Here is a 118,672-nt window from a genome sequence, read left to right on the forward strand (position 1 = left end):
TCTAATGTAAATTTCTCCACCAATCCTTTTATGCACTCTGGTCAAAGGGGATGGCTCCGTCAGTCTGACACGCTCCCTGACCACGGGGCGTGGCTACTTACTGTGTAAAGTTTATAGGAGATAGATTATCTTATGGTTCCTAAAATCACATTCTTATCTTAACAAAAATAATTTCATAATTTTACAAATTTCATATACAATGTTAAGGATGAAAACTTGACAGATAAAGGGGATATACTTTCTAAGTTACAGTATTTCCTTTACAACCTTTTTAATGACATCACAAAATAAAAACCAATATGACATTAGTTTTCTATAGATCATCTACGAACATTCCCCACATTCTTATGATAGCAGTATTGTTCCAGTATTCACTTTTTGAACGTGTTAGAGTTTCAGTGGGAAAAGGCTGTTATCAAAGACATTCCTTTGGTTCATACTGGAGGGGAAAAGAGAATCCACTTCTCCTGTAATTTACAACAGGGCTTGAACTGTCAACCCCCCAGCAGCTCCCTCCTCCCCTCTTCTGTGAGTGAGAGGAGGTCTGATTACTGTCATCCATTGCCAAGCTGATCTGACCCATTGGATCCTCAAAGGACAGACATGACACAGGTGCACCAGTTTGTGTCAAGAACTGCAATGCTGCTGGGTTTTCACGCTCAACAGTTTCCAGTGTGTATGAAGAATGGTCCACCACCCAAAGGACATCCAGCCAACTTGACACAACTGTGGGAAGCACTGGAGTCAACATGGGCCAGCATCCCTGTGGAACGCTTTCGACACGGTGTAGAGTTCATGCCCTGATGAATTGAAGCTGTTCTGAGGGAAAAGGGGGGTGCAACTCAATATTCGGAAGGTGTTCCTAATGTTTTGTACACTCAGTGTATATTAATCATTGAGCCATACACAATATATTACATAACTTGTGCAGAGGGGAAGGAGGATAGGTTGATTGAGCAGGTTGCTTACGGCAACCAGTTACTGTTGGTGGTGAAAAACTGCATGATCCTATGCCAGATAACGAGTGGCCTACAGGGCAAACAGAGCTGTAAGAATACTAACTGCACACAGCTACTGCTGTTAGCATTCTAACATGACAGCATCTCCTTCACATAATTATGGTGGAATGGATATTGATGTTGATGTTAAGATTTGTGTAAGATAATCGTATACATTTGTTCATTTCCATTTCATTCTTGTCAAGTAGTCATCAAAAAATAAAAAAAGGTTCACTTGCCAGTGGGGAAACACATAAGCCATATGGCCATCCTTAGAATACTGTCACGACTTCTTCCGAAGTCGAAGCCTCTCCGTGTTCGGGCGGTGCTCGGCGGTCGACGTCACCGGTCTTCTAGCCATCATTGATCCATTTTTCATTTTCCATTGGTTTTGTCTTGTCTTCCTACACACCTGGTTTCAATCCCATTCATTACCTGTTGTGTATTTAGCCCTCTGTTTCCCCTCATGTCTTTGTCAGAGATTGTTTTATGTTCAGCTTTCGTGTTTTGTATTTGGTGCGCGACGGGTACCAACTTTTGTTTCATTGTATTTTTATGGTTATGTGTTTTAAGTCATTAAACTACTCCATTCCACCAAGTTTAGATTATCTTGCGTCTGACTTCCCTGCCACCTATACATACGACTGTGACAAATACAAATGCTTCCATTTGCAATGAAGTGCTTTGTTTATTTTCAATGGTTCATTAGATCCCAGCGGTTCCAGTAGGTGTAGATAAAATGGTCAGATGTGAAATGAGAGAGGGTATGACAACGTTATTGGATCATTAACCAAGTCTTCATTGGAAAGACATGATTGCAGAGGTTTTGGTGTGATATCGGTGTCAGCGTTTAGTACAGATAGTATTTGGATGGATGGACATCCCTGTGAGCCAACCTGGACTCGGTTACACTGTGGCTTCAGAAAGTATTCACACCCATTGACTTTTTCCAATTTTTTTGGTACATTTTGAATTTTAAATAGATTAAATTGAGATTGTGTGTCACTGGCCTACATACAATACCACTTAATGTCAAAGTGGAATTATGTTTTTCAATGTTTTTCACAAATTCATTACAAATGAAAAGTTGAAATATCTTGGGTCAATAAGCCTTCAACCCCTTTGTTAAGGCAAGCCTAAATAAGTTGCATAGACTCACTCTTTGTGCAATAACAGTGTTTAACATGATTTTTGTATGACTACCTCATCTCTGTACCCCACACATACAATTACCCTCAGCCGAGCAGTGAATTTCAAACACAGATTCAACCACAAAGACCAGGGAGGTTTTCAAATGCCTCACATAGAAGGTGACCTATTGTCAGATGGGTAAAAAAACAGACATTGAATACCCCTTTGAACATGGTGAAGTCATTAATTTAACTTTGGATGGTGTAATAATACACCTAGTCACAACAAAGATACAGGCGTCCTACCTCAGTTGCCAGAGAGGAAGGAAACCTCTCAGGGATTTCACCATGAGGCCAATGGTGACTTTAATACTGATATAGTTTAATGGTTGTGATAGGGGGAAACTGAGGATGGATCAACAACAAAGTAGTTACACCACAATAATAACCTAAATGACAGAGTCAAAAGAAGGAAGCATGTACATAATAAAACATTTCAAAACATGCTTCCTGTTTGCTACAACGCACTAAAGTGCGGCAGGAAGCCTAGTGGTTAGAGCGTTGGACTAATAACCGAAAGGTTGCAAGATCCCCGAGCTGACAAGGTAAAAATCTGTCTTTCTGCCCCTGAACAAGGCAGTAATTCCTAGGCACCCCTGAACAAGGCACTGTTCCTAGGCCGTCATTGAAAATAAGAATTTGTTCTTAACTGACCTGCCTAGTTAAATAAATGTTAAAAAAAGTAAAACTGCATGAAATTTGGCTTGGCGATTAACTTTTTGTCCTGAATACAAAGTGTTGTGTTTGGGGCAAATCCAACACAGCACATTACTGAGTACCACTCTCTATAATTCAAGCATAGTGGTGGCTGCATCATGTTATGTGTATGCCTGTAATCGTTAAGGACCGGTGTTTTTCAGGATGAAAAAAAGAAACGGAATGGAGCTAAGCACAGGCAAAACCATAGAGTAAAACCTAGTTGAGTCTTCTTTATACCAGACAATGAGAGATGAATTCACCTTTCAAGAGGACAATAACCTAAAACACAAGGCCAAATCTACACTAGTTGCTTACCAAGAAGATAGTGAATGTTTCTGAGTGGCCGAGTTACAGTTTTGACATATCTGCTTGGCAAGACCTGAAAATGGTTGTCTACCAATGATCGACAACAAGATGACGCCAACAGACATGGCAGCTCTGCTTCTAGCTTCTAAGAAACGTTGAAGTATTTTGTTTCTTTGTGTGTTATTTCTTACATTATTAGCCCAGAACCTTTTTTTGTGTTATTACATACAGCCGGAAATAACTTTTGGATATCAGAGCGGTGGTAACTCACCAGCATTACGACCAGGAATATGACTTTCCTGAATTGGATCCTTTGTTCGTACCCCCCAGGGCAATTTCACTTATCACAGAGGCTGCTCCAAGATGCTGCCGGGGGAGAAGAGGTATTCGGAGAGGCGTGCACACTCAGTAGGCGTGCACACCATCCACCGCTTCCAAGTATATTACTCGCTAATGTTCAGTCTCTGGACAATAAAGTAGATGAGCTCAGAGCGACGATCTCATTCCAGAGTGACATCAGGGACTGTAACATACTCTGTTTCACGGAATCATGGCTCTCTCCGGATATACTGTCCCCGTCCATACAACCAGCTGGGTTCTCAGTACGTCGCGCAGACAGGAATGAAGAACTCTCCGGGAAGAAGAAAGGTGTTGTGTATGTTTCATGATTAACCACTCATGGTGTGATTGTGATAATGTACAGAAACTCAAGTCCTTTAGTTCACCCGACCTAGAATACCTCACAATCAAATGCCGAACGTCAATACCTCCCAAGAGAATGCTCTTCGGTTATAGTCACAGCCATGTATATTCCCCCTCAAGCCGATGCCACGCCGGCCCTCAAAGACCTTCACTGGACTTTATGCAAACTGGAAACCACATATCCTGAGGCCACATTTATTGAAGCTGGAGATTTTAACAAAGCAAATTTTAAGAAAACGCATTTAACCATGTCAAGGTGTATATGGTTGAATAAAAAAAGTGAGGTTATTCCCTCCGTAAGGCAATCAAACAGGCAAAATGTCAGTACAGAGTGTCACGTTCGTTTAGAGATGGATTGGACCAAGGTGCAGCGTCGTAGGCGTACATTTTACTTTATTAAAAATTAACACCGAAAAAGAAGAAAAAATACAAACGAAACGTAAAGTTCTGGGCTGCTCACAGGCAGCAACACAAAAACAAGATCCCACAAACTAAAGATGGAAAAAAGGCTGCCTAAGTATGATCCCCAATCAGAGACAACGATAGACAGCTGCCTCTGATTGGGAACCATACGCGCCCAACAAAGAAATAGGAAAACTTGAATGCCTACTCAAATCGCACCACGACCTAACCAAATAGAGAAATAAAAAGGCTCTCTAAGGTCAGGGCGTGACACAGAGACATTGGGGCGGCGCAAATTTGTCCCAGCGTCGTCCGGGTTAGGGAGGGTTTGGCCGGCAGGGATATGCTTGTCTCATCGCGCACTAGCGACCCCTGTGTACGGCCGTGCGCAGTGCACGCTGACCAGGTCGCCAGGTGTACGATGTTTCCTCCGACACATTGGTGCGGCTGGCTACCGGGTTGGATGTGCATTGTGTCAAGAAGCAGTGCGCTTGGTTGGGTTGGGTTTCAGAGTTCGTACGGGAGTTGCAGCGATGAGACAAGACTGTAACTACTACCAATTGGATACCACGAAATTGGGGAGAAAAAAGGGGTCAAATTTAAAAATATATATATATATAATAAAAGCTTTGGTCCCTGGGTCTGAGCCCCGCCCTTTGCAACTGTTTCCTGGAATTCCTGATGGGCCGCCCCCAGGTGATGAAGATAGGAAACAACACCTCCTCACCTCTACTGCTGATCCTCAACACAGGGGCCCTACAAGCTTGCATGGTCAGCCCCCTCACGTACTCCCTGTTAACTGAGTGGCCACGCACGCCTCCAACTCAATCATCAAGTTTGCAGATGACAGAAGAGTAGAAGGCTGGATTACCAACAATGACGAGGCAGCCTACAGGGAGGAGGTGAGGGCCCTGGCGGAGTGGCGCCAGGAAAATAGCCTCTCCCTCAACGTCAACAAAACGAAGGAGCTGATCGTGGACTTCAGGACACAGCAGAGGGAGCACGCCACTATCTACATCAATGGGACTGCAGTGGAGAAGTTGAAATCTCCAAGTTCCTCGGCGTACACATCACTGACAATCTGAAATGGTCCACCCACACAGACAGTGTGGTGAAGAAGGCGCAACAGCGTCTCTTCAACCTCAGGAGGCTGAAGAAATTTGGCTTGGCCCCTAAGACCCTCACAAACTTTTACAGATGCACAATTGAGAGCATCCTGTGGGGCTGTATCAACACCTGGTACAGCAACTGAACTGCTGGTAACCACAGGCCCCCCAGAGGGTGGTGCGGTCTGCTCAACGCATCACCAGGGGCACACTGCCTGCCCTCCAGGCAGCACCCGATGTCACAGGAAAGCCAAAAAGATCATCAAGGACATCAACCACCTGAGCCACGGCCTGTTCACCCAGCTATCATCCAGAAGTTGAGGTCAGTACAGGTGCATCCAAGCTGGGACCGAGAGACTGAAAAATAGCTTCTATCTAAAGGCCATCAGACTGTTAAATAGCCATCACTAGCCGGCTACCACCTGGTTGCTCAACACTGCACCTCAGAGCCTGCTGCATTATATACATAGACATGGAATTACTGGTCACTTTAATAATGTTTACATACTGATTTACTAATTTCATATTTATATACTGTATTCTATTCTACTGTATTTTAGTAAATGCCACTCCGACATTGCTCGTCGTAATATAAACAGCACTCGTCAAACTTTGGACACACCTTCTCATTCAAGGGTTTTTCTTTATTTTTACTATTTTCTACATGATAGAATAATAGTGAAGACATCAAAACTGTGAAATAAGACATATGGAATCATGTAATAACCAAAAAGTGTTAAACAAATCAAAATATATTTTAGATTTGAGATGCTTTGCATTGATGACAGCTTTGCACACTCTTGCCATTCTGTCAACCAGCTCCATGAGATGGTCACCTGGAATGCATTTCAATTAACAGGTGTGCCTTGTTAAAAGTTCATTTCTTTCCTTCTTAATGCGTTTGAGACAATCAGTTGTGTTGTGACAAGGTAGGGGTGGTATACAGAAGATAGACCTATTTGGTAAAAGACCAAGTCCATATTATGGCAAGAACAGCTCAAATAAGCAAGGAGAAATGACAGTTCATCATTACATTAAGACATGAAGGTCAGTCAAAGTGGAAAATGTCAATAACTTTTAAAGTTTCTTCAAGGTCAGTCGCAAAAACCATCAAGTGCTATGATAAAACTGGCTCTCATGAGGACCGCCACAGGAAAGGAAGACCCAGAGTTACCTCTGCTGCAGAGGATAAATTCATTAGAGTTAACAGCACCTCAGATTGCAGACAAAAAAATGTGGGAATCTGGCCTTTGTGATTGAATTGCTGCAAAGAAACCATTGCTTAGGACACCAATAATAAGGAAAGACTTGCTTGGGCCAAGAAACACAAGCAATGGACATTAGACCGGTGGAACCTGTCCTTTGGTCTGATGAGTCCAAATGTGAGATTTTTGGTTCCAATCTTTTCTTTGTGAGAAGCAGAGTAGGGGAACGGATGATCTCCGCATGTGTGGTTTCCACCGTGAAGCATGGAGGAGGAGGTGTGATGGTGTGGGGGTGCTTTGCTGGTCACACTGTCTGTGATTTATTTAGAATTCAAGGCCCACTTAACCATCATGGCTACCACGCCATTCTGCAGCGGTCAGCCATCCCATCTGGTTGCGCTTAGTGGGACTATCATTTGTTTTTCAACAGGACAATGACCCAACACACCTCTAGGCTGTGTAAGGGCTATTTGACCAAGGAGAGTGATGGAGTGCTGCATCAAATGACCTGGCATCCATAATCACCCAACCTTAACCCAATTGGGATGGTTTGGGATGAGTTGGACCGCAGAGTGAAGGAAAAGCAGTCAACAAGTGCTCAGCATATGTGGGAACTCTTTCAAGATCGTTGGAAAAGCATTCCAGGTGAAGCTGGTTGAGAGAATGCTAAGAGTGTGCAAAGCTGTCATCAAACCTTTGACTGGTACTGTATATATTTCTTAATTCCATTCTTTTACTTTTAGATTTGTGTGTATTGTGGTGAATTGTTAGATACTACTGCATTATTGGAGCTAGGAACACATTTCGCTACACCCGCAATAACATCTGCTAAATATGGGTATGTGACCAATAACATTTGATTTGATGTTGCACAATCAAGGTGTGGAAAGCTGAGACTTGCCCAGAAAGACATAGCTGTAATCATTTCTCCTGTTTTTCATAAAGTGTGGATGTCAACATCTATTTCATTTGATATTTTACGAATTCCAATTTGTATAATAAGTTTAGAACTTGCTATTTGAATGATATGTTACGAATTACAATCTGTTGTTGCTAACGTTGGCTAGGTGGCTAACGCTAGCTAGGTTAGAGTTTAGGGTTAGGTCAAGGGGTTAAGTTTAGGGCTATGGTTAGCAGGTAAGAGGTTAATTAATGTTAGAGTTAGCTAACATGCTAAGTCGTTAAAAAGTAGTAGCAAAGTTGCTAATTATCTAAAATGCTAAAGTTGTTTGTGATGTGATTCGAACGTGCAACCATTAGGTTGCTAGAAAATAGCGTTATACGCCTACATATCCTGACCACCCTCCACCCTATCGTGTCTGTCTTAAGTAACCCTCTGTCTTTAGTAACCACACCAAACGTAACATATCATACTAACTGGAGGGCTACAAATGTACATTTACTATGTTACATCTATTCTGAGCGACCAGGCTGTGTGAGCAATCTCTTTGGGATCAGACAGAGCAAAGACACCAAAGCATTAGAGCCACTTTAAAAAGGCATTTATTGATGAAATACACACTTACGTTTTTGACAAAAAACATCCTTAATATTGTGTGTAAGAAATTCCAGCCCAGTTCTCTACCAAAAACTCCTTTAATGTGGCAATGGAAATAAATAATCATAATACAAAAATGAGAACAAGGAAAAGGACACCTGAATAAGTGCCTGTGTTTAACCCAGAAAAAAACAAGAGCAACAAGACCAAAATAAAATCCAGCCATTTCATACCCGGGTGCATTAGTGTGATCTGAGATTCCTGGTCACTTTCAAGACCAGGAAGGCATTTTTGTGACCTGAGGAATTGACTGGAAAGCCCAAAAAAATACGTTAAATTGAATTTTTACGCTGAAACCTGGAACCATCTGAGAAAAGGATATTGCACATTTTCCTTGCAAATACAATTAACCACATTGTCAGTTTTACATTTGTTTTAATTTTGCCAGACCTTGACCCAAAGAGGAACACCGCTTGTGCTGGTGGTACACAGAGGTCATTGAACAGACGCGATCACTTATAATACAAAAGAGGGAGCACAGTTATAAATTAATCATTTAGGCCATAAAATCGTATGTATGTTTCAAACAAAACAAAAATAAAAATAATGAACACAGGGAAGGATATCAAATCTCTGTATGTTTTTCAAAAACAAAAAGCTACTGCTGGAGTCATAACTTTACAGTATAAATAAATAATAATAATACAAAATTCGGACAGATTATATCGATGACCAGTGCCACTGTGAAGGTTGGTTACTGTGGACTTATTTCCCTTTGTTTTGAAGGAAAATATGACTGTAACATTTATCAGGCTAATTAACTCACTATGACATCCAGACCACATCTCTTTCCTCATTCCCAGAGTCAGGTCCAAGTTGCAGATGATAGTTTAACACCTTTAAAATAGACAATAGAAATATCATGTTGAAATGAAAGCCAATTCCAGACAGATGCCCCTCAATCGGGACCACCTGTGGGATTGTGATTCACTGCATGGCACCGTCAAGAGCCAAGCTGCCTTTCTGAGTGGGTGCAGTGGTGCAGTGCTGCCCTGGACAGACAATCCGTATTTTTGGAATGTGTTTCATCCAGACTAGCCGCCTGAGTGACCCCGGTCAGACGTAGGGGTCGCCTGGGTGATTACAGAGCTTTACAGGAGAGCTCAGGGGGCCAGAATGAAAAAGAGCCATCACACTCTCAGAGTGGAGACTGTTATTACAGGAACATAAACACTGGGCCATTTTGAGACCACCTGGAATACTTTGGTGTCTATCCAGGGTATCCATTCAAAAATGACTGCCGCTGTTTCACAAAACTATTATTAAGACTTAATTGCTCTTAAAAAAAACTCGGTTAAAAGCCTCCACAGGTACCATGGCTTATTCTGGTCTTCATAAGTAGCATTATGACATCTAAATTAGCTGGTAGTCAAGTTCAGGCATTCAGACTATCAATTACGTACAGCTCGCCCCAACCGTGGTGTGGATAATTCGGAGATAACGAGAGGATAAGAGTCTAGAAAATGAGAAAAGAGAAGTTTATGAGTTGAGGCCTTGACATGTCATGGTCTCCACACTGGCAACGGTTCAGTCTGGATACGAACCACGGTCTGCAGTGAGCAGAATAGGGAAGCATGCAAGCCTCTTAGCCTAGCGGTCAAGTGTAGCGACACTGATGTCTCAACGTAGGGCTGATAAAAGTGTGACGACCGATCCAATCCAGTGCTCTGGAGGTGGAACCTGCCCCCACGTTACTCCACACACCTCCCAGGCATACTATCATTGACTTCTGGGGTATGATTTAACTTTGGAAACATTCTAACAACAATACCTGTGCCGGCACTATGCACCTGGCGAATGTCTAACTGCTAGAAGTCGTGAAAGGGTAGTGATAAAGAAGAGCTTTCTGTTCCAATTCCACAGAGCAGAAAGGACAACTACAGCTACAACAGGGATCCCCAAGCATTTCACTGAGGTTACTGTGAGTTGCATGAAAATAACTCCAAATAAATACTCTTTCTCTCTGAAGAAGAATCATTCGGGTATATAGTTACACCAGCTTCTCCGCTTTTTGTGTGTTTTCAATAACAGCAACTTCTTCACGGTCCAAAACTTTATTTACCGTTCTCTCTGTTCCGTTTTTTCCAGAGCAAGCCCGGACCGCGGGGAAAAGCAAACAAAGAAATCAACAAGAAAAAAACAGCACCTTTTTCATCTGCACTGAGCGAAAGTGAGACAGTTACGACAAGACAACACACCCCTGGTTAGCGAGTGACTGAACTACTACAGGCCGCGGAATCCACAGCACTCATTTTAACTCTCTGAAGCTGATTTGCACCAGATTGAGTTCGAGTTAGAGAAAAGATGTTAGCACCGTACTCAGCTCCAAGAAGAGAGAAAAGAAGAGAAGACACCAGCCTTCACAGTGGCAAAGCCCACAAAACAAAGCCCCTCCCCCCATTATGTCCCAGAGATCACATCACAGGGTTACTGAACAGCACTCGCATACATACAAAACAAGTAGAGAAAAGAACATCTGAATCATATAAAAAACAAAAAAACATGTAACGTGCCTTTGTTCCAATTACACCAGTTCTTAAGAAGACATAGGTACTGCTGGGAAAGAGTTACCTCGTTGTTTTCTCTGATAGCATTCTTGCGATAAGTAATGAGTACATGGCTATGATGCTGTTCAAACAAAGCTGATGTAAATATATGGGGCCTGTAACACAAAATGAATATGCCATTCACGCAGGAGACAAGCGGTCAATATTGACAAATATGCTTGCACATCTTTCAGCTCTTGGATGGGTAAGCTAAGGTCAAAGGCAGAAGGTACTGATAAAAACAACATGAAATGAGCCGGACAGACTTTACACATATTGTGTTGCCATATGCATACAAACAAAAAAAAATCACTGTAAGACATCTCAACAAATATGGTCGAAGTATGGAAATGATTTTTAAAAAGTATTTATATCAATAGCATTTATGCATTTACTGATGGGATGACCGTTAACCAAATAAAAATGAGTTTTGGTTAAGCTGGTTTGGTAGAGACATGTATGAAAGTATTTTTTAAATATAATATGCACCTATAAGACCTTATTTGGACCGTGTGTGAACAAGATCGACAACTTTCCTTGCATAAATACAAGGAGGGGAATCAACAATTATTGACAGTAATATTGACAGCGCAGTGAGGTAATGCTATGTGAGGTCTGAAATGTTACTTTATGGTCCAGTTCAAGGAAAGGATATTTCAGTTGCACTGAAGAAAAAGGTGGCCATGACTATGAATTAAGACTGTTCTGTCCTTCCATGCCTTGGTTCCTGTAATACACAGTTGAGCCATTAATCTCTGAAGTACTTTCTCCCCAAACTCTCATTAGACACGCTCAAATAAGCACCAAAATTAGAGCCACCTCAAAAAGGTACAAAAGTAATCGATTTTGACACTATCATATCAAAAAATGCATTTATTTCATATGCTCAAAGTAGTATTCATCTTTCACATCTGAGTGTGCTTATTTCACCTAATGAAAAAACTTCAAGCTCTTGTCAATTTAATAACATCTCAAATTGAACTGTTTCATATTTGACTCTCAGTTCCAAACAGCTTTTTATCTCAGGTCCCATACTGCTGTGAAATAGATGAAATCTCATTGACTTTCATATAGCTGACCACACGGAAATACAAGAACAAGTCAAGGGGGTTTTCAAGACTTTGGCACTAAAGGTAGCGATGACATAGGGATAGAAGAAGTGGTGGGATGCTGCACTGTACCTAAAGGTAAAACAGAGGAATACATTCTACTAAGGACTGGGATGCTAATGCTATCAGCTCCTGGGTGCTCAGCCATCTCATATGCATGTGGCTGCATGTGTGGCTCATCTCTCGAAACAATATGCACGGCTAGGGAGCTGTGAAGAGTGGTCGAATAAACACGAGGACGGATTTATTGTGGTATGAATACCTAAAGAGAATAAATCAATACAAGCGCCTCCTGTCGATAGCAAGAGTAACAGTAGCTGCATAATATTATCTTGCAGGCTTTTTGAACACAGATGTTTCGAACAATACTCCCCAAGTTCTTGCTTGATTATATTGTTTGACGAAACCAGGTTGATTTAATGGTAAATCGTATTTGATGGCAATGCAACTGAGATGTAGTAATCACTGGAATAGTTTAGAAGCGGGCTGCTTTCATAGACTGTCTCAAATTCCTATCTTGTGCATGTAGCAATGCGAAGTCATTTCAGAGTATTTTCTTTTTTACACGGCAGAAGATTTGATATATTTGTTTTGTTTCTCTCTCAGACAACTAAAAGATGCCTTTTTATATACTGATAAGGAGTCTGCTCTACATTAAAAACCCAATAGTACATATACAAGTAGCCCAACAATATACAGTGCATTTGGAAAGAATTCAGACCCCTTGACTTTTCCACATTTTGTTATGTGGAAAATTTTATTCTAAAATGGATTAAATCATTTTCCCCCCCTCATCGATCTACACATAATACAACGCTGTGTACTACTCCATTCACAGAACAGAGAAAACATGCTATAACCAGAGTAGGAGGAGGAGTGGGAGGCCCCGGTGCACAACTGAGCAAGAGGACAAGTACATTAGAGTGTCTATTTTGAGAAACAGACGCCTCACAAGTCCTCAACTGGCAACTTCATTAAATAGTACCCGCAAAACACCAGTCTCAACGTCAACAGTGAAGAGGCAACTCCGGGATGCTGGCCTTTAGGCAGAGATGCAAAGAAAAAGCCATATCTGTCCAGTGTCTGTGTTCTTTAGTCCATCTTAATATTTTATTTTTATTGGCCAGTCTGAGAAATGGCATTTTCTTTGCAACTCTGCTTAGAAGGCCAGCATCCCGGAGTCACCTCTTCACTGTTGACGTAGAGACTGGTGTTTTGCGGGTACTATTTAATGAAGCTGCCAGTTGAGGACTTGTGAGTCGTCTATTTCTCAAACTAGACACTCTAATGTACTTGTCCTCTTGCTCAGTTGTGCACAGGGGCCTCCCACTCCTCCTTCTATTCTGGTTAGAGCCAGATTGCACTCTTCTGTGAAGAGAGTAGTACACAGCAATGTACAAGATCTTCAGTTTCTTGGCAATTTCTCGCATGGAATAGCCTTCATTTCTCAGAACTAGAATAGACTGACGAGTTTCAGAAGAAAGTTCTTTGTTTCTGGCCATTTTGAGCCTGTAATCGAACCCACAAATGCTGATGCTCCAGATACTCAACTATCCTAAAGAAGGACAGTTTTATTGCTTCTTTAATCAGAATGACAGTTTTCAGCTGTGCTAACATAATTGCAAAAGGGTTTTCAAATGATCAATTAGCCTTTTAAAATGATAAACTTGGATTAGCTAACACAACGTGCCATTGGAACACAGGAGTGATGGTTGCTGATAATGGGCTGATGGTTGCTGTTTCTGGCTACAATAGTCATTTACAACATTAACAATGTGTACACTGTATTTCTGATCAAGTTTATGTTATTTTAAATGGGCAAAAAAAATAGAAATGTCCTTGTTTTTGAAAGAAAAGCTAAGTAACCCCAAACCTTTGAATGTTAGTGTAAGTATTCACACCCTTTACTCAGTACTCTGTTGAAGCACCTTTGCAAGTGATTACAGCCTTGCGTTTTCTTGGTATGATGCTACAAGCTTGAAACACCTGTATTTGGGGAGTTTCTCCCATTCTTCTCTGCAGATCCTCCCAAGCTCTGCCAGGTTGGATGTGGAGTGTTGCTGCACAGCTATTTTCAGTTCTCTCCAGAGATGTTTGATCGGGTTCAAGTCCAGGCTCTGGCTGGGCCACTAAAGGACATTCAGAGATTTGTCTCGAAGCCACTCCTGCGTTGTCTTAGGGTCGTTGTCCTGTTAGAAGGTGAACCTTCGCCCCAGTCTGAGGTCCTGAGCGTTCAAGAGCAGGTTTTCATCAAGGATCTCTCTGTACTTTACTCCGTTCATCTTTCCCTCGATCCTGACTAGTCTCCCAGTCCCTGCCGCTGAAAAACATCCCCACAGCATTATGATGCCACCACCATGCTTCACTGTAGGGATGGTATCAGATTTTCTCCAGCTGCGATGCTAGGCATTCAGACCAAAGACTTCAATCTGACATGTCCCTTTTACTGAGGAGTGGCTTCCGTCTGGCCACACTACCATAAAGGTCTGATTGGTGGAGTGCTTTAGAGATGGTTGTCCTTCTTTTAGGTTCTCCCATCTCCACAGAGGAACTCTGGAGCTCTGTCAGAGTGACCATCGGGTTCTTGGTCACCTCCCTGACCAAGGCCCTCCTCCCCCGATTTCTCAGCTTGGCCGGGCGGCCAGCTCTAGGAAGAGTATTGGTGGTTCAAAACTTCTTCCATTTAAGAATGATGGAGGCCACTGTGTTCTTGGGGACCTTCAATGCTGCAGAATTTGGTACCCTTCCCCAGATCTGTGCCTGACACAATCCTGTCTCAATTTCGAGACTCATAGCAAGTCTGAATACTTATGCACATAAGGTATTTGTTTTTTATTTATAATACATTTGCAAAAATATCTAAAAACCTGTTTGGGGTATTGTGTGTAGATTTATGTGGACTTTTATTTATTTAATCCATTTTAGAATAAGGCTGTAACATAACAAAATGTGGAAAAAAGTCAAAGCGTCTGAATACTTTCCGAATGCACTGTACTGAAGCACTTCTGTGAACCTTTCCTAACAATCTTAAGTATCTTTCTTACTCCTTTCAATCTCTCTCATAATGACATTTTATGTACAATATTGGTATATAGAACATAAATTAGTACCCACATTTTTTCCCCCCTATTCACAATCAACCTTCAGCAAACCCGAAGCAAATTTAAAGTAAAATAAAAAAATAAATCAGAGGACAATACAACAACGCAATAAACAGCTTTGAAACAATGTCTTATCATATAAATGTATATACTTTCTTTGCTCCCAAGACTCGTTTGAGTGTAACCTGAAAAATAAAATGAACCGTTAAAAATCCTCGTCTTCGCCTTTTTATCAGTCAATGAGGGTCGGAGGAGTGAAGTCTGTCGAAAAAACTAAAAAGATGGGCACACGATTCCCCGACATCTTGTTCATGTGTAAACAGAGCACCAGTAGTGTCTTGGTTCCATGTCTCATCTGTACAAAAGTATAAATATATGCTTTTTCTCAAATCTTTCACATATCTAGGATGTATAGCGGACAAAAAAGGTTGTTTTTGATCTAAGCCCGCCAGTGGTGCAGTATCTGTGCTGGGGTTTGTTGTTTGCTGGCTTGTGTGGACTTCTGATCTGGTGTGTTTGCTTGGTGTTGGGATTGATCGTCTCTGCATAAATAGTACGTTGCACAGTTCTGGGTCACTGGGCCAAAACAACCGTTCTGTCCGACTACAGCAAATCCATTTTGGGTCTGTAATGCAGCAGGAGGGGGGATTTCTGGAATGCAAACAAAACAAATGACAAATAAAGACTGACTGAAAACAATACAGCTGGAAAAATGTCCTTCTAAACACAGACAGAGATGGATAGGCCACTACTTTGATTATATCCTTATCATAGCCTCTAGTATGAAACATTTAAAATGTTTAAAATGACAAGCTCTGATCGTAACGTTCCATTCCTTTAATCTCTGGGTTTTATGTCACCATAGCACATCATGAGCGAAAAGGTCTCTAAATAGTTCTGGAGAGCAAGCTGTTCTCTCCACCGAGACTTGTGTGTGCACAGCTTATCAGCATGCAACTCTGTGGATGATCTGTGCGGAAAACAGAGATTCAACACAACCTGAAAAGAAATATTTTAGTAGACTTATTCTTCCCCATTCTCTTTTATAAGTATTACCTTAAATCTCCATCTTGTCACGACAACAAATTTCAAAGTGTGGTCCTTTCCCAAGATTTCCTCATTGCATAAAATGTCCAGCTGTGAATGGGAGATATAAGAATGCTGCATTTATTAACATGTCACTGGAAGGGAAATCCGCTGCACTGCATATAGAGAATAAATAGCTTTAACCTTAGGGGTGTGTAATGCATGTGCCGTAACACCCACACGGTCAGAAACATGCACCGGTTTGCTAATATTTTATATATTGTCCTTCTGATTCAGACTTGAGGTCTCTCCGTGCCGTCAAAATATCTACATTTCTTTGAGAGGAAACAAAGACGGAAAAGTATATTTGACGGTGGGCCCTTAGCACCTTGCGCATGGGGGGGCTTTTGGAAAAGCACAAAACCGTATTTGTAGCCAATAGAATCAAAGACTTCCTCGCCAATCCACTCCTCCTCCGTGGATTAAACATTGATATTCTGTGAGGCGGCTGCCCGCATCTGCATTCGGCCAATCAATACTCTCCCCAACACAGACACTGAGGGGCTGAGGGGGAAAGGGGAGAGAGGAGGAGAGGAAGCCAGTGTGAAGCAGCACTGCCACAGCAGCACCTGCTGGTAGCTGGCTCTTGCTTCTAACTGAGAAACATTGCTTTTGCCTTGATGTTATTTTACCTTGGTAACAGAGTAAAACCGTCTTGCCACAGCAAGAGTTACAGCAATAATAGACAACATGTATTAGAGTATTTATTCAATTATTGATATTGACATTAATGACATAAAAAATGGACACAATATCCAAAGATGTAGTTCTCCCTCTCCCCATGCGTACATGTGTTTGGGGGCTGAGGGACATGGCAACAAGTTTGAAAACAAATAAAAAATGATGAAACACATGGTGTGGGTGATGCAACGCATTTAGCTCATGTGGTCTGCTGAAATATCAAGATGGATGCCCCAATTATCCTATAGATATAAATATAACCCATTGGAAAGCGACGCGCTGTGCTTTGACACAGCAGGGACTGTTGACGTACACCTGTATGTTTAGTGTTGAAAATAGATTTTGAATGAAGAAAGGCTCTTGATATTCAACAGACAACAGAGTAGCTGACAGCTGTATTGCGTCACGGACGTTGGTGATGGAAACGTACGCTTTGAAGACATCACACACACACACACACACATCTTCAAGACAGACAGATACGAGCGAGATAAAAGGCAAATTGAACACCGGCCTAAAAGTTGTCACATCTCCCGCATACAGTTGTGACAGGCGACTCACAATGACATGACAGAAAGCAAATTATATTACAAGGGCATATTTTCCCCAGAACATACGGTGGATGGCAAAAGCTTTGTGAAGAATAATGACAGTGGAGAAAGAGGCTTGGATAGTGTATGTGATGAGGCAAACAAATGCACTGCCTCTAGAGAACCAAGAATGCCTTGTTAAAATGGATCATCTTTCAGTTTAAAGTGCATGGGAAGGGCTTAAAGAGACAGCTAGTCAAAACCACATCTTGGGGCCTCCTTAAAAAGAGGTCCTTCATCACTGGACAAGCTCAAATTCGCCTAACTGCAGGAAAATCCCCCCCTTGCCTTAAAGTGGGTTAGCCATACCTCATTGAACGATGTCAGGTTAAGCTTTTTGGCGATGAACTTCTTGAGGTGAAGGACCGTGGCTTGCGCCGAGCAGCGGATCCACTTGCGCTTCAGGCCACGGAGCTTGCTGCTGTTGCACTCCAAACAGATGCTGACCTGCAGGAGGGAAGACAAATGAACACGCATTTAAAAAATGACTGAGGTGGCACTTGAATTTTCCTTCCAGGCTTCTCAGTACTGTCAAGAAGGCAGACCAGATGAACTATCCTAAACTATCATGTGCTGCAAAATACTGTACATGAAAGTGATATCAACCACTTCATTGAAAATACCATTCCACATGAGACTTGCTGTCTTCCATGGTGACTGTGTGCCATGGCATTGTCTCAAGAAGCCAGGAGATGGAGAGTGGCACACTTTGGAGCATGGCAAACGAAGACCGTACCGCAGGTGGCTTGGCAAGTCTGTGCCTGAAGGAGTCACGTTGCATTACCAGCATCAGGCCTCTCCCTCTGACTGGCACACAGACAGACAAAGTGCCCTGGTAAAGTGGCTTATACTGCCATTTTCAGGTGACTTCTGGAGACCCAGGGAGGGATTAATAGAAACAGATGGTATTAGCAACCCCTATCTTTTTCCCGAAAACATCAACAGAGCCAGTAAAAATAAGAGCCTCCAGAGTTGTGCTCAATTGTGGAAAATCATCTGCGAATAAATACTCAATGGCAATGGAACCTATCGAAAGCAAAGACTGCTGTAAAGTGTAAAGACCGCTGTAAAGTGTAAAGACTGCTGTAAAGTGTAAAGACCGCTGTAAAGTGTAAAGACTGCTGTAAAATGTAAATGGATGGTTTTCAATGGAACGAGCAATGAGAGAGACATTATGATGCAAATAAAAGCTTTCCATTGAGAGAGTGAGGCACTGAGAGTTAATGGTGGTTCGGCAGCAGTCTTCGGGGCCGGTACATTAGTGGAATCATTAGGGAACTGCCGAGCTGGTATGACTCGGAGCAAATTCACAGATATGACTAATGCAATAGCGTAAGGCATTGAGTAAATGAAGGTCTTTCCAGCACCACCCCTTTTCACTCTTTTTGAGCTTTGTAGCGAATAGCAGGTATCGATTACTTAAGAACAAAAGATGGCTTGATAGATTCAATGGCTTAGGGAGATTATTAAATATGTTACATTTATATTCCAGTGAAACAGTTACAGTTGAAGTCAGAAGTTTACATACACCTTAGCCAAATACATTTAAATTCAGTTTCACAATTCCTGGCATTTAATCCTAGTAAATATTCCCTGTTTTAGTTCAGTTAGGATCACCTCTTTATTTTAATAATGTGAAACGTCAGAATAATAGTAGAGAGAATAATTTATTTCAGCTTTTATTTCGTTCATCACATTCTCTGTGGGTCAGAAGTTTACATACACTCAATTAGTATATGGTAGCATTGCCTTTAAATTGTTAAATTTGGGTCAAACGTTTGGGGTAGCGTTCCACAAGCTTCCCATAATAAGTGGGGTGAATTCTGACTCATTCCTCCTGACAGAGCTGGTGTAACTGAGTCAGCTTTTTCTGTTCTGCCTACAAATGTTCTATGGCAGGGGTGTCAAACTCATTCCACGGAGGGCCTAGTGTCTGCAGGTTTTTGGTTTTTCCTTTCAATAAAGCCCTAGACAACCAGGTGTGGGGAGTTCCTAACTAATTAGTGATGTTAATTCATCAATCAAGTACAAGGGAGGAGCGAAAACCCGCAGACACTCGGCCCCCCGTGGAATGAGTTTGACACCTGTGTTCTATGGGATTGAGGTCATGGATTTGTGATGGCCACTCCAATACCTTGACTTTGTTGTCCTTGAGCCATTTTGCCACAACTTTTGAAGTATGCTTGGGGTCATTGTCCATTTGGAAGACCAATTGCGACCAAGCTTTAACTTCCTGATTGATGTCTTGAGAATTTGTTTCAATATATCCACATAATTTTCCTCCCTCATGATGCCATCTATTTTGTGAAGTGCAACAGGCCCTCCTGCAGAAAAGCACCCCCACAACATGATGCTGCCACACCTGTGCTTCACAGTTGGGATGGTGTTCTTTGGCTTGCAAACCTCCCCCTTTTTCCTCCAAACATAACGATGGTCATTATGGCCAAACAGTTCTATTTTTGTTTCATCAGACCAGAGGACATTGCTCCAAAAAGTACAATCTTTGTCCACATGTACAGTCTGGCTTTTTTTTAATGGCGGTTTTGGAGCAGTGGCTTCTTCCTTGATGAGCGGCCTTTCAGGTTGTCGATATAGGACTCGTTTTACTGTGGATATAGATACCTTTGTACCTGTTTCCTCCAGCATCTTCACAAGGCCCTTTGCTGTTATTCTGCGATTGATTTGCACTTTTCGCATCAAAGTACGTTCATCTCTAGGAGACATAACGTGTCTCCTTTGTACAGATGAACGTGGTACCTTCAGGTGTTTGGAAATTGCTCCCAAGGATGAACCAGACTTGTGAGGGTCGACAATTTTTTATCTGAGGTCTTGGCTGATTTCTTTTGATTTTCCCATGATGTCTGTAAACAATTGTTGGAAAAATTACTTGTGGTATGCACAAAGTAGATGTCCTAACCGACTTGCCAAAACTATAGTTTGTTAACAAGAAATTTGTGGAGGTTTAATGATTCCAACCTAAGTGTATGTAAACTTCCGACTTCAACCGTGCTTCTACACCTGCATTGCTTGCTGTTTGGGGTTTTAGGCTGGATTTCTGTACAGCACTTCGAGATATTAGCTGATGTACGAAGGGCTATATAAAATAAACTTGACCTGATTTGAAATGTATGTCCATATTTAGCATCCCAAAATCACCATACAAGAACATGGAGTTATATATTCTGATGTCATGTCTTTCTAAAAATCATTTTATCACATTATCAAGCAGTGTCCTTGTATCTTTTTTAATTGGTAGCTCATTTCACTTGAAAATAACTAACACCAAATACACTCACTCCATTGTCTGTAAATCCTGGATGTGAAAATTCAAACCTTTGTGCCTCTGCCAACATGAGCAGACGTTCATTACTCTGCTAAATTTTGCTTTCATGGTTCTTCGTCCTTTGAATTTCAGTGTTGTGTTGCTCTCATTAGCCTGCATTGGCTTCCCTCACCACCCCAAGGTCAACCTTTAGATGGTCACCCAGCAGAAATGGCGGAAGAAGTCCAAAAACCAGCCATGCATAGCCCTCTCCTGCTGTTATATACTATTACCAACTAGGGTTGAGTGGCTGTTCAAAAGTCACACTTATAAGTAGTGTTGGGGGTAACGTGTTACAGTAATATATTACTTTTATGAATAATATAACAACTTACTTGTGTTCAAATATTGTAACATTATTACAGTTGCTTTTTCAAGTAACGTTACTTTCAGAATCAAGTCTCTACTGGCATGTTATACCCTCGGTTTCTTTACCTCTACTTAAAGTTGAAGTCGGAAGTTTACATACACCTTAGCCAAATACATTTAAACTCAGTTTCACAATTCCTGACATTTAATCCTAGTAAAAATTCCCTGTATTAGGTCAATTAGGATCACCACTTTATTTTAAGAATGAGAAATATCAGAATAATAGTAAAGAGAATGATTTGTTTCAGCTTTTACTTCTTTCATCACATTCCCAGTGGGTCAGAAGTTTACATACACTCAATTGGTATTTGGTAGCAATTGCCTTTAAATTGTGTAACTTGGGTCAAACGCCTTCCACAAGCTTCCCACAAAATGTTGGGTGAATTTTGGCCCATTCCTCCTGACAGAGCTGGTGTTACTGGGTCAGATTTGTAGGCTTCCTTGCTCGCTTTTTCTGTTCTGCCCACAAAATTTATATAGGATTGAGGTCAGAACTGTGATGGCCACTCCAATACCTTGACTTTGTCATCCTTTTTGCCACAACTTTTGAAGTATGCTTGGGGTCATTGTCCATTTGGAAGACGCATTTGCGACCAAGCTTTAACTTCCTGACTGATGTCTTGAGATGATGCTTCAATATATCCACATAATTTCCCTCCCTCATGATGCCATCTATTTTGTGAAGTGCACCAGTCCCTCCTGCAGCAAAGCACCACCACAACATGATGCTGCCACCCCCGTGCTTCACGGTTAGGATGGTGTTCTTTGGCTTGCAAGCCTCACCCTTTTTCCTCCAAAGATAACGATGGTCATTATGGCCATTATTTTTGCTTCATCAGACCAGAGGACATTTCTCCAAAAAGTATGATCTTTGTCCCCATTTGCAGTTGCAAACCGTAGTCTGGCTTTCTTATGGAGGTTTTGGAGCAGTGGCTTCTTCCTTGCCGAGTGGCCTTTCAGGTTATGTCGATATAGGACTCATTTTACTGTGGATATAGATACTTTTGTACCTGTTTCCTCCAGCATCTTCACAAGGTACTTTGCTGTTGTTCTGGGATTGATTTGCATTTTTTGCACCAAAGTGCGTTCATCTCTAGGAGACAGAACGCTTCTCCTTCCTGAGCGGTATGACGGCTGCGTGGTCCCATGGTGTTCATACTTGCATACTATTGTTTGTACAGATGAACGTGGTACCTTCAGGCATTTGGAAATTGCTCCCAAGGATGAACCAGACTTGTGGAGGTCTACAATTTATTTTCTGAGGTCTAGGCTGATTTCTTTTGATTTTCCCATGATGTCAAGCAAAGAAGCACTGAATTTGAAGGTAGGCCTTGAAATACATCCACAGGTACAAATTATGTCAATTAGCCTATCGGAAGCTTCTAAAGCCATGACATAATTTTTGGGAATTTTCCAAGCTGTTTAAAGGCACAGTCAACTTATGTAAACTTCTGACCCACTGAAATTGTGAATTATAAGTGAAATAATCTGTCTGTAAACAATTGTTGGAAATATTACTTGTGTCATGCACAAAGTAGATGTCCTAACCGACTTGCCGAAACTATAGTTTGTCAACAAGAAATTTGTGGAGTGGTTGAAAAACGAGTTTTAATGACTCCAACTTAAGTGTATGTAAACTTCCGACTTTAACTGTATGTGCTCACCCTCCATTCACATTTATCACTGTCAATCGTAAATGACAGGCCTATTCTTCAAGTTTTACCAGTGAAACGTCCATGCAACATCATTCCTGCGACATCACTCAAGATCTAAATGCATATTCATGAAACTGATTGAGATCAAATGGTTGGCATGCAGTTAATAAACTGTAGCCTACTTGTGTTTTGTTTCAATCTATTTTGCCTTGTGTTGCGTACTGTTCAGTTATGGCTGCATGAGTGAATCATCGGACCATTCGCACAATCATCTTACAATCTCGTAAAAAAATGTGGTGTTTTTTTTATTTACAGTAACGTTATACTATTCGGTTAGATTATGTAGAACACTATCATTATATGATCTTGCAGACATTCAGCTTTGATCTAACTTTATTAAACGAGCACCATTCTCCAATCATGTTCTGAAACAATGGAGAAACGCTGGTAGCCTATTTTGAAATGGAATTGTTCCACAAAAATGCGTGAAAGAGGAGACATATATACACACTATAATAACCAAATATCCATAAATAACGTTTCCAAGTGTTCTATAGTAATGTTCATAAAAACAATAGAAATGGCTGATAAATGCAATTCAAAACAGCAAGAAAAATGTCTCTCATCACAACAAAACTCCATCTTCATAAATCTAACACAAAGGAATATTGTCCATAAACATTTTGGCATCTTTACGAAACGAAATATACATATTAAAGCCATTAAATACCGGCTATCAAGTCACAACAAGTAAATCAAAAAGTTTGCTTATCCGTACTGAATGGACAGCGTAAAGAAATAACTAATAACAAATAATATTTTATATATTACTATTCCAAGTAACGAATCCCAACACTGCCTATAAGACAATTTAGTTATCCGTCCTTGCCATCTTTTGTTTCTGTTCTTTTTTCGATTATCGATTCATCGCCTTCTGCATAACCCCCCTTCTCTGTGTCCTCTCTTTCTCTCCCCATTAACCTGATCTGTTTCTCATTCCTCTCTTCACCTGAAATTGTTAGGTTAGATATTACTGCATGGTCGGAACTAGAAGCACGAGCATTTCGCTCCACTCACATTAACATCTGCTAACCATGTGTATGTGACAAATAAAATGTGATTTGAATTGACCTCCTTCTATCCATCCTTTTCACTCACGCTCTTCATCTCCTCCACAATTTCATAGCAGCCATGTCATTTTAGCAGACTCTCACCCACGGTGACTTAAAGGGCTTCTCTCGACCCTCCAAATCTTTTATTTTATCTCTTTCTCACATCCTCCCCCCCACTGTCTCCTTTTCACCCGCTCCCTTTCTCCTGTGCCTCACATGACACTTGGCAGCAGTTCTCCCCTCGGTGTATTCTGTTCACAAAGCTTAGCAGCTCTATTAGCTATTCTATCCACACTCCACTGAATACCAAAAGAGCGGGACCTTTGACCTCTGGTGCAATCTCTCGGCCAAGTAGAGAGGACGTGGCGCTTGGCTGCGTGTCGACACCACAGGTTTAAAAAAAAAAAAAAAACATGTTGATCTTTTCTTTACGGAGACAATAGCTACATGTTAAACAGCAAATCACCTGAAGCTATATAGTGGTGACGCGTGTACGGCGGCTCTTTTCTGGAAATTACTGTTTGTGAATACGATGGCGAGGAGCAGAGACAATAAAACCTCTGCATTATTGATATCATCCACAGAGCTGAGAATGTACTGGAATACAAATGATCATCAAGACGAAATTCGTGTAAAAACCCTTCCGTATTTTAAATGAGCTGTATGTGCGGCATGCTGGGTTGTCTACTTGTGGATATACGACTCAAAACAACTATAGGCCTACCATGTAGTGAACTGGTCATTACAAAATAGTTAACCTAAATCAAATCAAATCCAAATCAAATTGTGTTGGTCACATACACGTGGTTAGCAGATGTTATTGCGAGTGTAGCGAAATGCTTGTGCTTCTAGTTCCGACCATGCAGTAACAATTCCACAACAACTACCTAATACACACAAATCTTAAGTAAAGGAATGGTCTAAGAATATATACATATAAATATATGGATGAGCAATGACAGAGGCAAAATGCAATAGATAGTATAAAATACATTCCCCTATAACCTAGGATAATGTTTATGAGATTCCACTTGAGCAGACAAAGCATAGGGCTAGTAATTTCATGGCACCCGGACAGAGGAAATGAAAGCTGAGCTCAGAGATGACTCCTTCCTGTCCTGCAGGAAATGAAGGCGGCGTGTGGTGGACGTCCACCTACCTGCTCGTCGCTGCGGTGATAATCGTTCTCCTCCTCCGGTTTCTCCTCCCCCGTTTCCTTATTTGCCGTGTCCTCCGTTTTCACCTCACCTGTTGTCAACCAATGAGAGAAGTGACAGATAGTGGTCATAGAAAGCCTAATAAGACTTTATTTTAGTTGCCATCTACTGTATTCACAATTTCAATGTTTTAACACATTAAAGAATATTACTTCATATAGCCATGGCTCTATATAAAATTACCAGACAATTATGAGTGAATGACAAGAGTGGATCCCTCGGAGTGTGTTCAACCTTTAATCTAGTCGACTGGACATAATTGACTTTCATATCTGCTCTCTTTATTAGCTAAACACAAGCAATGCTCATCTGATGGCAAGAAACAGGGCATGCTTTTTTTCTAATGAACCAAATTACCTGTATCCATTCAACTGTAGAATTACATTTATTAGCAATTTATGTGGCCCAAAGCGTCAAGTAGTTTACGTGATTTGTTCACCGTCTGAGCACGGTCATCCAAATCAGGGGGTCTTTTAATGAAGGCAAACTGATCTTTTGCCTTTGTGATTGCAGGGCGCTAAAATCAGACCTCTTCTCTGGTTTAATTGGCCTTGGGAACCATTTGAGAAAAGATGGAGGAATAGGGACATTGAGATGGAGAGAGGTCATTATAAAGTAAGGGCTGATGGTCACTGGCAAGAGGAAGAGAGAAATAAGGCTTCTCCACACAGGGAAATAGCTAAGCTGAGGAAAATAGGCTTGGAGCGGTGAGAGGGAGGCTAGCTCCTGTTAAATAAACCTGTTGGCTCCGGATGTTTGGTTCATTGTGATGGAAAAGACCTTGGGAGAGAGGGCCTTGAGAATCTCCCAATACACTGAGTTTTCAATTCCGTCCCGGCCATTATCTGAGCTCAGTTGATTAGGTAGTCCCTTGTTTGTGGACAAACATTTTCTCCCTCTCTATGATTGGCGATGGAACTGGGGCCCAACCATCTTCTATTGTTCTCCCATTTGCTCTCCACAGTACATCCCAAAGGGCATTGACAGTGAGGCTTGAGAGCACTCTTGTACTAACCCGAGGTAATCTCAAGAGTAAGCAGAGTGATTACTGTTCAAGTGAGGCCAAATTGGTTATGATACACCTTCAGCCAACCTGAAAATAACTCAATGACACTAAGTATAAGGTGGACTTTGTTTCCATTTAGGAACAATTCTAGGAATAAGACACTGATATTATCAAGTCTTACAAACAAGAAACTAGTGGGCTAATCTGAGCACTATATGTCACAGAACATTTTCTTTTTCATTTGCTTCTACATAGCATACAGCATTGTTTACCATCGAAAACCCACTCACAGAGGACATTGTCATAAAGAGCTGGCATGTAAAACTACTAATGTGATTCTTCACATAAGTGGGTCTTTATGGAGACTTTGGCATTAATGCACACTGAGTGTACAAAACAAAGAAGGATTTTTAAGCCTTGAGACAATTGAGACATGGATTGTATATGTGTGCCATTCAGAGCGTGAAAGCGCAAGACAAAAGATTGAAGTGCCTTTGAACGGAGTATAGTAGTAGGTGCCAGGCGCACCGGTTTGAGTGTCAAGAACTACAATGGTGCTGGGTTTTTCATGCTCAACAGTTTCTCATGTGTATCAAGAATGGCCCACCATCCAAAGGACATCCAGTCAACTTGACACAACTGTGGGAAGTATTGGAGTCAACATAGGCCAAAATCCCTGTGGAATGCTTTCAACAGGGTTGGGCGGTATCGTCATACCGTCCTTCTCTCACCACGGGATTTACAGTATTACCGGTTTAGTACACAAGAGGACACAGAAAAACGTAAAAAAGCCCATTGGGCATCTATTACCAGAATGCTAACAAAATCAGCACAAGTAATAGTGAATTTGCATGGAGGCTGCTAGCTAAATACGCTAACGAGCTCAAACGAAAATAAACAAATTGCAAAGACAGGCAATCATGTTCATAAAGTTATACATATATAGGTAGGAGCTACCGAATGTCATTTTTGGTGAGTTTGAACATTTTCACGCGAATGTGAACGAGAGACATTATGCAAATGAACAAAGTTTTGAAGCATGCAGTACTGGCTCTCCAGCAGCATGTCTACACACTGTGTCTGAGTGGACTGTGAAGTCTGGAGTCACTAGGGCAACAGGCCTGCCTGCTCTGCTCAGAGAAGAGAGGGGGGAGGAGCAGACAGGCCGAGAACGGAGGAGAAAAAACATGAGGAAATCAAGAAAGCCTTGGCAGCTATACAAATAACTCATCCAAAGGGCTTTGACTTCTCAAACAAGACAGAAAGCTTACACAATACGATGCCCTGTCACCTTAATAATCCAGCCACTTAGATAGCAAGTTAAATTTAAGCATCTAGTTAACACAAAATTCAGCATTTTTCACGAAGGAAAAAAATATAAAACACAAGAAATTTCTTGCCCCCGTTTTGTGAACACAGATCTAAATGGCTTCTTACTGTAACTTCAGCTCGGCATCAGACTCATTTCGTGCATCAGTTGCACTTCTAAACTCGAATGAGAATTCACAAACAGCATTCTATCAGCAGACATCGCTTCTTTTTCTCCCCGGTACTTTTCTTGGTGTAGCCGGCCTAATTTTCTCAGGTAAAATGCAAGATTAACTTTAAGCAAAACATAAGGAAATGTAGTTGGCAACATTCTTTCTATAGGCCTAAACATTAGAAATATGATGGCCGTGCATCATTTTTGCTCATTTACTTGTGCGGCTGCCAGCCAAATAGCGTTGCACTTCTGTTGCCATCTGATAAAAATGAAGCTATTTTATTTCGAATGTGTTGCACTAATGTCTTTTCTGTGAAGGAAAACAATAGTTGCACGTCCCTGATCACTCTTGAAGCAACAAAAAAACACTGTTGACTTTCAATAGAAAGAGTGACTCGTCAATCTCCTGTTGTGCTTTTACAAACAAACACGTGACTTGCTCAACTGTGCTGGGGAACTAAGTAAGCTTCATAATGTAAAATAATCTGACAGGTGAAATAAGAACGCAATCTGCTTTATCTCCTAACGCATTGCACTAGTTGACTGCAGGTATTTACTTAAAACATTGCTACAAATATGATTTTTTTTTTGAAAAACATTTAAAATAAATAGTCAACAGTATTGAAAGACCATCCTGTGGCTATTTCCAAACACCCCAGTATACGGTATATACGGTGTCCCGCCCACGCCTACTTTCGACACCTTGCAGAGTCCATGCCCCAACAAATTCAGGCTGTTCTGGAGGCAAAAGGGGCTGCAACTCAATATTAGGAAGGTGTCCCTAATGTTCTGTACACTCAGTGTATATGAGAGAATGAAAGAGAATGAAATAGAATGTTAGAGGTATGAGAGAGAGGGACAGAGAGAGAGAGGGACAGAGAGAGAGATAGATAGAGGGACAGAGAGAGAGGGACAGAGGGGGGGGGGGATAGAAGTGAGAGAGAGAGAACATGAGAGAAAGGAATAGACAGAAATAAAATGAGAGTGAAAGCCACTTTTTGTGCTCTTGAAGTGAAGGTGATATTGTCAAAGCTGTCCATTAGCACACTCATGTCATTCCCCACCCCGGAGTTTGGCTCTCAGGAAATCTAGGAGCAGGAGCTGTCGCCTGTTGTTAGTGCGTAGCTTGTTGGCTATCTGTTTTGCTGGGCAGTGAGTGTTGACAAGGGTTCCATTTCTGCCAGGATTCTGTTTAAACGACCTAGTAAGGACATTAGCCACAGCTCAGCCCAACGGGGGGGCGAGAGCAGTTCCACTTCCATTTGAGCGTTAATTACAAGAAATCAGAAAGGGTATTGAGCAACCAATTAGGCCTGCTCTGTGACGACTCTGGGCATGCGTTTACACCTCATTGTCGGGCTGGATCGCAACGCCGCTGTGCTTTACAAGCGCCGCCACTTTCACACTGATTCGCCTGGGCTGAATCCAGGAAAGAGGTGATACTAAGTAGGGAAAATAGAGGGGGGAAGGTGTGCATAGGCTCTGGCGGGCGAGAGTGGACCGTACCATTGCGCTGAGGATCTAGATGTTTCATGCTGCACAGCTCTCCTTTGATGTCCCCGGGCACTTCCATTCCCAGCTTCTGATAGAAGTCTCTCTGTTTTTTTATCTCCGCTGCAGGAGGGGAAAAGGGAATGAAAGAGAGAGAGAGACACAAGGGAGAATTAGGGCCTTGCTTTGGCTGAAGGTAACTGTCACTAGGGCTTCTTTACATTTGATGGCAGACTGTATGGAGTAGGATTTCTCTCATTACAGTCTGTCAGATAAATCAGTCTGTCAGATAAGTCAAATGCTTCATAGATATTTCATGGCTATGTGCTTTGGGATGTTTGTTATTCAGTCATTCAGCCCCAAACTCGCAGGAACAAAATATTAAAGGCGAACTGAGGTTGGTTTGGAAATGTATATGGGCAGATTCAAATACAATTTATTTATTTACCCTCTTGTAGTCCCGGTACCAACTTGTAGACAATGTCTTGCATTGTTCGGTCATGGCTAAAGGGGAGAAAAATATTTTTTAAATTACAAATCTGACAATGCTACATTTATTATCACTAATAGCTGATTACATGTGGTACCATGCTTATTCTGTGTCTTGATTGGAAATGTTGCCTTTAATGATAGACATACAGTGGCAAGAAAAAGTATGTGAACCCTTTGGAATTACGTGGATTTCTGCATAAATTAGTCAAAACATTTGATCTGATCTTCATCTTAGTCACAATAATAGACAAACATAGTGTGCTTAAACTAATAACACAACAATTATTGTATTTTTCTTGTATATATCGAATACATAATTTAAACATTCACAGTGTAGGTAGGAAAAAGTATGTGAACCCCTAGGCTAATGCATAAAGCTGGAAAGGGTTACAAAAGTATCTCTAAAAGCCTCGATGTTCATCAGTCCACGGTAAGACAAATTGTCTATAAATGGAGAAAGTTCAGCACTATTGCTACTCTCCCTAGGAGTGGCCGTCCTGCAAAGATGACTGCAAGAGCACAGTGCAGAATGCTCAAGAAGAATCCTAGAGTGTCAGCTAAAGACTTACAGAAATCTCTGGAACATGCTAACATCTCTGTTGACGAGTCTACGATACGTAAAACACTAAACAAGAGTGGTGTTAATGGGAGGACACCACGGAAGAAGCCACTGCTGTTAAAAAAAAACATTGCTGCACGTCTGAAGTTCGCAAAAGAGCACCTGGATGTTCCACAGCGCTTCTGGAAAAATATTCTGTGGACAGATGAAACTAAAGTTGAGTTGTTTGGAAGGAAGGAAGGCACAACACTATGTGTGGAGAAAAAAAAGCACAGCACACCAACATCAAAACCTCATCCCAACTGTAAAGTATGGTGGAGGGAGCATCATGGTTTGGGTCTGATTTGCTGCCTCAGGGCCTGGACAGCTTGCTATCATCGACAGAAAAATTATTTCCCAGGTTTATCAAGACATTTTGCAGGAGAATATAAGGCTATCTGTCCGCCAATTGAAGCTCAGAGGTTCGGTGATGCAACAGGACAACGACCCAAAACACAGAAGTAAATCAACAACAGAATGGCTTCAGAAGAAAATAAGCCTTTTGGACTGGCCCAGTCAGAGTCCTGACCTCAACCCGATTTAAAATGCTGTGGCATGACCTTGAGAGCGGTTCACACCAGACATCCTAATAATATTGCTGAACTGAAACAGTTTTGTAAAGATGAATGGTCCAAAATTCCTCCTGACCGTTGTGCAGGTCTGATCCGCAACTACAGAAAACGTTTGGTTGAATTTATTGCTGCCAAAGGAGGGTCAACCAGTTATTAAATCCAAGGGTTCATATACTTTTTCCACCCTACACTGTTAATGTTTACACGGTGTGTTCAATAAAGACATGAAAATGTATAATCGTTTGTGTGTTATTAGTTTAAGCAGACTGTGTTTGTCTATTGTTGTGACTTAGATGAAGATCAGATCCAATTTATGACCAATTTATGCAGAAATCCAGGTCATTCCAAAGGGTTCACATACAAAACATACACGCTTCCTTAATGTCAGCAGCACATGCTTCTTGACATTCAGAATTCCCATGTTTACCATATAACAGCATGAATGTCATCAAAACACAGCGCATTTGTCCACTACCCAGCTGTGACGCACACTTTGTACTGCAACACCTGGGCCTGCAGTGTGACTAGCGAAACTCAGTGGGGTGTGCTGCACGAGAATCCTGGAAAGACGTGGTGTTTCTTCCGTCTGGAGTGAAGGTCATTCTCTCTATCCTATCCTGCGCTCAAGACCATAATTAGCAGATTTTCTGCCCCCTAAAGCAGGTAAGAGCAGACCGCTTACCACTGTGGTAGCCAAACTCTGCTTTGCCCCAAACACAGCGAGTGCTGACGCCTTATTGACAGGGCCCTTGATGCACGGGAGTGTGGGGATGGATCGAAGGCTCAATTAGCTTTCGCTTAAATACACCATCAGAAAGATGACCTAACGCTCATTGATGATTTTGGCTACCCCTAGTTTACTTATTATGAATCTTTCAAGTTTTATTAGTCTTGAAACACGAAAGATAAGTGCATACAAGCTTATCATAACCCTTACATGATGTATGACTTGGAATATGGTTAGAGTGCTTGTGTTTTCTTCTTCTCAGCACCAGGCCGTAGTAGTAGCAGCACTCGTTGTTTTTTTATCTCCGCCTCTCACACCTAGTTTGAACCTGTTCATTGTTCTATGTGTCTTTCATCTGTTTAAATGTTTCCGTTTTGGCACATTTATTTCGCCTTTTATTTTCATTTGAACAAACTACTCCGAGGGAAATGAAGAGAGGAGTGCATTTCAAATGTGTTCGAAATTGGGTTTTCCATAAAAATGGGGACATTTTTCTGGGCTGCAAAATGCTTATGACTAAATAGCTGGTAGACATTTAGGCTGGCGAACATCCCCATTGGCTGTACTTTTAATCAGACACTACTGCACAAGCACTCATAGGGCAGATGGACAACAGAGTCCCTTTACTTTGTGTGTGTGTGTTTGGTTTGACTATCCAGAAGTCCTCACAAGGATAGTAAAAAAAGGAACATTCAAACAGGTGGGGACATTTCACCGGTCCCCACAAGAAAAAAGGCTATTTTAGGCTTGGGGTTAGGTTTAGGGTTAAGGTTACAATTAGTGTTTGAATTAAAGTTAAGGGTTAGGTTTGGGAGTTATGGTTAGGGTTAGTTTAAAGGTCATGGTTAAGTTTAGGGTTCAGGAAAATAGGACTTTGAATGGAAATCAATTGTTTGGTCCCCACAAGGATAGCAAAACAAATGTGTGTGTGTGTGTGTGTGTGTGTGCACATGCTCATTTAAGCAAATATGCATGTATGTATTTATTTAATTAGAATATTGTTTTGTTTTCCCCCTCCTCTCTCCTCTCCTTTGACGGTATTGTTTTTGGACAGTGCTGCCCCGTAGTGGTGGCTCTCTGTTCTGCACATTGATGAAACAACTGAGCTGGTAAGGGGAGTGGTTTGATGTCCAGGCTGCCTACTCACCCGATGTACTGCAGTGGGTGGCTCTGGTGAATGACAATCCTGCACGTGGGACAGGTGTTGTTCTCCTCCAAGTACTTCACTAGACAGCTTCTGCAGACTGGAAGACACAGAGAGAGAGAGAGAGAGACATGTCAATCTAATGATAAGCAACACGGGTATCTTGTTCTATCTTTTGATGTTGTAAAAAAAAGTGTGGCTTTTTTTGAGAGACCAGCCTCACTATGATGTGTCCGATAGCTATCCGGACATGATGTGAGTCTCTCTGTTTCATCTCTGAGGGGGGTGTGAGAGATAGTCATTTCCACCTGAGGATTGCGATTGAAGCTCTCCACTCTACATTGACATTTGGTCAACTAGGACTTTCCACGTATGGTACAATGGCGCCCTCTAGGGCATGACTGACCGATTACATTACTTGCGCTGCTGCTGACATTTACTCAGACTTCTGTCTCTAGTACAACTAGGCCTACTTTGTGGGTGGAGGGTTGCTTGATCGTTGTGATAATTGAACTTTAATGAGACAACAAAAATATCTATTGCTGTATGAAGCCACATGCACGAAGCCCTCATAAAGATACATGATCTGTGTTAATATGTGAATGATGTGTGTCGGAGTATGAGTACATGCTTGTGTCATCAGCAGGTACTCACAGGTGTGTAAGCACTCCGTGACAGTAGTGGCGTCTATCAGGTACCCCTCGCACAGGCGACAAGTGATGTGGGCGTTGATGTCCCACAGCTTGATCTTCCTGGTTAGCATCTCGGGGTTCTGGGGAGAAGGAGGACAAACAAATCGAGTCATTCTGTTTTGTGCATTTTGCACATTCTAAGGGTAACCTCTCAATTCACTTTTGACAAAAGACAGGATACAGGATAAAGACACATGTCAACTGTCCAACTCATTGGTTTCAAGGTTATGCAGAGTACCTTTTAGCTTAGAATAGAGACAGACAACTCTATTCATGGTGGATGCTTGTTTTAGCTTACCCCTAATGACGCCATGTGTTGACTGAGGATGATTTGGCAGCCACGTCTCTTCCTGCAGGCACGCAGTGGTGTTAGCTCCTCATCATGGATGCCCTCTCATGTGGCTAAAGGGAGAACACAGACAACAACATAGTCAGAATTCATTATGCTCTACAGCAGTGGTGACTCCCCAAAGTTCTTTGTGCCATGATGAACCAACAAAGACCCTACAGATCCTCCAACCTTTATCCTGGAGAGCAGTGTTACAGGTGTGGAACAAAAGCTTGCACACACCCAGTAGCTCTCCAGGACAGGAGTTGGAGGCTTTTCTAGCCTTAGCCTAATCATGAACTAACCTAAAACCAGACGAATGTTGCAGAACAGAATAAATCTGTCTGATCTCAGGCTTATATTGAACCGCAAACTCTTAGGAGTAGGCTGTGACCCACCATTTTTTGAGACATTGCTCTGCAGAACTCAAATAAAACTGGGCAGTGCTGACTGCACATGCCATTGCTACTGTAAAAAGTGCATTCATATTTGAAACAACATTTACACAATGAGACCATTGTATGGAGAGGAGACGTCACTGAATTAACGTAACAAAATAAGAACCAGAGACATATTCAAAGTAACTTCACATCCACCAAAGCCTAAAAAATAAACAAGAAAAAGTGGTGTCCCCACATGACTCAAGGAATGACGTACTGCGGTACTTAGTCAATCCATTAGACGTAGGGACTAGAGATTCATTACTCATCCGAGGCAGAACGCTTTGAGTTGTGAGCTCGAAAAACCCTCTTCGACTTGGCTCCCACCACTTTTTTTGGGGCCTCTTGATCCTAAATGTGCCTTCTTTTACTCTGTCTTGGACAATAAGAGTCTGCCTGTGTGCTTTTGTCTGCTCATCAGATCATGAAATTAGCCCATGTACTCCGTTGAGATGAGTGAAGGAGAGCTGCTGAGGATGTATTAAAACCCTAGCATGCACTGTTTGGGTTCAGACCTGGGCTGCATACAAAATCATGTATCAGAGTTGTTGTACCTGTCGCCACGCTGTCGAGTTGAACAAGTGCATTCAGTTGCAGAGCACTTGCAAGTGCGTTGACAGGACAGGTTAACCTGCCTTATGGAAACCTTTGTGGTCCTACGCACATCCTTAAAAACATAAATGCCGGGCTAATAAAGGATACTAGTACAGAACAAGAGCCGCACGCTGTTGAAGCTCGGCTCTGGACGCTCATGGCTGGCTGGCGGCTCTGGACGCTCATGGCTCGCTGGCGGCTCTGGACGCTCATGGCTCGCTGGCGGCTCTGGACGCTCATGGCTCGCTGGCGGCTCTGGACGCTCATGGCTCGCTGGCGGCTCTGGCAGATCCTGTCTGGTTGGCGGCTCTGGCAGATCCTGTCTGGTTGGCGGCTCTGGCAGATCCTGTCTGACTAACGGCTCTGACGGTTCGGGACAGACGGGCGGCTCAGATGACACTGGGCAGACGGATGGCTCAGACGGCACTGGGCAGACGGATGGCTCAGACGGCACTGGGCAGACGGATGGCTCAGACGGCACTGGGCAGACGGATGGCTCTGGCCGGATGAGACGCACTGTAGACCTGGTGCATGGTGCCGGAACTGGAGGCACCGGGCTAAGGACACGCACCTTCATGCTAGTGCGGGGAGCAGGGACAGGGCACACTGGACTCTCAAAGCGTACTATATGCCTGGTGCGTGGTACCGGCACTGGTGGCACCGGGCTGAGGGCACGCACATCAGGACGATTACGGGGAGAAGGAACAGTGTGTACAGGGCTCAGAAGACGCACAGGTGGCTTAGTGCGTGGTGCCGGAACTGGAGGCACTGGGCTGGAGACACGCACCATAGGAAGAGTGCGTGGAGGAGGAACAGGGCTCTGAAAACGCACTGGAAGCCTGGTGCGTGGTGTAGGCACTGGTGGTACTGGGCTGGGGCGGGGAGGTAGCGCCGGAAATACCGGACCGTGCAAGCGTACTGGCTCCCTTGAGCATTGAACCTGCCAAACCTTACCTGGTTGTATGCTCCCGTCGCCTGACCAGTGGGGGGAGGTGGAATAACCCGCACCGGGCTATGTAGGCGAACCGGGGACACCATGCGTAAGGCTGGTGCCATGTAAGCCGGCCCAAGGAGACGTACTGGTGGCCAGATATGTAGAGCCGGCTTCATGGCACAATGCTCATTCTAGCCCTACCAGTGCGGGGAGGTGGAATAACCCTATGCACACGTACAGGAGACACCGTGCGCTCTACTGCGTAACACGGTGTCTGCCCGTACTCCCGCTCTCGATGGTTAGCCTGGGAAGTGGGCGCAGGTCTCCTACCTGCCCTAGACCCACTACCTTAGCCCCCCCCCCCCCAAGAAATTTTTGGGTTGTACTTGCGGGCTTTTCGGGCTTCTGTGCTAGACGTGTCCGCTCATAACGCAGGTTCCTCTCTCCGGTTTCCTCCGCTCTCCGAGCTGCCTCCAGCTGTTCCCATGGGCGGCGATTTACTCCAACTTTAGCCCATGGTCCTTTTCCTTCCATGATTTCCTCCCAAGACCAGAAATCCTGTTTCGTGCGCTGTCCGTTTACCCACTGCTTGATCCGGGTTTGGTGGGTGGTTCTGTAACGGGCTTCCTCCTTCTCCTCATCCGACGAGGAGTAGCAAGGATTTGACCAAAGTGCAGCGGGTTGTGAATACATAATGATTTATTAACACAAACGACGAAACACGAAAACAAACACTTGGAAGGATTGCAAACTAACAAAATGAACTAAACTTAAGAACTCACATGTAACACGAAGAACGCACGAACAGGGAAAACAGACTACACAAAAACCGAACAAACATACCGAAACAGTCCCGTGTGAACAACATACACAGACACAGAAGACAACCACCCACAACAAACAGTGTGAAAACACCTACCTTAATATGACTCTCAATCAGAGGAAATGAAAACCACCTGCCTCTAATTGAGAGCCATATCAGGTCACCCTTTAAACCAACATAGAAACAGAAAACATAGACTGCCCACCCAAACTCACGTCCTGACCAACTAACACACACAAAAACTAACAGAAAACAGGTCAGGAACGTGACAATGACCCAGCGTTGTAACCCTGTGAAATAAATAGCAACGGATATTTACGAGCAAATAGGTGCAGTTTCGTAATGCTCGTGCTGAGTGCAATTAGTCCAACATTTTGTTAAGTTGCAGAATTGCATTTGGAATAAAATTTGCATTTGGAATCTATTTTTTTTAACCTTAGGTAGTCTGTACCTGCGGCCAGAGGGGAGGAGCTGGAATTCAGGGTGGTGCGGATGGGAAGAGACAACCGCTATTTTATTCACCGTCTGGACGGCTCTGCCCAGGTAGAGATGATAGTTCTTGCTATTTTCCCGCAAGTCCTGACTATCTTGCCCAATCTATTTTTCTGTGCAACCTTGATATTCCCAAACCAGCAGGTCAAGCAGTAGGACAGAATGCTCTCAATCAATGATTTATAAAAGAGAACCATGATGGTTAGATCAACATTAAAAAAAAGTGCAGTTTCCGTAAGAAATAGTCTTCGTTGGCCTTTCTTAAAAATAGGGTCAGTACACTGATCCCAGGACAGCTTGTTGTCAATGACTAGCCCAAGGTATTTGTACTCCTCCACTATTTCAATGGGCTCACCTTTTATCAGTGATGTTGTGTGCATTGTAGTGTTCCTTCGAAAGTCAATCACCATGTCCATTGTTTTTGATGTATTTCATTCCAGATGGGATGACTTGCAGAGACGACTGAACAAAAGTGCTTCATTAACGAATGTGCGACAATTCAAAGTTGCTAAGATGATAAACTGTCATAATCAAGATGACAACTTTTCCATTACAATATAAGACGGTAATGAAGGTTTGGTTCCAAACGCCTGCAGGTTCCTGATGAAGGAACATTCATTCAACACGACACAGGATGACTCAGCGCATCACATTGACACACCATTGGCAAAGGCCAGTCTAGAGGGAAAGCTTGTTCAAACTGGTCTGCATGAACTAAGCCTATAACTATTGACCTCCTTAATGCACATGCAATGTGATTGATGCTGGAACTGGTAGTCGCTATCCTCTGGAATTAGTGTTGAGCTATGGTGTTCAAATTGCACCTTTCAATTCAGAATATTTACGGTGTATCGGAGGTGCTAATGAATAAAGCTGTTCCTCTCGGGACGTCACATCATTGTGAAAACTAAAACATGAACTTCCTGAGTGAATGTTTTATTTTTTATTTGCAGATCATGAATCTGAGAACGTTGATCTTTTATGACAAAACATCACAACACTGGCACTATAATTCCTCTTGGATCCCTAAAAATTAAGATCTGTAGTTACAGTGCCTTCAGAAAGCATTCAACCCATTGACTTATTCCATATTTTGTTGTGTTACGGTTTGATTTATTTCCCCTCTCACACATCTACACACACTACACCATAATGAAAAAGTGTAAATATGTTCATAGAATTTTTTGCAAATTTATTGGAAATTAAATATAAAAATATCTTATTTACATAAGTATTCACAACCCTGAGTCAATACATCTGGGTAAGCATCTTAGAGCTTTGCACAATATAAAAAATATATAAATCTGTCAAGTTGGTTGTTGATCATTACTAGACAGGCATTTTCAAGTCTTGCCATAGATTTCCAAGCAGATTTAAGTCAAAACTGTAACCAAGCCACTCAGGAACATTCAATGTCGTCTTGGTAAGCAAATCCAGTGTAGATTTGGCCTTGCGTTTTAGGTTATTGTCCTGCTGAAAGATGAATTTGTCTCCCAGTGTCTGTTGGAAAGCAGACCGAACCAGGTTTTCCTCTAGGATTTTTCCAGTTCTTAGCTCTATTCTGTTTCTTTTTATCTATTTTTTTTTATTTTATTCTGTCCCCCCCCCCCAAAAAAATCCCTAGTCCTTGCCAATGACAAGCATACCCATAACTTGAAAATATGAAGGGTGGTACTCAGTGATGTGTTGGAAGGACATTTCAGCTTTCATTTTTAATTCATTTGGGTTTTTAAAAAATCTAAAAACATAATTCTACTTCGACATTATGAGGTATTGTGTGTTTGCCAGTGACACAAAATCACACCCACAATTATGTCTGTAACACAACAGAATGTGGAAAAAATCAAGGGGTGTGAATACTCTCTGAAGGGACTGTATCTATTTCATATTCATTGTTATGTTTATTGATCAGATATTATGCATTTTACCACAATTTCCACAACTACCAATTAAAAAATTCTCATTACCATAATAGTTTCAATGTCCCAAAAAGTAATAAACAAATCAATTGCTAATATGTTTTTACATTGCTCACCAAATGAAAAGGCCTGACTTAAGCATAACACTGAAAACAAATAGATTTAAAATGTAATTGAACAGATGTATTTGTAATTTCTCATTACTGTAACACATAACCTTTCTGAATTTAGTTTATTTGTCATAATTACTTGTGTATACAAGGCAGGACGAGCACACCCCATTTTCATCGACTGGGCTGTAGTGGAGCAGGTTGAGAGCTTCAAGTTCCTTGTTGTCCACACCAACAATCAACAACAAACTATTATGGTCCAACAAAACCAAGATGGTCGTGAAGAGGGCATGACAATGCCTATTCCACCTCAGGAGACTAAAAAGATTTGGCATTGGCCCTTGTCAGGATTCGGCCAGGATTGTTCAGGTTTTGGTCACTAGATGCCCCTATTGTGCTTTTTTGACCCTCTTGTTTTTTCCCTTGTTCCAGTTATTATTTGCACCCGTTCCTTATTTCCCTTGAAAGTATTTAAACCCTTAGTGTTCCTCAGTTCTTTGCTCTGTGTTTGTATGTTAGCACCCAGCCCCAGCCATGCTGTGAACATTTGTTTCTCTAGTTGGATTTTCTTGAGGTACTCTGGTTTTGTTCTTGTTTATTTTTGATTACTCTTTTGAGGTTTGTTTTTCCCCTGCTGTTCTTAGCACTTTGTGGATTTTTCCTTGTGTCTTGGAGGATATACATTTTTTCTCTTGGAATTACTTTTGACGTTGTGGATTTATATTTTTTGCCTGAAGATCTTTTCCTTTTAACTTTATTAAACCACCGTCTCTAGTACTGCTGTGTCTGCCTCATCTTCTGGGTTCTGCCGACTATTAGTGGCTCAGTTTACTAAGTGACTGTTTCTCACACCGGAGACCCGAGTTCGTAACCGGGTCCTGACAGGCCCTCAGATCCTCAAAAAGTTCTACAGCTGCACCATGGAGAGCATCCTGACTGGTTGCATCACGGACTGGTATGGAAACTGCTCGGCATCTGACGGCAAGGTGCTACAGAGGGTAGAGTGTACGGCCCAGTACATCACTGGGGCAAAGCTTCCTGCCATCCAGGACCTCTATACCAGGCCGTGTCAGAAAATGGCCCTAGAAATTGCCAAAGACTCCAGCCATGTGATTCATAGACTGTTCTCTCTGCTACCGCACAGCAAGCGGTACCAGAGCAACAAGTCTAGGTCAAAAAACTTCTTAACAGCTTCTACCCCCAAACCATAAGACTGCTGAACAACTAATAAAATGGCTACCCTGACTATTTACATTGGCCTCCCCTTTTTTTACGCTGCTGCTACTCAATGTTTATTATCTATGCATAGTCACTTTACACCTATCTACATGTACAGTACCAGTCAAAAGTTTGGACACACCTACACATTCATGGGTTTTTCTTTATTTTTACTATTTTTTGTAGAATAATAGTGAAGACATCAAAACTATGAACTAACACATATGGAATCATATAGTAACCAAAAAAGTCAAAATATATTTTAGATTCTTTAAAGTAGCCACCCTTTGCTTTGATGACAGCTTCGCACACTCTTAGCATTCTCTCAACCGGCTTCATGAGGTAGTCACCTGGAATGTGTTTCAATTAACAGTTGTGACTTGTTAAAAGTTAATTTGTGGAATTTCTTTCCTTCTTAATGCATTTGAGACAATCAGTTGTGTTGTGATAGCCCTATGTGATCAAATACCATGTCCATATTATGGCAATAACAGCTCAAATATACCAAGAGAAACAACAGTCCATAATTACTCTAAGACATGAAGGTCAGTTAATGTGGAAAATATTAAGAACTTTGAAAGTTTCTTCAAGTGCAATCGCAAAAACCATCAAGCGCCATGATGAAACTGGCTCTCATGAGGACCACCACAGGAAAGGAAGACCCAGAGTTACCTTTGCTACAGAGTATAAGTTCATTAGAGTTATCTGCACCTCAGATTGCAGCCCAAATAAATGCTAACATACATGCTAATATACATAAAGTAACATACATATCTCAACATCAACTGTTCAGAGGAGACTGCGTGAACCAGGCCTTCATGGTCGAATTGCTGCAAAGAAACCACTACTGAAGGGCGCCAATAAGAAGAAAAAAACAAGAAACACGAGCAATGGATATTAGACCGGTGGAATTCTGTCATTTGGTCTGTTGAGTCCAAAATTGAGATTTTTGGTTCCAACTGCCTTGTCTTTGTGAGACGCAGAGTAGGTGAACGGATGATCTCTGCATGTGTGGTTCTCACCGTGAAGCATGGAGGAGGAGGTGTGATGGTGTGGAGGTGCTTTGCTGGTGAGACTCTATGTGATTTATTTAGAATTCAAGGCACATTTAACCAGCATGGCTACCACAGCATTCTGCAGCGATACACCATCCCACCTGGTTTGCGCTTAGTGGGACTATCATTTGTTATTCAACAGGACAGTGACTCAATACACCTCCAGGTTGTGTAAGGACTATTTGAACAAGAAGGAGAGTGATGGAGTGCGGCATCAAATGGCCTGGCCTCCACAAATCACCCAAACTCAAACAATTGAGATGGTTTGGGATGAGTTGGACTGCAGAGTGAAGGAAAAGCAGCCAACAAGTGCTCAGCACATGAGGGAACTCCTTCAAGACTGTTGGAAAAGCATTCCAGGTGAAGCTGGTTGAGAGAATACCAAGAGTGTGCAAAGCTGTCATCAAGGCAAAGGGGGGCTACTTTGAAGAATCTAAAATCTAAAATATATTTTGATTTGTTTAACACTTTTTTGGTTACTACATGATTTCTTGTGAAGAGAACTGGTCCCAAAATTGACCTCTGTGGTACAACATTATGTACTTCATCAATCTTCATCAAAAACTCCATCAATCACGTTGGCCGAAATTCTGTCACTAAGATAATCATGAAACCATGAACAGGCCATGAGGCCTATCAAGGTCAATTTATTTAATGAAATAGCATGATCAACAGTATCAAAAGCTTTTGACAGGTCCACAAACAAAGCAGCACAATTCATTGTAGTGTCTAAAGCATTGACAAGATCATTGACAACTAAAGTGGTTGCTGTAATAGTGCTATGCCCAGGCTAAAAATGTCACCACATCCAAAATACATTTCTCAGATAAAAAAGAGCAAAGTTTTACATTTACCAAAGATTCAAGAATCTTATCTTGACAAGGAAGCCTTGAAATGGGGCAACAATTATTAAGATCACTACTATCCAGCACAAGAGCTGATTTCCATACTTTTGGAATATTTCCTGATAACAATTTTAAATAAAAAATGTGGGGTTTTGAGCAAAAAAACGATTAGGCAGATGGGTGCTTAAGCAGACCGGGATCCAATTAATCGAACCCTGTGGATTCCTTCTTATCTATTGCTAGTAAAGCATCCAGTACTTATTTTTCTGTAAATAGCCTAAAAGAAAAGCTTTGACTATCATTTCTCTGATCATTCAGCAAGTTTCCCCTATCAGTATCCAGCGCAATATCATTGTGAATAGGCTTAGAAGTTATTTCAAAGAGATAGCCTGCTGAAATAAAATGGTGATTAAATGCATCAATGATAGCATTTTTTTCCGTAATGAGGCCAGTGTCTGAATGAATTTGTTGTGGCAGAGAGGATGAAGTAGAACCCTTCAGGGATTTGACAGTTTTCCAGAATTTAACCGGGTTCCCATTACAATCCGAAAGAGTGGTTACATAATAATCAGATTTAACCTTTCTGATTTGTATTACACAATCATTCCTCAGTTGCTTAAAGCCTGTGTTGACCCAAGCATCATCTCTTTTATAAATGACTTCTGATAATTCGATCTGCCTTTAACCCTTCGTTTTTTGAAGGGGGCATGATTATCCACAAAAGTATTGAAGACATCTTCAAAAAGGCATCAGGTTCATACATCAGGTTCAGGGATAGCCGAAATACAATCAAGGTGACTAAAATAAAGAATGTAAAAAAAGCCTATTCACTGATGTTTTTAAAGTTCCTCTTTGTGATGACACGAGACTTAGATTTTTGTATTCTCACATCTCTAACACAAACAACTGGGCAATGTTCACTAACGTCTTGGATGAAGACACCATTGTTACCGGGAGTTAATCCACTTCACTTACTGTAGAAAATATATATTTTTTCAAACTCAAGGTGTCATAATCATATCTGACACCCTATTCTTTCTGCAAAACATCTTTGAATCTTAATTCGGAATAAATATTTCAGAGTTTTTGGAAAACGTGGTCACATAAAACCGAGGGAGATTTTACTGTCATTCTGTTACCAAACTTTACGTTTGCACTGTTCTTCAAGTAAATGTGTTTTTATAAAACGTTCAGTGGAAATAGTTAAAGGTAGTCTTTGTGAGTTGTATGGGTTGTTTAACTTTGCAATCAATGGATTTTGTTTGGTGTAAAGTAAAAAAAATCTAATCAGGTGTGGAAGCACCTTATACTGTGTGGAATCACTTGCTTTAAATATACGTTGTATGCCTCGTTTATTTATTTATATATTTTTTATCTCACCTTTATTTAACCAGGTAGGCCAGTTGAGAAGAAATTCTCATTTACAACTGCGACCTGGCCAATATAAAGCAAAGCAGTGCAACACAAACAACAACACAGAGTTACACATGGAATAAACAAACATACAGTCAATAATACAATAGGAAAATCTATTTACAGTGTGTGCAAATGAGGTAAGATAAGGGAGGTAAGGCGTGAGGAGATAAGGCAATAAATAGGCCATAGTGGCAAAATAATTACAGTTTAGCAATTAAACACTGGAGTGATAGATGTGCAGGTGAATGTGCATATAGAGATACTAGGGTGCAAAGGAGCAACAAAAAAAACAGTATAGGGGATGAGGTAGTTGGATGGGCTATGTACAGATGGGCTATGTACAGGTGCAGTGATCTGTGAGCTGCTCTGACAGCTGGTGCTTAAAGTTAGAGTGTTTACTCCAGGGTTCTTCTTTATTTTGGCAAAAACAAATAAAGGCTTTGCCTAATATACAGTGGAGTACGGAATGATTGGATCCCTTGAAAAAGATTAGCAAAAAAGACTCAAATAAGTCATACAAATACTGAGTTATAGTGTATGCTCCAAAACATTTACTTATTATATTAGGTTATACCAATGCACTTGCTCAGAGAAAGACATTTTGTTAATTAAGTAATATTTAAAGATCTAAAAAAGATAGGGGTCAAAGGTATTGGATCCCCTGTTTTCAATACTCCAGCACCCAAAACATGTAAACATTATTAATGTGACCAGTGTTCAATGACTAGAATACAGTATATACAGTGCCTTCAGAAAGTATTCACACCCCTTGACTTTTCCCACATTTTGATGTGTTACAGCCTGAATTTAAAATCAATTTAAATTGATATTTTGTGTCACTGGCCTACACACAATACCCCAAAATGTTAAAGTGGAATTATGTTTCTAGAAATGTTTACAAATGAATAAAAAATGAAAAGCTGAACTGTCTTGAGTCAATAAGTATTCAACCCCTTTGCCATGGCAAGACTAAAGAAATTCAGGAGTAAACATATGCTTAACAAGTTACATAATAAGTTGCATGGACTACCTCTGAGTGCAATAATAGTATTTAACATGATTTGTGAATGGCTACCTCATCTCTGTAACCCACACATACAAGTATCTGTAAGGTCCCTCAGTCAAGCAGTGAATTTCAAACACAGATTCAACCACAAAGACCAGGGAGGTTTTCCAGTGCCTCGCAAAGAAGGGCACCTATTGGTAGATGGGTAAAGAAAAATAAAGCAGACATTGAATATCCCTTTGAGCATGGTAATATTAATTACACTGTGGATGGTGTATCAACACACCCAGTCACTACAAAGATACAGGCGTTCTTCCTAACTCAATAGCCGGAGAGGAAATAAAACCACTCAGAGATTTACGCATGAGGCCAATGGTGACTTTAAATCAGTTACAGAGTTGAATGGCTACTCCACAATACCAACCTAAATGACAGAAGGAAGCCTGTACATGATGCAAATATTCCAAAACATGCATCCTGTTTGCAATAAGGCACTAAAGTAAAACTGGCAAAAATGTGGCAAAGAAATCAACTTTATATCCTGAATACAAAGCGTTATGTTTGGGGCAAATACAACACATCACTGAGAACCACTCTTCATATTTTCAAGCATGGTGGTGGCTGCATCATTTTATGTGTATGCTTCTCATCGGGAAGGACTAGGGATTTTGGGGGGGGGGGGGATAAAAAGGAACGGAATAGAGCAAATCCTAAAGGACAACCTGTTTCAGTCTGTTATGCCTTCTTTACCACGCTGTCTGTGTGAAGAGACCTTGTCAGGTTGTCAGTGGTGTGCACACAGAGGAACTTGTAGCTTTTGACCCTTTCCACTGTGGCCCTGTCGATGTGGATGGGGGACTGCTCTTTCTGCCGTCTCGATCAGCTGCTTCGTTTGAGGTTATTTTCCTGGAACCACTCTGCCAGGGCTCTCACCTCCTCCCTTTAAGTTGTCTGATCATTGTTGGTACTCAGGCCTACCACTGTTGTGTAGCCAGCCAACTTGATTATTGAGTTGGAGACATGCGTGGCTCGCAGTCATGGGTGAACAAGGAGTACAAGAGGGGCTGAGTACACACCCCTGTTGGGACCCCATGTTGAGGTTCAGCGTGGCGGCGGTGTAGTTGTCCACCTTTACCACTTGGTGCTCGCCCATTAGGAAATCCAGGACCCAGTTGCACAGGGAGGGATTCAGATCCAGGGCCCAGAGCTTAGTGATGAGCTTGGAGAGCACTCTGGTGTTGAAGGCTGAGCTGTAGTCGATGAACATAATTCTTAAATAGGTATTTATCTTGTCCAGGTGAGATAGGGCAGTGTGCAGTGCAATGGTGATTGCGTTGCCCGTGGATCTATTGGGGTGATATGTGAATTGTAGTGGGTCTAGGGTGTCAGGTAAGGTGGAGGTTATTTGGTCCTTAACTGGCCTCTCAAAGCACTTCATGATGACAGAAGTGAATGCTATGGGACGAGAATCATTTAGTTCAGTTACATTCGCTTTCTTGGGTACGGAACAATGGTGGACATCTTAAAGAAAGTTGGGACAACAGAGACTGGAATATGGAGAGATTGAATATGTCCGTAAACACTCCAGCCAGCTGATCTGCACATGCTCTGAGGACGCGGCTTGGGATGCCGTCTGGGCCGGCAGCCTTGCGAGGGTTAACAGGCTTAAATGACTTACTCACATCGGCCACAGATAATGAGAGCACACAGTCCTCGTAAGCGTTAGGGGCCCGCGTCGGCGGCTCAATGTTGTTTTTCTCGAAGCGGGATAAGGTGTTTAGCTCGTCCAGGAATGTGGCGTAGGTGTCCACGACGTGGCTGGTTTTCCCTTTATAATCTGTGATTGTCTGGAGCCCCTGCCACAAACATCTCGTGTCTGAGCCGTTGCATTGTCTTGCGGAGGTCATAGCTAATCTATTTGTACATGTTCATGTTGCCAGTCACCTTGCCATGGTTAAATGTGGTGGTTTGCGCTTTCAGTTTTGCACAATTAATGCCCTCTATTAGAGGTCGACTGATTAATCGGAATGGCCGATTAATCAGGGACGATTTCAAGTTTTCATAACAATCGGTAATCTGAATTTTTGGAGGCTGATTATGGCCGATTATATTGCAATCCACAAGGAGACTGCGTGGCAGGCTGACCACCTGTTACGCGAGTGCAGGCAGCAAAGAGCCATGGTAAGTTGCTAGCTAGCATTAAACGTATCTTATAAAAAACAATCAATCTTAACATAATCACTAGTTAACTACACATGGTTGATGATATTACTAGTTTAACTAGCTTGTCCTGCGTTGCATATAATCAATGTGGTGCCTGAAATTGTGTCACTTCTCTTGTGTTCAGTGTAAGCAGAGTCAGGGTATATGCAGCAGTTTGGGTCGCCTGGCTCGTTGCAAACTGTGTGAAGACCATTTCTTCCTAACAAAGACCAAAATTAATTTGCCTGAATTTTACATAATTATGACATAACATTGAAGGTTGTGCAATGAAACAGCAATATTTAGACTTAGGGTTGCCACCCGTTCGATAAAATACAGAACGGTTCCGGATTTTACCATATTAATGACCTAAGGCTCGTATTTCTGTGTGTTTATTATATTATAATTAAGTCAATGATTTGATATTTGATAGAGCAGTCTGACTGAGCGGTGGTAGGCAGCAGCAGGCTCGTAAGCATTCATTCAAACCGCAATTTCCTCCGTTTGCCTGCATGAAGCACAGCGCTGTTTATGACTTCAAGCCTATCAACTCCCAAGATTAGGCTGGCAATACTATAGTGCCTATAAGAACATCCAATAGTCAAAGGTATATGAAATACAAATCGTATAGAGAGAAATAGTCCTATAATTCCTATAATAACTACAACCTAAAACTTCTTAACTGGGAATATTGAAGACTCATGTTAAAAGGAACCACCAGCTTTCATATGTTCTCATGTTCTGAGCAAGGAACTTAAACGTTAGCTTTTTTACATGGCACATATTGCACTTTCACTTTCCTCTCCAACACTGTGTTTTTGCATTATTTAAACCAAATTGAACATGTTTCATTATTTATTTGAGACTAATAGATTTTATTTATGCATTACATTAAGTTAAAATAAGTGTTCATTCACTATTGTTGTAATTGTCATTATTACAAATATATGTATAAAAAAATCGGCCGATTAATCGGTATCGGCCTTTTTTGGTCCTCCAATAATCGGTATCGGTATCGCATTTGAAAAATCATAATCGGTCGACCTCTACCCTCTATCCACGGTTTTTGGTTTAGATAAGTTCTAATCATCACAGTGGGAACAACATCCTCTATGCACTTATTGATTAACCCCATCACCGAGTCACTGTATACATCGATACAATTCTCAGAGGTGACCGGGAACATACCCCAGTCCACGTGATGAAAACAATCTTGAAGCATAGATTCCGATTGGTCAGACCAACGTTGAACCGTCCTTATCACGGGAGCTTCCTGTTTAAGTTTCTGCCTATAAATGGGGAGGAGCAGAATGGAAGCGTGATATCATTTGCTGAAGGGAGGCTGGGGGAGGGCCTTGTAGCCATCCCAGAAGGGAGAGTAGCAATGATCCAGGGTCCATGTTGCGCATGTAGCACAGGAGATGTGTTGATAGAATTTCGGTAGCATTTTCCTCAGATTTCCTTTATTAAAGTCCCCCAGCTACAATAAATGCGGCCTCAGAATATGCGGTTTCCAGTTTGAACAGTGTAGTTGTAGTTCCTTGAGAGTGGACCCAGTGTCGGCTTGGGGGGAATATACACGGCAGTGACGATGACTGGAGAAAATTCTCTTCGAAGGTGATGCGGTCGGCATTTGAAGGTGAGGTATTCCAGATCGGGAGAACAAAAGGTCTTGAGTTCCTGTACCTTACTACAATCACACCATGAGTTGTTAATCATGAAACAAACCCACCCTCCTTTATTTTTCTCTAGGAGTTCTTTCTTCCCATCAGCACGATGGACAGAAAACCCTGCTGGCTGAATGGACGGGGTTCCTGGTACTGGGTAAAGTTCATGATGCTGTTGACCTTAACAAGGGCCCCAGGACCAGTGGAAGCAAACTAGCCCCATAACATCAAAAATCCACCACCATATTCTAAAGTAAGAATTAAGTATTTTATTGTGTTTCCATCAGGAGTGTGACACTAAAGACTTGTGGCGAGCAGAATCAACAACCTCTCCATCATTCAAGACTGTTGCTTTGTGAGAAGGTGTTAAAGTTCACAGTTAGCCTTGTTATGTAAATGTAGGCTGAAAAGTACCCAGGGCCTTGCCTTGGCTCCAACTTAGAGCAGGTCTGCCGGAGTCATGGCCCAGTGAAACACGGGTGCCGGCCGGCATAGATAGAAACAGAAAAGTCTGAGCCTTTGGGTAAAACACTGGGGTAAATTCTCAATTGAAATTTGGCAACAAACACACACACATGCAAACACACACACATACACACAGGCACAAAGAGCCCCTGTTGGCAGCCTGTGGGCAGTGGAGTGTTTGGGTCCAGTGTAGACTGGGTGACAGCCTGGGAGTCGGACACTGAGGCCTGTATCAGCAGAGGCAGCCAGGAGGAGAACACTCTTGTTGTGGCTGATGCATTGGATTCACTTCATACACACACACACGGGCGCACGTGCACACACACACACACACTGTTTATTCTACCCTTCTAAATGCTCTCTGATGGTCCCAACTGACTCATGAATGAGAGTTGGTGCCAGGAGGGATAGACAGACCAAACAAGTGTTCAAATGTGAAGCAAGCTGCACTAATGTGATGAGATGCCAGAAAGCCTTCTTATGTGTTGTTATGTGTCATGCAGTGGCCAAATCGGAATAATGAGTTATGAAAATGGTGTGACCATTTTGGTTTGTGAAGTGGAGTTGCCCGATTGGTGGAACACAGCTAGAAACATGCACGCGATATGACATGGACTAGCATGAGGAAATCCTCAGAACTGACCACACTTGTCAAACAGTGTAGTGCGTTTAGGCCCTAGCTGATTCCCTGGCCAGTTTAGGTACGGGGTAATGTAATGGACAGTGACTGCTGTAGATTGAGACATTGATCTTGGGTAGTGCGCAGGAACACACACATAGTCAAGGGGCTTGTGAATAAACCCTATCATCAGCAGCAGCAGCTGCATCAGACAACTGCAACAGGAGTGAGACGGGAGGAGGAGATAAGGAGTGAACAAGGAAATGTGGTTCCCTCAGGTTCTGTTGAGCCATGTTGTTGTCTTTCATTAACTAAGAAGCACAGCGACAACTTCTCAGCTAACAAAGTTTCAGCTATCACCGTTTGTTTACACTAGACCCTATCACCTATCAGGAACAGCTATTATTGTTTTATACACCGATAACCTTTCCTCCGGTTAAGGTGAACTTTGGTCAAGCGGTTGGGTTTCCCTTGACTCGCATTGCTAGATAGCTAGAGGCCCTCTTCAGAGGCACTGGGCTTAGGCCTATTTGTCTTTAAATGTGTCTAAGATGTCCAAGATGTCAGCATAGTGTAATTTACACTTAGGCCTACATGTTCAGTCTATAACAATGCTCTCATAATGTGTCTTGTGCTACTGCCTCTGTATTTCAGCGTGGATTTCAATAACATCCCCAAATCCTTTAGGCTCTATCAGGGGTCCCTCGGAGCATGCTTTTTTTCACCTTGGCTTGACACTATGCGTGAGGTGGAAGGTGGACGGTGCATCAACAGTCTCCAATTTGAAGATGCAGCCAAAACCCATTTGAAAAATACATACAACTTTCACCTCACTTCAAAAACTAGGAATTTCAATGACTTCTGGTACAAAACATTGATGTATTTCCTGTCATGGAATTCGTTAAATGGGATGAAGCAATGAGAGCAAGCAGCCATTTGAAGCCATTTGAAGGTTCTATAAGTTCTTTGAGAGTAAGAAAGAGAAAAATGTGTTGCATGTCAAACAATGCAATGAGACTGTGATGTGCATCATTGGTAAGGCATCCCTTTACACGGGATGAAACAACTAGGCCTACTGTAGACAGGAGTGTACTAGTGGGAATATTGTACAGCCCTCTTGCCATTGTTTAACGAAATCACAAAGCTATATTCAGACGTAAGACTAAAAGGCAGTTAGTTGTAAACTAACAAATCCTAAAACAGAACCTTAACTAGCAGCCGTTACACAACTAGGGTTGGCAGTGGCACTGCATAAGCAAGTCACCGCCTATTCGGTTCATGAACACAGCCTAAACATTCTTAATTTGACCATTTTAGCCCATCTGAAAGCCCATCTAACACACAGTTGAAATGTATCCTTACAGAATTTAGGATAGTACTTTACATTACGACACAGACTAAAGTGGTAATAACATGGCAATAATGGGGTAACAAGCTATAGTGACACACTGACAATGTACTCCTCGCAGACGTCCACAAGAATATAGGACGTAGGGTATAGTGGGTGATTTGGGATTGGGTTAGTTGAATTGCTTCACAAAGCCTTCACATTACCACTTTCAAATTGGCAAGTGTTCCTGGATTCAGTCCAGTGCCCACCAGTTAACTAGAATTTAGAGATTTTGCTAAATGCATGAATGATAGGCCATATACCATGGCCTGGGTAAGCATCAACAGGCTAACTAGCCCCATCTGTCAAACTCAGAAAGCAACAGCCAGTGGATCATCTGTTCCCTAAATCTTGATCAGTGTGTGTGTGTGTGTGTGTGTGTGTGTGTGTGTGTGTGTGTGTGTGTGTGTGTGTGTGTGTGTGTGTGTGTGTGTGTGTGTGTGTGTGTGTGTGTGTGTGTGTGTGTGTGTGTGTGTGTGTGTGTGTGTGTGTGTGTGTACAGTGAGTGAAAACCACTGGATTAGCACAATCGGTTGTGTGAACCAGTTTTTCAGGATGTTGGCATACAACAGCAACAGTCAGGGTAGTAAACTGATACAGTTAGGACCTACTTCCCTCTATGGGTGTAATCCACTCACGAGTGTAGAGAAACTCCTACACACAGTGCAGGATGTTGAGTAGGTCTGGTCTTGTTCTCAAAATGAATAGGATTTGTACATTCACAAGGTCTATAACCAACATCGTGTGTTCCCTTTTGCATGTGTCTGCATATGCTGACATCATTTCAAAGAAGGGATGAAGTGAGATATGGTTCAAAGAGGTGATATCTGGTTTCTTGTCGATCTGTTGTTTTGCCCTGCTGGTCACTGATCGGCGATCCTCATTAACAACAGTCAACACACCTTGACAAAGAAGGTGGTACGGAATGGAACTGAATGGAATTGAACCAAATCCCCCAAAAATGTTGGTAGATTCCCCTAATAGTTTGTATTTTGGCATTTCAGCAACACTTATTTATAGCCCTAACACTTGTATTATGACCAAAACGAACTAAACGACATTCCAATGTAATTAAACGTAACAACAAGGTTGATGTGGTAGTAGCTAATTACAGCGTTACCACAGGTATAAGAACAACTTTACATGTGGGCTATTCTATACACAGCTGGGCATACTGGCCATAGCATTATGGATAGAGAGACTGCCACAAAGCTGTAGCCTAATGGCCAGTAGTTACACCACTGTCAAGGGGCCATCAACATGTGGAATCTTTGTATGGATACCTTAGTTCTTTGTAAAGTGTGAGTTTTTTTATTTATGTTACTGTTCATAACAAAGGCTGTTATGAAGAGAAGAACAGCCTTCTTAATTGATCTACGGTAGGTTTCATGACCAACAATATTGAAAATAGCCAATGGCTCTCTGCAATTTTTCCCTGATCAATCAATTTAAGACAACTAGGAATGAAGAAGCTGTTCATGTTTAGATATATTTATTACTTAAAAAGCAAAGTAGGTAATGCTACAATAAAAGTTTAGTAATTTTGTTCCTGTCTGCCTTTCTGATCTGCCTTGTGTTATTATGCAAGTCATAAACCATTGAATCCATATAGTCTGAAGTCAGGAAAACCCACCTATGTTTAGCTTGTTGCCACTTACATTGCTATATTGTGCCATGTCCCACAGAGTAATTTACATATTGCTGTCCCTGATTACAAGACATCAATCTACCGAAAGAGAGACTTGTTGGCTCGTCCCTTCACCAAAACCCCACAATGTAACAGCTCCATACAGTCAGACGGGGCCGTAATAGCCCCTGAAAAGCAATAACTTTCTTTTGTCTAGATTAAATCATGTGGCGACAACTACACCATCGTGCATTTAACACCGAACTTTCGAAAACCGAAGGCGTTAATGTTGGACCATGGTTTTTCAAGAACATTCCAGGCAATGGGAAAGATTGGTCTCTCCAAACAACACAAATATTATGGGAGACATGTGAGCGTCTACGAGAGCTCCCTTCCTAAAGAACAAAAAGCGTGCTTCGCTGCTATCAAAACCCTCCCGTATAATGCACTCTTCCTTGAAAAGGATCCCGGTGCCTAACTGCAGGGCCCGGCGCCGCCATACACTACAACATTGGCACATACAACAACACGTATGGCATGTCCATACCACCAAGCGGAAAAGACACAGACACAAATGAATAAGAACAATACAAATCGCAGCCATAAATCAATAAAAGACGCATTAATGCATTAATACGCCTAAAATATTTCAAGTCAAACGAACTAACCTGTTTGGGAACAGTACAGTCCGCTGGATATTGGGTTGAACGCGAGTTAAATGCACTATCGGTAAAACAAAGAGGCGAAAATGTCCGGGCAATACCGAAACAGGCCGAAACACCATTTGGAGCTTTGCTGAGCATGCGCTGATTAGTCGAGGGGGAGGAGGATCGTTGAACGAGAGTAGACGAATAGGTAACATTGTAGGGAGCGCCCCATTCATTTAAAATAATTCACTATTTTGATACATTTCTATACATTTTAGAATTCCGGGAAATTCCCCCAAAAAACACACAATGAAATCGAGGGTAATTTGTGGGCAAGACCTGGGGACTATGTTGTCAGAATAATTTATTTGCTAATAGCCCACTCCTGTATTAGGAGTCATCTATGTCATCGCAGTCAATTTGATGATGATAACACTATACATTGATGTCTGAGATGTAGCACATTAGGATGTCAAAAGTAAAAGGTGGATGCTTGTGCTAAAATGTACCCTGATGTAGAATGATGTTGACAAAAAGAGCATATTTATTTCATATTACTGCAAGATAGGGTGTTTATAAATGGCCCTGTGATCCCACTTCCAATAAGTTTGAGATGTGTTTAATGTGGATTGAGTTTCTACGTAGGACCGGCTCATTTGGGGAGATTTTAAAAGTCCTCCGACAAGTTGAACATATTAATCAAACATTTTATTAATTTAGACAATAACTCAGAATAGCGTTATGCCATTCCACCAATAGAGTGCCAGTTGGGTAGTGCTATTTGGTTAAGATAAGCAATTTATTTAACCTTTATTTAACATTCTATCATAAAGAGCACATGTTCAAGTTAATAAAAAACATGTTTTCACATCTCCAGAGGTTAAATTAAGAAAAATTACTATAAAAGGTGGCAATTAAAGCAACAGGGTTGACTGTAACAGGGTTGGAGTTTTCATCTTAAATCAGCCATAACTCCCCTTGTGACGGGGTAATGGAATGTTGTTTACAACAGGGAGGAGCAATTGACTGCAAGCTTCACAAAAAATAGCAATTATTGAAACATTTCTAGCCTATCTATGAGTAACATGGTTGATATGGTATGTAATCTGTATTTAACTAGGAAAGTCAGTTAAGAATAAATTCTTACTTACAATGACATCCTACCCCAGAAGACACTGGGCCAAATGTGCACCACCCTATGGGACTCCCAATCACAGCCAGAGGTGATACAGCCTGTATTTTAACCAGGGATTGTAGTGATGTCTCTTGCACTGAGATGCAGTGCCTTAGACCGCTGCGCCACTCGGGAGCCCTGTGCTCACCCCGCTCAGTTTCCCTCCACGTAACATCAGAAAATGGCCAAAAAGAGTGGAACCAGCTCACCTGCTTTGATACTCTTTGACAATTACATGTTCAATGTTTCTTTAGAAAAAAAGCTTTTAAAAAGGAATATTTTCACCATGTTAAAATGACAGTTCAGTTCACGTAACAGAGTTGACCTTAAAATGAGGGACAAACGTAAATGAATCACTAATCGCGTTAAATAAATATGAATCTTCAAAAATGACTGTCAAAGCAACAAAGTAACTAGGCCTTTACAATGATGGTAAAACTTATGGACATTTCTGCACTAAGTGGGTTAAAATCTTCCTTGAAGTCAGAAAAACATGTGGAGGGACACGTCAAAATGCTGACTTTTGGCACTTCAGCAAGTAAATATGCAAAAAAAAATCACATTTATCAAATTGTCCATGTGGTCTATGTTAAAGGACATTTCATTTATATAACAGGAATTTAAAATGCAATATTGGTGCACAATTTCTACTACATACACTGCTCAAAAAAATAAAGGGAACACTTAAACAACACAATGTAACTCCAAATCAATCACACTTCTGTGAAATCAAACTGTCCACTTAGGAAGCAACACTGATTGACAATAAATTTCACATGCTGTTGTGCAAATGGAATAGACAAAAGGTGGAAATTATAGGCAATTAGCAAGACACCCCCCAAAACAGGAGTGATTCTGCAGGTGGTGACCACAGACCACTTCTCAGTTCCTATGCTTCCTGGCTGATGTTTTGGTCACTTTTGAATGCTGGCGGTGCTCTCACTCTAGTGGTAGCATGAGACGGAGTCTACAACCCACACAAGTGGCTCAGGTAGTGCAGTTCATCCAGGATGGCACATCAATGAGAACTGTGGCAAAAAGGTTTGCTGTGTCTTTCAGCGTAGTGTCCAGAGCATGCAGGCGCTACCAGGAGACAGGCCAGTACATCAGGAGACGTGGAGGAGGCCGTAGGAGGGCAACAACCCAGCAGCAGGACCGGTACCTCCGCCTTAGTGCAAGGAGGTGCACTGCCAGAGCCCTGCAAAATGACCTCCAGCAGGCCACAAATGTGCATGTGTCAGCATATGGTCTCACAAGGGGTCTGAGGATCTCATCTCGGTACCTAATGGCAGTCAGGTTACCTCTGGCGAGCACATGGAGGGCTGTGCGACCCCACAAAGAAATGCCACCCCACACCATGACTGACCCATCGCCAAACCGGTCATGCTGGAGGATGTTGCAGGCAGCAGAACGTTCTCCACGGCGTCTCCAGACTCTGTCACGTCTGTCACACGTGCTCATGTGCTCAGTGTGAACCTGCTTTCATCTGTGAAGAGCACAGGGCGCCAGTGGCGAATTTGCCAATCTTGGTGTTCTCTGGCAAATGCCAAACGTCCTGCACGGTGTTGGGCTGTAAGCCCAACCCCCACCTGTGGACGTTGGGCCCTCATACCACCCTCATGGAGTCTGTTTCTGACCGTTTGAGCAGACACATGCACATTTGTGGCCTGCTGGAGGTCATTTTGCAGGGCGCTGGCAGTGCACCTCCTTGCACTAAGGCGGAGGTACCGGTCCTGCTGCTGGGTTGTTGCCCTCCTATGGCCTCCTCCACGTCTCCTGATGTACTGGCCTGTCTCCTGGTAGCGCCTGCATGCTCTGGACACTACGCTGACAGACACAGCAAACCTTTTTGCCACAGTTTGCATTGATGTGCCATCCTGGATGAACTGCACTACCTGAGCCACTTGTGTGGGTTGTAGACTCCGTCTCATGCTACCACTAGAGTGAGAGCACCGCCAGCATTCAAAAGTGACCAAAACATCAGCCAGGAAGATTAGGAACTGAGAAGTGGTCTGTGGTCACCACCTGCAGAATCACTCCTGTTTTGGGGGGTGTCTTGCTAATTGCCTATAATTTCCACCTTTTGTCTATTCCATTTGCACAACAGCATGTGAAATGTATTGTCAATCAGTGTTGCTTCCTAAGTGGACAGTTTGATTTCACAGAAGTGTGATTGACTTGGAGTTACATTGTGTTGTTTAAGTGTTCCCTTTATTTTTTTGAGCAGTGTATATATCAAAGGGACGCAAAAGGCACTTTCTTCCTGGAAGGACCCAACTGCTTAGAGGGAGGTTAAAGGGCTAATGCCAGGAGACTATCAAACCTTATCAGAGAAGATTTGCTATTTCATTATGTTTCAACATAGGTACACAGTTTACAGGTAGTCCTACACACATTCTTAACATGAGTAATCAAGCACCAGAATGAAAAGCCCCTATAAATCAATTGTGTTAACCTGACTAGCCACTTCCAGTGGCCTACACATTGACATAAGAAAATCCATATGTGACAACACATGTGACAGCCTATCAGCGGAGTCTCCTCAGAGGAGGAAGGGGTGGACCACCCCCCTCAGTGAATTTCATAAAAATAAAAACGGTAAAACGTTTAAAAAGTGATCCTTTTTAGATAAAACTATACAAAATATATTCACGTCACCAAATAATTCATTAAAACACACTGTTTTGCAACAAAGATCTAAAGAAGCCTCAACCACACTCTGTATTGTAGTCCCATGGCTTAGCTTCTGTCCTCCTCTGGGTACATTGATTTCAGTACAAAACCTAGAAGGCTCATGGTTCCCACCCCCTTCCATAGACTTACACAGTAATTATGACAACTTCCAGAGGACGTCCCCCAACCTATTAGAGCTCTTGCAGCATGAATTTACATGTTTTCCACCCAATCAAAGAATCAGAGAATTAATATAAACTCAGCAAAAAAAGAAACGTCCTCTCACTGTCAACTGTGTTAATTTTCAGCAAACTTAACATGTGTAAATATTTGTATTAACTTAACAAGATTCAACAACTGAGACACAAACTGAAAAAGGTCCACAGACATGTGACTAACAGAAATGGAATAATGTGTCCCTGAACAAAGGAGGGGGGTTAAATTCAAAAGTAACAGTCAGTATCTGGTGTGGCCACCAGCTGCATTAAGTACTGCAGTGCATCTCCTCCTCATGGACTGCACCAGATTTGCCAGTTCTGGGGGGAATGGCCCTAGCCCTCACCCTCTGATCCAACAGGTCCCAGACGTGCTCGATGGGATTGAGATCCGGGCTCTTCGCTGGCCATGGCAGAACACTGACATTCCTGTCTTGCAGGAAATCACGCACAGAACGAGCAGTATGGCTGGTGGCAATGTCATGCTGGAGGGTCATGACAGGATGTGCCTGTTAGAAGGGTACCACATGAGGGAGGAGGATGTCTTCCCTGTAACGCACAGCGTTGAGATTGCCTGAAATGGCAACAACTCAGTCCGATGATGCTGTGACACACCGCCCCAGACCATGGACCCTCCACTTCCAAATCAATCCCGCTCCAGACTACAGGCCTCAGTGTAACGCTCATTCTTTCGACGATAAACGCGGATCCAATCATCACCCCTGGTGAGACAAAACCGCGTCTCGTCAGTGAAGAGCACTTTTTGCCAGTCCTGTCTGGTCCAGCGACGGTGGGTTTGTGCCCATAGGCGGTTATGTTTGGTGAAGACCTGCCTTACAACAGGCCTACAAGCCCTTAGTCCAGTCTCTCTCATCCTATTGCGGACAGTCTGAGCACTGATGGAGGGATTGTGCATTCTTGGTGTAACTCGGGGAGTTGTTGTTGCCATCCAGTACCTGTCCCGCAGGTGTGATGTTCGGATGTACAGGTGTTGTTACACGTGGTCTGCCACTGCGAGAACGATCAGCTGTCCGTCCTGTCTCCCTGTAGCGCTGTCTTAGGCGTCTCACAGTACAGACATGGCAATTTATTACCCTGGCCACATCTGCAGTCCTCAGGAATCCTGAGCATTTTTCTTTTGGTGTTTTTCAGAGTCAGTAGAAAGGCCTCTTTAGTGTCCTAAGTTTTCCATAACTGTGACCTTAATTGCCTACCGTCTGTAAGCTGTTAGTGTCTTAACAACCGTTCCACAGGTGCATGTTCATTAATTGTTTATGGTTCATTGAACAAGCATGGGAAACAGTGTTTTAACCCTTTACAATGAAGATCTGTGAAGTTATTTAGATTCTTACGAAATATCTTTGAAAGACAGTGTCCTGAAAAAGGGCCGTTTCTTTTTTTTCTGAGTTTAGTACTGAAAGCATATGCTACAGCTAACTAGCACTGCAGTGCATAAAATGTGAGTAGTTGTCTCAAAGAGAGAGAAAAACAGTAGATGAACGGTTTTGAACAAATTAATTTCTTCCAAAAGCAGGAGAGAAAGAGAGATTGTCATTTTCTTTTCACTTTCAGTTTCACTTACTTAGCTAGCAAATGTAGCTAGCTAGTTTAGCATACTCACACCCTGCTCAACCAGAGGGATGCTATGTTAGCTAGCTGGCTATGACTATCCAACACAACACTGGAACTCTTCCAAGTCAAGATAAGCTTTTGGTTTGACTAATGTATTGCCACAGGGGCCCGTCATTGAAACTGCTAAACTGCTAAACTGCTTACTGACTATACACTGTAACGTTACTGCATGATTGTAGCGGGTTTACTAACGCGTTAGTTCTATTAGCTATGTTGACCTAGATAATACTTTAGCTAACATGGTGAAAACTCTGTAGGCTGTGTGTAGCAGTTATGATATCGTTTGGCTCGGAAAGTGTTTTTTGCGTGGTCACGTACAGCTGATGTGTTGTGTATTGAAGTCCACAAACAAAGTGAAAAGGTGAGAGGGGGAGAGCGCATAGATGCGAGAAGGAATACAACGTGGCTGCTATGAAGGTGAACTCTGTTTTCGTGTGGTCAGGGGTGTATTCATTCTGACAATTCTGTTTAAAAAAAAAAGTTTAACGGAAGCAAATGGAATGCAACGGGGATAAACATACCTGTATTAGTCCAATAGAAACTCTCGTTTGCAACTGTTTGACTAAAGATTACAACCTAGATCAGCCAGATGCAGGCCAGAATGTGCAAGGCAGTATTGAATGTGTCCCTGTCTGACCCCTCAAATGTTTCTCTTGACCTGGGTGCACCTACCTAGGAAACTTTCATTCATAGGCTAGGTTGTAGCAACCTCATGATGGGTATAGGGAAAGTCATCCACTATGCTATAATAGAAATGATAAACTGGGTGGTTCGAGCTCTGAATGCTGATTGGCTGACAACCGTGGTATATCAGACCATATACCTCGGGTATGACAAAACATTTATTTTACTGCTCTAATTACATTGGTAACCAGTTTATAATAGCAATAAGGCACCTCGGGGGGTTGTGGTATATGGCCAATATACCACGGCTAAGGGCTGTATCCAGGCACTACGCGTTGCATCGTGCAAAGAGCAGCCCTTAGCTGTGGTATATTGACCATATACCACACCCCCTCGTGCCTTATTGCTTAATAAGGCCATGCTCATGAAAACAATCATGGTCATCCCTCATCTTAAACAGCACAGACCTCCACTGCAGTCTATCATATTCATCTCATATCCTTTATCTGATGGTAACTCCTCATGTTCAGTATGAACATGAATTTTGTCACTTATAATAATTGAGAAGTTGAATAATAGAATTAGGTGTGTTAGTGCTGGGCTAGAACAAAACTCTGCACACCCTCTACCTCGATCTCCAAAGCAGAATGAACATTGAACTAGACTATCACTAGGACTCAATTTCTAGGGCTAGACAAAGGGAGGGGCATCCGAATTGCAGTATTCCTGCTGGGGTGTAGTCATTACGCCAATTCTGTTGCAAAACGTTTCGTCTGTTACAAAACGTTTTCCGTTAACTTCAAACGGAAAACGCAAACGGGAGTTTCTATTGGACAAATTCAGGTAGGTCCCTCGCGGTTTCGTTACGTTTGGTCTGTTTGCTTCCATTTGGTTCTTAAACCGTAACCGGTTTCCGTAATGAATACCCGTCCTCACTAAAACACTGGGCGGTGTTGTTGATCTCAAACCGGCTAGTTGTGTTGCTTTATCGGAATGACAATGTAGGATATGTTTTAAATCAACGTTTTAAAGGCACTATACCCTTGGCTCAAATATGCTCGTTTGATATTTTAAAGTCTACTGCATCAGGCTGGATACAACACTACTCATGGAAGATGTTGATGAATTTCGGGACGACGTCATTCCGGTTAAACCCAATCCAGTACTCGAAAAATGTATTGTATTCAAAGTATACAAGAGGAGATGGTTCATTCTATTCGTGCTGTGCTTGCTAAATTGCTCAAACTCCATAGTAAGTGGCTTTAATGATCATTTGCTGTCTCATACGTGGCTGTAATCTGTCAATAAATTCATGGTGTGATTTTGTAAATTTTTGTAGCAATGTAAAACTCTCTGTGACTCAGATTGCTACAACGTTACACCAATGTAATAATCTCTATTTCTCTGATTGCTACAATGTTACACCAATGTAATAATCTCTGGGGCTCAGATTGCTACAATGTTACAACAATGTAACAATCTCTATGGCTCTGATTGCTACAATGTTACACCAATGTAATAATCTCTGGGGCTCAGATTGCTACAATGCTACAACAATGTAACAATCTCTATGGCTCTGATTGCTACATTGTTTTAAAAGGTAAATGAACTGGAGAAGCATGTGACACTGACATGTAGCCTACAGGTTACTTTTGAAAGTCTGACCTCTTTCTATTGTTTGTGATCCTGATATAATATGGTATATTATGTGATTCCTTACTGCCACATTTGATAAATGAACTAGTGTAGCCCACAGCCATATGGCATAGCTTATAGCAACAATTTATGCTATTCTGTTCTTCTGAAATAGACTACATTTACTTCATATCATGTTTCTTTAGACCTGTCTAGAATAAATAATGGATTTATTGTGATGGTGTAGGCTATATTACATGGATTTATTAGACTTTTTAAAATGTAGATGTTCTCGAGCAGCATTATGTCCAGGAATTTCCCGAATTGGATCGGTTGTTCGTACCCCCCAGGGCAATTGAACTGATTCCAGAGCTGATCCAAAACACCGCCGGCGGAGAAGAGGTATTCGGAGTGGACTCCTAATCCCAACTCAGTAGGCGCGCTCACCACCCACCGCTTCCAAGTATATTACTCTCTAATGTTCAGTCTCTGGATAATAAAGTTGACGAGCTCAATGCGAGGATCTCCTTCCAGAGAGACATCAGGGATTGTAACATACTTTGTTTCACGGAAACATGGCTCTCTCGGGATATACTGTCTGAATCCATACAGCCAGTTGGGTTCTCAGTTCATTGTGCAGTCAAGAATAAAGATCTCTCCGGGAAGAAGAAGGGTATATGTTTCATGATTAACTACTCAGTGTAGGCGCAACAGCGCCTCTTCAAGCTCAGGAGGCAGAAGAAATTAGCTTGGCACCTAAAACCCTCACAAACTTTTACAGATGCACAATGGAGAGCATCCTGTCGGGCTTTATCACCGCCTGGTACAGCAACTGCACCGCCCGCAACCTCAGGGCTCTCCAGAGGGTGGTGCGGTCTGCCCAGCGCATCACCGGGGGCAAACTACCTGCCCTCCAGGATACCTACAGCACCCGATGTCACAGGAAGTCCTTCTATTCTATTCTACTGTATCTTGGTCTATGCCGCTCCAACATTGCTCGTCCAAATATTTATATGTTCTTAATTCCATTCCTTTACTTTAGATTTGTGTGTATTGTGTGTATTGTTTTGAAATGGTTAGATATTACTTGTTAGATATTACTGCACTGTTGGAGCTAGACACACAAGCATGTCAATACACCTGCTATAACATCTGCTGAACATGTGTATGTGATCAATACAATTTCATTTGATTTGGACAGACTGCTGCAGATCCAAAATTTGTGTTTACCCTTCACTATGAAATACAGTAGCCTAGCAGCCTATAGTGACGTTTCAGGAGTCATCATGAACCCCTTCAGCATATCACTCATTGAGTCAAAATGCATTTGGTTCAGACTTCTACAAGGGTACTGTGAAGGTATCTGCCATATGGTGCACCCTAATATTTCAGAGAATGTAGCTAATGTACCCCTGGTGCTATTGCTTTAATAGGGGATGTGTGCCTTAGGGCAAATCACGCCTGACAATGTCAATGGAAGCCCCATCTTCCACAGGTGATAAACCCAAGACACGGATTCATTCCTTCAATTCTTCCACTCTTCACCTCTAACTGAGCAGAACAATTCACACATTTCTTTTAAAAATTATAATATTGGAATGCAAAATGTATCAGGCTTTACTCTAACTTAACTGTCCCAGAGGGCGGACATACTCGGACTCCCGAGTAGCGCAGCGGTCTAAGGCAGTGCATCTCAGTGCTAGAGGCGTCACTACAGACATTGGTTCAGGCTGAGTCCAGGCTGTAACACAACCGGCTGTGATTGGGAGTCCTATAGGGTTTGGCCGGGGTAGACCGTCATTGTCACGCCCTGACCGTAGAGAGCTTTTTATGTCTCTATTTTGGTTTGGTCAGGGTGTGATTTGGGTGGGCATTCTATGTTCATTTTCTATGTTTTGTATTTCTTTGTGTTTGGCCGGGTGTGGTTCTCAATCAGAGGCAGCTGTCTATCGTTGTCTCTGATTGAGAACCATACTTAGGTAGCTTTTTCCCACATGGTTTTTGTGGGTAGTTAATTTCTGTTTAGTGTTTTCACCTTACAGGAGTGTTTCGGTTATTCTCTTGTTTTTTTTTGTTATAGTATTCATTTTTAATAAAACAATATAAACAAATAAATAAAACAAATTCCTCTTCTTCAGATGACAAATACCGTGACAGTCATAGTAAATAAAATGTGTTCTTAACTGACTTGCCTAGTTAAATAAATATCTAAAAAATCATTCTGGACTTTGTATTTTAAAGTTTAATAACTAGTTTGGTGAAGTTCCCTACCAATTTGTTAGTTATTCTTCTGCCTGTTTAGCCTGGCTAACTGGCTGAGTAAGATGGTTAACGCAACCAAAACGACGAAGCCTAACAAGGTGGGTTCAGGTTCAAATAAATTAAAAGATACTCACATTTTGTTGTCTGGTATGTCTCGGCGTGGTGCATGCTCTTGCTGCCCCGGCTCGGCTCAGCTTGTGTGCGAGATGAAGGGACGGTGTCAGTAACAGTGGCTTGCCCACGGCTTGCACTGTTCCCGAGTCCATAGTGTGACCAGGTTCCCTTGGCAAATGTGTAGAATTCTTAGGACTTCCTCTCACAGGAGCCTCTGCTGGGTCTGAGTAATGGGAACCATGGATGAATTGAGGCTTTGGTCAGATCAAATGCCTTGTCTGCCTGGGCTGAGGCATGTGAAAGCTGCCCTAGCTTAACCCGGTTTTCTTCTGCTAGCTCTACACTGGCAGCAGGCGTGGCTAGCATACGGTACTGCATATGGTACTGTGACAACAGTGCCTCTGTGTTTGGCTACGGCCGACCGGGGTACTGCGTCGGCCATTACTTGAGCTCATGTGCTCATAAAAGGCACTTAAAAACATTGTTTCTACCCCAAGTTACATTGTGTTCACGGGTGTCAAGAGTGTGTTGTCCTCCACATACGAGCTCAATAAATAGAGTCCCTTTCCCACAGTCAGACACTCGGGTTGTGGAGAATGGTGAACCCCCCACATTTTGTTTTTATGCTCCTTCAGATGGCACATTGCGGGAGACTCGCTGTCTGTGTCGACCAATGGCGTGCATGCACAGTGTCACCCTGGAAAATGCAAACATGTCAGAGGCCCAGGACAGCTGGCACACACAGTATTTATTGGTTCCCAGAAAGGGAGGGACTTTGCACCCATTTTAGACCTGCGTGCTCTAAACAATAGGGTCTAAAAATTCAGAATGCTCACGAACAGCCGGTTGTTACAGGGCACCCGGGCAATTGGGTCACCTCAGTTGACCTGAAGGACGCATACTTTCATGTGGCAATAATATCCCCCTCACAGGAAGTTCCTGAGGTTCCATTTTGAGGCTGTATAGCCTACGAGTGTCTGGGACTCAGGAAATTGGACTACCTGGATATTTGGCTGGTGGTAGCGGAGTCGAGGGAGCAGGTGGTGTTACACACATCCATGCTAGTTTCTCATGTTCAGTCTCTGAGTTTCATAGTGAATCAAGAGAATAGCTGTTTGACTCCATCTCAGCACGTTCCGTTTCTTGGTCTCAAGATAGACTTAAACGTTCTTGTCCCAGCAGAGGCAGTCTGGTTTCCGGTTTTGCTTGGCCTGATTTTGGCTGGGTCACATATAGCATTTTCACCAGTGCCTGCGTCAATTGGGGATGATGGCTTCTATGATACCCGTGGTTTCCCCCGGGCTGTTGCTGATGCAACCTTTTCAGCGGTGGGTGATAGGCACATGGACGCATCGCTCCATCTAAATTGGTCACTCCGGGTGGCCCCGTTATGCCAATTGGCTTTGTTGCCGCTGGGGACCCCCATGGGATGAGTTATATCCCACAAGGTGATCACGACAGACGCATCCCCTGAGGGTAGCTACATTTGGGGGTTGCTGGCATACATCAACAGACAGGGAAGGTTGCAGTCTCTAACCATCTTATCCTTGGCTCGCTCACTACTGCTGTGGAGCAGTGGGCACTTTCCCTCACTCCGGGCGACGCATCTCCCCGGGTGCCTCAATAGAGGTGTGGATCTGCTATCCAGGGGTGCCCCGTTCTCTGGGATCTCCCAGATATGGGAAATGTTTAGCAAGGATGACGTAGATCTTTACGCATCATAAGAAAACGTGCGTTGTTGGCTGGTTTTCTCGATAAGGGCTCTGGGTGCTCCTTGACGCGTTTCCCCCTGTGGACCTGATTCAGCCCATGCTGGAAAGGGTGCATCTGGAGGGATTGTCGTTGATCCTTGTGGCTCCCCGTTGGCCCAAAGAACATTGGTTCACGGGGATCATTCTCCTTTTAGGCGGGGACTGGGAGTCTAAACCTATTGTACCCATTTGGGATTTGGCTTTGGTTTTGGGTGTGCTCTGTGAGGCCCCCTTTGAACCAATGGAGTCATTGGATCTGAAGATCCTTTCCTACAAGACCGCCCTGCTCGTGGCTTTGGCCTCGGCCAAATGTGTTGGAGATCGCCACGTGTTATCCATTCACCCCTCTTGTATAAAGTTCGCCCTTGTTGACTCTAAGGTGACGTTGCGTCCTATTGCACCCTTTGCTGCTAACGTCATGACTATGTCCACAGGTCTCTAGCTTTGAGCTATTTCACTTTTCGCCTCCTCCATTTGCTTCTGAGGAGCAGTGGAGGTTACATGCCCTGTCTCCGTATGAGCGTTACGCCATGTTTACATACCCTACATTACTCATCTCATATGTATATACTGTACCTGTTCGGCCATCACTCGTTCATATATTTTTATGTACATATTCTTATTCATTCCTTCACACTTGTGTGCATAAGGTAGTTGTTGTGAAATTGTTAGGTTAGATTACTTGTTAGATATTACTGCATGGTCGGAACTAGAAGCACAAGCATTTCGCTACACTCGCATTAACATCTGCTAACCATGTGTATGTGACACATAACATTTAATTTTATTTGTACATTGAGCGGACTAGGGGTGTACGTTTGAGTGTCCAACTTTTTGTCTGTTTTGCTAATCCGGATAGTTTCAGGGGGCTTTCTAAACTGCAGCTCGGGGGCTATTTCTCTGGTCCGCTATGACAGCAAAAGGCAAGAATTACCTAACGGTGTACGTGCCCATTTCACCAAGGGTTTGGCAACGTCTTGGGCGTTGTTTAAAGGGTTGCCTTCAGGAGATATCTGTTCTACGGCGAGTTGGGCATTACCAAACATTTTTGTGAGGTTTTATTGCTCGGATTTCATTTCCCCCAGTGTAGCCAACAGTGTGGTTATCACTGGGGCAGGAGAGGGTCATTAAGCAGCATGCAGATTGCACAATATTCGGGTACCACAGGTTTTCCTATCGGGTTGGAACTCTGAGTGGTCTGCCATTGGCAATTTCATTTGGTGTCCCCTGGGGTCGGCTTGGGGTGTGATTTCATGTCCCCATAGCTTTGTTGTACTGAGTTGAGTGACTGAAAGGGAACGTACAGTTATGACTATAACTACTGTTCCATGAAGGAGGGAAAGGAGGTACAACACCTGTTCGGCCAGTTCTGGGCACGGTGAAGAGCGGTCTCTGAATTGAAGGAATGAATTTGTGCCTTCATATTTGCATGTTGTCGCTTAGACTTTACTTTAAATCATCTGAGGTTTTAGTGTTGTGCCCGCTATCGGTTGAGACACAACATGCTCTTGAGTAGGCTGGAATCTATTGCTCAGAGGCAGATGAAATTGAAACTTTGTCTGGATAGGCCAGAAAATGTGACACGTCACTCCCTATGCAAATGTTGGGTGTGAAACCTGACACTTCAGGTAATCTCCGCTGATTGAGAAGTAGTGGAAAGCAGACAATTGGGGCTTTCTGGCACTATAAGGTACTGGACCCAGCAACGTTCACAGTGGGCTTTGTACACCAAAATGTAACTTGGAACCGGTCCATAACCGCTCAAAGTCTCCTATATAAGGGACAACATCTAAGAGGTTAAAGTTAGGTTAATCTTTGAAAGAGAGGGCACAGGGGTCAAACTGTATATGGTTAACATACTGTGATTGTATAGGCCTATCACTGTTTATTGGGCTGGGATGGTTGGTCTCTCTTCTCAGCATAGGAATTCTACATATTCATTTTGACCAATGAATGCCAATATAAGTCATAGACTGTTCTCTCTGCTACCGCACGGCAAGCAGTACCGAAGCGCCAAGTCTAGGTCCAAGACGCTTCTAAACAGCTTCTACCCCCAAGCCATAAGACTTCTGAACAGCTAATCAAATGGCTACCCAGACTATTTGCAAATAAGCCTATGTAAACACTCCATAGTAGCCTCTGATTTGAATAGTCCGGCCTAAAGCTGGGTCATATGCTAGTGCCTTGTGAGTCATTGCTTCTGTTTTCACGTGACTTGGAGTTCCACAAGGCAAGGCTGTGATTTACTTCCTGCTTAGTGATGTATCCTTTAATCACATGATCACATGTATACCAGTGGGTTGAGCTTTGTCATGCAGTATTGCCATATCTTCCTTGGGAAAGAGGTATTCAGTCCTTAATAGGACATCCTGGTTAAATAAAGGTTAAATGGAGTAGTCTCATTGGTTGACGTCTTGATTGGACTGGAATATTAACAGATGGTGTCCTATCAGACATTTTTGTGTCACTGCATTGTAACATTGGGCAGATAGAATGATTGAGGAAATATCAGTGAAGAACATTTGTGTACAAGCAGCAAGTTGTAAATAATGTAATAACACATTTATTGTATATAATCAAATGATCCTAAAACACCCTCTTCCTTTGTGTTTGTGCTTGTGTCCTCAGTTATGGCTGACCTTTGCTCCAGTGGCAGACCATTCAGCCCAGTTCATGGGTGTCACCCTGGACCAGATCAACTGGCTGTCCATCATCTACATGGTGGTGGCCATTCCTCTCAGCTTTGGGACCACATGGATGCTGGACACCTTAGGACTCCGAATCACAGTATGTACAGTCTGGTCAAAGTAGACCACACACAGGTCTCCCTTGTAAAAGAGGTCTCCTGACCTCAATGGGACTTCCTGGGCAAATAAAGGTTAAATGAATAAAACAGACCAGATTCCATTAAACCTGCCTTGCCTACAGTATCATGCAGCATATGTGTTTACAAGTCTGTGCACATGCTGAAAACAAACCTGTTAGGGGAGTCTGTCCAGTACTTGAAATGAAAGATACAGACTGTTCCTTTAAGATATGCATGAAATAAATATGCATGAAAGAGAAATGATGAAAGAGTTATGGATGAGAGGTGTAAGAGGGGCATTCAGTAAAGTGTGAATGTTTGAGTTTGTCTGGAAAAATCTCAGATAGAAAGTGTGTGGGCTTTGGATATGAAGTCTGCTGTCAATGATAGAGGAAGCTGCCCACATGCAGATGGCACTCTGATATTTTTACTAAATCGTGCCCATTGTGACATTTTGCCTTTCTGACTGTTCTATAGCTTGTGCTGGGTTCCTGGCTCAACATGTTGGGAGCTGTGCTGCGTTACGTGGGCATCATGAGGAGCCTACCAAGTGCAGCCAATTTCCCCGTGGTGATGGGGGGCCAAACCCTGTGTGCCCTGGCCCAGCCCCTGGTTATCTTCACTCCCACCAAGCTGGCAGCCCTCTGGTTCCCAGAGCACCAGCGGGCCACCGCCAATATGATAGCCTCCATGTGTGAGTGAGCTATGGTTGCTGTCCTGTCCACCACAGATTTTCCCATCAGTTACTCTGTTAAAACTACCTGTGTCAAGTCAGCATTATTGGTTTAGGCACCACTTGCCATGTATGTTTTGAATTGCCAACTGCTCCTCTTTCTGTCAGCTTTCTGTCAGCTTTTCAGTCAGCTTTTCAGTCAGCCTCAGTCAGCTTTTCAGTCAGCTTTTCTGTCAGCTTTTCAGTCAGCCTCAGTCAGCTTTTCAGTCAGCTTTTCAGTCAGCTTTTCAGTCACAGGAACTGAGATCCTCTAAAAAGTAGGAAGAGAAAGTCCAAAATGTCTTTTCGTTTAAGCTCCAAACAACAGACAATATCATGGCGGCCTATTTTACATTTTTCGGTTGTGTTTCTCTATTTCTCCTTTCAGCAAATCCCCTTGGGATTCTCATTGCTAGCATCTTTTCCCCTATGATTGTGGGGACTACCAACAACATCGCTTTAATGGTGAGTTAAGGAAGAAATAGTAAAACAGATTGTCTTGACTTTAGATTGCATATATATTTATCACTGCATTAATACTTTTTCCGCGTTCACTGATCTTCCCAGCTGTTCATATATGCTGTACCAGCAGCCATTATCTGTCTCCTAGCAACAGTGGGGATCCGTGATAGTGCCCCCCCAACGCCCCCCTCAGCCAGTGCCGAAAGCTCCAATTCAGAGCCCTTCCTGGAGGGAATCAAGCTGGTGAGGAGTTATACACACAGAGAATGACAATACTGTACTAATAATATTTGTAGTCCCCATCAACATTTAATTCACTCCTGATGGTACTGAGGTTCAGGCTCATTATACTTCATTTGAGGGGGTAACAGCATCCATATTGCATCGTATGTTTGGTATTTATTAGCAGATACTCTTCCTTTCTTACTCTCTGTCCAGCAAAATGAAGCAGTTATACATTTTTAAAAACATTACAAAACATTAACAACAGATTTCACAACACATTAAGTGTTTGCCCTTAGGCCCCTACTCTATTACCACATATCTACAACACAAAATCCATGTGTACGTGGGTGTATAGTGTGTATGTTATCGTGTGTGTTTGTGCCTATGTTTTTGTTGCTTCCCAGTCCCCGCTGTTCCATAACGTGTATTTCTATCTGTTTTTGAAATCAAATGTTACTACTTGCATGAGTTACCTGATGTGGAATAGAGTTCCATGTAGTCATGGCTCTATGTAGTACTGTGCGCCTCCCATAGTCTGTTCTGGATTTGGGACTGTGAAGAGGAATGTCTTGTCGGGGTGTGCATGGGTGTCCGAGCTGTGTGCAAGTAGTTCAAACAGACACATCGGTACATTCAACATGTCAATACCGCTCACAAATACAAGTAGTGATGAAGTCAATCTCTCCTCCACTTTGAGCCAGGATAGATTGACATTCATATTAATAATGTTAGCTCTCTGTGTACATCCGAGGGCCAGCCGTGCTGCCCTGTTCTGAGCCAATTGCAAAAAGGTCCCTCTTTGTGGCACCTGACCACACTTTTTAAATTTTTAAATTTCACCTTTATTTAACCAGGTTGGCAAGTTGAGAACAAGTTCTCATTTACAACTGCAACCTAGCCAAGATAAAGCAAGCAGTTCGACACATACAACAACACAGAGTTACACATGGAGTAAAACAAACATTCAATAATACAGTAGAAAAATAAGTCTATATACAATGTGAGCAAATGAGGTGAGATAAGGGAGGTAAAGGCAAAACAAAGGCCATGGTGGTAAAGTAAATACAATATAGCAAGTAAAACACTGGAATGGTAGATTTGCAGTGGAAGAATGTGCAAAGTAGAGATAGAAATAATGGGGTGCAAAGGAGCAAAATAAATAAATACAGTAGGGGGAGAGGTAGTTGTTTGGGCTAAATTATAGATGGGCTTTGTACAGGTGCAGTAATCTGTGAGCTGCTCTGACAGCTGGTGCTTAAAGCTAGTGAGGCAGATAAGTGTTTCCAGTTTCAGAGATTTTTGTAGTTCGTTCCAGTCATTGGCAGCAGAGAACTGGAAGGAGAGGCGGCCAAAGGAAGAATTGGTTTTAGGGGTGACCAGAGAGATATACCTGCTGGAGCGCGTGCTACAGGTGGGTGCTGCTATGGTGACCAGCGAGCTGAGATAAGGGGGGACTTTACCTAGCAGGGTCTTGTAGATGACCTGGAGCCAGTGGGTTTGGCGACGATTATGAAGCGAGGGCCAGCCAACGAGAGCGTACAGGTCGCAGTGATGGGTAGTATATGGGGCTTTGGTGACAACGGATGGCACTGTGATAGACTGCATCCAATTTATTGAGTAGGGTATTGGAGGCTATTTTGTAAATGACATCGCTGAAGTCGAGGATCGGGAAGGATGGTCAGTTTTACAAGGGTATGTTTGGCAGCATGCGTGAAGGATGCTTTGTTTTGCGAAATAGGAAGCCAATTCTAGATTTAACTTTGGATTGGAGATGTTTGATGTGAGTCTGGAAGGAGAGTTTACAGTCTAACCAGACACCTAGGTATTTGTAGTTGTCCACATATTCTAAGTCAGAACCGTCCAGAGTAGTGATGTTGGACGGGCGGGCAGGTGCAGGCAGCGATCGGTTGAAGAGCGTGCATTTAGTTTTACTTGTATTTAAGAGCAATTGGAGGCCACGGAAGGAGAGTTGTATGGCATTGAAGCTCGTCTGGAGGTTTGTTAACACAGTGTCCAAAGAAGGGCCAGAAGTATACAGAATGGTGTTGTCTGCGTAGAGGTGGATCAGAGACTCACCAGCAGCAAGAGCGACATCATTGATGTATACAGAGAAGAGAGTCGGTCCAAGAATTGAACCCTGTGGCACCCCCATAGAGACTGCCAGAGGCCCGGACAACAGGCCCTCCGATTTGACACACTGAACTCTATCAGAGAAGTAGTTGGTGAACCAGGTGAGGCAATCATTTGAGAAATCAAGGCTATCGAGTCTGCCGATGAGGATGTGGTGATTGACAGAGTCGAAAGCCTTGGCCAGGTCAATGAATACGGCTGCACAGTATTGTTTCTTATCGATGGCGGTTAAGATATCGTTCAGGACCTTCAGCGTGGCTTAGGTGCACCCATGACCAGCTCTGAAACCAGATTGCATAGCGGAGAAGGTATGGTGGTATTCGAAATGGTCGGTAATCTGTTTGTTGACTTGGCTTTCGAAGACCTTAGAAAGGGAGGGTAGGATAGATATAGGTCTGTAGTAGTTTGGGTCAAGAGTGTCCCCCCCTTTGAAGAGGGGGATGACTGCAGCTGCTTTCCAATCTTTGGGAATCTCAGACGACACGAAAGAGAGGTTGAACAGACTAGTAATAGGGGTTGCAACAATTTCGGCAGATAATTTTAGGTAGAAAGGGTCCAGATTGTCTACCCCGGCTGATTTGTAGGGGTCCAGATTTTGCAGCTCTTTCAGAACATCAGCTGACTGGATTTAGGAGAAGGAGAAATGGGGAAGGCTTGGGCGAGTTGCTGTGGGGGATGCAGTGCTGTTGACCGGGTAGGGGTAGCCAGGTGGAAAGCATGGCCAGCCGTGGACAGCCGTAGAAGGCATGGCCTGCCGTAGAAAAATGCTTATTGAAATTCTCAATTATAGTGGATTTATTGGTGGTGACAGTGTGTCCTATCCTCAGTGCAGGACTGAACAGTAGTAGTCCAGGTGCAACAAAACTAGGGCCTGTAGGACCTGCCTTGTTGATAGTGCTGTTAAGAAGGCAGAGCAGCGCTTTATTATGGACAGACTTCTCCCCATCTTAGCTTTTGTTGTATCAATATGTTTTGACCATAACAGTCACCTTAACTTGCTCAATTTCCACATTATTTATTACAACATTTAGTTGAGGTTTAGGGTTTAGTGAATGACTTTTCCTAAATACAATGCTTTTAGTTTTTGAAATATTTAGGAATAACTTATTCCTTGCCACCCATTCTGAAACTAACTGTAACTCTTTGTTAAGTGTTGCAGTCATTTCAGTCTCTGTTGTAGCTGATGTGTATAGTGTTGAGTCATCTGCATACATAGACACACTGGCTTTACTCATGTCGTTAGTAAAATTGAAAAAAGTAAGGGGCCTAGACAGCTGCCCTGGGGAAATTGTGATTCTACCTGGATTATGTTTGAGAGGCTTCCATTAAAGAACACCCTCTGTGTTCTGTTAGACAAGTAACTCTTTATCCACAATATAGCAGGGGGTGTAAAGCCAAAACGCATATGTTCTTCCAGCAGAAGACTATGATCGATAATGTCAAAAGCTGTACTGAAGTCTAACAAATCAGCTCCCACAATCTTTTATCATCAATTTCTCTCAGCCAATCATCAGTCATTTGTGTAAGTGCTGTGCTTGTTGAATGTTCTTTCCTATAAGCGTGCTGAAAGTCTTTTGTCAATTTGTTTAGGGTAAAATAGCATTGTATCTACTCAAACACAATTTTTACTAAGTGTTGGTAACAGGCTGATTGGTCGGCTACTTGAGCCAGTAAAGGGGGCTTTACTATTCTTAGGTAGCGGAATGACTTTTGCTTCCTTCTAGGCCTGAGGGCACACACTTTCTAGTAAGCTTAAATTGAAGAAAATATTGTCCGCTATTATCCTCAGTAATTTTCCATCCAAGTTGTCAGACCCCGGTGGCTTGTCATTGTTCATAGACAACAATACTTTTTTCACCTCTTCCACCCTCACTTTTACGGAATTCAAAATTACAGTGCTTGTCTTTCATAATTTGGTCAGCATTTGTTGCTTGCATGTCATGCCTAAGATTGCTAATCTTGTCAATGAAAAAATCATTATCAGTGGGGTTTGTGATGAATGAGCCATCTGATTCAATGAATGATGGAACTGAGTTTGCATTTTTGCACAAAATTTCATTTAAGGTGCTCCAAAGCATTTTACTATCATTCATTATGTCATTTATATTTGTTTCATAGTGTAGTTTCTTCTTCTTTTTATTCAGTTTAGTCACAAGATTTCTCAATTTGCAGTAGGTTTGCCAATCAGTTGTGCAGCCAGACTTATTTGACATTCTTTTTGCCTCATCCCTCTCAACCATAAATTTTTTAATTCCTCATCAATCCAGGGGGATTTAACGGTTTTTACAGCCATTTTCTTAATGGGTGCATGCTTATTAGTAACTGGGATAAGCAATTTCATAAATGTGTCAAGTGCAGCGTCTGGTTGCTCTTCATTGCACACCACGGACCAACAAATATTCTTTTCATCAATCAACATAGGAATCACTGCAAAACGTATTGTATGACCTCTTATACACTATATTAGTCCCAGTTTTTGGAACTTTGGTTTTCCTAGATATGGATACTAAATTGTGATCACTACATCCGATGGATTTGGATACTGCTTGAAATCAAATTTCTGCAGTATTGAATGATCCCTGATGGCTATCTTCTAACAGGACCATCTGTAACACACTGTAACCTGTGTCTGTCTGCCTCCTGTTCCTTTGTAGCTCCTGAGGAACAAGGCCTACATGATTCTCCTGCTGTGTTTCGGCTCGGGGATCGCTGTGTTCACCTGCTTCTCTACACTGCTGGAGCAGATTATGTGCGTCCGAGGGTACACTAATGTAAGCACCCATCAATGATCCCAAAGGACCAACAAGATTAGTTTTTCATTGCTAAATATGAAAATAAATGTCCCATGAATTGGTTTCCTAAACAATATTTTCAATGTGTGTTGTTGTTGCAGGACTTTGCAGGACTGTGCGGGGGTCTCTTCATCGTGTTCGGTATAGTCGGAGCTGGCTTCCTGGGTCTCTACGTTGACAAGACCAAGAAGTTCACAGAGGTCACCAAGGTCAACATGAGCCTCTCAGCGCTGGCCTGCATTGCCTTCTCAGTGGTGAGTCGGGGTCAAACCTCAGGGTTATCAGTTTAGTACTTCATGAATAGGTGTGATGATGAAACAGTGATGCTTGTTCCAAACTAAGGTTTGGGGTGGAAGAAAACAGCATATATTTTCAGTTTTTCTTCTTTCAAAGTATCAAATCAAATTGAATTGGTCACATACTTGTTTAGCAGATGTTATTGCGGGTGTAGCGAAATGCTTGTGTTTCTAGCTCCGACTGCAGTAATATCTAACAAGTAATACCTAATAATTTCACAACATACAGCCTATACTCACAAATCTAAGTAAAGGAATGGAATTAAGAATATATCAATGTATGGACAAACAATGTCAGAGCGGCATAGACTAAGATACAGTAGAATAGAATACATTATATACATATGAGATGAGTAATGCAAAATATGTAAACATTATTAAAGTGACTAGTGTTCCATTTATTAAAGTGGACAGTGATTTAAAGTCTATAGGCAGCAGCCACTAATGTGCTAGTGATGGCTATTTAACAATCTGATGGCCTTGAGATAGAAGCTGATTTTCAGTCTCTCGGTCCCAGCTTTGATGCACCTGTACTGACCTCGCCTTCTGGATGATAGCGTGATGAACAGGCAGTGGCTCGGGTGTTTGTTGTCCTTGATAATCTTTTTGGCCTCGTTACGGGGCGAGGGGACGGACTAAAGTTAAACTGTTACACCTTCTATTCACAGTCTCTGGTTAGGGTAGGTTTTAATAGTCACAGTGGGTACAACATCTCCTATACACTTCCTGATAAACTCAGTCACTCTATCAGTATATTCGTCAATGTTATTCTCGGAAGCTACCCGGGACACATCCCAGTCCGCTTGATCAAAACAATCTTGAAGCGTGGATTCTGATTGGTCAGACCAGCGTTGAATTGTCCTTTGCACTGATACTTCCTATTTGAGTTTCTGCCTATAGGAAGGGAGGAGCAAAATGGAGTCATGGTCAGATTTGCCGAAGGAGGGCGGGGGAGGGCCTTGTAGGCAACACGGAAGTTGGAGTAGTAGTGGTCGAGTGTTTTAGCAGCGCGAGTACTACAGTCAATGTGTTGAAAGAACTTCGGCAGCCTTTTTCTCAAAATTGCTTTGTTAAAATCCCCAGCTACAATAAATGTGGCCTCAGGATATGTGGTTTCCAGTTTGCATAAAGTCCTGTGAAGTTCTTTGAGGGCCGTCGTGGTATTGGCTTGAAGGGGGATATACAAAGATAATAACCGAAGATAATTCTATTGGCCGATAATACGGTCAGCATTTGATTGTGAGGTATTCAGGTTGGGTGAACAATCACACCATGAGTCGTTAAACACCACCACACATCTTTTTCCCGGAGAGATATTTATTCCTGTTTGCACGATCAACTGAGAACCCAGCTGGCTGGACTTCCCCAGACAGTATATCCCGAGAGAGCCATGTTTCCGTTAAACAGAGTATGTTGTAATCCCTGATGTCTCTCTGGAAAGAAATCCTCGCTTTGAGCTCATCAACTTTATTATCCAGAGACTGAACATTAGCGAACAAGAAGACCGCTCCGAGTACATCTCTTCTGCCGGCAGTGTTTTGGGTCGGCCTCTGGAATTAGTTAAATTGCCCTGGGGGGTGCGAACAAAGGATTCGCTTTGGGAAAGTCATATTCCTGGTTGTAATGCTGGTAGTGCTGGTGAGTTACCGCCGCTCTGATATTCAGTAGTTCTTCCCGGCTGTATGTAATAACACAAAAAAACGTGTGGTCTAATAATGTAAAAAAGAATACATAAAAAAACAAAATAGTGCAAATTTTCCTATGAGCTAGAAGCACAGCAGCCCTCTCTGTTGGTGCCATTATCCTCTTTACAATCTTCTATTTTTATGAAGCAGTTCTGTGTGTAACACCTTCTCATCCTTGTGTGTGTGTCCTTCCCCCTACCAGGTATCTCAGATGCGGAATCAGGGAATAGCCGTGGCCGTTGCTTGTTCGCTCTTCGGCTTTTTCGGCTTCTCCATTTACCCGGTTGCCATGGAGTTGTCTGTGGAGTGCTCCTACCCGGTTGGGGAGGCCACCTCAGCAGGCCTGATATTTATATCAGGGTACATCTGTCTGATACACTGTTTCATACAAGAAGAACATAGACTAAAGAGCAAGACTGTGAATTAAGGGCTATGTGTTAATAAGCACGTGCTTGTTTTTGTTTTTTTCAGACAGATCCAGTCAGTTATCTATATACTGCTTCTTCAGGGGTTGACCAAACCAATGGCCGACTCGCCCTTCTCTACCTGTTCTGCAGGAGGTGATGCGGCCTTGAGTTGGACGGGTAAGTCAAGAACTACCATATGTATCGGAGGGATTAAAATAGTATATGAATGCTAATTGAAGGTACAATCGGTTGCCCACCATTACATTTCTGCAGGCAATAACAGCTATTGGTTGTTTTGTTAGCAGTTAAGACTTTGCATTTGTATGCAAATAACACAAGGTGCACATGGCAGACCGAAATGTTGGCTGAAACGGCATCCTAGACAACACATGCTTTGCCACAGCTAACAATATACAGTACCAGTCAAAAGTTTGGACACACCTACTCATTCCAGGGTTTTTCTTTATTTTCACAATTGTCTACATTGTAGAATAATAGTGAAGACATCAAAACTGTGAAATAACACATGGAATCATATAGTAACCAAAAAAAAAAAAAGTGTTTAACAAATCAAAATATATTTGATATTTGATCTTTTTCAAAGTAGCCACCCTTTTCCTTCATGACAGCTTTGCACACTCTTGGAATTATCTCAACCAGCTTCATGAGGTAGTCACCTGGAATGCATTTCAATTAACAGGTGTACCTTGTTAATTTGTGTAATTTCTTTCCTTCTTAATGCGTTTGAGCCAATCAGTTGTGTTGTGACAAGGTAGGGGTGGTATACAGAAGATAGCCCTATTTGGTAAAAGACCAAGTCCCTATTATGTAAAGAACAGCTCAAATAAGCAAAGAGAAACGGCAGTCCATCATTACTTTAAGACATGAAGGTCAGTCAATTTGGAAAATTTCAAGAACTTTGAACATTTCTTCAAGTGCAGTCGCAAAAACCATCAAGCGCTATGATGAAACTGGCTCTCACGATGATGTCCACAGGAAAGGAAGACCCAGAGTTACCTCTGCTGCAGAGGATAAGGTCATTAGAGTTACCAGCCTCAGAAATTGCAGTCCAAAGAAATGCTTCACAGAGTTCAAGTAACAGACACAGCTCAACAAATCAAATCAAATCAAATTGTATTGGTCACATACACATGGTTAGCAGATGTTAATGCGAGTGTAGCGAAATGCTTGTGCTTCTAGTTCCAATCGTGCAGTAATTTCTAACAAGTAATCTAACAATTTCACAACATCTACCTTATACACACAAGTGTAAACGAATGAATAAGAATATGTACATATAAATGTATGGATGAGCGATGGCCGAACGGCCTAGGCAAGATGCAGTAGATGGTATAGAGTACAGTATATACATATGAGATGAGTAATATAGGGTATGTAAACATTATATAAAGTGGCATTGTTTGAAGTGACTAGGGATACATTTATTACATCCAATGTTTAGTTATTAAAGAGGCTAGAGATTTGAGTCAGTATGTTGGCAGCAGCCACTCAATGTTAGTGATGGCTGTTTAACAGTTTGATGGTCTTGAGATAGAAGCTGTTTTTCAGTCTCTCGGTCCCAGCTTTGATGCACCTGTACTGACCTCGCCTTCTGGATGATAGCGGGGTGAACAGGCAGTGGCTCGGGTGGTTGTTGTCCTTGATGATCTTTTTGGCCTTCCTGTGACATCGTGTGGTGTAGGTGTCCTGGAGGGCAGGTAGTTTTCCCCCGGTGATGCGTTGTGCAGACCTCACTAGCCTCTGGAGAGCCTTACGGTTGTGGGCGGAGCAGTTGTCGTACCAGGGCAGTGATACAGCCCGACAGGATGCTCTCAATTGTGCATCTGTAAAAGTTTGTGAGTGTTTTTGGTGACAAGCTAAATTTCTTCAGCCTCCTGAGGTTGAAGAGGCGCTGTTGTGCCTTCTTCACCACGCTGTCTGTGTGGGTGGACCATTTCAGTTTGTCCGTGATGTGTACGCCGAGGAACTTAAAACTTTCCACCTTCTCCACTACTGTCCCGTCGATGTGGATAGGGGGGTGCTCCCTCTGCTGTTTCCTGAAGTCCACAATCATCTCCTTTGTTTTGTTGACGTTGAGTGTGAGGTTCTTTTCCTGACACTATACTCTGAGGGCCCTCACCTCCTCCCTGTAGGCCGTCTCGTCGTTGTTGGTAATCAAGCCTACTACTGTTGTGTCGTCTGCAAACTTGATGTTTGAGTTGGAGGCGTGCATGGCCACGCAGTCATGGGTGAACAGGGAGTACAGGAGAGGGCTGAGCACGCACCCTTGTGGGGTCCCAGTGTTGAGGATCAGCGGGGTGGAGATGTTGTTTCCTACCTTCACCACCTGGGGGGCGGCCCGTCAGGAAGTCTAGGACCGAGTTGCACAGGGCGGGGTTCAGACCCAGGGCCCCGAGCTTAATGATGAGCTTGGAGGGTACTACGGCATTGAATGCTGAGCTGTAATCGATGAACAACATTCTTACATAAGTATTCCTCTTGTCCAAATGGGTTAGGGCAGTGTGCAGTGTGATTGCATCGTCTGTGTACCTATTGGGGCGGTAAGGAAATTGGAGTGGATCTAGGGTGTCAGGTAGGGTGGAGGTGACATGATCCTTGACCTAGTCTCTCAAAGCACTTCATGATGACGGAAGTGAGTGATAGTCGTTTTGCTCAGTTACCTTAGCTTTCTTGGGAACAGGAACAGTGGTGGGTCTCTTGAAGCATGTGGGAACAGCAGACTGGGATAGGGATTGATTGAATATGTCCGTAAACACTCCAGCCAGCTGCTCTGCGCATTCTCTGAGGACAAGTCGAGGGATGCCGTCTGGGCCGGTAGCCTTGCGAGGGTTAACACGTTTAAATGTTTTACTCACGTTGGCTGCGGTGAAGGAGAGCCCGCAGGTTTTGGTAGTCGGCCGTGTCAGTGGCACTGTTAAGAGGAGACTGTGTGAATCAGGCCTTCACGGTCGAATTGCTGCAAAAAAACACTGCTAAAGGACACTAATAAGAAGAAGAGACTTGCTTGGGCCAAGAAACACGAGCAATGGACATTAGACCAGCGGAAATCTGTCCTTTGGGCTGATGAGTCCAAATTTGAGGTTTTGGTTCCAAACGCTGTGTCATTGTGAGATGCAGAGTAGGTGAACGGATGATCTCCGCATGTGTGGTTCCCACCGTGAAGCATGGAGGAGGAGGTGTGATGGTGTGGGGCTGCTTTGCTGGTGATACTGTCAGGGATTTATTTAGAATTCAAGGCAAACTTAACCAGTATGACTACCACAGCATTCTGCAGCAATACGCCAACACATTTGCTTTACATTTAGTGGGACTATAATTTATTTTTCAACAGGACAATGACACAACACACCTCCAGGCTGTGTAAGAGCTATTTGACCAAGAAGGAGAGTGATGGAGTGCTGCATCAGATGACCTAGCTTCCACAATCACTTGACCTCAACCCAATTGAGATGGTTTGGGATGAGTTGGATTGCAGAGTGAAGGAAAAGCAGCCAACAAGTGCTCAGCATATGTGGGAACTCCTTCAAGACTGTTGGAAAAGCATTCCAGGTGAAGCTGGTTGAGAGAATGCCAAGAGTGTGCAAAACTGTCATCAAGGCAAAGGGTGCCTACTTTGAAGAATCTCAAATATAAATTATATTTTGATTTGTTTAACACTTTTGGGGGGACTACATAATTCCATATGTGTTATGTCATAGTTATGATGTCTTCACTATTATTGTACAATGTTGAAAATAGTACAAATTAATAAAAACCCTTGAATGAGTAGGTGTGTCCAAACTTTTGACTGGTACTGTATGTTGCAAATACATTATTCCCATTGAAATTGAGGAACAGGTGACCCGACAAGCTATAGTTTATTTTACAACGAATACATAAACAAATAGTGCCCTCCAAAGATAAATTACGTGCCCAAGGCCAAAACACAGTGATGCCGGAGGTTATGTTCAGTTAAGTTGCCACTCTTACTTCTAAATATAACATAATGAAATCCTCTCGGGACTTGATAAAGAGGAACAAGCCTGTATTATTATTATCTGGTGCTTTGCTGTGGCTCTAGCAGCGTGATTCTCTCTAGAACACACACACTGTGATTAGTTCCTGTAGAAATGTCTGAAAATGGCTTAGCTCCAGTCATCGACTTGTCTTTTCCTGTGTACGTCTCCACAGTGCCCGTGCTGGTGATGGCAGGCCTGTTCAGTGTCTTTACATGCTGCTTCGTTATCTTCTTCCACACGAAGTACAGGAGACTGGATGCTGAGGCACAGGCTGGTGGAAAAATGCCAACTCTGACAACCTGTGACAGCACGTCAAACTCTGACCCAAAGTAGGCACAGGCCACGGGTTAACTGAGCTGTTTTGAGATCACTATGTCACTGGCATCATTTCAGAAGCACGCCAATTCTCACAGGAGGCCAAGTGTATTGACTTACCATTACATTCCTTTACAAATAATATTTAGGTTTTCGGAATGTAACTGAAAGGTAATTTCTACCTTTGCTATACTGCTTCATTCTCTAGTCCCAAGTGAATGATTACAGTTTTTACAATAGCGATATTTAATATTGCTTAAACGGTGGTGGTAAACAGTGATCATAAGTTACTCAATTTGAAACGGGGCTTTACTTTTATACAGGTATGCACTAAGATGAATAGCATCTTATGCACCTTTTATACTGATGCGGAGCAGAGTTGAGGTCATTTCGGCCCGGTCTGTTAAATTGGACGTGAAATGTATGCTGCAAAAGTAATCCAATACCTGAATTGACTGGAATTTTGATGGAATTAAACTGTGATGGTGGTGGACATGTATGCTTGTGGGATGTACAGACGATTTCATAAAACAAATTGCAGGTATTTGAATGATGGCACATTTTTGTCAGTACCAAATTCATTTATACATTCAATTGTGTACATTTGGTATTTTAAACTACTCCTGTAAATATACTTTATAGTAAAATAAACCATGACAGTCATTGGTTTAATTCGCTTCTAAATACATACAACTTAGTGAATAATTGTCAGAAGACTTTCATTTCTACTGGATACTATTATGTGCCGTTTACCACATGCAATACACCCCGACCAAGATACAGGCAGCTGATAAAATGAGCCATTTATCTAAAAGTTCTAAGTTAAGAAAGAGAGAGACAGGGGTAAAAAAAAAAAAAAAAAGAGGAAGCCGTTTCAGTCTATTTATTTCATCACTGTTCCAAAGTGTTACACAGTGACCAACAGAACTGCACTCCCCTCAGTAGAGACACCATACAGACAGATAAGGCTCTACAGGAGTTTGAATAATTTCCCCAATTTCAATTCACATAAAATACATATAAAAAAAGTAGAGCACTCTGGATTCAGGCTCGCCTGAGCAAAACTGAAAGCCACCCTCCGCCTTTTGCCTAGTTGCAGCCTCAGTTTTTTTTTTTTATAAGAGCCACCTTAATAGGGCTACAAGTAACGTGGTAAAAATGAACAGCAAAATGAAGGTGGGGGGGGGGGGGGGGGGGACAATACACAAAGAAATGGCATAAGACCCAAGAGACAGATTCTAACATCTGTCAAATGTACTACTTCACCAAATAAACAAATCCTCCTTCAAATATGGTCTTTTATAGTTAATACCGTCAATGGCACTTACACAAAGTAAAAATTTAAAAAAGTAATGAGGACATCTTGATGCAAGTGTGTGTGTGTGTGTATATATAGAGTATGGCATATGTAAAGTAATGGTGTGTGTGCAGGGTCTCAGAGCTGCAGGGCACAAAACTGCTGGTAAACAGCTAGGATGTGGTGGTCAAGCTCGGCGGTGAACAGCAGGTTCTCCAGGGTCCCCATGTACTGCTGGATGGTCACATGATGCTACAAAGAAAACACAAAAGAACATCAGTTGAACTTGAATTACATGGATTGAACGAACAGAGCACGTCAGACTGACGAACGGGGCGAGAAAGGGTAGCTAATACCATGAGGAAGATCTGCTGCAGCCTCTCGATGCAGTTCTTGTACCAGGGCGTGCTGAAGTCCACACTGCCTGTCTCGCAGCGCACCAGGTGCTCCGTCAGCATCATGATGAAGCGCTGCGGGGACAGAGAGTGACAAGATTAGAAGAAAAAAGAAGGATGAAATCAGGCTGGGTACTATGGACTCATACAAAACACGTTGGAGTGACATCCTGTCTACTGTCCTCTTTCCTCAGCATCACTGAAAGCGCTGAACAGTTGAAAACAAAAAACCATGTTGCCGACATAGTACATTTAACTTAAAAGATTTATTGCCCATACACTACCTGGAAGATGACCAGGAAGAGGTTCTTCTGCTCACTCTGGGCCGACTCCACCTTCTCCTGCAGACGCTCGATCTGCTCCTCCAGCTGACCGTCCTCATCCTCACTGTTCTTCTCCATGTCCTCCTCATCGCCACTGTCCTTCTGCTGAGAGAGGGAGGGGAGAGAGACAAACACACAAGAGAGATTGAGGGAGAGAAAGAGTGAATCTTATTTGCGTATTTAGCTCCTCTCGTCCCTTTAAAAATGGTGGCAGCACTGACATCTACTGGTAATGTCTATTATCAGCAAACACAGCACCTCTATCTTTAGGGTGTTGAAGCCCTCACCCTCATCTGGAAACAGACAAAGGAGGAGCGAGTGAGAAATGAGCAGAACATATCCCTATGGTGTACAGTACTGTCCATTCAAGGCCAAATTCTATTTGTTGGGTTGATAATACCACATGTGATGCATGTTTAGAAAGCAAAACTAGTGCACAATCTAAAAGGTCACTATATATAGACACGGGAACATTCTGCTTTGTGCAAACCTTTGGAAGAGAAACTACTGGCACAACCAGTACAATATTCAGAGCAATGCTGTTGGTCGATTCGTGCATTTAAAGAGTCTATAAAGAGGCAGTTTTTACAGCAGTGGTTGCTAGGACACCCTCGTGCTGCCTACCTTCTTATGCTGTTGCCTCTCCAGCTTATCCTTGGCCTCCTCCAGCTCTTTCTGAATCTTCTGGACGTGTTTGTTCATCTTACGGATGGTGGAGTGCAGAATCTCCCACACGTAAAACCTGCCCGCCACAAGGCCACGCATGGAGTATCCATGAGTTCGTTAATTTCAAAACAGTGGAATTTTTATACTGTAGTACATATTAGGATAATTGAAAATTATTGATCGAAATATTTGCATGCTCTGATTTACAGCAAAGGAAGACACAGCAAACGTGCGTGTGCGGGCACACACGCAGAGAGGGCTTAACACCCACCTGGTAAATTCATGAGCCATGCTTGGGGAGAAGAGCCAGTTGGCTACAGCTGCACAGTCCACAATCTGTGTACGGATCAACTTGTCCACCAGCACAGAGATCATCTGCACAGAAAGCGAAAGGTCAATCGCACAGTTACACCACAGACTCACCTTTCTCCATACACCCTATGGTCACATAACAATTCACAAAATCTATATTAACTCTGGAAATTAGGGTTCTAGTGTAGGTGACGGAGGTGGGTGTGTCGGTCTCACTTGTGGGTGGTTCCTCCAGACCTCGTAGACCACCCGGAGGATGTGTAGCTTGCCCTCGTCACAGTCCGTCAGGACCTTCAGAATCTCATGGAACCTGGTAGATGGAATCAGGATACTTTAAGCGTTGTACACACAGACAACACGCGCAAAAATCAACAGAAGACAGATTCCCACCGTTCATTCAACTGCCTGGTATCATAACGATGCTACACTACACCTCAAGGCTGAACAATGCCACCCTTTTTGTGTGGCACAGAGGAGGCCACAGAAATGGAGGGTGTGAGTCAGCATAACAGGCACTCACTTGGCCAGGGCACTGAAGGAATGGCTGAAGGACTTGGCAGCCAGATGGAGGAGGGTCTGCAGGAACACCTCTATCTTTAGGGGGTTGAAGCCCTCACCCTCATCTGGAAACAGACAAAGGAGGGGCGAGTGAGAAATGAGCACAATATATCCCTATGGTGTACAGTACTGTAATGAGTGTATGTAGGATATAGGAACACTGAGAAGGTGAGTGCTTTGGGGCTAACTGACCGTCGTCATCTTCCTGGTTGGGGTTTGGCACGTCTTTGAGCACGGTGAGGATCTCCTCGTTGGAGGCCCGGTTCTTGATGGCGTTGCCCACCGTTATGGCCACGGCATAGCCTGGCAGTGCACCTGGACAAAGGCAGAGGTGTCGTGTTGTATTTCTGAGTTCAACAGTAAGAAAAAGGAAGACTGTGCACACTGTATTTACTTAGATTACGCTGAGTGAACTACTTTCTTGTTACAGGCTAATTACATCCGTTCCATTACAGTTTCACTGGAATAACAACACTAATGTGAAATGTTATCCCTGGGGTTTATTTCAGCTTTACCCTCAAAAGGCTGCCACTTGTGATCACACTCTTACAATCCAACAGAAATAAATAAATAAAAATGGCAGACCAATTACGAGCACATTAGAGTTATCTTAGTCCCCAGGCTATGATGCACCAACAGACAGAAGTTTACAGAAATACATTCAAGAATACATAAATGAATGGCCCCTGGAGAGGCAGTGTACTTACTGTTGGCCTCATCTTGGTATTTGTAAAAGAAGATGGGGTCGGCTGGGATGAGGGCTGTGAAAGTGGGCGGGACAATGTCCACTATCCGCTGATGATAGGAGAGCCTGGAGGTCGAGAACAAAAGCCGATTGGTCAATTTACAGGGACAGACTCTATAACACATCCCTCCCCATGTATGATTTAAAACAAGCCGGGTGCAACACAGTATGAGTGGATCTGAATGGAAATACCTCATGCATTTCTCCAGTACCTCCTTGACAAACTTGGGCTTGGGCTTGTCTGCATCCAGCGCTAAACAGTCCGTCCTTTGGAGAAGAACATTTATTTGTTCTAAATAGTAAATAAGTATTTCAATATAATAAGTAGGGGTTCCAACAAAATAAAATGAAAAGTTGTGTGAATGACAGCTGATCTTACCAGTCGTCCCAGCTCCATCTGAACTGAAAGTTACTCAAATGGTGGGAGAACCAGTTGAGGAGTCGGTCTATGCAAGTAGTGTTCATAGTGTCCAGTCTCATGTACATCATCTCTGTGGCTTGGGCCAACTGGGATGAGGCTGTTAAGGGGTTAACGCTCACAGTTGTAAAACAAGTATCCAAGTATTCAAAACAAGCATTTCTGTGATGGACCACCCATTCAGTGTGCCCTTTACTAGATTGTAATGGGTAGTCCCAGTAGTGGGGAGAAGGATACAACTTGAGGCAGGGAGCCTGGCTGCAGCTTGCAGAGCTCGATGAGCAGTGTAGTGTACATGACGTCGATGTGGGGGGGACAGGGCAGCTGGAAGAGCTCTCCAAAGATCACCTGGCAGAAGAGAGGGAAAGAGGAACCGAAGCGTCGACTTCGGTCATGTCCTCATATTGATATGAAACCTTGATATGAAGCTGTAATGGGCTTACCTCCACAATGTGATAGTTGAGTGGGATCTTGTTTTTCCCTGGATAGCTGAGCAACTGCGCAGCACTGAAAACAAATAAGCTGTTCGATCAATTACGAGTCAGAAATTACTCACTCGCACAACAAGAGGACACATAAACAAGTCAATTGGAAAGTACAGCAGCTCACCAGGTCTTCCTCTCTTTCCAGTGGGACTTGATGATGTTATGAAGGTTATCCTCAATCACAAACCTCTCCACAGAGTGGCTGCCTGGCATGACGGGACCCTATGTTCAGGGAGAGAGAAAGACTAGTCGGAGCATTCCAAAAAGGCTCATCCCATCCCCAAACGTTCCTCTTTCTCTGTACTCTCTGACTGGTCTGAGCGAGGGAGTACTACACGGTACCTCGGGGGCATCGGTGTAGTCGAACATGCGGAAGATGACGCGGGGCATGGGGTACTGGCAGTCGGGCATGTGGGCAGGCGGGGTGAAGGGTGGCAGGTTGTGCTGCAGGGCCTCACACAGTACGCTGTCAAAGGCGATGTACGGCCGCAGGATGTGGCGCTCCTGCCAGCGGTCCTTCTTCAGCTTCTGGATCTGAGCCCACAGGCAGTCCAGATACTGAGGGCGAGCGAGGAAGAGGTGATGGTTATGATGGTTATGACAGAGGAATAACATATATGAACACATATCTCTTACTTACCTCCTCTTGTGGGTGTGGCTTCTCTGCTGTCCAAACCTGAAGCATGGAGACATGAGTCTTCAGTCGCCTCCTAAAAAACCATAGATCGGTGTCACCATGACCGCCTCACCACTATTGAGTGCAGTTGACAAAGGAGTCTCCCTCAAAATATTAATGAATTTCAGTTGCATTACATCACGCACAGTTCCTCAACTAGGAAAGAGCCAGATAGACATGTTAATACCAAACTAAGAGGGGGAAAAAAGCATACTTGAGGTAACCGTCAATCTGGTTTAGGAGCCTGTCCATCTCCACGTCCTTCTTCTCATAGAGTTCCTTCCCAACCCAGGGGAGACTGGAGAGTACAACATAGACAAACCAGTCCGAGCGCACCTGGGAAGAGGGAAAACAATCCAAATGTACCAATCCTAAAACTAAACTGTATATACTTGCATACAATTCAAGGGTTTAAAATGCATCAATAAGATGTTACCTGTGGCACATCTTCCTCCTGAGTGACACTAACAAAGTTCTCAAACATGGCCACCATGGAGGGGGCAGCAATCACGTGGCAGTTCACCAGGTCACAGAGGAAGCGCACCTGGAGAAAAGAGGGAAGCCAGGGTGTTGGAAACCATTGTTTAGCATAACGTCAAACATGATTGTAATGCATCTGTAATTACTTTGAAAGAAAATTGCCTTGGTGAGCCTGTGGACTAATTATTTTATCGCACCAAACACTTACTAGGTAAAGCGCTTCGGTGTACAGGTTGGCCTTCAAGGTTTCTTTGAGTTGTCGAATCATGGCCTCCACAAACTCCCCGCCAAAGTTGTAGTTCCTGGCATTGAGAAGGCCCACTAATGTTGTGTACACGGTCAGCTTCTCAGGTAGAAGTCGAGCCCTGTCAAAAACCGACACACAATTACAGTACCAGTCAAAAGTTTGGACACACCTACTCATTCCATGGTTTTTCTTTATTTTTACTAAAAGTCCTTCAAATGTATTAGAATAACTTCCAATAGCTTACACAGCACACAAAATGCGGAGGATTTTGTTTTTGTAATTGGGGAGGTCGGCTTCCAAGACACCTGCAAGACCTTCCAAATTGCTTTCCAGGGAAGAGGTACTCTGCAAATGAAGAAATTGTTGTAGGGCAACATATCTGGTGATTTCTGGGGTCAAATCAGGCAAAAAAAAGTATAGTGAGTGAGAAAATACACACATGGGTATCATGCAGAAAACATCCCCACACTTACTGCAAAGCCCTATTACCTTTTCTCCCACTCGACATATCAGTGATTCCAGGCGATCCTCAATCTCAATGGGCTCAGACGTTCTCCTTCTTTTGTGAGACTGGCCTCCTTGAAATCAGACAGACACATACAGGACGGATGATGGGGAGATGGACCATATACAGTCTGAGATAAAGCCTTCCTTCAATGTAGTATTTTGTGCTAGCTCAAATATGCTTAGCTCTTTAAAAACTGTATCCTTCAGTAGTGTAACAAGTTACTAGCTAGTTAATTTCACAAATCATTATTTTGAACATCCGCTGTCTGTGGGGTAAATGGCAGAGGATAGCCAGCTAGCGAGATAAACAACTGTTTGGCATCACTGGTTGCCGCCCCCAAGGTCTGAAATAATATTAACAGTTGTTACCAACAAGATAATAACGTTAGCTATATATCACATTATATGTTGGTCAAATGTGTAACGTTATGGTAGGATAAAGAAGTGTTTTTGCTTTATGTGATGGGGAACGAAAGGTAGTTTGCTAGGCAATTTCTAGTTAACCGGCTAAAAGCAAGGGCTATGCTAATCCATCAGGCTAACTAACTAGCCAATAATGGGGTGCTGGAAAACTGCCAATGACTTACGAAACACTTGTTTTAAAGTGTCACATACAAGTATGAACCGATAGTCATCGTTAGCTAATTGAAATGACTAACTATAATGATTTAGTTAGCAATCAAGGTGGTTAGCTAGCTATTTGGCTAACATGCACACATTGACAAACAGAGCTAGCAGCATCAACTCTCGCGGGCTTCAGCTAACGTTATACCGTTAGCCTCGAAATAACTAGCGACAACTTACCATCATCTCCGTCACTGTGCCGTCTTCTCGACATTTTATTGTTGACACCGTTGGATTAATAATTGTGTGCTGCTTCTTTTTGAATATGGCAACAATATTTCTCGAAATAAGAAACCAAGTTATGAAGATTTGATTTTTTCAATGGTCGCAAAAATAATAGCGGTCAGATTCAAGTCAGGCACATCCGGAGTGGAGGTTAACCAGAAGTACTTGGTTGTGTACTTTATTTGTCCTCCGAATTTCTTGTGTTTGGTTCCGTATTCGTCATCACCAGTGTGTCCTAACTTAAGTTAGCTAAATAGTAGTGTTAATTTATAGCTACATTTTGTTGGCTTTGGTGATAAACTCGGGTACAAAGGTTATTTGCTTCGTTTAAGGTTTTAATTGCTGACATAAGTTAAACAAGGCATGGGGGCTAGCTTCAACTGTATGCTAGGTAACATTATCTTTATTATCAACTTAGCAAATAACGTTACCACTCCAGAAAAGGTCTAGCCACAGAAAGAAGAGGGGACATGATAACAACCGATGATATGGCTTGCAATGAGTTAATTAACATAGATGTTGACACCCTTGCCCCCCATGATTTAAAGCAAGAAAAAATCGAACTTTCTCCAACTCTACGAAAGTACTACTCATTCTGTAAGAGGAGGGTGAGTGTAACAAACGGTCTATTTTATTGGCTGGTTATTGTATGTCATAATGGAGACGTATCTTTAATCTTGCAGACATTTGGTACATTTGTGGCATCCAAAAGAGCTTCAACAACAGTTTGGAATTGCTGTGGCCAGACCTTCAAGGAACTTTCTTTCATCCACAAACATGTGGCAAGGACTCATGACACTGACATTCACCAGCTTACCCAGTCCACATTTGAGGTTTTACTGAGCCAGATTGAGAAAGAAGCCACTTCACAACAACAATCAACAGAGAAAGAGCCAGTGGACATTTCCTCCTGGATACCTGACACCAGTCACATCACTGGTGACCAGCTTCACAAGTATGGGAGGTATTACATTTGACTGTATAGTACTCTATGAAATCAATACCTTCTCATGCTCTGTTTCTTGTAATCTGTAAAGTGGCTCAGGTGAGGTTCTTCTGCTCTACTGCTACTGTCAGCTGGCAGATCCACAGCTCATCTGTGCTTGGCAATAGGCCCTTTGTGAAAAACTCCAGTTAACTGGCAAGGTAACAGAATTACAGAATCTTGGCTTATAAACAGATGATGATGATATATATGTTTACATTCAGTTATCATACAATTTCTGCAGGTGACAGTGGCAACCGAGGGGAACAGTTGGAGGCACAAAAGTGGCGACTGGCTTGTACATCAAGGCAATGTGCTGCCATCCAATCTTCAATATAATGGAAAAAGAAGACTTTAAGGTTAAACAGAAAGGCTTCAGTTTGAGGCAAGTAGAACTGGCAAAATTGATGAGAAAATCATGTGGCCATTTTTAGGCCCATTTTAGACCTTTACAGGCCTCCTGTGAGACCCTATGATCCATGAGACGTACATGATACAGACATCTTGGTGTCATTTTACCAGTGTAGTGGAGGGTATACGTGGGTATACGCTGTATATCCACTTGTTTTTCAGTGGGCATTGTGTATACTCACTTAATCCCTACGATGCGTATCAAAGAAGTGTAGTGGAGCTATACACCGTATCAATAAGGCTGATGGAACCGATCAGAATGTTTAGCTTAAAATCTTGAACTATTATTTCTTCACATTTTAGGCGCAGCAATGTGCACATGGTGGTAGGCCTATGCGCGAATGTTCAAAAATGCAATTTGTGGGCTATAAAATGCACATGGACAGAGATGGAAATTTCCTTTAGAAAACATGCGACAACTATCATGGGTTGATAATGACTAGGATAATGCCTTTAACTGCTAGACAATGAAATAAACTTGAAAGAACCAATAGAACAGGAAAGGAAGTCATTATAAAATAATTACCTCCACGTTTCTATGGTGGGATTTTGTCTATAAGCTATACTGAACAGAAATATAAATGCAACAATTACAGTTCATATAAAGAAATCAGTCCATTTTAAATAAATAAATTAGGCCCTAGTCTATGGATTTCACATGGCTGGGTCGGGGTGCAGCCGTGGGTGGGCCTGCGAGGGCATAGGCCCACCCACTTGGGAGCCAGGCTCAGCCAATAAGAATTAGTTTTTCCCCACAAAAGAGCTTTATTACAGACGGAAATACTCCTCCGCAACCCATCCCTCTGACGATCCAGCAGGTGAAGAAGCCGGATATGGAGGTTCTGGGTTGGACATACTGACAAATTCTTTAAAAAAATGACGTTGGAGGCGGCTTATTGTAGAGAAATGAACATTCAATTATTTGGCAACAGCTCTGGTGGACATGCCAATTGCACACTCCCTCAAAACTTGAGACATCTGTGGTATTGTGTTGTGTAACAACTGCACATTTTAGAGTGGCCTCTTATTGTCCCCAGCACAAGGTGCACCTGTGTAATGATCATGCTGTTTAATCAGCCTTTTGATATGCCACACCTATCAGGTGGATGGTTTATCTTGACAAAGGGTAAAAAGCTCACTAACAGGGATGTAAACAAATTGTGCACAACATTTGAGAGAAATAAACTTTCTGTGCATATGGAACATTTCTGTGATCTTTTATTTCAGCTCATGAAACATGGGACCAGCACTTTACATGTTGCGTTTATATTTTTGTTCAGTATTCTTTGAAGCAAGGCAAGACATGCCTCAATCTATGAAGTATATGTCCAGTTTTAAACAATTAAAGAACAGGAAAATATAGCGACGCCAACAATAGACCTAACCATTGTCTTGTAGATGGAGAAGCTTTCCCCCAAAGAAATTCTCAATTAAATGTTAACTAGCTACAAAGTAGCCTATGCCTACCTGGCAGAATCAATCCAGTGGCTATTTGTTTTGCAAACTGCAACTCGTGCTACAGAAACACATATAACCAAACAGTGCTAGGTGCCTGTTCGCTTGAATTAAAGGGTAACTACATTCAAAAAAAGAAAAATCTTAGATTTTTCCCAAACCTCAAAAGTGGTCTCCTGATGTGGTGTAAGAATTTTTATGGACTTAGAACATCATCTATTCTTTTTGTTGAGTGCGAAAATCCGAAACCGATGAATTTCTGACAGTTGATAGCCTAATTTATCTGTTTCAATAGTTGGCCTATTATTAGTCTACTGCACAGTACAGCTTGGGTTGGCCTGACTGAAAGACCAATATGGGATTATTCACGTTAGGTCATTGTGCGTGTCACTGTTTGTCATAGAATTTTTCACACACGGTGCCTTTCCTTCGCCGGGGAGGACGTCTGGGAAATTTAGCAAAATTTGAGTATACCCACTTCTCCAGGCACCATTACACCATTGCATTTTACTCCTTTTATAGTGTTATCTCAAATATGGAGTATGTCAAGATCCCAAAATAGAAATGTTCACATTAATTTTTTCAACATAAAAAATATGAATATCTCAAAAGTACCCTTTTTGATTTTGCTTATTTTTTTTAAACATATTGTTTGGAACGATATACTCTTCAAACACGTCAAATTTCCAGAATGGGTTCTCTGGTATTTTAATATTTGATCTATTTAATGCTTAGAAATTGACATGAATGAAATCAAAAAGGGTACTTTTGAGAAATTATAATTAAATTGAATATTTTTATTAAATGTTGAATAAATTAATGTAAAAAAAATGTATTTCTGAATCTAGACAGACTCTGTTTGTTAGGAGTATAATGACACCAAGATGTTGTCTGTATCATGTACATTTCACAGATCATAGGGTCTTACAGGAGGCATGTATAGGTCTAAAAAGGGCCTTAAATGGCCATTTTCATCATGACTTTCTTAAACTGTTTGTGATACAATTGTAAAAAGCATGTCAAACTTTCTTCGTCTCAATGAAGTTACTATGTGAAAATTGCTATAACAATCTGAGAACCTTAAATATTTTCGGGCTGTACTGGCATGGAATCGCCCAAGTGTTGTTTTCAATGCTCAATATGTCTTCCTGTCTCCCCTTAGACCAGCAATAGGGGTGCAGAGTGTTTTTGTGACCTGAGGGTTGGAGTCTACAAGGAAATAGTGCCAATGGGAGTGGACCCAGATGCCCTCTCCTACAGTCTAGCAGGTAAACAACATGTGTGTCTTGTGTACGTCTGCGTTGCATATGCTATTTGAGATGATGGAACCAGTAAGTGGTTATGGTTGAATATGGCCCTGAGTTAAGCATCTTTTTACCACTTAGGTACTCACTTGGAACCTGAAGAATTCCACAAAGAAGTGGAGGCTCTTTTGTCAAAAGGTGACTCTTGCAATGATACAATACTGCTGGACTGCCGGAACTTTTACGAGAGTAGAATTGTAAGTATTGCTTTTGACTGCATATGTTTGTATCCCACTTTGTTCTTTATGATTTTTTAAAAGTTTATCAAATAGAGTAATAAAAATATTGGCAGGTTAAATATGTTTTTGTTTTCAGGGCCAGTTCAGCCAATGTTTGGCCCCTAACATCCGAAAATTCAGTTACTTCCCCGATTACGTTGACCAGAACCTTGACCTCTTTCGAGACAAGAAGGTCTTATGTACTGTACCGGCGGCATTCGCTGTGAACGCGGCTCAGCCTATCTCCGCTCAAAAGTAAGCCTACCTTTCAGGTTTTGCACAGTGTCAGTATATAATTGGAACATTTCAAACACACTTTATCCAACTAAAAAGCTCAACCTAAACAAACAGTGTTTGTTTCTTTCCTACTTCCAGCATGTATGTAAAGAAGTTTGTCAGCTGAAAGGTGGCATTCATAAGTACCTGGAACAATTCCCTGAGGGCTTCTATCGCGGCAAACTGTTTGGGTTTGACGAGCGGTTTGCAATCTCCTCCAACAGTGACATCATCTCAGGTCTGTGTTAACTGTGATTGCCCTTAAGACTTTATGATCATCACAATGTTTTTTATTTTTATGTAAGCAGTAGCAAACCCAGCATTCCAACATATGGGTGCACCTCAGCCACGCTCAAGGTCATAAACGATATCTTAACCGCCATCGATAGGAAACAATACTGTGCAGCCGTATTCATTGACCTGGCCAAGGCTTTTGACTCTGTCAATCACCACATCCTCATCGGCAGACTCGACAGCCTTGGTTTCTCTAATGATTGCCTCGCCTGGTTCACCAACTACTTCTCTGATCGAGTTCAGTGTGTCAAATCGGAGGGTCTGTTGTCCGGGCCTCTGGCAGTCTCCATGGGGGTGCCACAGGGTTCAATTCTTGGACCGACTCTCTTCTCTGTATACATCAATGATGTCGCTCTTGCTGCTGGTGATTCTCTGACACACCTCTACGCAGACGACACTATTCTGTATACTTCTGGCCCTTCTTTTGACACTGTGTTAACAACCCTCCAGGCGAGCTTCAATGCCATACAACTCTCCTTCCGTGGCCTCCAATTGCTCTTAAATACAAGTAAAACTAAATGCATGCTCTTCAACCGATCGCTGCCTGCACCTGCCCGCCTGTCCAACATCACTACTCTGGACGGCTCTGACTTAGAATATGTGGACAACTACAAATACCTAGGTGTCTGGTTAGACTGTAAACTCTCCTTCCAGACTCACATCAAGCATCTCCAATCCAAAGTTAAATCTAGAATTGGCTTCCTATTCCGCAACAAAGCATCCTTCACTCATGCTGCCAAACATACCCTTGTAAAACTGACCATCCTACCAATCCTCGACTTCGGTGATGTCATTTACAAAATAGCCTCCAAAACCCTACTCAATAAATTGGATGCAGTCTATCACAGTGCCATCCGTTTTGTCACCAAAGCCCCATATACAACCCACCACTGCGACCTGTACACTCTCGTTGGCTGGCCCTCGCTTCATACTCGTCGCCAAACCCACTGGTTCCAGGTCATCTACAAGACCCTGCTAGGTAAAGCCCCCCCTTATCTCAGCTCGCTGGTCACCATAGCAACACCTACCTGTAGCACGCGCTCCAGCAGGTTTATCTCTCTGGTCACCCCCAAAACCAATTCTTCCTTTGGCCGCCTCTCCTTCCAGTTCTCTGCTGCCAATGACTGGAACGATCTACAAAAATCTCTGAAACTGGAAACACTTATCTCCCTCACTAGCTTTAAGCACCAGCTGTCAGAGCAGCTCATAGATTACTGCACCTGTACATAGCCCATCTATAATTTAGCCCAAACAACTACCTCTTTACCTACTGTATTTATTTATTTATTTTGCTCCTTTGCACCCCATTATTTCTGTCTCTACTTTGCGCTTTCTTCCACTGCAAACCAACCATTCCAGTGTTTTTAGTTTTTATTTACTTGCTGTGTTGTATTTACTTCGCCACCATGGCCTTTTTATATTTTTATTTATTTATACATATATTTGTTTGCCTTCACCTCCCTTATCTCACCTCACTTGCTCACATTGTATATAGACTTATTTTTTTTCACTGTATCATTGACTATATGTTTGTTTTACTCCATGTGTAACTATGTGTTGTTGTATGTGTCGAACTGCTCTGCTTTATCTTGGCCAGGTCGCAATTGTAAATGAGAACGTGTTCTCAATTTGCCTACCTGGTTAAATAAAGGTTAAATAAATAAATAAAAATAAATATGGTTCACCATTCCTGTTAGAACGAGAGACCAGGGCCCAGTTTCCTGAAAGCGATGGAATTTAGGCTTACGAGTGTTTTAACGACTTTCCTACAACAGCCAAAGATGGAACATGCGTTTCCCAAAACACCATGCAGAGAGAACGTTTGCTAAGTGCATCGTCGAGGCATGTGTCGATACTGATAGGATCGAAAGAAAGGAAGCACTGCTCTAGGATCAGCGTTCTCCCTTTCCAATCTTACCTTAACATTACAATTATTCCACAATACTTATGACGAATTAGCTCCTAGAGCGATATTATCACCTATGGCTACAAATATTGAGTCGGCTAATTCTAATACTTACGCTATAATAATGCACTAAATCAAGATTTGGCACATCATTGCTCACGTTACACATGAAATATATTGAGGCAAAAATCACAGACGGTAGCGCTCAAATTGCTAAATAAAACTCAATTGAATGAACATGAAATGTATTTTATAATAATTCAATATATAGGCCTATGTAGCCTAGACTGTATTTATATTTTAATACAGTCATCTCGGTTTTCACCTGAAGCCTCTATATCCTTCCCTTGTTATGCAAAGAAATAGTCAACTTTGTATTTGTAGTCGAGGTCACATTTGTTCTGAAGTTATTAGCTGTCACAGAAAGACAGATGAACATCTTGATTTTGTGTTTAGCAGAGATTTCTGTGTATAAAGTGATGTGGAAACGCAAAAAAGCATGTAATGACGTACTTAACTGTTCTGTGAGTGGTCTGAGGCAGTTGTTAAATATCAAGCTTTTTCAAGCGCAACTTTAGTAACGATGGTTTTGGGAAACAGCTCTGAGATTTAACAATGCTCCTACTAAGGGTTAAGCGATGAATGCAGCCTTAAGATGCTTTTGGGAAACCAGGCCCTGTCCATCAACATTCCTCTCCCCTTCCTCTGTGTGCAGAGTTTAGGTACTGCAATTCTCCGTGGGACCAGTACCAGCTATGCTCCACCCACTTCTGCTGCCAGCTGGTCCTTTCCTGCTCTATCTACAGACAGGGGGGGCCACACCAAGGGCAAGGGAGAAGAGCCCTCCGCCACACCTCCAGAGAGAGGAGTGCGAGTGCACAGCCATGCGGCCCAGGATGCATTGTAATGTGGCATCACCTGTTTAAAAAAGTACAACAGAGCTAAGCAGAGACCTTACCTGGAGCTTAACCCATTCATGTATTTTAAATGGACAATCCTTATTCAATAGACTCAAATGTGATTGTGGTGACAATCGGCTTGCGCCTATTTTAATTAAAGAAATCCTCCTCAACAGATCTGTTATTTTATTCGTTTGCCTTTAATTACTCACCATCATGAGTTAAAAATGCAATAACATTTTACACTAGATAGTAAATATGACAGAGACATCAAATGTCCCTGATATCATCATTTGGTTTATTGTTTAATACAAATAAATACAACATCTATATTTAGAACAACAGAAAAAAATAGGTGTTGATTTGACTAGCTAAATACTCTGTTTATTCAACACTGATCCAGCTCTTGCACTTCTGCCTACTGACAGGTGGCGCCGTTCTGCCATCTCTCGTCGCATAGAAACGGCAGCTTCACATAAGTGGATGAACCTCGTCGTCTCTGCTAGACAGCCATCGGAGTAGGGGGCACAAAATCCTCAGCCAACACCTAGCTAGCTAATGGGGATATTGCCTTGGTGACAACCTTTCATGTGTTTTTGTCACCCTGTGCATTCGTGACCAAGAGACGGACCTGAAAACCCCTGTCGGTTACAGCATGAACTCTACGCCTAATGGTGGAGCAGCACCACCCTATCAGAATGGTAAAACGGGCCGTGGAGATACGGCCGCTAGCTAAACTAGCAAGTGCCAGTGGTTGAAATAGCTAGTGAATGTGTGAAAGGGTGTTGCTTGGCTACCTATTGCGTCTGGTAATTAGCTTAGATAACCAACGTACGTAAACTATAGCGTTTTTAGCTAGTAAACACGGACACTTGTCCGTTTGTTATTAATTAGCAGTAACGGTAGCTAGAAACAGCTAGCAAACCGTTAGCCATCTACTGTACTGTAGCTAGCTTGCTAACTAACGTTAAAGAGAACGCTAAACTTTCTAGCTAACATCCATTCAAGCTTGCAACCAGCTAGCTAGTTGGCAAGCTATCTTGAACAACCACATCACTAAAGTATTTGTAGTGATATTGGTTATGTTCACAAATGGATGTTGCCAGCAATTATCTTCTTTGCTTATTGTTCTAACGCAGCCAGGGTCCATGGAGGGGAGGAACCTTTAGGCTAGGGTATTGACATCTCATTACTGGTAGGACAAAACACCGGCAGCTAGTTAGCAAAATTATGTTACTGTTGGTTTGAATAAGTCAGTAACAGTTAACTGCTTAGCTGACATTGACAGGTTTGACCCCTTCTATAGAATATTTAGTAATGTAGGTAGGTAATACTTTTGATAATGGTAGATTGATTACACATTGATGATCAAAAATCCATCAACAATATGTGAATTGTCCGCAAACTCATTTTTAAAAATTCTAACATGAATCCTGGTTTTGCTAACGTCAACTGTCATTCTCCACAGGTCCAGTAGGACAGACCTACCCATCCACATATCCTCCGGGGTACTATGGAGCAGGGCCTCAACAGCAGGGCTACCCAACCATTTCAGGACACTGTGCCCCTGCCCTCAACAAATCTCCCATTACGAACAATGACCACAGTGCTTACTACCACCACAACAGCCACCAGCAGTCTATTGCTGCACCTACTGTAGCCACCTCTGCATACAGAGCAACCCAAGGCTCCCATCCTCCCTCTCAACCCTATGGCACCCTTCCCACCTCAGTTGCCCCTCCAAACCCCCAACAAGCACCTCCATTCCAACAACCATCCCCCTATGCACCGCATGGGGCCTACCATGGACAGCAGCAGTACCTCACCTCCCAAGCGCTAATCTATCCCCAGCAGCTTAACTTGGTGTCAGCGACCCCCAGCAGCCAAGGTACTCCCATGTACCCCATTGTCTCGTACCCCTCTGCACCAGGAAGCAGCCAGTACGGCACTTTGCGTTCCTCCCAGGCTCCCACCGGCTCAGGAGCCGTTTCCAACCTGATAGGCGCTCCCCTCCACCAGTATCCCCCAGGAAATGACACCAGTCACCCAGCATCTACTGTAGCGGTTCCCTCTGGGCATAGCATGGCTCCACCCGGCCAACCAGCCACAGTCAACGGCCAGTATAATGCAGGTACAGTCGACTCTGCACTGTTGTGATTGTCCGTACATAATCGATTTTGAGACACTTGTCAATCCCCTTTTCTTTTTAATTTATGTGAAGACAATATTTGATATACTTGCCTCTGCCTTAATTGTCGTCTTCTCCCCAGTCCAAGCCCCAGTCCTCCAGCACTATGACCAAAGCCACCAGGCAGCCATGGCACAGGACCACTATGGAGTCATACACAACACCGGGGGTGCTGACGGAGATAGACCACCTTCAGGAACCCCTTTCACTTCCTCCCCGGGGCATCAGCAAGGTAAATGGAGAGAGAAGAGAGGCTTTTCAACTTTTGAATTAGCCTCCATATTTCTACAGTAGCTCTATATTTGGTCATCAGCATTGAAGTCCTCCAATGACATGCCCATGTCTGCCATTTTGATGCAAGTTTAAGAGGATCCTGCCAAGGCTCTGACAGTCATGGAATTTTGGATGATGGTAAATGACCGCTGTCTCCGTAAAATCCTTTTTCATTTTGACTTATTTTTTTTACAGTTATGACGGTTACTTAATTTTCATGACGGTCTTCATCCATAACCGTCAGTTATACGGTAATTTTGCCTGCCCTAGTTCCTGCATTTTTACGTTTGTGTGGTTATCCGTTCTCACCCTGAGGACCTTCATTAAATGATTGATGAAGGGATCTGTATTTCATCTTTCAAACTCACTTCTTGTAGGCTTAGTCTAACTAAGTGAATTGAATAGGGCCTCTATCTCCTTTTTGTTCTTGTCCTGTCTCGCTGTCCGTTTTCTCTACTCCATAGATACAATCCTACCATGATTTGTTTTTGTCTCAATCTGGTAGAAGCTAGTGAGAAGTGATGTTTCGACAGGCGAATCGCAAGCATCCTCACCAACATTCCCACCACACAGACACAGATTTTCTAAACACACAGTCCTCTGGCTCCGTCCTCGCCCCCTCCTCCCCTCCACATAGTTGACGGTTGTTCTGTTTTGTACCCTCCCACCCCTCTACAGGCATGCACTACGGATATGTAGCCAATAGTGGCACTAGCTCTGCCAACGCCTCCACCAACGCTGCCCCCTTGTCATCCAGCTCCGATGAGGATGTTGATGAGGAGGAGGATGAGGAAGCAGGTCTGCTTATAGCTTTTATTCTCATCCCTGCCTGCCCCTCATCCCAACCCAACTCCAATAACCACCCAACCAACCCGACCCTCACAACAATCCACTTACTTTCTTTTCAACCCCAGGCACTTTGCATTCATACTCATGTCTCAAAGCCACCTCTGCCCATCTCTAGCAGCTTGCCTTCCCCCCCACTTGCAGATCCATCTCTCTCTGCTGCCCATCTGACGGCGTCCACGCATTCAACATCTACGCCATATCTTCTCCCAACATTATCACAGTGTTCCCAATAGATTTTTGATGTTAGTGATGTGAGCTCGTTGTAACTAAAATCACTGAAGCATGGCCGTCAGAATGGTGTGGAGCATCTGATCAGTTATCCTAACTTCATCACAAAGAGGTTAAGTCTCATTCGAACCATCGGTTCAAATAATGTGAGTACGGTGTAGTGTTTGAGAGTAAATGATCTGTTTTAGAATCTGTTTAGTCTTCTTGACATTCAGGCTATGCATTCGTTCTTGTCCTTTCCAATCATGTCCTCAGTTTTCCTCTCACCCACTAACCATTTGGGAATGTTTGTCTGCATTTCAATTACAGGAAGGGATCTAACTGGTCTCTGAATAAAAACCTTCTTATTGCTTCCCATTGGAATTTCCAAATTGCATCCTCCTGAAAAACAATAGATTTTTGCATGATTTGTTTTGCATTTAAACAAATGTTTGAGAGCAGACATAATTTATCTAACACAATTTTCAATAGACCCCTATCTGGGCCAGTCAATAGCCTCCAGTTTGTTTGGAACCTGAAATCTTAACAACTTCCATAGTTATGCTATCCTGATAATGATATTATTCATACTACATTTCACATTTTGTTATCAGAGTACATGCAGTGTTTCAATGAGAAGGTGTTGATGAGTGTCCTAGAGGCGCTGGTGGGTCCCACCCTTGGGTAGTGTGTTATTGTCTAGAGGTTAACAGCTTTTTATATATAGCATGTCCCCCGTTACCACGGGCCAACAGGCTCTCTGCTGCTCACTGGTCTCCAATGGGAAAAGGGTAGAAGCTGAGGCATGTCAGCTCTAGCAGCTAACACTCATTAGCACCTTGGTTAATTTAAGTGTGCTATGCCTTAACTCGTTCTCCTCTGCCCTTGCACTCCAAACGCCCTCGGATGTCATTTTCATGCACATTTTTTGCCACTGATGTTTCTCTGTTTGTCCTATTTCTTCTCGAGTGGTTTCTTATCATTCTCTGTAAATTTGGCCAATCATCATTCAGTCGCTCTCCGTTGATTGGCCATCGTTTTGTTTAGGCCTACTTAGCTTTTTTGTGTCATTTTGATATGTCTAATTAGCTGAATTCCGATGTGTTAGGAGGGCTTGTCAGTCATAATACATGTTTCCCCAGGCCCAGGTTCTTTAATATCTAGAGCACTTAATCCACTGGGGTGGCAGGCAGATTTAGCTGCCTGTGATAATTGGAGCTCATCCAATGAGGCAGCGCTATCTTGGTTCACTGTCACAGCCCTCCGTTTTGCCTAATTGGATTAAACGACTTGTTCAGAGCTTCCAGTGCGTGGGTGTGGGTGGCGAGACCTAAAATGCCTTCTCTCAGAGATCTGGAAGGGAAGGCTGGATGTGTACAGCCTAGAGATGATGATGATGATGATGATAACTGCTGCCTGTCTGTCTATGGCTTCACCTATTTTCCTATTTCATCAGCATCACATTCCTCCTGCCCTGCTTACACACGCCTAACATGTCCACCTTCCATGTGTCATTTTTCTCCCGCCTGCATGTGCACTGTAATAAACTTTTAAAGTTAGAGCAGCTCCTCAAATGTTTTTCTCTTCCTTCCCCCACCGTCCCCACTCTCAGGTGGTGATAGTTCCTCAACTACCACTGGCAGTGCGTCCCCGGTGCCCAACAGCTACGACTCCCTGGAAGGCGGCAGCTACCCAGGTACATACTGTACTCGGCTCTTAAAAATCCAGCGCCACGTTGAGGCATTTGACACAATTGAATGTTTCTGCTGCCCCATTTGTCTCCGCTAAACCACAACCCGAAATGCACTAAGTGGGCAGGCAGTTATCATTTGGTACCTTCAACCCTAATGTTTGTCACTCTATTTCTAGAGTCCTCCATTCCCCCCTCCGCCAACATGACCAAACAAGCCCCGCCCTTTGGCTATGGCTACCCCAGCATGCAGCCAGCTTATCAGCAGAGCCCGTCCCCCAGGACAGACTCCTCCCCCTCACACGGCAGGTACAACCAAACTGGCTACCAGCATTTGTCACAGGTAAGATGTTCTGGTACAACTCACTTGGTTGTGTATGACTAAAAGAGAATATATATTCTAAATAAACTGGGTGGTTCAAGTCCTGAATGCTGATTGGCTGACAGCGTTGGTATATTTAAGCAATAAGGTACGAGGGGGTGTGGTATATGGCCAATATACTACGGCTAAGGGCTGTTCTTAGTCACAAAGAAACCCGAAGTGCCTGGATATAGCCCTTAGCCGTGGTATATTGGCCATATTCCACAAACCCCAGAGGTGCCTTATTGCTATTATAAACTGGTTACCAACGTATTTATAGCAGTAAAAATAAATGTTTTGTCATACCCACGGTATACAGCTGTCAGCCAATCAGCGTTCAAGGCTCGAACCACCCAGTTTTCCACCCAGACCGTACACCACAGGAATGACAAAACATTTATTTTTACTGCTCTAATTACGTTGCTAACCAGTTTTATAATGGCAATAAGGCACCTCGGGGGTTTGTGGTGTATGGCCAATATACCACAGCTAAGGGCTGTATCCAGGCCCTCCTCTTTGCGTCGTGCATAAGAACAGCCCTTAGCCGTGCTATATTGGCCATATACCACACCCCCTCGGCCCTTATTGTGTAATTTTAATATGGTCCCTCATGAAATACATGAAAAAGAGTTGGCCTACTAAGACACTGCATGTCAATACATTTCCCTGGGGGCATATTAGTGTTGTGGATATCAGTTCCTTTCTATCATGTTCATCTCTGCCCCACACCTGACCCTTGTGGTAATGATCTACCTGTCCCTAGTGACTGCTTGACTAACTGCCTCCTGTTTGTCCATGCAGCCCTTCCCTAACATGTCCCAGCTGTCTGCGGCCCTGGGGGGGCTGAGCGGTGTGCCAGAGCTGGAAATGGAGGCTCTGCGGCCTGTCAACCTGCTGCAGGAGAGGAACCTTCTGCCCCACCGGCCCTTGGATGCCCCCGAACCCAACCTCAACGCGGACCTCAAGAAGGCCAACTGCAGCCCGGAGTAAGGGGCAGGGGAAGTTTGTGGATTTGAGGATATGCTGGTATCTGGACACAACACTAACGGACAATATTCAGCGTAAACTGAAACACTAGGATTGACAAGTGCGATCCCAAGTTTATTTATCGGATCAAGCAAAACACATATCGGGAACGTTTGTTGATTTCAAACGTACTTCTCCTCTATCTCCACACTGCATTGTTCCTCCATAGTCTCCGCTCACTCAATTGAACTTATTAGCTCATGCCTTTACAAAGATGTGCTAAAAACTCTTCTCTCTGGCCTCCACAGCACATTCAGGTGTACCCTGACCAACATCCCACAGACCCAGGCCCTGCTGAATAAAGCCCGGCTGCCCCTGGGCCTCCTCCTGCACCCCTTCAGAGACCTCGCAGTAAGAAGACACCCAGCCCTAATACAACCTGGGCCCTGTCCACAAACATCCCCTAGCCCCTAACTCCTATGCGCTGGTGTAGATCTGAGAGGATTGGATAGGTGTAAGCGACTGACATTTCAGGAAGCTACCAACTTGGAAGTGCAATTGAATTGAAACGCTACATTGAACATAGCACAAATGTTTTTTTGTGGAATTGAGTGAATATCCTATAATAAGACACTTCAGTGGTTATTTATATTGACTGTGGCATTCAGTGCCCCTTAATAACACCCTGTCAATATGTCATAGCAAGTTGACCTGAGTTCAGAAACAGAAAAGCAGGAGGCAAGGCAGGATGAGCTGGAGGGTGCGAAGGTGCAGAAAGCCATAGTTTTAGTTTCATTGAAAGTGTCAGGTGCAAGGTGGTAAAAGTACAAAAACAGACTGTTGATATAAAGACTTTACAGAAAGGAGTCCTCTCCTATAGACTGCAGACGCAGGTTCGATCAGATGTAGAATGTAGAACACGTTTTCATAAATAATTTAATGAGTAACAAACCACAAATCAACAGTCATCTTCATCTTTGGGCTTCCGAGTGGCGCAGCGGTCTAAGGCACTGCATCTCAGTGCTAGAGGCGTCACTACAGTCCCTGGTTCGAATCCAGGCTGTATCACATCCAGCCGTGATTGGGAGCCCCATAGGGCGGCGCACAATTGTTCCAGCGTCGTCCGGGTTTGGCCCGGGTAGGCCATCATTGTAAATAGGAATTTGTTCTTTAACTGACTTACCTAGATAAAAAAGTGATCCCATAATCTCTCTCTTTCTCTCCATCCATAGCAACTCCCAGTGATCACGTCCAGCACCATAGTGAGATGTCGCTCCTGTCGTACCTACATTAACCCCTTCGTCTCCTTCCTGGACCAGAGGAGATGGAAATGCAGCCTCTGCTACAGGGTCAACGATGGTACGGATCCCTCTATTCAATATGTGTACTTAGGGCAGCACCGTCCAAAATGCGAGACGTTAAATAGCACCTGCTAAATGACTTGAACGTGCATATTCTCCCCCTCACAGTTCCTGATGAGTTCATGTACAATCCCGTGACCCGCTCCTATGGAGAGCCCCACAAGAGGCCAGAGGTGCAGAACTCCACTGTGGAGTTCATAGCCTCTTCAGATTACATGGTGAGTGATATTTAAAAATATATATATATAATTTTAGATTTGTGTTCATTCATCCAGAAACAGTTTGCCCACAATCCTCTAGAGGGCAGGTCTCCATCAGATTCACGCAGTCACCAATGGCAAGGCACTGTGCTTTCCAATATCAGACTGTCAGTCTGCAGATGTGAACTGGTTGAATGTTTTGCGTAAAGCATGTGTATGGGTGTTGTCCCCAGCTGCGGCCCCCTCAGCCTGCAGTGTACCTGTTTGTGCTGGATGTGTCTCACAACGCGGTGGATGCAGGCTACCTGGATGTCTTCTGTCAGACCTTACTGGAGAACCTGGACAAGTGAGTAGCTTCGCACCTGGATTCATGTGTTCAATATGATCTGAGTTGCTTATAGTACTGCCGTTGACTCCTGATAAATTCACTTAGATAACCGGTGCAGTAGCTATAGTTTTCCAGTCAGTTTATATGTGTCTGACAAAGGCCTTTCCTGCTCACACTCCTACTATTAAGTAGTCAAGGCTCCATTTCAAAGAAAAATAGACAAATAAAAGCCATGGATCAAATGTGAAACAGGTCAAGCCCTACTATAAAAGTCATACTAGTATTGGCCGGCTTGCAAGTGTGTAAGAACTGGAGGCAGATGAAAGTAAATGGTGATCGCTCTGTTGCTTTCTATTTTCGTAGTTAAGTCCGTCAACATTCATACACATGGTGAACAATAAGATTTTGTCAAATCCGAATTTAATCGGACAGTTCCACAGGGAACAAACCATTTTGAAGTGTATATACTTGAACTTGCCAGAAAAAAAGAAAAGAGAAACATGAAATACTTTAGCAGGACTGTCCTTCCTGTTTTTCCCAGGAAATTATCCTGTTCTTTGTTGCAACTATACAAAACTAGCTCTGCCGAAGGTTCACTGCTGGTTCCGATGTCTGGAAAATCTCAGTCACGTCAACTTGAACTCCATAATCCCACATTCTGACGTGAAAAAGAGTTCACCAGAACGCCACACTCACACACATCTGGTATCTCTCAAACCAGAGTTATTCTGCCATTTTCTTGACCTGTTCCGTTGTACAGTACTTTTACATGCCGTAGCTAGGCTAACTCTCCGGGGGGTGTCTGTTCTGTGTCTCAGGATGCCGGGGGACACGCGTACCCGAGTGGGCTTCATCACCTTCAACAGCACCATCCACTTCTACAACCTCCACGAGAGCCTCTCGCAGCCCCAGATGCTGGTGGTCTCCGACATCGATGGTGTGTGTTTCAGTCAGCTCTCCTCCGTCTTTAGGTCCACTGCCTAAAAATCCCCAGTCTGGGTGCCAGTCGGTTTGTGCTCGAGCCAACATGTCGTTGTCTTACCAAACAACAAACAGCTCTTGGCAAGGCAACGGTGTTGTTGACTGCAGACTGACTACACCCTCCTCTCCCTCAAACCGACATGTCACTTATTCACTAATGGTAAAAATAATGTGTACTGTAGAGATGTAATGACTTGTCCTTCTGCTGGTGAATATAGTCATTTCTCCAAGTGAATTATCCCAGGTCATTGAATGTGAGCTGTGGTGATGCAGTAACTGATTCAGTCTTTGTTCTGTTTTTGTAGATATCTTCATTCCAACCCACGACAGTCTACTGGTGAACCTGAAGGAAAGCAGAGCGGTAAAGGTTTTTCTTTGACTGAGAATGTGTGGAACTATTTGTGTTTACCAGTGTCATCACAGGCTGATGTTTTTTTCTATATGTATTTATTTTTAAATGACTGGAGGGTGAGAGTCTTTGTGTTTCTGACCATGTATGGTTGCTTTAGTGTGATAGTCAGATTGTTTTCTGATGCTGGTGTGTGAGCGCATCTTTAGTCATTTTGACTGTTCTCTTTCCCTCTGATCTTTCTTCTCGCTCTCATTTTCTCTCCCCCTCCCAGCTGGTGAGCGTCCTGTTGACCTCCCTACCCGGCATGTTTAGCCAGACCAGGGAGACCCACAGTGCCCTGGGCCCGGCGCTGCAGGCTGCCTACAAGCTCATGTCCTCCACAGGGGGGCGCGTCTCCGTGTTCCAGACCCAGCTACCCACGCTGGGTGCCGGCCTGCTGCAGTCCCGGGAGGACCCTAACCAGAGGTCCAGCACCAAGGTATGAGTGCTGAGTCGCGCACACAGGCATGACACACACACACTGTCAGACCATATGGCTCTGTAATGTAAGGTTCCAGTTGTCTAAGAAGTCTGTTCTGCATGTTATGTTGTGACAGGGGGTCCAACACCTGGGCCCAGCCACAGACTTCTACAAGAAGCTGGCCCTGGACTGTTCTGGTCAGCAGATAGGAGTGGACCTCTTCCTCCTCAGCTCCCAGTACTCTGACCTGGCCTCACTAGGTAAGACGTGATCGTCCATTCCTCAGATTATATAATAGACAGGTTACTGTTTAGGAAAATGCTACAAGTTGAGAAAGAGACTGGCGTCTTAAAGAGAATGGTTTTGGCAAAATAGAATACAGCTGTCGTAACAGTAAACCTAAGGCTACACACCGCATTCTCTCTCTTTCTTTCCTATTCTTCTTTTTCTTATTTTTTTCTCCCCCCCCCTCGGTTCAGCGTGTGTGTCTAAATACTCAGCGGGTAGTATCTTCTACTACCCCTCGTTGCACCACGTTCACAACCCGGCCCAGCTGGACAAGTTCCAGAAGGATCTGGAGCGCTACCTCACCAGGAAGATCGGCTTCGAGGCTGTCATGAGGATACGCTGCACCAAAGGTAGGTCTATTTTGTTAGTTTGTTTCTTCAAATGGTTATGATTTTGCAAGGGTAAGCTACTCCTAGATATTTCGTTTTGTATTGTCTGAGTAGTTTTATAAAATCTTTTTCTGAAAGGTATTGTTGTCACTCCACAAATTTGTTAGTATTTTCTTTACGCGTTTTTCCTCCCCAATATCATCATATCCAACTGTCCCATCGCTGCAACTCCCGTACGGACTCGTGAGAGACAAAGGTCGAGAGCTATGCGTCCTTCCGAAACACGACCCTGCCAAGCCGCACTGCTTCTTGACACACTGCTCGCTTAACCCGGAAGCCAGCCACACCAATGTGTCGGAGGAAACACCGTACAGCTGGCGACCGAAGTTGGCGTGCATTGCGCTAGAGCGCGATAGGACAAGGACATCCCGGCCCGGCCAAACCCTCCCCTAACCCGGACAACGCCTCATGGGTCTCCCAGTCGCGGCCGGCTGCGACACAGCCTGGGATTGAACCCGGGTCTGTAGTGACGCCTCTATCACTGCGATGCTGTGCCTTCGAGCACTGCGCCACTCGGGAGGCCAAACAGTACACATTTCTTGACAATTTCTAGATTGATTTAGCGGTCATCATTACTATGTATGTCTCCTTGGTCAACAGGCTTGTCCATCCACACATTCCATGGGAACTTCTTTGTGCGCTCGACGGACCTGCTGTCCCTGGCCAATGTCAACCCAGACTCGGGCTTCGCTGTGCAGATGTCTATAGAGGAGAGCATGGCCGACACCTCACTGGCCTGCTTCCAGGCTGCACTGCTGTACACCTCCAGCAAAGGTGAACACCATCTCACCGTTTCATTCATTGTGGAAATATTTGGAGAAGTCATTCCCGACTTTTACTTAAATAATGAATAATTAGTCCCAGTTCTAGTACAAAGAGTTGTTATTTTAATATCATCTAACAAAGACAAATTAATCTACCCTCATTTCTGCTCCTATCCCCCCCCATCCCTCCGTCCACCTAGGGAAGAGGCGGATCAGGGTCCATACTCTGTGTCTGCCAGTGGTCAGCCAGCTGAGTGATGTATATGCCGGGGCTGACGTTCAGGCCATCACCTGCCTCCTAGCCAACATGGGTGAGTGTATATATACGCACGCTGCATTTGTTCATGAGATCATTTATTCATACATTTTTATTTTGGATTCCTATGAACAGCCATTGACCGGTCGATATCGTCAAGCCTGTCGGACGCCCGGGATGCCCTGGTGAATGCGGTGGTGGACTCCCTGAGTGCGTACAAGAACACCGTCTCGAATCTGCAGCAGTCTGGTCTCATCGCCCCCGCAGCCCTCTGTCTCTTCCCCCTCTACGTGCTGGCATTACTCAAACAGGTCTGTCTGAGCAACACACGCACACAGCTTTTGTATGCGCCGTATGTCTCCGTCACTAGTCAGAAGCCGTTCAAGCTGTCAATGCTATCCCTTCTCATGAATCTGTGCTCCCTCCTCTCCTCCTCCTTTCCCCTTCCTCCTCCTTTCTCTCCACCTAACAGAAAGCACTGCGCACAGGGACCAGCACGAAGCTGGACGAGCGTGTCTTCGCCATGTGCGAGTTCAAGAGCCAGCCGCTGCAGCAGATCATGCGCACGGTCCACCCCGACCTCTACCGCCTGGACACCATTTCAGACCAGGTGAGAGGTCAACACCGCCCGCTCTACTTTGAACAACTGATTCATCTCTCCAGCGTTCCACTGGTTCCTAGCTGGACACGTTGGTTTTGTTTTACCTGGTGGGTCACAAGTATACTGAAACGTAGACTGCTTTACCCTTTTCTGTCCACAGGGGGCGCTCCATCTGAACGACTGCATAGTGCCCCAGCCCCATCTGCTGCACCTTACGGCTGAGAAGCTGACCAGAGAAGGCGCTTTCCTCATGGACTGTGGCAGTGTAAGTCCTGCTATGCTCTGTCAATTGACCGAAGTCCCTGAAAAAATGAACCTCGTCTCTGTTTGAGGACTTTTTAGCAATGAACTCCTCCATCTGTTCCTCCATGATGATAACAGATCTGACAAGGTTGGCTCGGTGAAGGCAATATTGCAGCATTGCAATTCTTGACACACTTAAACCGGTGCTCCTGGCACCTACTACCATACACCGTTCAAAGGCACTTAAATCTTTTGTCTTGCCCATTCACCCTCTGAATGGCACACATACACAATCCAAGGCAATTATTTTTAACCTGTCTCCTCCCTTTGTCTACACTGATTTTAAAGTGGATTTAACAAGTGACATAAATAAGGGATCATAGCTTTCACCTGGTCAGTCTATGTCATGGAAAGAGCAGGTGCCCATAATGGTTTTAACACTCGGTGTAGATCAGTGTTTACCTCAAGGAAGGGAATGGAGGAAAGATTAATGTATTTGAAGAAGTATTGATGTTACTGTCCCGTGTAGAAATGTACACTTCATTGACTTCCTCTCTGTTCTCTTCTCCAGGTGTTTTACTTGTGGATTGGGAAATGCTGTAATGATATGTTCATTCGAGACGTGCTGGGCTGCCCAAACCATGCTTCAATACCCCCTAACATGGTTAGTGGGGCACTAACATTCACTAGACACAATGTGACACATTTTTTATTTTATTTTATTTATTTCACCTTTATTTAACCAGGTAGGCAAATTGAGAACACGTTCTCATTTACAATTGCGACCTGGCCAAGATAAAGCAAAGCAGTTTGACACATACAACAACACATAGTTACACATGGAGTAAAACAAACATACAGTCAATAATACAGTGAAAATAAGTCTATATACAATATGAGCAAGTGAGGTGAGATAAGGGAGGTGAAGGCAAACAAGATATATATATAAATAAATACAATAAAAAAATATAAAAAGGCCATGGTGGCGAAGTAAATACATAATAGCAAGTAAAAAAAATAACACTGGAATGGTTGGTTTGCAGTGGAAGAAGGTGCAAAGTAGAGATAGAAATAATGGGGTGCAAAGGAGCAAAATAAATAAATACAGTAGGTAAAGAGGTAGTTGTTTGGGCTAAATTATAGATGGGCTATGTACAGGTGCAGTAATCTATGAGCTGCTCTGACAGCTGGTGCTTAAAGCTAGTGAGGGAGATAAGTGTTTCCAGTTTCAGAGATTTTTGTAGTTCGTTCCAGTCATTGGCAGCAGAGAACTGGAAGGAGAGGCGGCCAAAGGAAGAATTGGTTTTGGGGGTGACCAGAGAGATATACCTGCTGGAGCGCGTGCTACGGGTGGGCCTTGCTATGGTGACCAGCGAGCTGAGATAAGGGGGGACTTTACCTAGCAGGGTCTTGTAGATGACCTGGAGCCAGTGGGTTTGGCGACGAGTGTGAAGCGAGGGCCAGCCAACGAGAGCGTACAGGTCGCAGTGGTGGGTAGTATATGGGGCTTTGGTGACAAAACGGATGGCACTGTGATAGACTGCATCCAATTTATTGAGTAGGGTTTTGGAGGCTATTTTGTAAATGACATCACCGAAGTCGAGGATTGGTAGGATGGTCAGTTTTACAAGGGTATGTTTGGCAGCATGAGTGAAGGATGCTTTGTTGCGGAATAGGAAGCCGATTCTAGATTTAACTTTGGATTGGAGATGCTTGATGTGAGTCTGGAAGGAGAGTTTACAGTCTAACCAGACACCTAGGTATTTGTAGTTGTCCACATATTCTAAGTCAGAGCCGTCCAGAGTAGGGATGCTGGACAGGCGGGCAGGTGCAGGCAGCGATCGGTTGAAGAGCATGCATTTAGTTTTACTTGTATTTAAGAGCAATTGGAGGCCACGGAAAGAGAGTTGTATGGCATTGAAGCTCGCCTGGAGGGTTGTTAACACAGTGTCAAGAGAAGGGCCAGAAGTATACAGAATAGTGTCGTCTGCGTAGAGGTGGATCAGAGACTCACCAGCAGCAAGAGCGACATCATTGATGTATACAGAGAAGAGAGTCGGTCCAAGAATTGAACCCTGTGGCACCCCCATAGAGACTGCCAGAGGTCCGGACAACAGACCCTCCGATTTGACACACTGAACTCGATCAGAGAAGTATTTGGTGAACCAGGCGAGGCAATCATTAGAGAAACCAAGGCTGTCGAGTCTGCCGATGAGGATGTGGTGATTGACAGAGTCAAAAGCCTTGGCCAGGTCAATGAATATGGCTGCACAGTACTGTTTCCTATCGATAGCGGTTAAGATATCGTTTATGACCTTGAGCGTGGCTGAGGTGCACCCATGACCAGCTCTGAAACCAGATTGCATAGCGGAGAAGGTATGGTGGGATTCGAGATGGTCGGTAATCTGTTTGTTGACTTGGCTTTCGAAGACCTTAGAAAGGCAGGGTAGGATAGATATAGGTCTGTAGCAGTTTGGGTCTAGAGTGTCTCCCCCTTTGAAGAGGGGGATAACCGCAGCTGCTTTCCAATCTTTGGGAATCTCAGACGACACGAAAGAGAGGTTGAAAAGGCTGGTAATAGGGGTGGCAACAATTTCAGCAGATAGTTTTAGAAAGAAAGGGTCCAGATTATCTAGCCCGGCTGATTTGTAAGGGTCCAGATTTTGCAGCTCTTTCAGAACATCAGCTGACTGTATTTGGGAGAAAGAGAAATGGGGAAGGCTTGGGCGAGTAGCAGAGGGGAGGGCAGTGCTGTTGACCGGGGTAGGGGTAGCCAGGTGGAAAGCATGGCCAGCCGTAGAAAAATGCTTATTGAAATTCTCAATTATAATGGATTTGTCGGTGGTGACAGTATTTCCTATCTTCAGTGCAGTTGGAAGCTGGGAGGAGGTGTTCTTATTCTCCATGGACTTTACAGTGTCCCAGAACTGTTTTGAGTTTGTGTTGCAGGAAGCAAATTTCTGCTTGAAAAAGCTAGCCTTGGCTTTTCTAACTGCCTGTGTATACTGGTTTCTAGCTTCCCTGAAAAGTTGCATATCACGGGGGCTGTTCGATGCTAATGCAGAACGCCATAGGATGTTTTTCTGTTGGTTAAGGGCAGTCAGGTCAGGAGAGAACCAAGGGCTATATCTGTTCCTGGTTCTAAATTTCTTGAATGGGGCATGCTTATTCAAGATGGTGAGGAAGGCATTTAAAAAAAATATCCAGGCATCCTCTACTGACGGGATGAGATCAATATCCTTCCAGGTTTATTGCTGTGTATGACTCTGTGCTGTGTCCAGATGGTGCTTCACAATGAAATAGTACTGTACTTAGTCAGTTCAGCCAGGGAGTAATTGACATTTTAGTAGGTTTGTTTATTTGGTTCTACTTTTTTGACAAAAGGCCCGTGGCTACCTAAATAATGTAATACCACACAACGTGGGTGTGTTACAACCAAACACAGGCCGAGTAGCAATTGTCAAGGTTTTGTTTGCGTTTCTGATTCCATCTTTGGGGAAAAGACCAACACATCCCTAAACCACAGTTATGCTTCACATTCCGAACCACACGTACATATTTCACTAAATCACAAACACGACAGACTTGTGGAGATCTGGGATTGAAACCAACCACTAGTTATCTTTTAGTTTTTTCACACACACACACACACACACACACACAGTGTAGACTGTCTTGAGTAGTAAAGACAAAGCTGTGGGTCTTGTTTTTTTCTTCTTTGTCTCTTATGAATACCAGACCCAAATTCCTGAGCTGGAAACCCCTCTGTCTGAACGACTGCGCGCACTCCTCGCCTGGCTACAGGACTCGCGAACCTTCAGCTCAACACTTCACGTCGTGAAGTAAGTCAAGTACCCCTGGTCTGATCCATTGACGCGTGTGTGTGTTTGTTGCTAGTGAGTGCCTGGGTCCGTGTCGTGTAGGAAGCCATCGGTGACCACGTAGTGAGTGTACAAAACGTTAGGAACACCTTCCTAGTATTGAGTTGTAAACCCCCTTTTCAAACTGGTGCACGTGGCACTTAATTATTTTGCCTTGCCCATTCACCTTCTATACGGCGCACATACATAATCCATGTCTCAAGGCTTAAAAATGATTTAACTTGTCTCCTCCCCTTTATCTACACTGATTTGAAGTGGATTTAACAAATTACATAAGTAAGGGATTATAGCTTTCACCTTGATTCACCTGGTCAGACTATGTCATGGAACGATCAGGTGTTCTTACATCATGCTGGTGCATTGTTGCACTATAAGCTATAAAAACAGAGTGTCGCACACTATGTTTAAATTACCAGTAATTTATACATAGTGTGCGACTTTGTTTTTATAGCTTACCGTTTATTCACCGTTAGTCAGCACCTCTACACTAAATCATTTTCTCTGGGTGTGCGCCAGCTCATGCTTCTTATTGGGCATTGTTGCACAACGGCATTAGGCTGCTGTGAGGATCTGTTTGCTACGAATGTCTACGGGCCAGAGGACAATTCTTCATACCAAATGGAAGTCTTACAAATTCAAAGAGGCGTTTTTTAAGAGTATCAAAGTAATTTCAATAGAATGTAAATGTATTCGGACTATATGCGCTTATTTCATTACTTCTCCCCGTAGGGATGATGCTTCAGCTAAGACCAGCTTTTTCCAGCACTTGGTAGAGGACCGGTCGGAATCAGCCTTCTCCTACTACGAGTTCCTGCTGCACATCCAGCAACAGATGTCCAAGTAGAACACACAGAGCAGAAGGCCCCTTGGGCCTTGTGTAGAAAAAACAATGAACGTGGCACATGGTAAACAGGAAGTTCCCTCGGACCACAGAGGGGACAACACAACCAACCCCACCCACCCTAGTGGTCCGGTCAACCACGGCCTATGACCCGGGGGAGGCAGGTGGAAGGACCAGAAAGAAAATGAAAAATCAGTGACAAAGTGAAGATGACTTCTGGTGTTGAAGTGAAGTAATAAGCCGTTGGACTCACAGATCAAGTGGTGCGCTCTGAACGGGCTGCTTCTTCAACCAGCTCGCTCCCTTGAACATTTCCCCTATCGTCTCTCAGCCGCTGTCGTAGCTCCACGTAGCATCTATCTCCAAGGGAAAGCCAAAGATGCTACTTCCTCCTCATCTGATTAAGTTGACCCTTCTCTGATACGCCCACGCATGTTGTGGTATGATCCACTTTTAAAATGTTTTTTATTGTCATACATCCTCCACATGCTTCTCCCATTTCCTCCATCTTATCTTCAAACTCATTGACATAAGAGTACAGCATCCCCCCTCTTTGTTTTCAGTGTGTTCTGGAGCTACCTCTGTTACCATTGTGTTTGCTGCTGCTAGTCGGGTAATTGGCTACCCTCTGCTTAACAGGATGCTAGTCAACAGTGGCTGAATACCCCTCTGCACCTCGACTCCTCTCCCAGCTGTTCAAATCCTGTGTCGTCAGATGAAACTGAAACCTTTGTAAACTGCCACCCTCTTGTTTTTTTTTGATCCGCTACCAGACGTTGCTATCCACTTTGTAACTATTGAAAATAATATTTTATGTGCGATAATTTATAATTTACCAGCTTATTAAATAAAATGAAACAGTATTTCACTTGATCCCCCCCCCCCCCCCCTCATTCACATATTTTGCAGAGGGGTATACTAGAAAGGAGGATCAATGAGTTAGCCAATTAACTTGTGGAAATATTCTAGCTTGTATTGGGCATGGTCTAATGACTCACTAACCAAAAACACATATCTAAGTTTAAGAAAGATCATGAACCAGAAAAGCAAGTTATTTCTGGTTGTTTGTCTGGCTAACTCATTAATCCTGCTTGTAGTATACCTTTCAGGTGTTGCAGAATCTGTCTGCTACATTAGAGGGCGCTCATAAATGTTTCATTCATGGTTTGTAGGGGAAATTTACAGTTGTATCATGTGACAGAAACTGTTTTGCTTTGGTGGACACAACTATGGTGAGGTGATTGGCAGGGACTTTGCATTTCTTTTGGATAAGTGAACTATCTTGGCTAAACACATCTACATTCCCTACTGATTTCTCTAAGATGCCTATCACAGGAAAGTTAGAGGCATATTGCATTTTTTGTTCAGAGGACTACTGAGAAAAGCCACAATGGTTAAAAGAAATGGAATGGAATGTTTCCTTGATGGAAAGGTTAGGAATAGTAAACATTTGACATGTTCAATGAACCACTTCGCTAATGACTATAAGGATTTGTATCTGCGCTGCATACTTTAAAAAGCACTTCTGTTACTAAGTTCCCAGCTTTATTTCACCAGCTATGTATGTCTCACTCTCAGTAGTATAAAATGATCTAGGAATCCTTTAGCTTTATCCCATGAAAAGGAAACAGTATTAACATCCATCCTTTTGTGTTCTCAGAAATTAGACCAATGTTTTTGAAAGACATTCTTACATTTTACTCACCATATGTCTCCTAGTAAATTACTCATTTCCAAAGTTAGTCAACCTAGTCTTGGAAAATACACTAACTCAAAAGGAGGGCTCAGTTGTACTAAAGATAACTCTGTAAATATACAAAGAAATGAACCGTCCTGCCTGCCTCGCGGACTCCTTGGGCCTTCCTGGTCCATTTGCAAACATCTCTGGTTCCTACGGGGTAAAGTTATTTTAGCAAGCCATAATAACGACGTTTTACTGTTTCTTTATCACCATCCAACTGGAAAGAATGTTTTTCTCCATTGCATCAAGTTTTTTAAATTTACGTTTGAGACAAACCACCAAAGCCACAAATCAGTTTACATAGAATATACAGTACTTGTTGCTTTTCACGCTTCAAAAAGATGGCAAAAAGTAATTGGACCATTCAATTAGTGCACAAATGTTTCGTCACTGCAGTGTTCCAAGTATGTGCACACACACACAGTCCTTGAAAAAGCACATCAAGTCTAATGGTATTTCCTTTGCTTTTTAACTGAACCTACTCAGTGAGGTGTCACAGCACAATTCATGAGCCCCGCACTAACAAACAAGCTACTGCTGTTGACCAGCTATATTTAAACACCATTTTGACTGGACGGCCCCCGGACACACCCACTTCAACACCCCCTTTCACTCACCAGCAACCCCCTTTCCCCACCACCACAGTACCTCAGATATTTTCATGGGGCATGATGTCACAGTTTCCCCATTCAGCCTTGCATCATGACTACATTTTCTCATCTTGATATCCAGAAAAGGGGTTTCTACAGTAGCTTCATGTCCCTGTGGTGGCTATTACTGCAAACGTACACCTGATTTGAGACCACTGTTTAAATGTATGCTTTTCTCCCTCCTTTCTTCCGCTTTGTCTCCTGAAAGCAAACTGAAGTTGTTACACACACAGGCCCCTTATCTCATGTGGTAAGAACTATCTACTAGTGATACGCTGCTTGTGGTTTTGAGGTGTAATCTTGGCTTCAACGAAAGGTATTTTCTGTGCTTGTCTTGTAAGCTTACAATGGAGTATTGTTTGACAGGATAAACTGCAGATAGTAGTGGTTGTCAAAATAGAGAAAAAAGTATTATTTGTAGTCCAGTGAAAAACTGCAGTTGAACCCCAGATAATACCCTGAAGTCTCCTTTTTATACCTCTTCTGCAGCTAAAAGCATCTAACCAAGAGCCTTGTTTATTTTCACATGGTAGCATATTGTGAAGTCATAGACTTGACGACATAGTAATAGCTTATTGTTCCATGGTAATGAACAGACCGCTTCCACATCTGCTGTTAGCAGTTGAAATACACAAACTAACTTCTTTACAACACTCAATGTTTGCATTACCATGAACAAAAGGGAGCTCATGACGCTCTGTTATCGAGGTCATCATATGCAATTCATGCAAGCCTCATCACCTCTATTTGTGTATGGTTTAATGGGCAGAACAAACAACAGTGTTTGTACAGCTTTCCCGCAGCTTGACACAAACACCTCCCCCCTCCATCAACCTCTCCAACCGTCAGAGAGAGAGTCGGCTGGGAGTTTATTTTGATGAGCACTCCTCGAACAGGCCTGACTTCTAAACTTTAACCATATGCAGAACGACTTGTGAGAGACTCCCATAGCGCTGTTGGCAGGAGGCTCTCATAGAGACATGGGGGCCCACAGTATATCAATTCTGTTGCTTACTGAGTCAATACAATATTTCTCTCACGAAAGGCAGCTTGGGTAAGTCAAATAGAGTTGAGTGTTCAGAATAGATAGCCTACCAAGATTTATAGAATTTCAAAGCCATGTCATTGGGATTAAACACTACATTGTTTCTTTGTTTTGGAAATGCAGCAAAGGAATAGCAGTGCCTCCATCCAGAGGCATCATGCCTATAGGAGGCACGAGCACGTGCCCCTTCAATTTGTCCTTTAAAAAAACAGGTGTGTTTGTTTGTTCTTTGTAATACTACTAGCCACTTGACAATTTTATGACGTTGGCTTTAGCTAGCCCAGTTAGACTACCTATTTTGTTTAACTATTTTAGCTGGCATGCCTGCTGGCAAGGTTGGTAGAAAAGCAAGCAATAATTACATTTACTGAATAAGAAGCATTCCTTTCCATTTTCAAATCAAATGCTATTAGTCACATGCACCGAATACAACAGGTGTAGACCTTACAGTGCAATGCTTACTTACGAGTACCCCGACCAACAATGCAGTTTAAAAAATACGGACAAGAATAAGAGATTAAAGTAACAAGTAATTAAAGAGCAGCAGTAAAACATATTTTACAACAGCTCTCTGCTTACATCTTTTACCCAGATGTAAGCAGAGAAGCAGTCTGGTGGGTACAGACCACTCGAGGTATGTTTAGATATGCAGAAAAATATACCTTTTATTCACCTACAATTAATCATAATGATTATGGCTCTAGATTGCAGGAGAAAACTTACTGGTGTTTCAGGGGAAATTTGCGAAATTCTCCAACTAGCCCCTTTCACGTACTTTGTGCCTCCTCAGATTTTTGGGGTGCATGACGCCCTTGCCTCCATCTGTGTGACAGTAGCTATTGTTGTGCTTGGCCAGCAGAATAAGTAATAGTAAGACTCAACTCGGTCCCTACCCTGGGGCCTAGAGCGGTAGCCTATATTGGCCCCATCTTGACATCACCATGAATAAAGCTGCCCAATTGCGTAAGACATCCTACCTTCGCACTGTTTAAAACAGCCACTCCACCCTTATACACATCTTCATTGGCCAGCTTACTAAGGAATGGCAGGAAGTCGCTTCCTGCCATTTGCACAAAGTCTGGCTTCCCAGCTTGACGATTTATTGCAGCCTTCTTTACTGTTTCCTCCATGAAGGAGCTGAGTGTGCCACCACCAGAGCAGACCAA

At 43.0% G+C, this 118,672-nt stretch overlaps 4 protein-coding genes and 1 pseudogene across 9 annotated transcripts; 3 read left to right on the forward strand and 2 right to left on the reverse strand.

Annotated features, from left to right (window-relative positions):
- Positions 1 to 8,094: 8,094 nt before the first annotated feature.
- On the reverse strand, positions 8,095 to 63,585 carry LOC129827915 (polycomb group RING finger protein 3). 3 transcript variants are annotated; one of them, XM_055889204.1, is made up of 10 exons: positions 52,978 to 53,093; positions 33,458 to 33,561; positions 33,122 to 33,239; positions 32,471 to 32,567; positions 29,383 to 29,438; positions 28,950 to 29,057; positions 24,897 to 24,985; positions 17,589 to 17,726; positions 15,979 to 16,059; positions 8,095 to 15,573 (listed from the first exon to the last, which is right to left on the reverse strand). In XM_055889204.1, the coding sequence occupies exons 2-10, from the start codon at positions 33,470 to 33,472 to the stop codon at positions 15,526 to 15,528; spliced, it is 750 nt and encodes a 249-aa protein (XP_055745179.1). In that variant the 5' UTR covers positions 33,473 to 33,561; positions 52,978 to 53,093; the 3' UTR covers positions 8,095 to 15,525. The 3 variants fall into 3 exon arrangements, with proteins under 3 accessions (XP_055745179.1, XP_055745178.1, XP_055745177.1); XM_055889203.1 differs by lacking the exon at positions 52,978 to 53,093 and adding an exon at positions 63,306 to 63,585 and having other exon boundaries at positions 33,122 to 33,561; XM_055889202.1 differs by having other exon boundaries at positions 33,122 to 33,561.
- LOC129827914 (solute carrier family 49 member A3-like) lies at positions 60,155 to 81,384 on the forward strand. Of its 2 annotated transcripts, none has more exons than XM_055889200.1 (10): positions 60,155 to 60,526; positions 67,665 to 67,823; positions 68,320 to 68,536; positions 68,943 to 69,019; positions 69,122 to 69,259; positions 74,026 to 74,142; positions 74,265 to 74,417; positions 76,347 to 76,504; positions 76,616 to 76,728; positions 79,904 to 80,338. In XM_055889200.1, exons 1-10 carry the CDS (start codon positions 60,383 to 60,385, stop codon positions 79,909 to 79,911), a joined length of 1,284 nt encoding a protein of 427 aa, XP_055745175.1. In that variant the 5' UTR covers positions 60,155 to 60,382; the 3' UTR covers positions 79,912 to 80,338. The 2 variants fall into 2 exon arrangements, with proteins under 2 accessions (XP_055745175.1, XP_055745174.1); XM_055889199.1 differs by lacking the exon at positions 79,904 to 80,338 and adding an exon at positions 80,743 to 81,384 and having other exon boundaries at positions 60,156 to 60,526.
- Positions 81,385 to 81,753: 369 nt separating this feature from the next.
- On the reverse strand, positions 81,754 to 88,888 carry LOC129827912 (nuclear cap-binding protein subunit 1-like). 2 transcript variants are annotated; one of them, XM_055889198.1, is made up of 22 exons: positions 88,799 to 88,888; positions 87,977 to 88,065; positions 87,732 to 87,832; positions 87,449 to 87,605; positions 87,197 to 87,304; positions 86,975 to 87,096; positions 86,725 to 86,794; positions 86,427 to 86,642; positions 86,209 to 86,306; positions 86,043 to 86,106; positions 85,837 to 85,947; positions 85,561 to 85,688; positions 85,374 to 85,448; positions 85,144 to 85,247; positions 84,629 to 84,751; positions 84,399 to 84,501; positions 84,095 to 84,188; positions 83,838 to 83,941; positions 83,525 to 83,642; positions 82,862 to 83,002; positions 82,539 to 82,652; positions 81,754 to 82,434 (listed from the first exon to the last, which is right to left on the reverse strand). In XM_055889198.1, exons 1-22 carry the CDS (start codon positions 88,830 to 88,832, stop codon positions 82,321 to 82,323), a joined length of 2,388 nt encoding a protein of 795 aa, XP_055745173.1. In that variant the 5' UTR covers positions 88,833 to 88,888; the 3' UTR covers positions 81,754 to 82,320. The 2 variants fall into 2 exon arrangements, with proteins under 2 accessions (XP_055745173.1, XP_055745172.1); XM_055889197.1 differs by having other exon boundaries at positions 82,862 to 83,005.
- A 143-nt stretch (positions 88,889 to 89,031) lies between these two features.
- LOC129827917 (thiosulfate sulfurtransferase/rhodanese-like domain-containing protein 2) lies at positions 89,032 to 96,766 on the forward strand (annotated as a pseudogene).
- Positions 96,767 to 96,864: 98 nt separating this feature from the next.
- On the forward strand, positions 96,865 to 115,601 carry sec24b (SEC24 homolog B, COPII coat complex component). 2 transcript variants are annotated; one of them, XM_055889195.1, is made up of 24 exons: positions 96,865 to 97,292; positions 98,060 to 98,722; positions 98,862 to 99,011; positions 99,731 to 99,850; positions 101,721 to 101,804; positions 101,978 to 102,141; positions 102,961 to 103,145; positions 103,434 to 103,536; positions 104,358 to 104,484; positions 104,595 to 104,704; positions 104,920 to 105,032; positions 105,833 to 105,951; positions 106,301 to 106,356; positions 106,619 to 106,825; positions 106,944 to 107,067; positions 107,287 to 107,445; positions 108,085 to 108,258; positions 108,449 to 108,559; positions 108,640 to 108,815; positions 108,977 to 109,114; positions 109,266 to 109,370; positions 109,920 to 110,012; positions 113,087 to 113,190; positions 113,959 to 115,601. In XM_055889195.1, the coding sequence occupies exons 1-24, from the start codon at positions 97,247 to 97,249 to the stop codon at positions 114,071 to 114,073; spliced, it is 3,546 nt and encodes a 1,181-aa protein (XP_055745170.1). In that variant the 5' UTR covers positions 96,865 to 97,246; the 3' UTR covers positions 114,074 to 115,601. The 2 variants fall into 2 exon arrangements, with proteins under 2 accessions (XP_055745170.1, XP_055745171.1); XM_055889196.1 differs by lacking the exon at positions 99,731 to 99,850.
- The last annotated feature ends 3,071 nt before the right edge of the window (positions 115,602 to 118,672 follow it).

The sequence above is a fragment of the Salvelinus fontinalis genome, chromosome 29 (assembly GCF_029448725.1).
Source record: "Salvelinus fontinalis isolate EN_2023a chromosome 29, ASM2944872v1, whole genome shotgun sequence".
Lineage (NCBI taxonomy): Eukaryota > Metazoa > Chordata > Actinopteri > Salmoniformes > Salmonidae > Salvelinus > Salvelinus fontinalis.

Bases quoted from the DNA above. Each gene is read 5' to 3' on its own strand.
- LOC129827915 (XM_055889203.1), bottom strand. From the start codon at position 33,272: ATGACTCGATTTGTTTGTCCTCCTTCTCCCCAGAACCCCGAGATGCTA. The intron at 29,439-32,470 runs GTGAGTAGGCAG...TCTCCCCTTTAG, and splicing joins CACCCACTGCAGTACATCGG to CCATGACCGAACAATGCAAG. The intron at 29,058-29,382 runs GTAAATAAATAA...CCCCTCCTGCAG, and splicing joins GGTACCGGGACTACAAGAGG to CGGAGATAAAAAAACAGAGA.
- LOC129827914 (XM_055889199.1), top strand. From the start codon at position 60,383: ATGGAAGATGTTGATGAATTTCGGGACGACGTCATTCCGGTTAAACCC. The intron at 69,260-74,025 runs GTGAGGAGTTAT...GTTCCTTTGTAG, and splicing joins TCCTGGAGGGAATCAAGCTG to CTCCTGAGGAACAAGGCCTA. The intron at 74,418-76,346 runs GTGAGTCGGGGT...TCCCCCTACCAG, and splicing joins CCTGCATTGCCTTCTCAGTG to GTATCTCAGATGCGGAATCA.
- LOC129827912 (XM_055889197.1), bottom strand. From the start codon at position 88,832: ATGTCGAGAAGACGGCACAGTGACGGAGATGATG. The intron at 87,606-87,731 runs GTAAGCTATTGG...GGTTTTTGACAG, and splicing joins CTCCGCATTTTGTGTGCTGT to GGCTCGACTTCTACCTGAGA. The intron at 84,502-84,628 runs GTCAGTTAGCCC...GTCTGTTTCCAG, and splicing joins CAACCAGGAAGATGACGACG to ATGAGGGTGAGGGCTTCAAC.
- sec24b (XM_055889195.1), top strand. From the start codon at position 97,247: ATGAACTCTACGCCTAATGGTGGAGCAGCACCACCCTATCAGAATG. The intron at 98,723-98,861 runs GTACAGTCGACT...TCTTCTCCCCAG, and splicing joins CAACGGCCAGTATAATGCAG to TCCAAGCCCCAGTCCTCCAG. The intron at 113,191-113,958 runs GTAAGTCAAGTA...TTCTCCCCGTAG, and splicing joins TCAACACTTCACGTCGTGAA to GGATGATGCTTCAGCTAAGA.